Here is a 144,179-nt window from a genome sequence, read left to right on the forward strand (position 1 = left end):
GCATTCAATAGCCTTCCTCTATGCTTCTATTCAGGTCTACCTGTTTTCAGTAAGTCTCTCTGTACAATTTTTTATCTGTAAGTTTGTAAACAAGATGCCTAATGGTAAATTTTTATTAAAATTTTGTCCCAAGAAAAAGTCTTGTCTTTAAAGATGAATGTGCATATTCTCATGGCCAATAAATGAAAATATCGCAGTCTGCATTCACATTATATATTGAAAATACGAAACTCAGACTCACTGCACAAATGCTTTGAGGTGTGCCTTGTTTACTCCACATGGGCTCTCATTTCTTTTAGCCTTAAATATGTTCTTTCACACTGTAGTTTCATTTTCAAGCCATTTATTATCTGTTTTAGAAAGTGGTGAAATATAAATCTCTAGGGGAAAATGTGGGACCCATTTCTTCATTAAGAATAAAATGACTTGTTTACAATTTGCTGAAGAAAACATGTAGTATCTGGCAATGAAGTCTAAAAGATTTCCTGGTGCTTCATTTTTTGAAGGAACCAATGTCATCACCGACAGAAAGGTTTTGTAATGGGAAGTGATGAAATCTGTCTGAATGAACAAAGCAAGATCCAGAGGGAGCCTTTGAGTTAATGAAAGTGAGATACAATCAATTTTATCATTTGCAGAGGCCTGAGTTGCCTCTTTCCCCAAGGCAGAAGCAAATGCTTTTGTTGAATAAGGCCCATCTCTCAGCCAGAAAGAAAGTTGAGGCAAAACTCCACACTAGATCTAGAATCTGCCCAGTAATTCTCCCATTTCAGCAACTTCCACTTTTGTCCTATTTTTTTTTTTTACTTCTGTATATGTGAAGAAAATAAGACAAAGTGTTAGTTGAACACATTCCTGTCCACAAACATGTACATGAAGATATCCATGTTGTGTGTGTGTGTGGGGGGGGATCTGAGGTTGGAACCCAAGGACATTTTACCTCTGAGCTGCATTTTCAGCCTATTTGATTCTAGTTTTTATTTTGAAACAGGGTCTCACTAAGTTGTGGAGGGCTTCAATACATTGCTGAGGCTGGTTGTGAACATGTGATCCTTCTGTCTCAGCCTCCCAAGTACTGGGATTACAAGTGTACACCACCATGCCTTGTTGATATCCACATTTTTATAGGATAGGGTTTTTTTTTTCCTGTTTTTGCAGTACCAGGGATTGAACCCAGGGAATCCTATCTCCAAGTACACTTCCAGCCCTATTTTTTATTCTTTATTTTGAAACAGGGTCTCACTAAGTTGTGGAGAGCCTCACTAGGTATCCGAGGCTGGCTGTGAACCTGTGATCCTCCTGTCTCAGCCTCCTGGGATTACGAGCATGTGCCACCACACCCAGCTTATAGGATAGTTTTAAAGAACTGAAACTTAAAACAGCAAAGAAATATTTTTTATAATTAGAGATTATATTATCACATATAATAAGAATATTTTGTTGTGCTTTTGGATTTTGGTGGTGTGTGATTTTCATTCTTCTTTTCAAACCAAAAGAGAAGCAATTTGCTTGCCCTAATAAAGTTTCCTCATCATTTCGGTTTGGGGTAGAGTGAGGGAGGTGGTTTAGGAAAGGCTGGGAGGATTGAGAGATTAATGAAGGAAATATTTCCATTGACATGTACATATGTGAGAATTCCAATGCCAATCTTAATATTCTGTATAGGGAAGGGAGAGAGTGGTGAGGGAGCTGGGGAAAAACTCCAAGTACTGTGTGCATATATGTTACTACTATCACTATAAACTACATTATGATTTTAGATTATAATGCACCAAAAAGTATTAAAATATAAAAACTGCCATTACAAATATTATATGCACCAGAGTTGGCCTTATCAAATTTGGCTTGGTCTGCAGTGTAGCTCAGTGGTAGAGTGCTTGTCTAGCATGCTTACGGCCCTGTGTCCCATCCTCAGTATCATAAGAAAAAAGAAAACCATGGCCTTTGTCCACAAGCTGAGCAGGCTCATTCCAATATACATGCCTGTACATGGCAACCAATGAACGAGTCTCATCTAAGTAACACAGTTCCAGAAAGTTTATCAACCACTCACTATCCTGAAAGTCTGAAAAACCATGCTGCCACACTTAGATGCTATGAAGCCATTAGTCTGCTTTGTGTGGTAAAACTGTCTGGCCAGCCTAATTCTTCCTCACTGTATAAGTAATAAAGTCGGGCTCTTTTCTCTTTAATTTCACAAAGAGTGATGTTTTCATCATTTTTGGATAACACTGAGGTTTCCACCAAGCTTATCTTGAAAATCCTCACTTGGCAGTATTCCTGGCACAGATCAGGCAGAAACCATCAACCAGGTCCACTTAATGGACATTGTGACCAAACTTCATCTATGCTTCAAAACTGCTGGCAGTTGAGTTGGTTTCAACAAAGTTGTTACCTCAACATAATTTCTTTGATTTCTCATTTTTTAATTTATCTTATTATACTAGGGTTTATAATTAATTACATGTTTCTGTAAGGCATTTCTTTAAGTAGGAACTAGACCTTTCTGTAAAGTAAGTACAAGTTTGCTTTTGAGCTGAGCATGGTGACATGTGCTTGTAATCCCAACACTTGGAAGGCTGAGACAGGAGAACCACAGGTTCAAGGCTAACCTTAGCAACTTAGTGAGACCCTGTTTCCAAAATAGGGGTGAGCTAGGGGTATAGCCAAAGGTAGAATGCCCCTGGGTTCAATCCTCAGTACAACACACACACACACACACATACACACACACACACACACAAACACACACAAACACACACTCTCACACAAAAAAATTTAGTTGGAAGTGCACCACTGATAAGTAATTTGACATAGATTCTAATGTACAATATTAGATGGTTTGTTTTGGAGATATAGCATTCATTAAATGTCTTTGAAATTAACCTAGTTATTCTGGTATCACTTGTTTTTCTTTTGCTTTTGTTTTATAATATGGACAAAGTCTTATTTCATGTGCTTTTGTTTTGATCAGGATTGTCTACTTCATTGGCTGTCTTTTAAGGGCAAAAGAAAATTTCCTATCACCCCCTGATGGTTTGCTGGAATACACTGACAAAGACAGATGGCTGTAGTTCAGATCTGGAATGTTCCCTAAAGTCCCATGTCTTAGAACTTTGGTCCTCAACTTGATCCTACTGAAAGATGGTTGAACCTTTAAGAGGTGGGGCCTAGAGGAAGGGAGTTAGATCATTTATGGCCTGCCCTTGAAGGTACTCTTGAGGCCCTGACCCCTCCTCTCTCTTTGCTTCCTGAAGTAAACGGGCTTCATGTACTATCTGCTCCTGCCATGATGCTTTGCCTCACCACAGGCTCAAGGTCAAACAACCACCAACAATGGAATCAAAACATGCCTCTTCTTTTGCTGAGCTGATTATCTTGGGTATTTCATCAGAGTGACAGAAAGCTGACTAACAGAGACTAATTGAAGAAAGGACACATTTGTTACATGCACAGAGGAAATCACACAGTGCAATTCAACACTAGCCCTACAAGCTTCAGCAAATCACATACTCCTTTTTTTAGAGGAAAGGCAGATAATGAGTAGTGTAGAAAATTGTACAGAAATTGTAAATAAATTTTAAGTGAACTTATGAGTTTAGAGAACATACAGTAACCTGAGATCCACAGGAAACACAAAAGATTATAGATAATTCTTTATGAAACCAAACTAGAGGACAATGGTATGTGACAAAAGTTTGTCCAGGTGTGTTGACAGACTTCAAACTTTCTTCCTGATACAAGTTTTGTCTCTTATGGTTAATGAAGTTTCAGTAAGAAGACTGAAGGCAATTTTGTTCCTCTTTTGGCAAATATGGTCAGGTAGGTATAGGAACTTTAAAAGATTTCATGTACTGAAAGGGCAAGAAACAAAGGAAGGTCAAAGTGACCTTGATTCTGAAATAGGCTCTAAGGCTTATAAGCATCAAAGCATCAATCTTGGGATACCATTTTCTAAACTCCAACAGTATAAAGCAGTGATTCAACAATAAGGTATGGAGACATAGACCTATTGATCTCCAATTAAGTGTGTGGTAGTGCTGAGGCCTAATAATTGGAGGTCCTTTAGATTGCTGATATTCTGTGAAAAAGCTAATTAGTCAAATTTTGCCTTGGTCACATACAAAACTTCAGAAAAGCATTCTCTGTCTTGTTAGATTGTAAAAGAAAATCACTTTGCTTGGTCTGTATGCCAGGATCAGCAGTAGTTAAGATTTATATTGTGAGACCTCTTTCTAGGCTTTCTTTGTTTGGGAACTTGGAACACTATTCTTTAATACACCCTGTTGACTGTAGCAGTAGCATCACTTTCTTCATTCAATGTATTTGTCTCTACCTCTTCCTAGAAGTAATATTACTGAATAAACAAATTTATACTATAATTCTAATTACTGAACTTTTCTTAGTATATGACAAGAAAACAGCATTGTCTTAGAATATTAATAACCATTATTGGGAATTTTTAACTTATAAAAATCAATAAGTCAATACATTTAATCTGGCTTTTTAAAAAATTAAGATATAATACCTAACATTTAAAATCAGCTTCTTTAATTGATATGTTGAAGTCTCAGAAAAAAATATTAGTGCCAAGAGAGACTCTTTCAAACTTCTTTTTAATCTTCTAAAACCAGTATTTTTTGTTCTTCTTCTCTTTTTAGAATTATCTGATGTCTTAAATGAGCTTTCTTCTCTGTAGTGTTTTCAGAAAAAAAATTAATTGTATTCTAAAGTTGCTAGGCTAGAAAAAATTTATGGAAATTAAGTATAATCTTGGCTAGAAACAAATTAAGTTATAATCAAGAAAATTCGGAAGTGAAATGTAAAAAAATCTTAAATTGATTTTGTTAGATATTTGATTATTGTCCTATATTACCGATCTGTGCCAACTCTTTCTATGAATGTTTTGTAGTCCTTTACAGGAGAAAAATTATGAAGGTAGCAGATAAGAAAAAACAAGACTTAAAAATGTCAGCTACGAAAAAATGAATGAAGAGGAGGAAGAAGAGGAAGAGGAGAAAATATTCCCTTTATTTAAAAGTTAGATTAGTAATGATTAAACAGTCCAAACAAAATAAAGATTGAAAATAGACTTCAGAAAACTTTCGAATAATATTTTGGGTAGATTCAACAACTGAAATTAGAGAAAACATGCCATCAATTTTTTGTGTGTGTGAATGGCCTAAAACTTGAACTACTAAATGTACTAAGAAAAAATAAATTTAGATGTAACGCTACAGTTTAACAATGTACAATGTGCTTGTGGAATTTTCAAAAGGACTCAAAAATTAAACGAGATAGAAACAAATATGACAATGTTTTTCTAGATAAAACAAGTAGCCGCTGAAATAAACACAAGACAAAACGTCCTTTAAGAATTAGAAACTTATAGATAAGGTTAACTCCTTACTTAAAAGTAGTTCATTTTTTAAAAAATAAGAGAAAGAACATGTCCCAAATTGGCTAAAACACAGAAACTGTCAAAAATCTGTCCAATAATGCCACTCCAAAGGATATATTATCATTTGCCAATTACCTATAAATTCCCAAGGGGCTTAGGCCATAGTATGAATAGAAAACATAAATTATTCCTAGTCTATGTTTAAAATTAAACTGTACCACTCCATCACTTTAAAATAGAGTTTTAAGCCAGGCATGGTGGCACACGCTTGTAATCCCTGTGCTTGGGAGGCGGAGACAGGAGGATTGCTCAGGTTCAAAGCCCCGCGCTGGTTTAAGAGACCCTGTTTCCAAATTAAAAAATATAAAATAGGTCTGGGAGTGTAGCCTGGAGGTAGAAGGGTTTCATCCCCAGTACCACAATAAAATAAATAAATAAATAAATAAATAAATAAATAAATAAAATAAAACAGAGTTTTAAAATGTCTGAAAATTTAAAAATTGTCTGAAAAGCAAGAGGAAAACATTATATAATAAAAAAATAAGTTTTTTCCCTGGCTTTTTGGCACAAATTGACATATTATGCTTAAACTTATATAAAATCTCAAGGGGCCTGATATAGCCAAAAATATTTTTTAAAATAAGAATAAAGATAGGGAGGACTCATATGTCTCTTTTTAAAACAAATTTACTACAAAGTTATGATAAGTAAAACATAGTAGTACTAACATAGGATGAGCTTATAGATCAGTGAAATAACTGAGAATTTAGAAATAAACCCATGTATCTATATTCAACTGATCTTTGACCATGGTGCCAAGGCTATTTAATAAAAGAAATAATGGTATTTTATAAATGGTTCTGGGATATCTGGGAAAGAACGAAGTTGAACCCTTACTATATTTTGTATGTGGAAATTAACTTGAGATGTATCGAGACTAAAATTTAAGAGCTGAAAGTATAAAACAACAACAAAAAAGATTTGAATATTGGTGACTTTGGGTCAGGCAAAGAATTCCTAGATATGACAACAAAAATATAAACAAAAGACTATAGGTAGAGTTCATCACATTATTTAGCCATTAATAGAACTAAATACTGATCTACTAGAATATAAATGAACTTTAAAACACCATAGTAAGTGATAAAAGGCAGACACAAAGAGCCACATAATGCATGCTTCCATTCACACGAAATGTTCAGAATAGGCAAATTCATAAAAGAAGAAAGTGGATGAATAATTCTCAGGTGCGGAGGGGGTGGGAGGATGATGAATGGCTGCTAATGAGTAGGGGTTATCTTTTAAGCAAAATTGAATGTGCTAGAATTAGATAGTTATAATAGTTGTACAACATTATGAATAGATTAGAAGACACTAAGTTTTATGCTTTAATAGTTAAAGTGATAAATTTAGAAAGAAGGGTGTTAGAAGAATTTCAGAAGGCAAAAGTTCAATTACACTAGAAATTATGCTTTTGTTCTACTCTGAGCAGGTTATGTACTATTGTCTTCCAATAAATATTAGAAAGTTTCAAGGATGCTGTTGAGATATTTCATGTACCTACAAGTACATGAATCTAGTGTGTGTGGATATGTGTGTGTGTGTGTGTGTGTACTTGCATGTATATGAATAAATTAGTTTTAATCTATGTATACCAAGCATGGCTAATTAATATTTGTTATCCTAATTATAAATCCACACTCCATGATAGGTGTGATAGAGTCTGAGAAGTTCTAATTAGGCATTCTGATTTCAGAGGTTGCTTTGGAAAGCACTTTAGATATCCTCAATTCTGCATGGAGGTTTCATTAAATGCCAAAATGATATCAGAAATTATTTTTTGTGTGAAGAGACATTGCGATATATGGATTGTACACCAAATCAGCTCTTCAATCAATGAGGTATAAGAATCTGTCAAGCTGAGAAAGCAACAAACCCTGGATAAACATTGTAGACCTAGAATTCCCTTTGGTTGAGTTTATTCTAATATAATAAAAGATTATTTTTCTTACATCTACACGATTAATGTTCATGGCACTACAGCATAAGCATTTCTGCCTCAGAGTGAGCCTTTAGTTTCAGATTGCATGTCAGAGTGTATAGTTTACTGGGAAGGTTATAAATTTTATGTACCTACTAGTAAGATATATATACATGATAAGGGCCAACTTTAGTCTAACCTACCACTTGACTTATTTCCAGGTTAGGGAAGTAGAGATCACTAGCCCTCCAATAATTTGTAATGTTGACTATGTATATATTATTAACTTACTTCTATTTTATTCCTTGCAGCATGCTAAAGGCTTAATTTTAGTTACTGATGCTGATGTTTAATTGGAAGAGTTGGTTAAATAAATGAATCTAACATTATTATAAGAAGTGAAAGCCCACAGCTTTTTTCCATAGCTTTTTCTTTGGAGGGGGGAAATTAGAATACAATTCACATCTCTGTTACATTTTATCGAGACAGGAAGCTGTGTTTTAATATTAATTTAAGAAAGTGTGCATAATATTTAAATATGGAATATAAGACCAGAAAAACACAGTGTGGGCTGCACTTTGCCCTTTTAAGGCATATTTAAAACCTGAGAAAAGAGGTAGACAATGAAAAGATCATGGCTATAGTCCCATTTCTTTAATAGATACATTTTATCCCACTTTTTGAAACAGATCATTTAGCATCTTATGATTTGAGAACTTTAACAATGTCTGTATTTTAATCATAAGTATTTTGTATTGATTTTTGCTCCTAGACATGGAGACCCAAAATATTGTATTTTTAAATGTATATATAATATATTGTATCTTTCAAATGAGATAAAAGAGGGGACTTTATGGTTCTTACTATAAAGAAATTATAAGTAATAAATAATAAATATTTCAGGTGATAAATATTCTAATTTCTTAATTTTATCATTTGAGAAAATCTTAGAATGCTACAAGATAATTCATTTAAGGAAGAGTACATAGAACAGTCTCATCTAATACAAGCTCACTGTAACAAACGTCCTTCATTATTTTCTATTCACTACTACGGATTGGGCGAATGGAACCAATTTTCCCTTTTTTTATTTTTCTGTTTCACTGCAATTTATCAGCCTTGACTTACGTTTATTTAATGATACCGAGTTTTACATCAGTGTGGTTGAAAATACTCCATAAGATTCCTCTGGGGTTCTTTATAATAAGATTACAACAACAATTGATTAACCCTCCTGAGCACTGCTGACAGTTCTCAAATAGTCTAATTTCTAATAGTTAATCCTATTGTCACAATATAGATAGCAAAAAGAGAGCTTCTTCCATAATCACGTATTGAACCTGCAGCAGCTCTGTATCTTGGCTGAAGTTTTTTTTTTTTTTTTTTTTTGGTGGTACTGGGGGTGTAACCCAGGGGCTTTCTACCTCCGGGCTATACTCCCAGACCCATTTTATATTTTATTTGAAAACAGGGTCTCACTAAGTTGCTGAGAGCCTCATTAAGTAGCTGAGGCTGTCTTCAAACCTGCGCGATCCTCCTGTCTCAGCCTCCCAAGCATGGGGATTACAAGAGTGCACCACCACGCCCGGCATTGGCTGAAGTTTAATTTTAACTTAAAGAAAAAAAAAATAACCTACATATATAAGTCTACATACATAGACTTAATTTATTCTGCTTATTGACTTGGAAAATTTTATATTTTTTGTCATTTTAGTCTTCTCTTGAATTTTCAGCAACCTAAGTGAAGGACCATATATATTTTAATGGATATTCTCCAGGACAGACATTAAGAGAACTTCAATAAACAACTTGTTAACTGACAAGTTAGATAAGCAATGCTATAAAAGGACAAAGAAAATCTTTACTCTTTGGGAGGCTAATATTTCAGAAATATAAATAATGGAGAAAGAAAATACTTAGATTAGCTTTACAATTGCCTCAGCCATCTGTATTTTAGAAACATTAAATATCTCACTTAAGGAAAATTTCTTTCTCTCTTTCTCTCTTCAACTTTTATTTTTCTTGGTACAGGGAATTTAACCTAAGAGAATTCTACCTCCTAGCTATACCTACAGCCTTTTTTACTGTTTTTTGAAACAGGGTCTCACAAAGTTACAGAAGGTCTCTGTAAAGTTACTGAGGCTGACCTCAAACCTACAATCCTTCTGTCTCAGACTTCCAACTACCGGGCTGAGAGGTGTGCATCACCTCATCCAGCTGGGAATCTCTTAATGATTTACTTAGTTCTTTTACTCATAATTGTGACCAAAATATTCAACAAGAACACCTTAGAGGAGGAAAAGTTTATTTGGGCTCAAGGTTTCATAGGTAAAGTCCACGGTCATTTAGCACCAAAGCAAAAACATCATGGCAGCAGCGCATGGTGGTAGTAAGCTTCTTGGTAGTTGGGAAGCAGAGATAGGAAGTAAGGAACTTGGTATATTTTTATTCCCCCCAAATGTACCCCCAGTGTCCTACTCTCTACACTTATCACCCAGTAAGCCCATTCACGCTATTAATCCATCAATAGATTTACCTACTGATGAGACTGCAGCTCTGATTCAATAATTTTACCTCTGAACAATTGTGCATGGTCAATGCATAAACTCCTTATGGAGAGACATTTTATATTCAAACCATAACAATAATAAGTGGCAAAGATCTTGCAATTAAATATCTGTAAATGCTTTGGCTATTTCTTTTTGTTGGTGCTGTTGTTCTTTTCTTTGTAACTTTTAGTTCTTTTCAATTAAACATAAGATATTATTTTGCTTCAGGAAAAGTCCACTAACTGCTACTTTGCTGTTTTACTGCCTGTTGTGCAAATTAAAAATAATTAGTTTGTAAGACTTGAAATTTAGTGTTATTATTTTCATGGTGACACCATAGTCTCAATGGGATGTCTTGCAAGATATAGATTATTCACTTATTTTCTCATTCATCAGCATGTAGGATTCTTACAAAATATAGATCACCCACTGACTCATCAGATACATGAATTTTCCCATGCTAAAGCACACTGATAAATGAAATACAGTATTTGTTCTCAGAAAATGTCTGCAGGAGTCCGCACATGTTTAATTACATTTTACCTTCAAAAAGAACTTTGAGGCTGGGCATGGTGGTGTATGCTTGTAACCCCAGCATTTGGGAAGCTGAGATGGGAGGATAGCAGTTCGCAGAAAGCCTCAGCTACTTAGTGCAGCCCTCCACAACTTAGTGAGACCCTTTTTCAAAATAAATAATAAAAAATAAGGCAGGGCTGTAGCTCGGAGGTCAAATGCCTCTTGGTTCCATCCCCAGACCTACAAAACAAACAAACAAACAAACAAACAAATAAACTTTGAGACAGAGACACGTAAACATATAAAACATACTCTCATTTATATATGTTAAAAGTTATAAATAAGTTAGCTACATATGAAAATGGATTGAACTATATTCAGTTTGTAAAGAATCTTGAATGTGCCCATGCATTTGTGTATCCAGACACAAGCATATGACTGTTATATATCTACTATATTGTATAGCAATGCCTATAAATGCATAATGATGCACAAATGAAGCTGAATTGATATTTTATATGCAAATAAATGGATTTCCAGTAAAACAGAAAGAATTACAATAAATCAAAATGATCTCCACCCTTACAAAATGTCAATGCTTGATCTTGGGAGCCAAATACAAAAATGTAGAAGAAAAGACTTTGACTTTCAATTCTGCATGGAAGAGCAATCAAGGCAACATTGAGTTACATGGCTATTTTATTGGTGTTTCTAGAGACAATGGAAAATGGGCAATATTCATTGTTTATTTTTTTCAAAAACTCCCTTCAAATAATATTTTCCCATATAGATTATTTATATATAAAGTTTATTACTTAATATTAAAAAGCAATGAAAATTAGGACCATTATTGTTCTATGAGTCAGTCCCCTGATTTGGGATAAAGCCTATCCGTGTTATCAGCTACAATGTGGGAGCCTTTCTTCACTAAGTAAACAGAGTCTTTGGAAGGCCCCACTCTACTTTATACCTAGCCATAGGTAGCCTTGGCTCCTTATACCCAGCCAAGACAATTTCAATTAAAATTTGGAATCCAAGCTAGCTTAGCTATTCAAATAAGGACAACTAGTTAACTCTATTGTCTTTAATCATAGCATTAACACAAGTAAAACAAACAAAAGTATGCATTCATTAAAAGGCATATTTTAAATTGCTTTTATTATAAAAGGCAGAGGCAACATTTTAAAATTTGAGCTGAAGATATTGCATAATAATCTCAAGTCACAGCCAACAAGACTTGTAATTTCAGATTGCATAAAGAATTCAAATTTGGTCACTCAATAAACATTTGCTGCCTGGATCAGAATTGAGAAAATGAGTATCCTGGTTAGTGTGACTGACTCACCCTGCACTGCGTTCGACTCCTGGCCCTCAACCACCCTTCTCTTAGGTGAATGTGAATTCCTTTGTGTAGAGAAAAAAAAGGTGAAGCCCACTCAAATATTTGCATGTGTTGGGGATGAAATAGTAAGATTAGTGAATGAAACTAGTGCCTAAGTGCTGTGTTGTGGCCAGAAACAGAGTAACCCCTGAAGAGCTCAAGGGTGATACAGTTAAGTCAAGAATGAAGCCTTGTGCCCTCTCTCAACTTCCTGGGGTAATACCCTAAGATCTGTGGTCTCTGGCTTCATGTAAACTGAACACAAAATCTCCAAGAAAATCATGAGCAAATAAGACTTCCTTCCTCTAAATTGTGTTCTTAGGTCTTGTAGACCATAGCAGTGAGAATTTGACTGAGATATGCTACTCCATTCTATTGTATATAAAAAATTAGGAAATCCTGAAACTGACCCAAAATTTCTATTTTTACATTATGCTTTAAAAGCAAAAGACTTATGTTAAGATGATTAAATCCATAAAGCAAGACATAGATTTTGTTGTTATAAATATAGGTAATCAATATGCCTTTGGCCATGAAGAAATGGATTAGAGAAAAAGTAGGAGATGGGTGATTGTGAAGGGAGGATGGAAAAATCAGAATCACTTTGAAATCATATTATATAAAGGATACTCTATGGTCACAGAAAAGAGCAGATTCTGGGGTTGAGGATGTGGAACTTCATTTACTGATTTTTCATTTTTCCCTGCATCTCTTTGAAAGCTTTCAAATTACCTCCACAGAAGCAGTAAACAGAGACCAGTGTGAAAATTATAGCTCTGTCATACAAATAAATTTCTTCATCTTATTACTGCTGATCCATAGACTATCAATTGTGTATAACTAGAGTGGTTATAAAAGTTTAGAAAACTTTTCTAGTATAAGAGTTATTTTTTAACTACACTATATATATTTTGAAGTATTAAAAATTGGAAGAAAAATGTTGTTAAAACTTAGGCTAAGATACAGAAACTCCACTCTCTAACCAAATTGATAGAGAGGTTGTGAAGAAAAGGAAAATATCTAATTATTGGTGGTACTAATGACCTGAAATAATAATATATGAGAACAGAATTTTTTGTATGTGTAAATCTAGATCCGATTCAAGTACTGCAAATAACATAAATACACTATTATTCAAGCTGCAAAAGGAATGTATTCCTTTGCTTTTAAAAAGTTTAACACTCCTTAGTAACAATTACAATAAATTATCTGTAATTCCAATTCATTTCATCAAGATATAGAAAAAGGCCACCTATCATTACAGAGAATATGTTTAAACTCTAAATATAGTGATAATTTTAAAGAATTTTGAATAACCTCTTAAATAGTTTATCATTCATAAAACTCATTCTCTAGAAGCATATTGAAGTATAATTTAAAATATCTTAGTTGCTGTAGTTCTCTGATTTCAACCCCTTTGGAAAGATACCCAAGAGTGGTATAGATGAATCATATGGTGAATCAATTCCCAGTTTTCTAAGGAATCTCCACACTGATATCCATAGTGACTGAACTAGTTTGCACTCCCACAAACAGTGTAAAGAGTTCCTCTTTCCCCACATCCTTGCCAGCATTTGATGTTATTTGACTTCTTTATGCTTGCCACTCTGATTGGGGTTAGATGGAATCTCAGCATAGTTTTAATATGCATCCCCCTGATGGCTAATGATGTAGAACATCTTTTCATGTATCTATTGGCCATTTGTATCTCTTCTTTTGTTCAGTTGCCCATTTATTGATTGGGTTGTTTGTTTTGCTAGTGTAGAATCTTTTGAGCTCTTTGTATATTCTGGATATTAGCCCTCTATCTGAGTGGTGGCTGGTAAAGGTCTTCTCCCACATTTTGTAGGCTTTATCTTTAGGTTCTCAATGGTTTCCTTGATGAGCAGAAACTTTTTAGTTTGATGCCATCCCACTTGTTAATTCTTATTTAATTTCTTGTGCTTTGGAGGTCTTGTTGAGAAGATTACTGCCTGTGCTTATATGTTGGAGTGATGAGCCTATTCCCTCCTCTAATAACTTCATAGTTTTTGGTCTAATTTCTAAGTCTTTGATCCATCTCGAGTTGATTCCTGTGCGTGGTGAGAAGTAAGGATTTAGTTCCATCTTTCTACAAATGGATAGCCAGTCCTCCCAGCACCATTTGTTCAAAAGGCTGTCTTTTCTCCAATGTATGAGTTTCACCCCTTTGTCAAAGATCAATTTACTATAGGTGTGTGGGTTTATTTCTGTATCTTTTTTTATTATTCATTTTTTAAAATTTATTTTTATTGGTGCATTGTAATATATATATATATATATATATATATATATATATATAATCACATTGGAATACAAGACTTGAGAGGATATACAAACACACATCATCCAATTAGCCCTTATCCAGTCCCCATCCCATTCCCTCCCCCTCCCTTGATCCCATGTTTGTTTGGTGATTAACTTTGATACATTTGTTTATGTACCTCCTGGTCTATATGCCTGTTGTTGTGCCAACTAACATATGCATACCTATGTTCATAGCAGCACAATTCATAATAGCCAAAATATGGAACCAATTTAGGCCTCCATCAACAGATGAATGGATTGCAAAATTATAAGGAATACACATAATGGAATTCTGCTCAGCTATAAAGAACAAAATCATGTCATTCACAGGAAGACCCGTGAAACATTATGTTAACTGAGATCAGCCAAGCACAGAAAGAGAAGGGACATAAGTTTTCTCTAATATACACACACCAAGGAGTATTAGGAATACCAGAGGGACTCCAGATAATGGAGGGGAAACCTCAGTAAAGCTAGAATGGAAGGGCAGGAGAGGAAGAAGGCTGAGGTTAATTAATGGAGGAGCTACATTCGAATATGTGTAAAAGTATGAATGTAGTGTGGTCAACTGGACACTCACTATTGTGGGAGGGAGGAAGGGCAAGCAGAGGGGGAGGGCACCAAGCACAGTCTGAATGTATGCCATTTTCAATATGATATACATAAAAATAAAAAATAAAATCTTAGTTTCTATGGCTAAACAGAAATAATTTATAGTTATGCTTTTATTTTTTGTAAATGTTAGGTGGTAAAATAGTCTCCATCAGTCTGGCTCAGAAGAAAGGACAGAGATTTTGGAATTAAACTTAAAGTCAGAATCAAGAATCTTTTATTTGAAAAATGCAGAATCCTAACTCACCTTGCTTATAAGGTTCACATACCATCTAAGTATAAATCAAATAAAATGGAAGCCAAGAGATAAGATAATCTTCTCAGGGCTTTTTCTTGGTCCATCTTTAGGTGTCAGCTTGGGAGGCGGAGACAGGAGGATAGCGCAGGTTCGAAGCCAACTGTGCTGGCTTAAGAAACCCTGTTTCCAAAAAAAAAAAAAGGCTTCCAGGAACCCCAGTACCACCAAAAAAAAAAAAAAAAAAAAAAAAAAAAAAAAAAGAAAGAAAGAAAGAAAAAAGAAAAAAAGAAAAAAAGAAAAAAAATTGGCCATATGCAGTCTGAAAACCATTTCATGATCCAGGTATGGTGGCACATGCCTGTAACCCCAGTGCTTGAGTGGCTGAGTCAGGAGGATCATAGGTTCGAGACAAGTTTTAGCAGCTTAGTGAGACTGTCAGCAACTTAGTGAGATCCTATTTCAAAAGAAAAAAAAATAGGGTCAGAAGTCTATCTCAGAGGTAAAATACCTCTAGTTTTAATCCCCAGCCCCACAAAAACAAACATACAAGTCAATTAAAAAACCAAAAACAACTGTGTTATGTCCAACAAAGACCAAGTAGTGACCAAGTATCATGCTTATGAGTGGGACCAAATTGACCCCACATAAATAATGTGCTCATTCTTGGTTTAATCATTGTAAAAATCAAATAATATGATGGTAATGCCTGTGACATATAACAGGAGATTGATAAATAGAAACATATGAATAGGGATTAGTAATTCTTCAAAGGAAAAAAAAAGGTGTGATCTAATAACCAATATATCCTGTGTAGAAACTCTTAGACCTTCCTATTCATAACTCAAGGATAATAATAAGCACTTACTGCATTTTAGTCAAGATTAGACACTGTATATAAATACCTGAAACAGGCTGGGTGTGGTGGCACATGCTTGTAATCCCCGCGATTGGGAGGCAGAGACAGGAGGATCGTGCAGGTTTGAAGCCAGCCTCACTGGCTTAAGAGACCCTGTTTCCAAATAAAATATACATACAAAAAAAGGTCTGGGAGTATAGCCCGGATGTAGAAGGGTTCCATCCCCAGTAACACCAAAAAAATTTTTATAATAATAATAATAAAATAAATACCTGAAACATAATTTATTCTCATTAAATGGTAGGTATATCATTGTTTTATTATTATTGTTTTGTAATAGTTATTATCATTCATTATTAAAATAGGAGATTTTAAGCTTATTTCATTCATTCTTCATGTAACTGTTTAAACATAAACTCATAGCAACATCACAAGGATACTTAAAAAGTAAAATTACATATTACATGCTGATGATTTTAAGAAGAAAATATGTTTTAAAAATTCTGGAGCATAAAATTTACTATGAATAGGTGTTGTAAGTAGTATAAAAATAACTGCAATAAAATCTGAAAATGCCAAATTTTTACTCCACATTTATTAGCTATAATCTTTGGGTATAAACTTTTTTTTTTTTTTGGTGGTACTGGGGTTCCTGGAAGCCCTTCTACCTCTGGGCTACACTCCCAGGGCTTTTTTTTATACTTTTTATTTGGAAACAGTGTCTCTTAAGCCAGCGCGGCTGGCTTCAAACCTGCGCAATCCTCCTGTGGATTGTAATCCCAAAGCGCGGGGATTACAAGTGTGCACCACCACGCCTGGCTGGGTATAAACTTTTACATGTTTATTTTTTTTGTGGATTATAGTCCCTTTCCAGTAATGGGGTAATTGAGAACATAAACCAAGGTAATATATATATATATATATATATATATATATATATATATATATATATATATTCAGAAATTAGACATAAACAGAAAACCACTTAGTTCAAAACCAAAAAATAAAAAAATGTTAAAAACAGTAATGAAACTTAATGATGAGTGCAAATTTTCAACATCTACTGATAAGAATTGTGTTAAATTTGTTTTCAAATACCCTCTGAGTACTGAGTTTTCCTAGTCTGTATTTTTCTTGTTAGTTTCATTATTTTACTTTATATCTACATTATTTTTGTCTTCTGTTTGTTTTAAGATAATTTTGCTTTTTATTTTCATATGTTGCTTCATAGATCTTACCATCTTCCTGTTCTAATATAAGTATTTAGTGTTTTACATTTCTTTCTGAGGACTGCTTTAGCTACTCCCCAAATTTTTTATATGCTATATTTTCATTATAGTTTCAAGTATTTTCTGATCTCTTTTGTAATTTTTCCTTTGACTTAATGCTTATTTTGTTTATTTTTATATCTGTATTTCCTCAATTTACCAGGAAACAGATATGTACATTAATTAGTGGAAATAGATTGAAATTCATACAGCACCCACAGTAAGTAGAAAAATTAGGCTCTGTGAAGGCCTTTGAGTTCTGGTCTATTAGATCTCTTGCCACCAGAAATATAAGAAATAACTTCATATGGTTTATAAACCAAACAGTTCATGACATTTTGTTATACATTCCAAGCTAAGACAAGTTTAATTGAAATATTCACAGAAACCTTAAGTTTTATAAGTACTGTATTAGCTATAAATACTATACAAGTACAATTACTGTATTGTTGAGTTGTTTTAATTTAAAATTTAAAAATTTCAACTTATTTTTAAAACTAAAAGCCAATTGATTAACTAATTTAGATGGGAAAATCTAAAGGATATAGCTGCTAATTGAAGTTAGAGCAAGATATACAAGTATTTGGCTCACTCTCTGTCCTTTATTTTTTTTTTAATTTTTATTGTTACATTGTATTCATACATCTTAACGGGATGCAAGATGGTGGAGACATACATGCACACATCACCCAAAATCTCTGCTTAACATGTAGTGGCATCATTTTTAGGCAGACTTTCTTTTCAGGTGACAGAGGAAGCCCAGCAGGTCTAGGTTCCCACATAACTCAATTGCCATTTCTAGTGAAATTAAGCTTCTTCCTTAATAGTTTTATCAGAAAATCCCAAGTAATTTTTCTGTTAACCTATCTTTGATTATGGGAACACTCATGGTAAGAACATAAATGGAATTGGTTCCCTCAGGTAAAAATGAATTGATATCAGGGGAACAAAAAGAATTCTGGACAGGCAAAATCACCAGAAGCCCTCTGCAAATATTCAGCCTGTTTCACTTGGAGTCATAGTATGCCAGAGCCAGCTGGCAAGAGTATGGGTTCTGAAGAGAGGCGTGAGGATGAAGAATTTAACTCTAAGAATTTGATTCTCAGAATATTTAATTTATTTTAACGTGTGTGTGGTGGGGTGCCAGCCTACTATCTCTACTGGCCGACCCCTGATCCTGGGTCAATATCTCTACTGGTCGACGACTACTCCTGGGTCAGTATTCTGTATTGCACCAACGCTGGGTTTGCTTTTCCAGAGGTATTTATACAGTTACAGGTCAATCAATATCCTCATGCTATCGCCACCAGAATACAATAAAGACCAATCCAAAGCACATATATCACAGATAGGTTAATCAGTACCCTCGTGCCATCACCATCTGATCTTCTCCCAGACCTTTTACTTTGAACTTTCCATGACCCCAAACCTTGTTGACTCTGGGCGAAGGACAGTCAGCTGAGTCAGAAACATTAATTTAGGGGAAAGCCTTAATGGCTCCCCACAATAGTGCCCAGTAAGAAAGATTGAAATGGCAAGAAGTTCAGCAGTACAGAAAGGGAGAGAAAATGTTGCTGTAACTAGCAGAATGGTTTATATCCTGGGGCTACTTCTCCCCTGTTGTAACCTCTGTTAACCTGTCTTCCTCAATAGACTATACATCTCATTTAAGTAAGGTTCTGAGTACTCATCCTCAACCCAATAAATAAGTTAACATTTAGTTTTAAAATCAAATTAAATACTGAAGGCATATTAAAGCCTGTTACTACATTGTAGCTACAGACACTATATGTTATACCAGAATTTGATCTACAAATATTTGGCTAAAAATAGTACCCAAATATTATTATTGTTTTTGTTAAAACTAAAAAGTCATTAAATTTGTGTTTTTACCTTATTGATTCCAAATGTTTTCACATTGTTCATCTAATTTTGGATTTTAGCAGTTGTGCGTCATATAGCATCATGGTTAATACACCTGCTTGAGGGCATATTGCTATGTGTCAAATGGGCTCAAGGTTCATGTCTTCTGGATGTTTACATAGTTATTTCTACTATCTGTGCTGAATTCTACATTTTGTGTAAGATGTGACATCATGGAAGCCTAAGACATTTAAAAATGAAGTAGGATCTGAAGCTGGGGAAGATAAGAGAAAAGGTAGTACAACAAAGTCAGTCATAAAAAGGCCATCAACAATAGCAACAACCAGACAAGCAATATGACAGCAAGAGCAATGAAATAGAATTGTAGGCCAAAAAAGAAAAAGGAAAAGAAAAAAGAAAAAACTGGCTCATGGTACAATTTTTTGTGGTTCCTGATATTTGGTAGACAAGTGACCTTAGCACCTTAGCAAGTTAACCTTGGAAACTTGGTTTCAGGCTCTCTCACAATCTGGCACAGTGAGAACATTTCACATTGTTCTGATCTAAAATTAATTAAAAGCCACAGATAGAAAGAGGTTGATAAATAAGATACCAAGCAAAGCAGCCTGATCAAGATTACGTGTTATTCATAGTTATCAACAACTGACTAGCAATAAAACCAATATTCCTTAAGAACTATATCTGTAAGAGTGTATACTCATATTATACTCATATTGAAAATGAAAATATAAGAGGAAATTCCTTGCTACCTCAAATAGTTTTCTTGACAATTACCAAAATGTAAATAATCCATGAAAATTACTGATAACAAACAATAGAGAGGACAAAATATTTAAAATGGTAGTATGAGAGTCTTAATAGATTTTCTCCTTAGTAAAGCAGTAATTTAACAGATGAAAATTATTTTAAAAGACATTTAAGGTCTCTGCATTTGTCCCAAAGTCATATATAATTGAGGAATATTTATTGTATAAAATTTCCATAAGGACAGAGAGAGAAGAGAGAGTGACATTTGAACCATCGTATTTGAACCCATGATCTGCTCCCACCTTCCTCCTTTAGCTTCATGGGATTGTGGTTCTATTCCAAATGTTTCCTCCAGGCAGGTATAGCTAAAAATATAAGGGCTTCCTCTCTCTTGCACTCCTTTTCTAGGACTATGAATTTACTGGGGGAGGTAAGATCACCAACATCTATCACCCTTCCTGATTTTCATGTTGTTGAAGTGATATTCTAGGCAGATATGACTGTGTGGAATATAGCTTTCCTTTACTGATGCTTGCCTTTTCTCTACCCCTTGCTCTTTCATCATAGAATAGAAGCTCCATCTCAGGCATGAGAGGCTAAGAATACTGGTGTTCCCAATAACGAGACTGAATCAGAAATAAAATTCTACCATCAAAGAAAAGCTCATAACCAGATGGCTTCACTGTTGGGTTCCACTAAACATTTAAAAAAGAATTCAAACAAATTCATCTTAAGTTATTTCAAAAAGTTAAAGAGGAAGAAATTCTTCTAAACATATTCTGCAAAATCAGTGTTATCCTGATACCAAAACCAGATAAGGACACAGACAAAAACAAAAACAAGGACCGAGAAAAGCGAGGCTTAAGAGCCCCGCTAACAACAAATCTCCATTACCACAAAATCAGCGCCTTTCATAGCCAGAAAACACCATCACCAGTGAAACAAAAAATCACCAGGCTCCAGAGAGAAAGCGGACTGAGAACAGAGCCACAGAGGAGATAACTGGCATTGCGCCCGAGGATGCGGCAGACGCGGCAGCAGCGCCATACTGCCGGCTGCACCGGAAATTCACGGGACGGCTACAGCAAGCCGAGGTGAGCCACTGCGGAACAGCTAGGCGGGATTTCTCCACGCAGAGAGCATCTAAAGTTTCCAGTGGCCCAGCTCAGCACACGCTGCAGGGATTCAGAGTAGAAATCAAAATCAAGAAGAAAAATGCCAGCCCCATAGCCAAGGGCATAGCAGTGGCGCCATATTGCCACCGGCAGCAGCAGCAGCGAATTCAGCGAGGCCAGTACAGCTACATCTGCGTACTCAAGAACAGTGAGTCAAATTGCGGGCCACAGAGGAGAAATCCCAGTACTGTACTCCCTGGGACTTGACCCAGTGGGGGAGGGGCGGTGGCAGAGATATCACACCATAGGAGAACGTGCAACCTGGCACCCCCCACAGTCTAAAGCAGCCTCTATAGACTCTCTGGGTCAGAGACTCTGTGATAAAACCCAGTAAAGGAGTAGTGGGGTCCGAGATACTACTGACTCGAGATCCAGAACACCTTAAGGGAAGTCATAGTGACCCAAGGGAAGAACCCAGAGAAGGCACAAACATCGGAAATCATGGGAAAGAGGAATAATACTGGAGCAATTAATGCCCACAACCCCACAACATCAGAACCCGATAAAACAGAAAATCAGAGATTTCTAGAAGATCAAATCAGGAAAATAACTGTAGAAATAATAGAGATGCTTCGAAAAGAACTCAGAGAGAGCCAAAAAGAGATAAAGGATGCAAATAATGAAGTAAAGGCCTCAATTCAAAGCACAAACAACCGATTAGACCACATGGAGAACAGAATCTCGCTCTTAGAAGATGAGCAATCCAAAAATGAACTCATAGTTTCTAATCTAGAAAAAAATATCCGACAACAGGAATCTGATATTGAAGAAATATGGGCCCATTTTAAGAGAGCTAACCTAAGAATAATTGGAATAGAGGAGGGAAAAGAAAGTGAAACCAAAGGGATCAACAATCTCTTCAAAGAAGTAATTGCAGAAAATTTTCCAGACATAGAGCAAGAGGTCGATATGCAGGTCCAGGAAACGTATAGAACTCCCTTTAGACAGGATTGGAGAAGAGGATCCCCATGCCACATAATTGTCAAAATGACCAATGTGGAAGCCAAGCAGAGAATCTTAAAGGCAACAAAAACAAAGGGCCAAGTGACATTCAGAGGCAAACCAATTAGAATCACTCCAGACTTCCCAAACCAAGTCATGACAGCCAGAAGGGCTTGGAGTAACATATTCCAAACTCTGAAAGAAAACAACTTCCAGCCAAAAATTTCCTACCCAGCAAAACTTTCTATCAAATTAGATGGAGAAATAAGAAGCTTCCATGACAAACAGAAACTGAAGGAATTTATGTCTTCAAAACCAGCACTAGGGAAAATACTCAAAGAGATTAACTACAAAGAAGAAATAGGTAACACACACCAGAACTAGAGAAACAAGAGTTTCCATCCAACAGACAATTAAGATTGGTTATCTGTGGAGATTCATTATTTATGTTAGTCTTTTACCTATCTCAAAATGGTATTGTTTGCCTTTATTGTTGTTAATTTTTAGGATTTCTAGTTGGAATATTAATATACCTTCAGATATAGCAATTGGAGATATTTTATCCCATTCTATTAGTAACTGTTAACTCTGTTTATATTGTCTATGGATATACAATTTTTTATTTTTATTTTTTAGGGAGTCTGTATACTCCTCTGTTGCCTGTACCATTGAAATCATAACCAAGAAATCATTGCCAATTTCAATGTTGTGAGGTTTTATGACCCAGATTTTCTCCTAAAAGTTTATAGTCTTAAGATTTATATTTAGGTCTTTTATCTATTTTGAGTTAATATTTGTATATGGGATTAGGTAAGGGTCCAATTTTATTCTTTTCCATGTAATTATTATTTTTTAACAATATTTAGTTAAAAGATTATCATTTCCACCACCAAATGTTCATGGAAACCTTGTCAAAAATAACTTGACAATATAGGGAAGAATTTAGCTCTAGGCTTTTATTTAACTCCAATTGTTTATATATCTTCCTTTAGAATAGTACTACACTGTTTCAATTATTGTAGCTTTATATGGTTTGAAATCAGAAAATATATATATCTTCTAGCTTTGTTCTTTTTCAAGATCGTTTTGGGTACCTAGAGTCCATATTCCATATTAGGATAGATTTTTTTCTGAAAAATAAATATATAAATATATGATAGTTTCATCTAAAAAAATAGAAAAAATAGATTCTCTGGTAAGAAAGAAAGCAAAAAGAAATATTGAAATGTTATCTTTAAGAGACTTCCGGGAACATGGCGACCGAGAAAAGTGGGGCTTAAGAGCCCCGCTAACAACAAATCTCCATTACCACAAAATCAGCGCCTTTCAAAGCCAGAAAACAACATCACCAGAGAAACAAAAAAAATCACCAGGCTCCAGAGAGAAAGAGGACTGAGAACAGAGCCACAGAGGAGATCCTCACGCCCGAGGACGCGGCTTCACGCCTGAGGACGCGGCAGCAGCGCCATACTGCTGGCGGCACCAGCGAATTCACCGGACGGCCGGAACAGCCAGGCGGGATTTCTCAGCGCAGAGGACATCTAAAGCTCCCAGTGGCTGAGCTCAGCACACGCTGCAGGGATTCAGAGTGGAAATCAAAACCAAGAGAAAAAAAAACGCCAGCCCCATAGCCGAGGGCATAGCAGCGGCGCCATATTGCCACCGGCAGCAACAGCACCGAATTCCCCGAATTCAGTACAGCTACATCTGCGTACTCAAGAACAGTGAGTCAAATTGTAGGCCACAGCGGAGAAATCCCAGTACTGTACTCACTGGGACTTGACCCAGTGGGAGAGGGGCGGTGGCAGTGATATCACATCATAGGAGAACGTGCAACCTGGCACCCCCCACAGTCTAAAGCAGCCTCTATCGACTCTCTGGGTCGGAGACTCTGTGATACAACCCAGTAAAGGAGTAGTGGGGTCTGAGATACTACTGACTCGAGATCCAGAGCACCTTAAGTGAAGTCATAGTGACCCAAGGGAAGAACCCAGAGAAGGCACAAACTTCCGAAATCATGGGAAAGAGGAATAATACTGGAGCAATGAATGCTCACAACCCCACAACATCAGAACCCGATAAAACAGAAAATCAGAGATTTCTAGAAGATCAAATCAGGAAAATAACTGTAGAAATAATAGAGATGCTTCGAAAAGAACTCAGAGAGAGCCAAAAAGAGATAAAGGATGCAATTAATGAAGTAAAGGCCTCAATTCAAAGCACAAACAACCGATTAGACCACATGGAGAACAGAATCTCGCTCTTAGAAGATGATCATTCCAAAAATGAACGCATAGTTTCTAATCTAGGAAAAAATATCCGACAGCAGGAATCTGATATTGAAGAAATATGGGCCCATTTTAAGAGAGCTAACCTAAGAATAATTGGAATAGAGGAGGGAAAAGAAAGTGAAACCAAAGGGATCAACAATCTCTTCAAGGAAGTAATAGCAGAAAATTTTCCAGACATAGAGCAAGAGGTCGATATGCAGGTCCAGGAAACGTATAGAACTCCCTTCAGACAGGATTGGAGAAGAGGATCTCCACGCCACATAATTGTCAAAATGATCAATGTGGAAGCCAAGCAGAGAATCTTAAAGGCAACAAAAGCAAAGGGCCAAGTGACATTCAGAGGCAAACCAATTAGAATCACTCCAGACTTCCCAAACCAAGTTATGAGAGCCAGAAGGGCTTGGAGTAACATATTCCCAATTTTGAAAGAAAACAACTTCCTGCCAAAAATTTCCTACCCAGAAAAACTTTCTATCAAATTAGATGGAGAAATAAGAAGCTTCCATGACAAACAGAAACTGAAGGAATTTATGTCTTCAAAACCAGTGCTAGAGAAAATACTCAAAGAGATTAACTATAAAGAAGAAATAGGTAACACACATCAGAACTAGAGAAACAAGTGTTTCCATCCAACAGACAACTAAGATTGGTTATCCGTGGAGATTCATTACTTATGTTAGTCTTTTACCTATCTCTAAATGGTATTATTTGCCTTTATTGTTGTTAATTTTTAGGATTTCTAGTTGGAATATTAATATAGCTTCAGATATAGCATTTGGAAATATTTTATCCCATTCTATTAGTAACTGTTAACTCTGTTTACATTGTCTTTGGATATACAATATGTTTTTTATTTTTTAGGGAGTTTGTATACTCTTCTGTTGCCTGTGCCATTGAAATCATAACCAAGAAATCACTGCCAATTTCAATGTTGTGAGGTTTTATGACCCAGATTTTCTCCTAAAAGTTTATAGTCTTAAGATTTATATTTAGGTCTTTTATCTATTTTGAGTTAATATTTGTATATGGGATTAGGTAAGGGTCCAATTTTATTCTTTTCCATGTAATTATTATTTTTCAACAATATTTAGTTAAAAGATTATTATTCCCACCACCAAATGTTCATGGAAACCTTGTCAAAAATAACTTGACAATATAGGGAAGAATTTAGCTCTAGGCTTTTATTTAACTCCAATGGTTTATATATCTGCCTTTAGAATAGTACTACACTGTTTCAATTATTGTAGCTTTATATGGTTTGAAATCAGAAAATATACATCTTCTAGCTTTGTTCTTTTTCAAGATCATTGTGGGTACCAAGAGTCCATATTCCATATTAGGATAGATTTTTTTTCTGAAAAATAAATATATAAATATATGATAGTTTCACCTAAAAAATAGAAAAAATAGATTCTCTGGTAAGAAAGAAAGCAAAAAGAAATATTGAAATGTTATCTTTAAGTCATCAAAAGCTTGGTATCAGACAAATGAAACTGTTATGTGAGATTATCATTTTTAATTTTTGATAAATTGCTATAATACTAGATGTCAATCACTAAGCCAAGCATGGGAGGGAGGGATAGGGAGAGAATGGGGTGGGGATCGGGTGGGGGCTGACTGGGCAATGTGTGCATGTATGTCTACAAAAGTATGTATCCCACTATGATGTATGAATACAGTGCACCAATTAAAAAAAATAGAATGAGAAAAAAATGTTATATTTAAGTCATCAAAAGCTTGGTATCAGACAAATGAAACTGTTATGTGAGATTATCATTTTTAATTTTAGATAAATTGCCATAATACTAGATGTCAACTACTAAGCCAAGCATGGGAGGGAGGGATAGGGAGAGAATGGGGTGGGGATTGGGTGGGGGCTGACTGGGAAAAGTGTGCATGTATGTCTACAAAAGTATGTATCCTACTATGATGTATGAATACAGTGCACCAATTAAAAAAAAAACAAAAACAACAACAAAAAACTACAGAATACCATCCTTGATGAACATAAATGTAAAAATACTTGATGAAATACTATAAACCAAATCCAATGCACATAAGCAGATTATTCACTATGTGGGTGAATATTATTCATCAAATGGGATTCATTCCAGGGATAAAAGGAAGACTCAGCATTAAATATCAATGAACATAATACAACATATTAATAGAGTGAAATACAAAAACTGTATGTCATCTCAATAAATCTAGAAGAGTCATTTGATAAAATTTAACATTCCTTCATGATAAATAGAATAAATAAATTAGACATGGAAAGTCCATGCCACAACATAGTAAAGGCTATATGTAATAATTACTAACATAGCACTGAATGGAGAATAGATGAAAGCTTTTTCTCTCTGAAACAAGTCAAGGATGCCTACTACTTTCACCACTTTTATTAGACAGAACACTAGAAGTCCTAGCCAGGGCAATAAGGCAAGAGAAAAAAAACCACAGTGAAATGGGGTGTAGTGGCACATTTGTGTAATTCCAGTACTTAGGAGGCTGAGACAGGAGGATCATATGTTTGAAACCAGCCTCAGGAACTTAGACTTTCAACAACCTGGCATGACTCTGTTTCAAAAGAATTTAATAAAAAAGGGCTTAGATTGCAGCTCAGAGATAGAATGCCGCTATGTTCAATCCTGAGTATCAAAAAGAAAATAAACAAAGCACATTAAAACTATTGTTAGTTTTAGTCAAATTGTTAGTTTGTAGATGACATGATTTTATACAGACAAAACTACAGATTTTACAAAAAGCTATTATAATAAATTCAGAAAAGTTGTATATAAAATTAGCATACAAAATTAGTAGCATTGCTTTATGCCAATTTTAAACTCTTTGAAATAAAAATCAGAGAATCAATGCCATTTCAAATAGCAATAAAAAATCCCTGAGGAATAAATTTAGCCAAAGGAGTAAAAGATCTCTAATAAAATTGTAAAACATTTAAAAAAATTAATGAAGACACAATACACACCCCAGGTTCATGGTTAAGACATTACAGGTTCATGGGTTAGAAGAACCAATATTGTTAAAATTTCCATATTATTCAAGGTAATGCACAGATTCAATGCAATTCTTATTGAAATATCAATGACATTCTTCACGGATCTAGAAAAAAAAGCCTAAAATTTGTATGCAATCCCTAAAACCTTCAAATAGCCAAAACAATATTGAGCAAAAAGAACAAAGTATAAGACATTACACTATCTGACTCAAAATATACTTCAAAAATGTTGTTATCAAAATAGCATAATATTAACATAAATACAAACACATAGACCAATGAAACGGAATAGAGGGCCTAGAATGTGCAATGGGAAAAGGATGAACTTTTAAATAAATGATGCTGGGGAAAAAAGTGAGTATTCATTTGCAAAATTAAAGTTAGACTCCTCTTTCTTACCAATTAAAAAAAAACAAAACAAAATGGGTTAGACTCCCAAATAAAAAACTCAAATAAATTAAACTATTGAAATAAGACATAGAGTAAATACTTTAGGACACTGGAATAGACAAAAAAAGTTTTTGCATGAGAAGGGAGAGTGGGAGAAAGGTTTTTCAACAGGTCATAAGTTGTAGCTAGATAGAAATAATATCTAGAATTCTGTTGCACACTAAGGTGATTAAAGATAGCAATCGTTTTTTCTATAAGTTTCAAAAAACTCAAAGAAAGGTTTGAATATTTTTGTTATCAAGAAGTGATAAATGTTTGAGAAGATAGACATATTCGGCCTGAATATATAGCATATATATGTATCACAACATTACTTAAGGCATCATTAATATGTATTATTTTGTGTTTTATATTTTAGTTAAAATTAATTTCTAATATTAAAAAAGAAAAACACTAATTGTATGAGATTATTGCTGTGAATAATGGGTTGAATATTTTTCCTTATATAATAATAATGTCAAGTGGACTAGATGAAATAGAAGAATGTGCTGCCATTAATAGCTAAGGGAAAATCACAGGTCAAATGCATTATGAGTTATACAACTCATACCACAACTCCAGAAAAATGACTCACATCTTTGCAGTTTGTAGTAGATTATGAATCATCAGCTCTACTGACTTTACAAACAGAGAACATAAAGTAAAAGAAGAGAAGGAAAAAATAAAACAGACAGTTAAATGTAACCAGATATATTACATATTCACAGAAAATTTATTTGTATTTCTGTAGTACAGAATCTGTTACTGAAGAGGAAACAAAAAAATGTGACAAAATATGGACTCTCTCTCATGGATCTCATAGTACAGCTGAGCAAAACTATTTTCCTAAGACTCTAGGAAAATGCCTGATTTGTGTAAAGTGTCCCCATCCTTCATGTTAAGCTCTAAGTAAGTATTGTTTTCTTATATGGAAGAAGCAGTATGACTAAGAACAGCATGTGAAAAAATACTGGGGCCCTGATTGTCCCATCCTAGCTTTCCTGAATTCTCAAAGACTTAAAAAAAAACTTATCAAAAAGATTTAAAAAAACTTATCAAAAAATTAAAACTTTTAATTATTTAACAAACAATTAAAGCCACGCATGAAATTAACAACTAATCTCATGGAGACTATCAATGAAAAGATGAAAAAGAACTATATGGAGGTCCTGTAGCTCACAAGTATAATAAAATGAATCTCTCACTAGAGGGATGCAACAATAGATTAGACTGGACAGAAAGCAAAATCAGCAAACTCAAAGACAGATCAATAGAGATGATGTAATCTAAATAATAGAAAGAAAATAGAATAAAGAAAATAAATATAGCCTCAAAGAAATATGAAGCATTATTAAGCATACTCACAGATAGCAGGATTATTGGAATGAGAAGAAAAAGGGGCAGAAAAAATGCTAGAATGATTAAAAATCTCCCAAATTTTATAAAGAATGCTAATTTATATATCTAAGAAATTTAACGAACTCTAAATAAAATAAACAACATGTCACACCAAAACATAGTAAAAATTTTGAAGTCATTGATAAGTCAAAAGTCACAAATGAAAAATTATTCATGAATGATAACTTACAAGGGAACTATAATAAGATCAACAATTAACTTTTTTGTTTGCTTGTTTTCTTTTTCAGTACTAGGGATTGAACCTAGGAGCATTCTACCTTCAAGCCACACACCCAGCCCTTTTCTATTTTGTTTGTTTGTTTTGAAACGGGGTCTTGCTAGATTGCTGAGAGTCTCACTACAGTGCTAAGGCTGTCCTTGAACCTGTAATCCTCCTGTCTCAGCCTCTCAAGTACAAACTTACAGTAGTACACCACCCTGCATGTAGCCCCTGCATGTCTACAATTGACTCTGTAGTAAAAACAATAGCGGATGGTGGTCAGGAAAATGAAATACTCAAGATACTGAAAGAAGACTATCATCCAAGACTCACATAGAGTTAAGCAAAGCCACTTTTCAAAATGAAAGTGAGAAAAAAGCAGCTGTAGATAAACAAAACCCAGGATATTTTCTCCTAAGGAGACAATTCTTAAAATGAGTTCTAAAGTCATTTATTCATATGGAGGGAAATGATGTGTAAAGGTAATGTGGAACTAAACAAAATAACAAAAGCTTCAATAATTATGTAGATCGCGAACCAAAGCTATATTTACCTATTTCACATTTTTTTCTTCTTTTAATCATTTTAAAAGGAATTGCGTAAAGCATTAACAACATATTTTGGGGCTGTAACCTTTTGGAATATATTTTAATAATAACATAAAGGAATGAAGCTATATTAGTAAAAATGAGTCCTGATGGTATTTAGAACCTACAAAAAATAGACCAAAATTATACAAATACATTAATTTTTAAAACTTTTCAAATATAATTGTGCTAGTTTTGCCTGTCTAGCAATTCCCCTTTTCTTACAATAGATAAAAATGTAAAAATTCCACAAAAATAAGGCTTAAAATAAGAAGCTGATCAGTGTCCAGAAATTTATCCTATATTTCCTTTTGCAAGACAAAATTCAGGGGTTTTGGCATCCAAGGACCAAGATGTAACTCATAATGCTGGATAATTAGCTTAAAATCTAATAATTACATTATAAAGTTGCACGTAAATCCAAGATTCTAAACCCAAATACTTCCATCAACCTCAGTCGTGAATGAAATAAATTTTCTTTATCATTTTAGTTTTTGGTATTTGAGGCTGAACCCAGGGGCTTTCTACCTCCAAGCTACACCTCTAGATATTTCTTTTTTTTTTATTAATTTTGAAACAAGGTCTTGCTAAGTTACTGAGGCTAGCTTAAATTTGCAGTTCTGTCAGCCTACCAATTACTGGGATTACAGGTATGTTCCACCATACCCAGTTTGAAAGAAAGTTTTATGTGTACACTTACATCATTTTTCTAGAAGGAGAATTTATATCTCTTGATCAGAATCAAAGGAATACGAATTAAAAACCATGAATATAATTTTACCTTCGGTAACCCTCATAAGAGTTATTCAACTATGTAATCCTAAGTATTACTTCTGGTATTAAAATATATCAGTTTTAACATTGACTACTGAAATTTTGAATGTTTTCATCTCCAGTAGTTGAATAAATTTACATTTATCTGAGATGAATTGCATTCTAATATTTCTTGGAATGCTCAAAAATATTCTACAATAACATTCCTACTTTCTTTCCACTTGTAGTACGACTGTTAAAATACTTTCAGTTGTGTCCTATTTAAACTTTGAGTGTGGAAAGGGCGAGGGTTAAGTGAATTCAATTTCCATGATAATTCTGTCAGTCTTCTCTCACAGGAGCACATCGCTTGTGTTAACTGAGAACTAGCTGCCATGTGTACCTTAGATAAATCCTTCCTGGTTCAACATGGCTGAAAGATCTCCTTTACTTATCTGAACTCTTAAAAAGCTTAAAATTGGTATTCTCACTCGGCAATTAATCATCTTCTGCTGTGCCTCATGACATATTTCCTAGCAGCTGGCTTAATACTAAGGCAAAATAAACCAAGCTTCATTAAAAGAAAAAATGAAAATGCACCACAATTCAGCAAGACCCTCAACAACTTGGCAAGATCTTGTTTTTACCTCTGGGGTAAAAACATCTAGCCTTAGTCCATACCCTGGGTTTAACATCTAGCACCCCAAAAAATGTATACGGAGCTTAGAATTAGAATGTGGTTTCAAGTTTTAGTTAAACATTTCTTAGCCCTTGTATTCCATTTTGTATTGCTCTAAGAAAACATCTGAGGCTGGGTACTGTATATGGAAAGTAGGTGTGCTTAGCTCAAGGTTCTGGAAATTCAAGAGAATAAGAGTAGCATCTTCTGAGCTCTGATTGGTGCCGCCATGGAGGACAGCATCGCAAGAGCAGGAGAGCTCATGAAGAGATCTCTTGGTGAGGCGAAAGCAAGAGAGATTCAGGGAGATTCCAGGTTTGCTCTCTTTGTAACAATTGGCTCTTGCAAAAAATAATCCACTCCTCAGTGCCCACATCAGTACCTTCCAAGGGTGGTGTCCTCACCCTCTTATGGTTCCCCCATCTCAACACTGCTGCACTGGGAACCAGGCTTTCCCCACATGTACTTTGGCTAGACACTCAAACCACATCCAACCGCAGCACTGCTGAAATGCTTTCCTGTAGCCTTAGTCCAGACCCAATCTGCTTACTCCAAAAGATTATTTAGTAATAAAATTAGAAATATGCAAGACCCTGCCTGGTAACTGCTATGTAAGATACTCTATGTGTGATTGATAAGAGAATATACGATTACTTAAATTGATTTTATATTACCCGATTTATATTACAATATTGACACTGAAACTTTTGTTACATATGTTGGTGTTCAGAAACCAGATGGGCCAGGATGAAGAGAAATAGTATATATATCAGAGAGTTACAGAGATTACTTTGCAATTTCTAAGACAAAAGAGAGAACTAAGCATTAAGTCCTCATACATGCTAAGTGGAAGACCAGTCATCTCCCATGGTGCTACCGTGCCCAACTCATGCTGTGAACCATTCGTGCTCTACTGCTGCTCAGAAAGGTCAAAATCCAAACCATGCTTTTTTGGAGAGCAATTCTGTAGGGTCCTTTTTCAAATTTCACATTAGAATCAGTCTTAACCTATCTGGTGTTTAATTTTTTAAACTTCAAAATAAAAATGTAAAAACTAGTATGTGCTATTAATTTATTTTTCAACATGACAGTTTATAAAGACAGATTTATATTTTGAAAGCTATGAATAGACACCCTGTCATAGTTGAGCCTTTCCTTCTTTCCATGGAACACATGTGGACCCTCAATTGCCCTGTTTTTGTGGTTCTGTATTCAGTGATACCACCTTGGTAGTTTGAAAAAGCCATGTGGGAGTGTATTTACACCAAGGGGAAGGGCAAAGGCCACAAATCAGGCTCCCCTAACTCCCTCACCCCTCAGAGCCGCCCATGGTTGTTCATCAGTTACCAGCATCCCACTAGAATCAGGAAATCTAGGTTTACATCCTAGAGTTATAACCTTGGGTACATTATTTAACATCTGTGAGTCTCAGTCACCTCTATGAGATTCTGATAATACTACTACTTGCCAAATAAATAGTTCTCAGAATTAGATGAGCTATCACCATGATTCTATCAGTCTTGGCTGCAGCAGCTTCTCTTCCTGATAAGCTTCCTATATTTCAGTTATTAATCTCTCTGGATTCCCCTGTGCCCATAAACCTTGATGAATTGATTTCCTCTTCAATCTGTTTTCTCTTATAGGTCTGAAAAAGTCACTGAATTTTAGTTAGTCCAGTAAGAACAGGATTGGTAAATCTCAAGAACTTCCTATCTAGGACCATGGGAGTTGAGATTTGTCTACTCAAACATCATTCTCATTTTGAGGTACCCACCCTCTTGCCTTGACTAAGAAAAATTCCAACTACCTGACAGTCTAAAAGGCAAATTTTCTTTCAAGTTCATATCTCCCCTAAAACACAAGTAATTTTATTAGTGCTACTCTGTTTACACATAAAATATTAAAGAAAATTAAAGTGAAATAGAAAGAAAACATTAGTCACTGCTTTTCATTATTGTTATTATTAATATTAAATTCATGAACATATTTTGCCATGAGGATGTTCCCATGAATTCAGATTTAAAATTCATGATCTAGAAATGCCTCAAGAATTTGAGTTCATGTTTCTGTCCAGCTTTCTTTTCTCTAATACTGATGTTACAAGCTGATAGGAGCTGCTTCTGGGCCCAGTAGTCCTGTAATTTGTCAGAACAGACTTATCTAGAGACTTCCCTACCAACATGTATACGGTGCTCAAAACTTATGTTAAACATTTAAGAGGTATTTTGCATAAATCCTTTCAAAATGTCCCACTGCCTAGGCAGTGGGGCACTTGAGAAATTATACAGGGCATTGGAGTGACACGAGGATGCAAGAAAGATAGACTGATTCGAGGGCTAGGTGGGCCTCCAATAATTACTCACAGCACAGCACTTATGCAAAGAACTGTCCTAGAAAGCAAAGTATAATATTACTCTGAGATCAGAAAAATACATAAATATATAAGTCAGAATGAAAGATCTTTTCACCTACAATAAAACTGTCTAGCTTGACTTTCTTCGGAGGAAGCACTTATGCCTTTTATATTATTTGTGTGGCTACATATTAAGATCTGTGTTTCAAATTATATATATATATATATATATATATATATATATATATATATATATCCCCAACATGAGTGTACATTTTAAAAATAAGTTTCATTATAACTTCATACTTCTTCCAAGAATGAAGATGCCTTTACCCTGATAATGTGCTTTGTAAAAGGTTAATGTGTTAGTTCAATATCTGTGTTCAGAGTCGCTCTTTCCCGTCTACCTCACAGCTTGTAGCACACAAGTGCAGTTTATTAGCTGCATGAATCAGAATCAGAAAAACAGAAAACATAGCAGGCTGTTTATTTGGAAACAAATTAGATGGTTATGTGATATTCTGCAGCAAAAATTAAATCAAGAAAAAACCAATATTGGTAAAATTACAAGGACTTTGTATTCCTTTAATGGTTACCAACCTGCTCAGAGCTAAATAAGTGAACTGCATGTCTCATAAGTAGCTACCCTGCCGATTTCCTAAGGCATGAACATAACAGGAACAATTTATACTACTTGAACTTTTGAAAGGAAAGCATATAACTGAGGTGAACAGAGCCCAAAAATAAATTGGAAATCTGTTAAGTTGTCCTGCAGAGGTTGCTAGTTGGAATCCTAGAGGAGCCTCCTGAAAGGCCATTCTCCAGCTCTCACTCTGAAGAATCTCCGTGCACAGTTCTGCCACTCCTTTCTGAGTGACTTGTACTGCATGAGCTCTAAGACTAGAAGAGAATTGTAAGCTTTTTTGCTCCCACATCTGCGAGTCTGCATAAAAAAAGAACACATACATACTTTATGTTTAACAAACATGGGCAAGGAACCCAGCAATTGTGCAAAGAAAGGAAACAAAATTATAAATAATTTTGTTCCAAGAGAACAAACCATTCACAAATTTAGCTTTGGAAAGAAGTAAGGCTGAATTAAATGCTTCTAATTAATTATTTCCCTGTTAGACCCAAAACAAGTCACTCTGAGTAAAAAATTGTAAAGTCTTTCTTATATTAAATTTAGTAGTAGAGGGAGCTAACAACAAACTGTAGAATTAAGAGATTCTGAACATATCATCATTATGGTCTAATTGATCTTTAGAAGTTCTCAAATCTTGTGTTTTTTAATGTGCATTATTGTATCAAATATATCTTCATAAAGTCTTTATTCTCTCTTTCTTCTGCCAATTTTTTTTTTTTTTTTTTTTTTTTTTTTGCGGGTCTGGGGATGGAACCCAGAGGTGTTTGACCTCCGAGCTACACCCCCTGCCCAATTTTTTATTCTTTATTTTGAAACAGGGTCTCACTGAGTTGCAGAGGGCCTCACTAAGTAGCTGAGGCTGTTTGCGAACTGCGATCCTCCAGTCTCAGCCTCCCAAATGCTGGGATTACAAGTGTGCGCCACCATGCCCGGCTCTCTTCTGCCAAAATTTTGACTCACAAGAATATTTCTGCTGTAGTTTGGCTCCTGTTCCTCCCAGGAGGATTCTAGGGGTCTTTAAAGTGCAAAAATATTCTCTCCACAAGAACCCTGGAGTCATCTTTAAAGTATCAGATTCTACCCTTTGACCTCAAAGAACCTCTGTGTGATGGTTTAGATATAAAATGCTCCCTGAAAGAGCTCATGTATTGATGTTCAGAAGTGATATAATTGAGTCATGTGGGTTATAACCTCATCAGTAGGTAAATCCACTGGTTGATTAGTGGATTATTTAGGTAATAACATAAGCAATGAGGTAAGTCACAGGGGTATGGCATTGGGGACTGTGTGTCCTTCACCTCTCTGCACTCGCTCTTTCTCTCTCCTTCCCTCCAACATGCCCTGGCCTCTACAGATGTATCCCAGCCGAATGTTAACTAAACTCTGTGAAATCTCCAGAACTGTGAGCCAATAAGTCTTCCTCTCAGTTGTGGTCATCAGGTATTTTAGTCTCAGAAATAAGAATGTTAACCCAATCACTCACAATCTATAAAGCTTTTTACCCCTTCCCTTTTCTGCTACAAATTTCTGAGAGTAAAAAGCAGTCCCAGGACACACTTTAGAAATGCTATGAGATTTTCTAAACATCCCCTGCCTCCCACCCAGCTATCATCCATTCCACTGATGCACCTATGCCATGATGATTCATTCCCATTTTTTTTTTTTTTTTGGTGGTACTGGGGTTCCTGGAAGCCCTTCTTCCTCCGGGCTACACTCCCAGACCTATTTTATATTTTTGAAACAGGGTCTCTTACGCCAGCACGGCTGGCTTCGAACCTGCGCGATCCTCCTGTCTTCGCCTCCCAAGCGCGGGGATTACAAGCGTGCGCCACCACGCCCGGCTTCATTCCCATTTTTATGAAGGGTGCCAAAAGGGGTTCAGAAGTGAATGATAAAAATCCAATTTATATCAGCTGGGCGTGGTGGTGCACATTTGTAATCCTAGCATTTGGGAGGCTGATACAGGAGGATCATGGCTTGTGGACAGTCTCAGCTACTTAGCAAATCCCTTTGCAACTCAGTGAGACCCTATTTCAAAATAAAAAATAAAAAATGGGGCTCAGGGAGTAGCTTGAATGTAGACTGGCCCTGGGTTCTATTCCCAGTAACCACACACACAAAAATACTAACTAAAAATTCTAACTAAAAATGTTAATGGATTTAGGGCTTATCAAAAAAGAAATGGAATTTGTTTAATGTATTCTTTCTAATTTTTAATATAATAAGAAAATATTCATTATATGTAGCATTTATAAACACACTAACATTACTCTAACCTGTAAACAATGCAAAAATCTCTCCTATTTCCACTAAACATTTATATGCAAACAATTTTTCTTTATGTTAAAAGATTATTCAAAATATAAATGAGAAAGTCAACTTCCTTGAAAAATTAGACTTACCAAACTGATGAGAAAGACAGAAAATATAGTTATGCCTAATAATTAAATTGAATCTATAATAAATGAAATGAAATAAAAACTTAAACCCAGATGATCTTTTCAGTGAATTCCTCCAAATTGTTAAGCAATAACACCAAGTTAACACACATATTTTGTGTGATAATAAAAAATGGTTGCAATTTTCTATGTAATTTTATGAAAGAAAGTCATCCTTTGATATCAATACCTATAAATTACAATGTGTCTATTAAATTATAGTCCAATTTTTCTTATGAATAAGATGTGGCAGTCTTAACAAAATATTTTTACTTAGAATACAGAATAATTATGATCAAATAGGTTATATTTTACTGAGCAAAAACTATAAAATTAGAAATAGTTTACCAAGACTTTATGCCTGAAACAACTATAATAGGTGATTTTATGATCCACAATATTTATATGCTTCCAACTTTAGGCTGTTATTTTGCCTTTTGATGGCAGAAAGGAGTATATTTAGGGTTCAGGGGAATTGCCAGAGCAACTTTTAGGTATTTACATGTAGTGGCTGTGAATGTACCATTGTAGCAATGATGGCTTAGCAGGAACAGTGTCCAGGTGGTCAGAATTTCAGGAATGACGCTCCAGGACAGTCCACTGAATGAGCAACACAGACCAAAAGAAGTACTTCCTTAAGTTGAGGAGAATCTAGAATGAATGAGAAAGATAATAATTTTCTTTTTCTCCCCTTCCTCCCCCTCTTCCTTCTCCTTCTTTTTCTGCTCCTGTCCTCTTTGTGTTACTCATTTTATTATTATTACTGCTACTATTTTTCTTTGTTAGAAATTGTAACTGGCTCTCAGTGACAAGATAGTAAATTTCATATGTAGAGCAATGGTTGTGAGTGGTGTGAGAGTAGAATTTGGCATTCTTTATCAGTTTCCTACCCAAAACCTCTAAATACATGCTAATCACTTAAATATAAATGCCTTTCCAATACAAGTCTTTAACACTCCTTTCTTGAGCACTCTGGTCACAAAGAGATAGTCTATCATTGGGAAATATGATATGCAGCTGAGTAGTGAGTGTTCTAAGAAAAAATTTTTAAGCCTAATGAGTAGAAGTTGTTGGGTAAATATCCCAACTTTTTTTTTTTTTTTTTTTTTTTTGGTGGTACTGGGGTTCCTGGAAGCCCTTCTACCTCCGGGCTACACTCCCAGACCTATTTCATAGGCTTTATTTGGAAACAGGGTCTCCTAAGCCAGTGCGGCTGGCTTCAAACCTGCACGATCCTCCTGTCTCCTCCTACCAAGCACGGGGATTACAAGTGTGTGCCACCACGCCCGGCGAATATCCCAACTTTTACGTGCTCACATCAGGAATTTTGGTAGTAGATTCAATATGATACCTCAAAGATAATCTAACTGGATAGAGCCCCAATTATCTATATAATTCTGTTCTGCATATTAAAATCCTTAACATCCACAATTTTTAGACTGGCCTTGATTTTAAAGGATGCAAAAATCATTATGCTAAGTGACATTAGTCACAAAAAGTAATAAATCGGATGCTCTCTCTACTATGCAGAAGGTAGGGAGAAAACGGGTCATAAGATAAACTCTAGATGTAGAAGAAGAAACCATAGATGAGCAAATAAGGTGACCTAACCGAGGGAGATTAGAAGGGGGTTCAGGGAAATTCCCTAAGGTACGTGGTATGCATTCACAAACATATCAAAGTCAATCACTAAGCCAAACATGAGAAGGAGGGAGGGGGAAGGGAATGAAGTGAAAACTGGGTAAGGGCTAACTGAGTGATGTGTGCATGTATGCCTCTATCATCTTGTTCTCCATTAAGATGTATGACTACAATGCACTAATAAAAATTAAAAAATACAAAAATCACTTTATCACTTTCCAAATGTGTCACAATGAGCCTCACTCTGATGTCTAAGTTCAATGCACTAATAAAAGTATAAAGAGAAATTAATCAACATTACCCATTTTAGTCATCACCATAACAACTGTGTTGAAAGATGGATCTTATTTTCTACATTGTAGCTACTGAAGAAACCAACATGAAACCAACCTTGGGGGTCTGTTTCACTGCAGAGAAGTACCATAAGTTTCTAATTCTGAGGTGATAAACAGGGGCCATCACTGTCATCTGGGGGCCATCACTGTTATTGAAACAAAAGGAATGGTATTTTTCAGTGAAAAATTACTCCATTGGCCCACCAAAACCAGTATCTCAACTGATATTTTATAATTCATACTTTTGCTAGCAAATGGTATTTTTCCATGAATTATGGAAGAAGTTATTCATTTTGAAAAAGACACTAATGGGCTCAGTCATTTTCTTTTATTTTGCAAAGTAACCATTTAAATCTAAAGCTCAAAACGGTAATCTCTGACTTTCTTTGCAAAGAGCACACATATCGGATATTCTGTTTGTATCACAGTTCTGCAAAGCCTGTCTTTTTTATACAAATGTTTCAGAATGGAGAATGACAGCTCTTACCTGACTACTTTGCTAACCACTGTGGTTTCCTCTGACAAAATGTCATAGAAAACAAAATGATCTTTTGGTTTATTTTTAAATCTATGGGAATTTCACTTTAACTCTCCTCAGTTGAATTTTAGCAGCATTGTCTTTCTGCATCTATTAAAGTCATCTTTAGAGTGAGCACTTGGGAGGCCAGTGCCCACAGGGCTGGAGCAGACAGTGCACAATTGTGCTCAACCTTGGCCTTCCCGGGGTCCCACTTTCACCCACAGACCTGAGGCTCCTCTCTGCATAGGCTTGTGGTGGTGGGGAACTTGTGAGAGTAGCTCTCAGATGAAGCTTCCCAGTAAAAAAAAGCAGTCAATAAAAGACCAATAAAAGATTGCCAATCATCAGTCTTAGCCTCCCAAGTACTGAGATTTTTTTTTTTTTTTTTTTTTTTTTTTTGCGGGTCTGGGGATGGAACCCAGAGGCATTCAACCTCCGAGCTACACCCCCTGCCCTATTTTTGATTCTTTATTTTGAAACCGGGTCTCACTGAGTTGCAGAGGGCCTCACTAAGTAGCTGAGGCTGTCCGTGAACCATGATCCTCCGGTCTCAGCCTCCCGAATACTGGGATTACAAGCATGCGCCAACCATGCCCGGCTCCCAAGTACTGAGATTATAGGCATGCATCATCACTACTTGGCTCATATCAAGAAATATAACTTAATAAAAGTAATTTTGTATGAGAATAGACTAGAACTCTATTTCCATTAGACTAAGAACGATATTCTTCCAAATAGCTTCCTCTATTTTCTTTTATACACAAGGACATTCAGGAAAATTGCTGACTACATATCTTAGAGGGTAATATGTTATAGAATTTACTTGTTTTATATATAAACTCACATTTTATGTTTTCATAATGATGTTGTTCATTTTTATTTCAGAAAAGTTTCCTCAATTATAGTTTCTAGTATTTTTTCTATTCCTTCATTTGGATTTTTCTGTTCTTGAAGGATTCCTATTATCTGTATGTTATCATTTTCTTTTGAAGTCTTTCTTCATTTTTAAGAGATTTTTATTTTTAATCTTCAGTTTAAGATGTGTATTTCTTCTAGTTTATTATCCCATATTCTCAAAGTACTTTTTTCTTGAACTCAATCCTACTTTGAATATTCTTATACTGATTTATATTATTCTTAGAAGTAGTATATAGTTTTCTCAATTTTATTATTTTTATTTCCAAGTAATTCATTAAAAGTTTTAATCTGTTTGGTGATCTTATCTTTCTACAGGATTTTCTTATCTGTAAAATTCCTTATTTTCTTTTTAAAGTAATGACTTGTGGTGCTGTTTGATTTTTTTGTATATTAAATTTGTTTGAGTCCTTAGAAGGAGCCAATTAGGGTTGGAACTTAGGAAATCTAACTAAGGAGAGCATGACCACTTGTGACTTTTGTGTAGTGTTTAAAATACATGAAAATTAACACACACACACACACACACACACACACACACACACACACACCAGCTTGTTTTCTGATATTTCCCAGCTGTATTCCTTTGTGTTTAATTTGAACATCCTGTTTCCTTTATCTCTCTTGTCACAGTGAAAGTGGATTTTCACTCCACTCCCTGCAGTTTCAGCTCATTGTAGGACCTTCCCAGGAGAGACACACTTTGCATGATCCATGTTGAAAGTCCACAAGACCGTCAGCGCTCCAACTCCTGGAGCCTCTGTAGAATTCTTGCTGCACCTGCTGTTGGAGGCAGCAGACCCTTGCATTTCAGCTGCTTGTCCTAACACTGGCTGGAATGTGTTGGCTTTCCAAAAGGTGTCTGTTAGCTACCTTTGTTTCTGCTGTCCTCAAGTTTGTCAAACTCTCCCTTGATTCCCTTTCATGGTTTTCTACTCAGGCGCTAGCACCATGGGAATGATTAAGTTTCAACAGTGTTTAGTTACTCAGTGGAAAAAATTTATGTATTTTCTGTAGGATTTTAGTTTTGTTATCTAATTGCATGTGTGTGCTTTTTCATACTCTCTCTCCCTTCTCTTTTCCCTCCCCTCTTCCTGTTAGAAAATCTATGGAAACTAAAAGTATTGCAGGCTTTCTACAATCTTCCCAACATAAAATTTTTATACACTCTGTTTTCAACATTACAATAAATCAGTTTCTATATAATTACATGTTGATAGCTTTTCTGCATTCCTAAATATCTAAGAGATTTTTTCCCTAACTTGAATTCTAGTTTTACTTTGTATACGTGTGTGTGTGTGTGTGTGTGTGTGTGTGTGTGTGTGTGTGTGTGATACTGGGGATTGAAAGTAGAGACTTCTATTTGTGAGCTATAACCCTAGACATATTATTTTAAACAGGGCCTAAGTTGCTAAGGGTTTTGTTAAGTTCAGAGGCTAGCCTCAAATCTGCAATCCTCCTGTCTCAGCCCAAGTATCGGAATTACAGACGTGCACCACAATGCCTGGCACAATTATAATTTTGTAAAAGTCACATTTCTTTAAGGTTATGAGCACACTGTTCCACTGTCTACCTATAACCAAATCTATTGATAAAAAAATCTGATTTCAATATATCTAAAGTACTCTGTGCCAGTTATTTTTTTGTTTGTTTGAAATTTGTTTTTCTTCTTCTTCTGTAAGAGTTTAAAGTTGTTCAGGCTTGATTGTTCTAAAATCTCACCATATTGGTCGTTAAAATTGATCCTTCTAAGATCTAATTCCACTCAACTTGAAATACAGTGCCTTCTTTGTGATTGATAGGGTTTCTTCTTCCTTTTTCTTTATTTTTTGTTGCTCCAGAAGCATACTTCAACTTTTGAGTTTTTCGACCATATCTTCTGTTTTTTCCTTTTACACTTCGTACCACAGTCTCAAAAATTTGCCCGTTCATCTTTGTTTTATTCTTTCATTTACTCTTAAATGGTGTGTATTTTATCATTCAACTCACTTTTCAAGTATGCATATATACATGTTATGACCTGTTCTTAATGCTATTTGTATATTCAAGATATTAGTCCTCTATCACAAGATAATTAAAGATAAATAATGTATATTTTAACATCCAACACAATTTCTGAGCCATGATATGCTCACTCCCTACCTTCCTTATGTTTGTTTTCTCCCTTTTTCTTCTGTATGACAGATGTCAGAATTCTTTGCAGCTAAAATACATTACTACCTGCTCTCAAAACATTACAATAAAGACAGTTTACTTAAATATCATTTGCTGTTGATATGAGTGCTCTATAATGCAAACCAGTATTATAAAAGTAACTTTGAAGCCAAAATGCCATTATAAATAATTTCTTTGTGGTGATATTGAAATATCTGAGTAAATGTGTCCCAACTGCGACTTCTGAAATAATGTTTTTGCTCTAGTTCCTTGAGATTGGGCAAAAATAGGGTTGTAGAGCCGGGCGTGGTGGCGCACGCTTGTAATCCCCGCGCTTGGGAGGCAGAGACAGGAGGATCGCGCAGGTTCGAAGCCAGCCGTGTGCTGGCTTAGGAGACCCTGTTTCCAAATAAAAATGTAAAATTAGGTCTGGGAGTGTAGCCCAGAGGTAGAAGGGCTACCAGGAACCCCAGTACCACACACACACACACAAAAAAAAATAGGGTTGTAAATGAATCATATAAATCACCATCTCTATCTAATTCACCATCCCTATTGCAGGGTTTCTGATGTTTGCAGTAAATATGTTGTGACCTATGATCGATATCTAAATACAAAGAAATACTATTGTATGTGTGAATGCATGTTTACACACACACACACACCACACACACACACACACACACACACACACACACACACTGAGTTTGGGATAACTTTCTTAGTTAGAGTATAAAACTAATGACCATGAATGAAAACAAAGGTTCAAATTATGGGAAATTCTCCTTGCCTTGATAAAGTTCACAAAGATCGCATTGAAATGTGGCCAAGTACTATGAAGTTTATGTGATTGATAATACACTGTTAGGCCCAATAGACATGTCATCTGAAATGAAACAACTCCTGGTACACTGATAGTGTTTCATATGCAGTCTTGATTTTCAGCAGTTTTTTTTAAGTGGTGCCCTAGAGTCTCACATCATAATGTGGATCATGATGACAATCATATATATTCACACTGTACTCAGTGCTCTCCCCCTACACACTTCCCCTTTTCCCTCCCTCACAATACTGAGTGTCCAGGTTAACAATGTTATATTCACATATATACATATATTCAAATATAGCTTTTCCATTAATAAACCTCAGCCTTTTTTTTCTCCCCTACACTTCTTTTCTAGCTTTGCTGAGGTTTCCTCTCTACTACCTGGAAATCCTCTGGTATCCCTAATACTTCCTACCTTGAACATATTAGTGCAAACATATGTCCATTCTCTTTCTGTGCTTGGCTGATCTCACTTAACATAATGTTCTCCAGGTCTTTCCATCTTTTTACAAATGACATGATTTTGTTCTTCTTTATTGCTGAGTAGTACTTCTTTATGTGTATTTCTTACACTTTTGCAATCCATTCATCTGTTGATGGACACCTAGGTGTTCACATGAAGGCGGTTTTGATTCTTATAAAAATTAAGCTTTATTTTGTGTCATGAATATGGAATAAAGTTGTTTGTTAAGTGGGTAATGAAATTGGAATAAATAGGGAGATATAAATTCAATATCAAAGAGCCAGATTTTTTGTGTGAATCATAGCTAATTCTTAAGAAAAGTCACAAAATGATGTCACAGAAATATATTAAGCAAAGGAATGTTGTTGGAAAAATTATATAGATTTCTAAATAGACAGTTTTAATTACTATTTGTATTTTAATGCATGCATACTGGCATTTGCCATTGTTATATGAAATAGTAAAGAAATGAGTCAAAAGCTTTGGATTTACACATGTAAATTTGTACATATGTATATATAGATCTATGTAGATATTTCCTTTTCATATATTTCATTGGTGATAAAAATTAATGTGAAGTTAAAATAAACATATCATATAAAGTGTTTGGTAGAAAAATATAGTATTAATACTTACTAAACAAATATGCCTCAAATGTTGGTCATGGAGTTACAAGGACTTAATATTTGCCCTGCTGAATTTTAGTTTTTCTTTGATCCCATTTCTTTTTTCTATACCACTATTTATTTCTTTTGGGATTGAAATGTATTCTGTGCCATTATATGTTGGATGGTTGGATGCATGAAACTTCTTGGTTTTTACAGGGGCTCACACATAAGATTTTGCCTTGGGTCTTGGAGAAGGCTTCAGACTTGGCCATTTTTGGTCAGGACTGAGGACTGACCCCAGGGACATTCTACCTTTGAGCTACATCCCCAGCCTTATTTTTTATTCTTTATTTTGAATCAGGGTCTCATTAAATTGTGGAGAGCCTCACTAAGTAGTTGAAGCTGGCTGTGAACCTGTGATCCTCCTGTCTCAGCCTCCCAAGTACTGGGATTACAAGCATGCACCACCACACCTGATTTTGGACTTGGAATTTTGATCAGTGTTGGAACTGTTAAGATGTTGGGAGTCTGAGAGATGAAGTGAATACAGTCTGCATTTTGAGACAGGTATAAGTCTTTGAAGACCAGAGGTAGAACATTAGTGTTTGGATCTGGAATGTTCCTCAAAGTTTTATGTGTTCAGGGGTGGAAATTTGGGGAAGTGATTAGATCACTAGGGCACTGACCTTATCAGCAGATTAATCTACTGATGGGTGAATGAACTGTGAGTCAAAACCTAATAGGGGTAAGTAGGTCACTGCGGATGTGCCCTGGAAGGTTTTATCTTCTGGCTTCTTCCACCCTGTTTTTCTGGCTGCTGTGAGCTGATCGGTTTTCTCTGTGACAACCTCTGTAATGCCTCAGGCCCAGGGCAATGGAGTTGGCTGACCATGAACTGGACCCTCTGAAATTGCAAGCTCAAATGAACCTCCTTTTCCCCTCAAAATTGTTTGTGTCAGTTTTTATTCACAACAACAAAACACATTGTTAATTAGACAAAAATACAAGGTTGTTTTTTTGTGTGTGTGGTACTGGGGGTGGAACCCAGAGGCTTTCTACCTCCGGGCTATACTCCTAGACCTATTTTATATTTTATTTGAAAACAGGGTCTCACTAAGTTGCTGAGAGCCTCACTAAGTAGCTGAGACTGCCTTCGAACCTGTGTGATCCTCCTCTCTCAGCCTCCCAAGAGCTGGGAGTACACGTGTGTACCACCTCACCCGGCAAAAATATAAGTTTAACATCATCAATAATTTTAAAGTTTTGTACAGGAAATTTTTTGTAGTAGAACAGGTTAATTACATCATTCAGGAAGCAATTTGACATCATTTATGAGGAATGTCATTACCTAAACTGACAAGAAATTAGATTAGAGAAACTAATTTTAGTGGAGAGAAAAATAGACATGCTTTGTTTAAATAAGGATGACCTAATGGGTTGCCAACAAATTCATATAACAAAGATTTTTCTACTAATTACAATTTTAATAAAATCAGCCAAACAAATTGTATGACATTTGGAAGTTGTCTTTTGAAATTGCTTTAAAAATATTAAATCACTACTGGAAATTTTCCTAATTGTAACAAATTTACATGTTTGTTTCTGAGAGGAGGTGTGGGAGCCATTTACTTTTTCTATTGTTTTGAGATAAAGGCTGTGATAACACTTTGATTCTCTTAAGACAGTGTAGATAATGAAGTAAGAAATTGGATGACCTATTTAAAAACAAAATACATATATTAAAGGACAAAAATAAAAATATTGTTATAAAACAGAACTGACATTCATAATAATAGGGTGGAAGTTGTTTTTATTTTTTATTTTTGCTGTACTAAAGATGGAACCCAGAGGTATTCTACCTTCGAGCTACACCCTCAGCCCTATATTTTATTCTTTATTTTCAAACAGCATCCCACTGATTTGCAAAAGTTGTTTTTATTTTTTATTTTTGCTGTACTAAAGATGGAACCCAGAGGTATTCTACCTTCGAGCTACACCCTCAGCCCTATATTTTATTCTTTATTTTCAAACAGCATCCCACTGATTTGCAAAGTGCCTCACTAAGTAGCTGAGGTTGTCTTTAAACGGCAATCCTCTGAGCCCTCTCAGCTGGGATTACAAAAGTGCATCACCATGCCCAGTTTAATGGGGTAGAAGTATTTAATGAAATATTTGAACAATATGAAACATCTTCTTTTAATCTCAATGCTTTCTATAAATGTATCTTTATCCAAAGTCCGTAATATTTTTGTAATACTCAAATTTTTGTTTAATTAAATGAATCATGCAAACAGTCAATACTAGCCTCAAGTACCATGCATAAGTACCATACTTTAATGTGGACTCATAGCATGCTCAAAAATTCTTTGAAAGAATGAAAAATAGTTCTCAAATTTAATACTTTTAATATAATTGAGAAATTCTGCCGTCTTGAATCTCTTTTTTTAATAATTTAGGTTTTAAAGTATATTTCTTTGTTTAACTAAGTCTAATAAAAACAAGTGGGTGTCAGTCTAAATATTTCAGAAAGCCCTGTTTCCAAATAAAAATATTAAAAATAGGTGTCTAGGAGTGTAGCCCGGAGGTAGAAGGGTTCCCCGAAACCCCAGTACCACCAAAAAAGAAAAAAAAAAACTTCAGAAAGCAAAATCATTTTTTCATTTTTCTCAAGAATGTCTCAATACGGTGAGGTGGAATCAGGTAGCAGATCTCAAGCCCTCTGCAGCCCAGAATGGGAGCAGTGGGAGAAGAGCTGATTAGAGGTAATTGGGCATAGGCAGGGACGCCCTTCCTCTCACAGCTGACAACATGCAGAGCAGAGGCATTAGCACCATCTCTCCTAGTTTGCTCATGTGACCAGCATTCCAAGGAACAACCATACAGGCATGCATGCAAGAATGTAGCTCTCAAAAAATATTACAAAACTATGGAACATGTACACAGTGAAATTTTACTCAGCCATAAAGAAAACAATTATGTTATTTGCAGGGAAATGGATGGAACTGGAGAACATTATGCTAAGTGAGATTAGTCAGTCACAAAAAATAAGAAATCAGATGCTCTCCCTAACTGCAGAAGCTAGGGAGGAAAAGGGTTATAGGAGGAAATCTAGACAAAGAAGGAGATACTATACATGAGAAAATAAGGTGACTTAACAGAGGGGGAAGGGGAGGGGGAAGAGGAAAATTCCCCAAGGTACATCATGTACATTCACAAACATATCAATCACTAGGCCAAACAAGAGGAGGGAGGGGGAGGGAATAGGGTGGAAACTGGGTAAGGGCTAATTGGGTGATGTGTGCCTCTACCATCCTGTCCTCCACTAAGATGTATGACTACATTGCATCAATAAAAAATTTTTAAAAATGAAAATAAAGAGCACTGACTCCCCCAGTTCCCAGTGTGCATAGGAAAAATCCAGTGTCCTTTAAAATAATACTTATCTGGACTTCCCAACCTAGACTTGTCCTCATTGTTCCCTTAACTTGGCTAAGTTTCAGGAACAGAAAGGGGGCATTTAGAGACATGTTATTTTACTCTCCTCTTTTCTTTAGGTACAGTACAATACAGCTATGGAGACTAAACTATATATTAATGCATTGTTCTGGCATCTTTTTTTCTCAAGTAAATTTCAAACCTTCAAGTTTTTCTATTTTTATTCCTTTAACCACTATCAACTGCCAGCATGGTGAGGTGTAGTGAATGTACTTTGTTCTGAACTTGAAAGCTCAGTCGCAGCTGACATGTTCTACTTGGACAGTTCCGTATGAGGTGGCCCAGATCACAGAGTGTAATGAGTCCTCTCGAGTCTCCTACTCCACCCACCATTCTTGGTAGATTGTAATCAAGAGGCAGATCCCAACGACTTCCTGATCCTACAGGAGGATTTTCAACTCCTTTACAGGGTGATTTCTATTCATTGACAGCAATAGATACTTGTTCAGCTTAAACTTTTACATAGTAATGTTTTTCATATTATTTAAGAATAATTACTAAATTTTTACTAATATTAACTCTTTCTTAGTCCTAAAAATCTTTAATTTTTATATTCGAGAAAGACCAACTATAGTAAAATGTTATTAAAGCACAGTATGGTCTTTGTGTATGAATAATGTGTGTGAGAGTGTTCTAATGACATTTTAAACATAAGAATATTGTGATAAGTAACTGAAGAACAAGAAAAATTAGTTTTATTTAACAATGTTGCTTGGTATTATATCAAAAACATATGCAATCTAGAATATACCCCCAGTGTAATCTACATCTGCTGATTGCTTTAATTTTTCACTTTAAAGACAGCCAAATCAAAACCTCTGAATGTGTACTTTCCATAATAAAAGAATCAAATAGCTATAATCCTAAAATAGCATCAATACAAAAAATACTGTTGTAACAGACTATCCTGAAACATAGTGAATATCTTCTACTGCATTCAATTTGAAGTGCTCCACCGAAATCAATTACAAATTTTTATTTTGAAAGGTGTTTTAAAGTTTAGAGACTCAAATATTGATAATGTTTTTTAATTAAACTTATGGAATACCTAGAAAGTATGTTTAGCTAGAAACTGTGGACTATTTATAAATTCAAGAGAAACAATTTTTTTTTAATGGTACTGGTGTTCCTGGAAAACCTTCTACCTCCGGGCTACACTCCCAGACCTATTTTTTTTTTTTTACATATATAATTTTTAAATTTGGGAACAGGGTCTCCTAAGCCAGCACAGCTGGCTTCGAACCTGCACGATCACTCTGTCTCCGCCTCCCAAGCGCGGGGATTACAAGTGTGCGCCACCATGCCCCGCATAAGAGAAACAAATTTTAATGACATAGAAAACTACATTATGTTACTATAAATTAGGAGCTTTAAAATCATTTCCCTTTAGTGCTTTCAATTGTCAAATGGCCATAAACTAAAGACTCAAATAATTTCAAATGATCACTGTTTAGGCACAAACTCTCATGTGTCAGTACTTTTAATGCGTGTACATCAAATTATAGGAAAAGACAATAACAAGATGCAGGCCTCTGATTCATGAACACCACAGTGTGTTACAGCAAACCGAGCTTATGTTCCACCATCAAGTGCGGTTTGTCCAAGAGTTCACTTTGTGATCATTAAGAATATCTTTGAAGCCAATTGTCTTATTATTACCCCTCAAAATATCTACTTAAAGGTTTGAGCTCGAAATAAAGGGACAGCGCTGAACTGCTGCACTGCCTTGAATTCCATCTGTTTTTTTTAAAGGAGCAAATAGACCCTGAATGTTTCCCAGGGTAGAAGAATTCATTTTAACTTGGTTGAGCTGGAAATTCTTTTCTGATAATTCAAGAGTATGACTGGGGAAAAGTTCACTTTTCACAGAAGATAAACCTTTCTGAAGAACATCATGCTTTTCAAAAGTTTCACTTGCTGAAAGTTCTGAAACTGGAATACTGTCTTTCAGCGGAGCTCCAAGTCCTCTGGCTCATCTTGAGCTCGCTCTGTGGACATCCTCCACTAACATTATCTCTTTACCAGGAAGATTCCTTAGCATCAGACCCAGCAGTTACTAATTTACTCTTTATTATAAGAGATATAACATTTACTGAGAACACTATTTGTCCTTTCTTATTGCTTGTTTTTTTTTTTATTTCTTTGACTTCTGCTCTTTTAATTGGCTTCGTTTTTGTTCACTTTCCTTTATTGCTATATTGTTATGGCAGAAACTTAGGATATAAATTATTAGATTTTTTAACATAAGCACTTAAGATTATAAATTTCTCTGTGAGCATGTATGAAGTATATCCTACAGTTTTTGACATCTTGTTTTTCCACTGTGATTCACAATATGATTCAAAAATATGATTAAAAGTCTCTCGGGCTAAAATATTTTCTAATCCTTCTTTCTTATATAGCCTTCTTTGAGCTATGTGTCACTCCATAGCTCAAAGTAAATACTTTACTTTCAAATGTATTTACTGTTCCTTATTACTCTTTTTATTTTGTCATTATGTCCTTATTATTCCCAAGTTTAAATTAAGTTTGGGTCCCCCAGTGGCATCAAATTAAGAAAGAAAATAATAGTGAAAAACATTGATTATGGCAAAGCTTTACTAGGTCCTGGTAGATCTTTTCCATTTCAGTTTTGTCTTCTCACCTATAACTAAGATCTTTCTAATTCCAGATAGATGATTATAAACCTCATATAAGTGGAACCATATAACGTTTATCCTTTTTCTAGCTGACTTATTTTAATTAGCATAATGCCACCAAGGTTCATCTATGTTGCAGAACTATGTTGCTTACCCGTTCATCAAATAATGGACATAGGCTGCTTCCATCTTTGGGCTGGTGTGAACACGAGTGTGCAAATATCTCTTTAAGTTTTATTTTTTGTTTTGAAACTGAATTTCACTAAGTTGCTGAGAGTCTCACTATGTTGCTGAAGCTGTCCTTGGGGTTACAGACATCTGTGAGCATGCTCTCCTACATATTTCTTGACCACAGCAATAAAAGAGTAAAAATAATTTATAAATAATGATCATTGCATAAAATAATACCAATCTTAAGAATATATGAGTCAGTGGAAAACATAAATCTCAAAGCAAGCATAAAGAAAAAATAAAACTGAATGAGCAAAGACTACTGAGGTTTGGAAAGCAATTGAAAAGGCTACATTTTATTCATTCAAAAGTAATAATTTTAGCTCAGTTTTGTAGCATAGCAAATGGGCAAATCATTTTCCATTATTTTAAAAAAGTATAAATATGTTTAAAATTTGTTTCCATACAAAACGAGATTTATTTTTTTAATATCAAAATACTACCAAATAGAATGAATAAAAATGCTTAATGCTCTAAATAATATTATATAGTTATTAGATTGAGTCATTAGATTTCTTTTTCATAGGAAGATGTATTGGGTATTCAATTAGATCATTTTATATTACTTCCAACTTATATTCTTTATGTCTCCACATATTTCTTGAATGTTGAGCAAATGTTCAATATTTTGCTTCTTACAGGTGTAGAGGCATGCTATCAATGGGCTTATGGTTTTTTGAAAATACACATAGATACCTGAAATGAGTATCATAAGAATTATTAAGTCTTATGGGGGACATAGAAGATAGAAGATAAAGAAATGATATTTGAAGAACCTTTCATGTGAGGAGGAAATTTTTCACAAGATAGGAATTAGCGACTACTGGCAGGGGGTGTATCCACAGTGATAACTGTGTGTGCTAACTTACCTAAATGCTATAGTCATCAGTATTACTAAGGTTATCATGACCTCACTTAGATTAATTAATTAATAAAAATAATTAATAAAAATTAATTAATAAAATTAATTAATTAATTAAAAAGAATTAATTAATTCTTTTTTTGCTCCTACTTAATATTTTCTCTATTACTGAAATAACTGTAAATGGAATGATTTAGAACAGGCAGATATATAAGCCAGGTAAGATGACTTTTTGATGACAAGACTTTTTGAAATAGAAATTAAAGGGTGATATATATATATATATATATATATATATATATATACCATATATATGGTGTATATATATGGTACTAATGGCCCAATTACAATTAGATAAATAATAAAAAGATTCTTACAAAATACTTAATTATAAAATATTGAGAATAAAACTCAATTTCCATATCCCAAAATTTATCTCCTTTTAATGTTGTAGTTAGTTTCTGTCTTTATCAATTTAAACCAGATATTTTTGATGCTGTAATCTCTTGAGGGTCACAAGTTAGATGTCTTGTATCTTATGCTTACTAAATACCATTTATCATCAGATAACATCATATAGTGTATTTTCAAGAACCAATGCTTAAAAAATGACAGCTTGGAATAAGATTTTACAAATTTCATATTACTTTCAAAATATATCCAGAGAAGATATGTGTTTGGAAGGCCCTTGATAATGGTATTATTATTGCAAATATAAGCAATAAAAATACTTAAAATTATTGTGATAAAATATTACTATTGGAAAAAATATCAGATGAGCAGCACAGTAAAATAAATGCTCTTTCCTTTGAAATTTACAGAGTAGCTCATTTGTCAGACTCAAGTGAAGCGCACTGATCATTATTCTCTAAAATTCATTCAAGAACAAGATCAACCAAAGGAAAAAAAGGGAAAGATCTAAGTGCTGAAGGTTGTATAGTCAATTAAAGCCAACAAATTCAACATTAAAATTTGTACTATTTTAGTTTAGATATGAAAAATATTAATAAAAATATATTTATACCAATTTGGATTAGAATGAAAAAATTAAAATGATTTATTTTAAAATCTTAGAGAAGTATGAAAGAGTTTAGTTAAGAATCTGGATACTGAAAACAAAGTATAAAAGAACTAAAACATGCCATCAACCTTTTAGATCAAAAATATGTTGTGAAGCAAGATGTTAAAAATGGGCAGCTATAGCCTGGCATGGTGGCGCGATACTTGGGAGACTGAGAAGCAGGATCACAGGTTCACAGCCACCCTCAGCAAATTGTGAGGCCCTCTGCAACTTGGTAAGATCTGTTACAAAATAAAAAGAATAAAAAATAGGACCGGAAGTGTAGCTCACAGGTAGAATAACCCTTGGTACTGCAAAAAAGGGGGGCAACTATAAGTTCAATCCTCAGTACTGCAAAAATGGGGGGCAACTATAAGTATGAGCTGTAAATATAAAATTACAGTTTCATAATCTTAAGAAAAGTTAGGTTTCTTGCAAGAAATCAAAGATAAGTATATTATTCAACATGTATAGGAACAAGAGTTAGTATTTATTTTACAGATACACATACTGAAAGATTGTTCTCTCTGAGAGGTGCAATTCCCAATATTTTTAAAATTAAATTAAATATTGAAGTGAAGCTGTATCACTTAGTGTTAAGTTAGCACTGCATTACTGGCCTTAAAATAATTTCTTCTTAAACTGGACTGATAAGTTTTTCAGATACAAGTGGCACAGAGTTTAGAACTTTTAACTCACCATTCTATTTTTTTTTTTTTTTGGTGGTACTGGGGTTCCTGGAAGCCCTTCTACCTCCGGGCTACACTCCCAGACCTATTTTTACATTTTTATTTGGAAACAGGGTCTCCTAAGCCAGCGCGCGCAGCTGGCTTCGAACCTGCGTGCTCCTCCTGTCTCTGCCTCCCAAGCGCGGGGATTACAAGTGTGCGCCACCACGCCCAGCTTTAACTCACCATCATTGAGCCTACAATTATTTCACAAGAGTCAATTCAAAATAAATCAGACTTGTAAATCAGACCAGAAACCGGATAGCTCCTTGAAGAGGAAATAGGCCCAACACTTCAACACATAGGCACAGGTGAAAACTTTCTCAACAAGACTCCAAAGGCACAAGAAACTAAAAGGTGTATCAATACATGACGACATTGAATTAAACTGAAGAGCTTCTGTATAGCAAAGGAACCTATCAAGAACCTCAAAAAAGAACCAACAGAATGGGAGAAAAAATTTGCCACCTCTTCCTCTGACAGAGAATAATATCTAGAATATACAGATAACTCAAGATAATTTACCACTAAGAAGCTTGGGATCGAGGGAGGGGGAGGGAATGGGATGGGGACTGGATGAGGGATAATTGGATGATGTGTGCTTGTACATCCTCTCAAGTCTTGTATTCCAATGTGATGTATGATTACAATGCACCAATAAAAATAAATTTTAAAAAATGGGCAAGTGAACTAACTATACACTTCACAAAAGAAGAAATTCAAATGGCCAATAAATGCATGAAAAAATGCTCAACATCATTAGCAATCAGAGAGATGCAAATCAAAACTACCCTGATATTTCACCTAATTCCAAATAGAATTGCAACTATTCAAAACAAAAAAATAACAAATGCTGGCAAGGAGAATTGTAAACTCTAATACACTGTTGGTAGGGTTGCACATTAAGTGCAACCACTTTGGAAAACAGTATGGAGGATCCTCAGAAGAATGGGAACAAACTTACCATATGATCCAGCAATACCACTTCTGGGTATCAATCCAAAAGAATGGAAACCAAACTACCAAAATAATGCCCGCATATCTATGTTCATAGCTGCAAAATTTACTGTGGACCAGCCAAGATGTCCCTCTTCAGATGAATGGATTACAAAACTATAGGATATGTACACAATGAAATTCTATTCAGCCATAAAGAAAAACACAATTACATCATTTACAGGAAAATGAATGGAACTGGGGAACATTACGCTAAGTGAGATTAGTCAGTCACACAAAATAAGAAATTAGATGCTCTCCCTAATATGCAGAAGCTAGGAAGGAAAAGGGTTATAGGAGGAACTCTAGACAAAGAAGGAAATACCACAGATGAGCAAATAAGGTGACCTGAGAGGGATGGGAAGGGGGAAGTGGGAAATCCCCTAATGTACATGATGCACATTTACAAACACATCAATGTCAATCACTAAGCCAAACATAAGGAGTGAGGGGAGAGGGAATGGGGTGGGATTTGGGTAAGGGCTAACTGGGTGATGTGTGCATGTATGCCTCTAACATAATGTACTCCATTAAGATGTATGACTACAATGCACCAATAAAAAATTCAAAAAAATCTCTCCATACTTTACCTTCTCATTAAAGGCACTCCTTCATTCAGAGACTTGTTTGATCAAGGTTTAACCTCATCCACCTCGAGGAACACAGGGCCACCAGGTTGCTGCTTTGATCTATTTCTTAAGCTAGAGGGGGAAAAATGGGGCAGAAATTGACATATTCCTGACCTTGGGAGGGGCTTCTTATCCCAATTGACTTGGTAAAGCGGTTCTAGGCTGACAGTAAACCTATCATCATTTTACTTTTTGCTGAAAGGCAGTGTAGCCTAGTGGCTAAGAGAATAGTCTTTGAGTCTATTCTAACTGTATTCCAAACCCACATTTATGATCTAGCAGCCTTATGAGGTTTTATAAATACTAAATAAACCTATGAGCATTATAGAATGGTTTATAATAATAATAATAATAATAATAATAATAATAATAGTTATTATTATTATTATTATTACAGGTCTGGGGATGAAACCAAGAGGCATTTGACCTCTGAGTTACACCTCCTGCCCAATTTTTTATTCTTAATTTTGAAACAGGGTCTCACTGAGTTGCGGGGAGCCCTACTTAGTAGCTGAGGCTGTCCGCGAACTGCGATCCTCCGGTCTCAGCCTCCCACTTGCTGGGATTACAAGCATGTGCCACCACGCCCAGCTTGGTTTCCCATTATTAATGAATTCTTGAAATATATTTTATAGAAGTCTCCAGAATGCCTCATTTTAATCCACTACTTTGCAAATTCTTCTCTTTTTCACGGAAATAAATTTGTAAATTAAAAAAAAAGAGTAGGTAGAAGGTGGTGCTGACTCCTAAACTTCACCAGAATTCTCAGTCTCTGAGTCCAGTCCTAAGGTAGTTTCTGACTCCTATAACACTGAGCACCACGGGGGGGGGGGGCATAAAGGCTCAACAGATGCAGCTCTCCTCAAGATCATCTCTGCAATGCTGGGATTTTATGGACCATGATTCCAAGTCCTGTCACAGTCATTTTGAAATATGATTAGAAGTTAGTTTGAGGGAAAATCTAGCCATCTTAACTGTCCCCTAAAGTTTCATAAAAACCCATCATGTGTGAGTTAAATAGATGACAGAGCTTACACTTAACAGGACTAAATTCTAAAGTTGATTTTTTTTCTCTCATTTTTAAGGTAATCCAGTTTTGTAACTCTGTGAATTTATGGTACTGATTACAGAAAAAATTACCACTAAATTGTCTTTTTATTTGCAGTCATCTTTCACAAACAGGGAAATTATCTCTCAACTCAGAGATGCCAAAGTAAAGAAAATTCTAGGGCTTCTGAGATTAGCTTCTGCATATGGACAAGAGAGAAGTTTAATAAACTAAAATTTTAAAATAAATTCTTCCATGTTTTCTGCTAGTTAGGTTTTCTAGATGATCAGAAACAAAGCATGAGATATTTTCATTGTTTAAGGTCCTTTTTCTTCAGTTGGACTTTGAACTCTAAAAGTGCTTGAGAGGCGAATTTTGTCAGTTTAGTGGTTAAGATTCCATTCAGTTCAGTCTAACATGTTACAAGTGAAGAATTTTCCTGAGTGTTCAAGGACCTCTCTGCCATCTCTTTCATTGCATCTTTATCTTATTGCATGTAAATATGAGGTCTACATAGGACAGGTATTGTTTTTCCAACTAACAGAAAGAGGAAAGGCAAGGGGGAGAATTTTTCTTGACTCTCTAACCTAGTTCACAGAATGTGAGCTTTGTCAGGTCAGGTGATTTTATCTACATTGTTCATGTGTGCTTCCCCAGAACCTGGAACATTTCCTGGCATACAGTAATGTCAAACGCTTTTTGTGGCATTAATGAATCTGATTACTAAAAGAGCTGGGAAGATAATTCAGTTCTGCAAACTTTTTTAATTGAAGTTTTTTTTTTTTTTTTTTTTTTTTTTTTTTAATTGGTGAGAGTTAGTCTACCTTCTCATGCCCGTCAGTCTTCTTAGGTTATTTCAGAAGACCCCTGTCCTTAGGTTTGTGGAGGAGAGGCCAGTGAACCTTACACACTGAAGAGTCACTGAAATCCCATCTTACAGTGAGTCAATGAAAGGAAAAGACTGGTATCTATGTGATCTCATCCCTGAGACACTAAAGCCCAAGTCCTGATTTCCCAAGGACACCAATGAAGGTACACTGGTCACTGCTGCCTAGAGCACTGGTATTTAAAGGAAGCCAGTGCTCTAGATAAGGGCTCTGTGAAGAGCAGGCTTGTGCCTGCTGTCCTCCCACTTCTGTGTTTTGTTTTGTTTTTATGGTGGCTGGGCAGGGTTCTCTGAGGCTCCAACTTCTCTTTTCTACCTTCTGGAGCTTGAATAGGTCTGCAGTGCTGCAATGCTGGGAACCCAAGCCATAGCTTAGACTGAGGTAGATGTTTACAGTGTGCAGGCTCTAGGTAGCAGTGACCACAGCAGCTTCCTCCCTCTTTTCCTTCTCTTTCTTCTTTCTCCTTCTCTCCTACCCTGTCCAGTATTCCTCTTTTCTTCCCTTCTTTTTTTTCTGGGTACATTTGTTTTATGAGCCCACCAAATGTTTGCTGGAATGTTGGGGTCGGCACAACCGCCTGACAGAACTTCTGATGAATCAGCAACATGTAGCGCCGAGCGGATATGGAGGGCGTAACTACTCCTCTTGCCCCCGCTAGCCCAAATTGGTAATGTTGAGCCTTATTGGTTCATATAATGCTTCCGTGCTCGTGAACCCCTCGTGCATTGTATAATGATTGTCTACAAGTTATGTGCTTTGCGCATGCAAGAGTGACCTTTAGCTTGATAGGTTAAAATAGTTTCCTGTTGGAAATCCCCCTTGCGGTTTTTTGCTTTAAATTGGGTTGCCTGAGAAATATAAACGAGATCCTGCTTGACTTGACTCCCGGTTTGTGTGTTTCTGTTCATGCCTTCGGCACTCACATTCCAGCTCAGCCCCACTGCTGACAGGCTGGACCCGTCACTGGAACATCGTAAAGAACACCACAGGTACTGTTTCAAGGTGAATAATAAGTGTTTACAAAGGATTCAATGGATGTGGATAAGGGACAAAATGAGTTTCAAAAGTACACTTAATTTTAAAAAGAATCATGAAATTGCACAAATATTTCTTACTGGCATTCAATGTCTTTCTAGCTTTCACCTGTTCCCCATATTTGAGAAACAAATACATACACACAGTATCCACAATAGATACATACAGTATTCACAAAGTAGTGGGAGCGTTTTCAGAGGCTTAAAAACAATCTTAAAATATAAAGTATGTTCTTCCATAGGTATCATTGGTACTGGAGCTGTGAGGTACATGAATCACTTGTTATTCCATATATATTTACATATGGAGTTTATAATTTGTAAACAAAGAATAATTGATGAAGTTCTATGAAAAAGGTATAGTTCTGCTCTGCATCTACAAAAAAGCTCTGGCCTCATTTAAATGGTCAATTAAGCCTAGAATGTTGTGACACTCCTATAATTCCAGTACTTGGGAATCTGAGACAGGAGGACCACAGGTTTGAAGCCAGTGTAGAGAAACTTAGCCAAGACTTGATGAAAAAGAAAAAAACAAAATAGGGGTGGGTGTATAACACAGAGGTAGGATGCCCCTGGCTTCAATACCCAGTAACATAAAATAAATAAATGATCAGTTTGTTCCAGGCACTGCAGTAGACATCACAGATATTTAGGTAACAACAGCTGAATAAATGAAATGTCAGAGAGCTTAACAATAGAATGAGAAATAGACATATTCATGTTACACGTAAGTAGATCTCTGCACCTTATACATGTTTTGAAATTGATGATGATGATGATGATGATGATGATGATGATGATGGTGATAATGTAACACCACTGAGGATTTTCTATATGCCAGTAATTGCTCTAATATTTTACTTGCATTAAATACATTTGTATCTCACAATAACTTTATGAGGTTATTATTAATATTATTACCCCACTTTACAGATGAGGCATAAAGAGTTGAACTCATTCACACAGCTCATAGGTAACAATAAATGTTCATCCACAAAAGCCAGTTTTCTGGCTTCTTTGGAAGGCATATTTGGATCAAGTAATTATCATTGTTTAACTATTCACATGAAATCATTCTTTATACCCCCTGTGTGATGTCTTTGAGGTGTCATGGGGTGCTTCAGCCCCACAGAGCTAAAGGGAAGGACTAGTGTCAGGAGTGTCAGAGCCAGGGGTTTTAATTGGACAGCTCTTCTGCTTTGCTGCCAATATTATATTTAATAAAAAGGTGACTGCGATGATATAAAAATAAATAAAATCCAGTGAGAATGATATAATCTTCCAGGTGTTAAGGCATTAAAGCTGTGAAATTAGAATAAAGTAGGTAAATTCAAATTTATAACGTGCAAGAATATTTATATTGAAACATAATTTATATTGAAACATAATTTATATTGAAGCATAAAGGAAAAACTAAATGTCTATGGTTATAAACTTCATAATGCAGGAAATTGTATGCTAGAAAAGAGAATTTTTTTTTTCATTCAGATAAGACTGATTCTATGATGGATTTTGTTGTGAAAGATAATGATATGTTCATGAGAAAATGTCCAGTAACACTCTTGTCCAGTGTTACAGAATGTCCCCTGAAGAGCTCATATATTAACATTCACAGTTGATGTAATTAAGCCAGGAGGGTTGTAATCTCATCAATGGATACATCCATTATGATGGCTTTACTGGGTGGCAACTTAGGCAGGTACGATCTGGCTGGAGAACATGGGTGCTTGGGGGTGTGGCTTTAGGGAACATGCTTGGGTCTTTGAATCTCCTTTCTTCTTTTCTTTCTTGCTTCTGGCTTCTGTAAAGTGAGAGCTGAGCCCTTGCTCCCTCCCCTTCTCTGCTTCCTGCCAACTTCTGCACACTGGGCCTGACATAGACTGAATTCTGAAATCTCCAAAACCTGGGAGCAAATAAATCTACCTTCCTCTACGTTGTCTTTTCTGTCTTGTTGGGTCACAGTAGTGAGAATGTTGCCTGAGACATCCAAAGTATATACATATTCAAGATCATTTTACGTATACACGATGTCATTGTGCCTAGATCCTAATTGTTATCTTAGCTGCTTCTATATGATATTTATTTGGAATTTTAATATGAAAAAATTATTTTTCTCTCCATTCTTTACTCCAAAATAAATACAATTTTAAAAATTAATAAATTACATTTATAAACTATACATAAGGTTTACCTAAGACTTATAATAGCACTTAACTGGCTGCATGTTTCACATGGTAAAACATTTTCTTCTTGTAACTAATTATACCAGGACCAGGCTCACAAGTAAAGAAATAATTCAAAACCTCCAGCAAGCAGGTTGAAAGTAGGGACAATTTAGTTATATTCTAAAAAGTATCTACCTCCAAGTTTTATTTTAGTTTTTTTGTTTTGTTTCGTTTGGTGGTACTGGGGTTCCTGGAAGTCCTTCTACCTCGGGGCTACACTCCCAGACCTATTTTATACTTTTTTATTTTTTGAAACAGAGTCTCTTAAACTAGCGCTGGCTTCGAATCTGCGCAATCCTCCTGTCTCTGCCTCCCAAACGCAGGGATTACAAGCCTGCGCCACCACGCCCAGCTACCTCAAAGTTTTAATGTTCCAAATTTTGTGTGAAGAAATTCTTGAAAACACTGAATGTTGTAGTAGTTTAGTGTTTTGTAAGGGTAATTTTGGAGAAATATAAGTGGATGAAAAAGAAACAGATAATCCAAATTTTTCATTGTGAAAGAATATCATGCTAATTATTTTACATAGTAATTTAATATTAATAGCAAATCTAATGCCCATGATATCCGATTTGTAGAAAAGCCTTTATAGTCTAAGAAGCTTGATATTATGTCTTTTAAAATGATTAAGAGACTGAGACAGAAGAATCATGAGTTTGAAACCAGCCTCAGCAACTTATCAAGACCCTATTTCCAAATAAAAAATAAAAAATAGGGCTGGAGATGTAGCTTAGAAGTAGAAAACCTCTTGTTTTATGTTTTTAAGCCCCCTTACTCAAAATAACAACAACAACAACAACAATAATAATAATAAATAATAATAATAACAATAAATGAAAAGATTTGGGGATGTAAATTAGTGATAGAGTATTCCTGGGTTCAATCCTCAGTACTGCAAAATAAATAAAATAATTTAAGTTTATAATTTAAAAAGTAGCATTAATGTTTAACAAATTCAGAGATGAATGTCTAATTCATTAATTTTTAATTAAATATGGTTGAGTATATAGTTTTACAAAAGTACTTCAGAGCTTATTAATTATCTTTTGCTGTGTAAAAAAAATCACTCCAGATCAAGTTACATAATACAATAATTTCAATGTATTCTCAGGCTCTGTGGGTCAGGAATCAGACTAGCATACAACAAAAAAGTCGTCGAGTCCTTAGCTGGGAGCACTCAAAGGCTGCAGTAAAATGATGAGTGGTAACTGGAGAAATATGGCATGTCTTCACTCACACATCATTCTGTTAAGGACTGTTACATCTACCCTCAAGGGGGTTTTCAAATAGGACCACTTCATATGTTCTTTCTTGTGGTCTCTCTGGCTAGATAGCATGGACTTCCTTACAGTATGGCACAGAGTTACTGAGAACAACATTTTCAAACAGAAACACCTGGATACACGTTTGTGTGATCTAAATATCTGCTGATACAAACAACGCAGAAAAGGAAAAGTTTATTTGGGCTCATGGTTTCAGAGGTAGAGCCCATCTCAGCTGATTCCAAGGTAGAAGACATCATGGCAGCCCAGCATGTGCAGAGGATGGCAGCTCGTCTCATAACGGTAGGAAAGCAAAGTGAGACAAGGACGAATTCTGTCCCCCAGGCCTCACCCTTCAGTGACCTGACTCCTCCAACCATGCCCCAACTGCCTACATTAACACACAGTAAATCCATTTAAACTATTAATACTTCAGTGGATATATTCATTGATGGGGTTAGAGCCCTGATTCAATAATTTCACACCTGAACATTTTTGCATTGCCAATACATGAGCTTTTCTGAGGGGCAGCTTGTTTTCAAACCATAATGCGTCAGAAATCAAATAGTGTCATTTCTCCCCTACACTATTGGCTAAGGAAGTCACAAAAGTCTTATAAGTTCAAAGCAATAGGATATATACCCACCTTCTTAAGAGTGTCCCACTGTAAGTAGAGCAGAGACTGGTGTGGCCATCCTTTGGAACTACAAGCCACTACAGTACTCCCTATTGGCACACAACAATCCCTACATTTCCATTCAAATATACTTATTTTCTCTCCCTGTGTCCCCTCAACTTATCCAATTATGGCATTGGCATCAAGTCCAAGATCCTATATTAAGTTTCTTTTATGTTGAAAGATATTCCTCTATTGTGATTGCTTAGATATATCACCTTTAGCATTGTTCTCTGATCTGAACACCCTATAAACTAAAGAGACAAGAAATCTGTTCCACCACCACCACACACCCCAAACACATTTATATAACTTACAAAACTGCCAAGAAAAATGGGGAAAAATGGAGGCACATAGGAGCTACTGCTCTATAGAAATTTTAAAATATATCTATGAAAAGGTTGCTAATTCACTGACTAGAGCTCTAATTCAATCATGAATTAGAGACAGGACATGTCAATCACTAAACAGTATCTCCTGTTTCATTTTAAATATGTATGTGGGATTGTCCTTAGACATTATTATAACTATATATGTCTTTTTTATGCTGCTTTAATACTTCTATTTTTCAATATCACAAATTCTCTCTGCTTTTATCAGACAAAATAGGTTTGATGTCAAAACAGTTGTGGTAGACAAAGAAGAGTTTAGAGTTAGATATAAAATGTCCCCCGAGGAGCTCATTCATTAACGTTTGGAGCTCATGTAATTGAGTCATGAAGATTGTAATCCCAGCAGTGGAGAAATAAATTGTAATGGATTTACCTGGGTGGAAGAGGTGGTCCCTAGGGGTATGGCCTTGGGGACTGTATATATGATTCCTCTTCCCTCTCATCTTTTTCTCTTGCTTCTGGCCTCCAAGATGTGAACACTGCCCCTGTGCTCTCCCTCCACCTCCCCTAATTATGCCCAGAGATTCTCATACTCCCAGCCCGACATGGTCTGCACTTGAAATTGTAAGAAAATAAATCTTCTTTCCTTTAAGTTATGTGGTTGGGTCTTTAGATTATGGCTGTGAGAATGCTGACTGGAACAGAAGAACAGTATGCAATGATTAAAAGATCAATTCATCAGGAAGACAGAACAACTGTGAACATGCATGGAACCAACATCTGAGAACCCCAATAGATAAGGCAACCATGGCAGAACTGAAGGGAAAAAGAGGTAGCAATACAACAGTCATAAGCGATTTCAGTACTCCACTTGGAATGTTCATTTCTGATTTTCCCTTCTTCTTCCCTTTCTGGTAAAGTTAAATAGTATAGTGTTATGGGTTGAAATTTTTTTCAAGTCATTTGGTTCAACTTCCGATTTTGTAGAGAAAGAAACTGGAGAGGTTATTTGAGTTACTTAAGGTCATCCATCTAATTACTTACAAAACTCCCAAGTAGTATGTGTCAAATTCTATTATAAAATATTCTCTGTCACAGTGTTCTTGGGATAATTATAGTGTTTATTTCCCCAAATTTCTTGCTTTTAAAAATTTGCATACTTACTTCTTTTCAATATCTAAGTAAACTTTCACCTGTGACCTTTATTTTTATTTTCTGCTCTGAAATACAGAATAGCATTTAGAAAAAGACATGCTATGTATGTATACATACATATATATGTGAATATATATAAAATATAAAAGAATCACAAAAAGACTACTCAACCAATGCATCCTTTTTTCTAATTCATAAGATGTTCCTAATTTCTTACTCCTATCTCTGATATATGTATGTTGTTCCTAGGATATCAGTCTCAGAAGCTCAAAGAATACAAAATATAAAGTTTGAAATAACTTCTATTAAAAATTTTTATTGTTTAGATATTTTAAAATTTTTTCTGAAAGTTTTATATCTCTTATTTTTGGACAATTTTGTCTGGCACAAGTTTTTTTAATGTGATTTTGATTTTAACTCTTACTTAAATTATTAGTGGCAAAATAAAGTTTGTCACTATTTCAAAAATTTCTAATAGCCTGCTATTGCCACTTTTTCTCATTGGGTTTTGACTGTGCTTTTCTCTCTTTTATGAAATTACATTGCAATATAAAATTGTGAATTTATACTGTTTGGTATCTTCTAAAAATAATTTAGTATCCATAGAATATAATGGATAACTTAAAATTCCCTCAGAATTTCCATTTGACTCTTGTACTTTCATCACATATGTAATACATTCTTTGGAAGATATGAGATGGTTGTAACGCAGTGCAACGATATGCCATCTCTTACAGTGTTTTGTTATTTATTTTTAATTGGTTCTATTATTTTTATTGGAGTGTGTGTGTGTGTGTGTGTGTGTGTGTGTGTGTGTGTGTGTGTTTTGAAAGGGTGGTACTAGGAATTGAAACAAAGTACATTCTACCTCTGAGATGTACCCCAACTCTATTTTTTTTTTACTTTAAAACAGGATCTCATTAAATTGCTAAGGCTATACTTGAACCTGTGATCCTTCTGTCTCAGCCTCCAATGTACTGGAATGACAGGTGTGTGCTATCATACCTGGCTTCTTCTAGTACTTTATAATTGAATTTTATAATTTTTCAAAATGCAGATACACATTATTTTATATAACTGTAACTGACTGTATGGTATATATTTTCATATTTTGTCTTTTGTAAATGAATCAAAAAGTGAATTGCCGCCAGGCATGGTGGCACACGCTTGTAATCCCCCGCTTGGGAGGCTGAGACAGGAGGATCACACAGGTTCAAAGCCAGCCTCAGCTACTTAGTGAGGCTCTCAGCAACTTAGTGAGACCCTGTTTCCAAATAAAATATTTTTAAAAAAAGGTCTGGGAGTATAGCCTGGAGGTAGAAAGCCTCTGGAGTCCACCCCCAGTACCACCAAAAAAAAAAAAAAAAAAAGAATTGCCTTTATATGATTCTCTACTATTGATAATGATGCTACAAACATAAAAAATAAGCACAGGGCTATTTGTAATATTTGCAGGTGGCTATTTTGCCCTTACAGGAGAGGTTTCTGTGTGGGTAACAATAGAGGCATTCTCTTTACTGCAGCTTATAATATTCACAGAAACTAGAACACTTTGCATTTATGTGTCATGTTATCATTGAGAACTTCAACTCTTCCCTGTGATTGGTGTCAGGGATTATAGCTCCCTCCACGGGCACCTCAGTGACTAAGTCATATGTGATTCATGTAGCCCTTCACTTGTCTTATCTTCGGTGTTCTTTAAGAACACTTCAATGAGGAAGATAGTTACTAGAAATGCATCGTTTGAATCCCGGGAGTAAATATCTCTAGTGTCAATCCAATAGATTGAAGTCATAAAACAAGACTCGACATGTATTCACTGGAGATGAGGTTTGCACATTCTTTGAGGACACACACTACAGACCTTAAACTGGAAGTAGTTTAGAGGTACTTGTGGTATAGTAGTTCATTTTCTCTTCCAAATCACAGAGGAATGTGTTCATTTTTTAAAAACTTTTCTCAGCTCTCTGTTTACATAATTTCACATCATTATTTTTAAACTATCCCCGACTCAATCATAAAACTAATTATCAAAGAGGGCTCTTGGGGCTCATAGCACAATGACTCACACATGAAGAATAAAAGGATACAAGATTTGTTTACCTTGCCGAAGAAGAGAAGCTGTAAACCTATACTTGGAAAAGTGCCAAGTCAACAAAAGGCTTTGTTTTATTATAGTCTTAATTTATGTTCAGAAATGAAAAGTACCATGGCTAACTAAAAGGATCTATAGTGACAAAAAAATGATAAGCACATTCTTAAATATCACTATAAGAACATCATTAAAAAGCCTTGAAATAGAGCACGAACTGAAGCGATGATTGTGAGTTTGTAGAAGCTCATTTGCTGGTATTATTCCTAGAAGTCCTTCAGAGTCCCTGCCCTGAGCCCTGGGTCTCGAGCTGGGATCCGAGTGCCAGGGTTTCTGACAGGGATTCCCCATTCATCCTTGATCCTTTTAGAAGTGTGCCAAGAGCCCAGTGATTTTGAACATCTGTACGTCAAAACTTCTTGGCTGTGCTGGGCGTGGTGGCGCACACTTGTAATCCCAGCATTCAGGAGGCGGAGACCAGAGGATCACGGTTTGCAGATAGACTCAGCTACTTAGACCCTTCGCAACTCAGTGAGACCCTGTTTCAAAATAAACACTAAAAAATAGGGCAGGGGGTGTAGGTCAGAGGTTAAATGCCTCTGGGTTCCATCCCCAGACCTGCAAAATAATAGTAATAATAATAATTATAGTAATAATAATAATAATAATAATAATAATAAACCATTCTATAATGCTCATAGGTTTATTTAGTATTTACAAAACCTCATAAGGCAGCTAGATCATAAATGTGAGTTTGTGATCCAGTTAGAATAGACTCAAAGACTCTTAGCCACTAGGCTACACTGCCTCTCAGCAAAAAACAGGGCTGGTGGTGAGCTTGGAGGTCCAATGCCTCTGGATTCCATCCCTGGTACAGAAAAAGAAAAAATATTCTTGGCTGAATGTTTAAAAATAGAAGTTATTTTATTTGGAAATTGTACACCTATTAGATAAACTTTATTTACACTGATGTTGGTTTAATTTATTACCTTTTTTTTTTTTTTACTGAGAATTGAGCCTTGGGGCATTCTACCTCTGAGCTATACCTTCAACCCTGTTTGTTTGTTTGTTTGTTTGTTTGTTTGTTTGTTTGTTTGTTGGTGGTACTGGGGTTCCTGAAAACCCTTCTACCTCTGGGCTGCACTCCCGGACCTATTTTATATTTTTATTTGAAAACAGGGTCTCTTAAGCCACCGAGGCTGGCTTTGAACCTGCGTGATCCTCCTGTCTCCACCTCCCACCCCAACCTATTTCATTTTATATTTTATATTTTATTTTATTTTATTTTATTTTGAAGCAGGGTCTCACTATTTTGTGGACAGTCACACCAAGCTTCTGAGGCTGACTTTGAACCTGTGATCCTTCTGCCTCAGCCTCCCAAATACTGGGATGAAAGGCTTGTGCCACTACCATGCCTAGCTCGATTTAATTTTTTAACCAATCATTTTTTTCAAGTTGTGTTTTGTAGATAATATATTTGCATTTAAAATGGATTGGAATATGGACAGTGCATTAACTTCTGGGTTTCAAAAATCTCTTATAATAAAATATTATTTTTAGCCACTTTCAAAGGAAATTATATAGTTCCTTCATTATATAAATCACCTGAAAAGTAGAAATACTTCAAGGAGTAGAATTTATGACAACTCCTCTGTCTTCTCATTCTTGCTTTTTGAAGTAACATAGCACTTTTGAGAAACCTTAAGCTCTTTCAAAAACAGTCTTCAAACTATTAATCCAATTGTAATAATGTTGGAAATTTAGGAATAGATAAAGGACAGCGTGTGTGTGTGTGTGTGTGTGTGTGTGTGTGTTACTGGGGATTAAACCTAGGTCATTCTATTTTATTTTATTATTTCAAAACAGGACTCTATTAAGTTAGAGGTGCGCTGACCTTTAACTGTAATTCTCTTTTCTCAGCCTCCCAATAATTGGGATTATGGGTGTGTACCACTAAACCCATCCGAGTAAGCATTTTAAAACAATTTTGTTTAACTTCATACATTCATCACTTGAAGTGTAAAGGAAAAGTAAAAATATAAAAGAAGACAGAAGAAATAACAATATCAGAGTGTTACTAGAAATTAAAATCTCTTGTATTTGTGATAGAGTATATGAATTTTTTTATTTTTATGTCTACAGCTGGATGTCATCCTTGGATTACCCATCTTTTGCATAATAGAAAGGGGAAGCAGGATGTGTGTGAGAAGTACATTATATTACTTTGAGGTAACCTTGATGTTGTGCTTATGTACCCATATTGTTTTAAAAAGTCTGCATATAAATTATCTTAGCCAACCCTAAAAGAGTTTTCTAGTTTCTAGTTTCTCCTTTATAAGTACCCTACAACAATCTTCAGAGATTGCTGATATTTTATGCAACACAGTTATATTTTAGCTTTGCCTATAGTGACTTCTAAGAAACTATTCTGTAAGATTGCCCTAGAATGCACCAATCCTTATTATTCTTCTGACCATACCCTACCTCTTATTTTTTGATAGACTTTCTTGTGAAAATGGTATTAACGGGGACTATCAAATGAAACTGAGTGAGAAGATAAAGCAAACATTCCCGCGCTGATTTAGGACAAAGTGCCTGGCCTATGGTAGGGGTGGGAAAATATCTGTCAATCAATTGAGTACTGTGTAAATATACATGTTTTCCAAAGGTTAGGCCTATAAAAGCAAGTAGAGTACAGAGGGGTCATCTCAGACATTTTTCCAGCTAAGAATTACATAACACCAAGGTATTGTATATTGACTAAGATGAAGATAGTTATAAATAAAAAGATATATGCTAAGGGAAAAATACAATACTACAAAACCTATAAGCTTATTATTAGAAGTGTTAAAATAGTCCCTCTACAGGACAAAGACTACCAACCTTTCTCACAAATGGTATATATGATTAACGTTTGATGAAGATCATGGCACAGTAGAAGAAAACAACCTATTGGGTAGATAATTATTTAAATTTATTATCTCTTTTCAGGAAGATGAAATAAAGACTTTGTGAGTATACTGTCAATGATCAAGCAGAAACACACTAAACTATTCCTTCTCCTTAATATTGTTTGAGCAGAAAAAAATGCTTAAATGATCGCAAAATTTAGGTCATTAACTAGAATAATCTAAAAACTAGATTATTTATAGTTATAAGTCTGTCTGTATCTCTCTCTCTCTCTCTCTCTCTCTCTCTCTCTCACACACACACACACACACACACACACACACACACACACACACCTAAAAGCATGCCAAGGGTTTGAAGATTTTCGATATTTAAAAATATTTTGGGTTGACTGAAAGCTGAAGGTAAGTTGCTCTCTCAGATGCAGTGTTCTAGCATTGTGGTTCCAAATCCTTCAGCCTGAAAAATGAATTATGTCAGATCCCCAAAACGAGGGGCAGGGCACATTCTTGAGGAGCTTTAATGTAGTTGTGCTCATAGTTATTAAATTTCCATTATTATTACTAATTGCCACCTCTCCCTTTTTCAAGTGTTTATTTTAAACAGCATGTTGAAGGCACATGATTGCAGGTTGTATCATGAGGGGAGTTGCAGTGAGAGGAGTGGGTGGTCTGTGGGATATTTGCTCACCAACTACAGAGATGTGAAGACCTTCTGTACAGCAAGCAGCCGTGTATCCACTTTCCATATAGTGGTTTGTTTGGGTTTCCCCCCCTCTCTTATATAAGTGTTTTATTGGGGAGGTATAAGAGGTGTCCACATGTTTATCTCTTCTAATATTTTGAATGCTTTGCTTGCTAAGCATGTTGAAAGTGTGCTGGATGAATAGTGAATGGAGAGAGAGAGAGAGAGAGAGAGAGAGAGAGAGAGAGAGAGAGAGAGAGAGAGAGAGAAGTGAGTCAGACAGGACAGTTGCACTTAGAATAGTCTTCTTTGCAGACCATACTTTGACCTAATTAGGATTTTTCCCTCTCCAGAATGCTTAACATTTTTATGGCATATAGGAAGATATAGGAAGAAAAGAGTGATTTTTTATCTAATAATTATTTTCCAGCTCTTCCCAATATTTTTACTCCCAGGGATTTATATGTCTTACTTAAAAGAACTAGAGATGGCTTAGAAAGCAAAATATAGTGTGGAAATAAAGATATTTAAAGGCCAAGGCACACCAAGGATCAAACAGATTTATCAAAAGAACTGTGGGTTGAGATAATTAAAAGTATTTGGTGATGAATTTAAGTGCAAGCTCTCTGACAGTTACTACAAATAAGAGTGACAAAATGGGCTCCAAATCTTAAGTTTCAGTCAAAAAATAGCAGACATATTTATGTTGAGAGACATTTTCTTAGAGTGAATCATATGTCGGAATTTAATCCAAGAACTTTACACATAAAGGAATTTTGAGCTATGTATGAATATTCTATGGAGAAAGAGTCAGGCAAGTCAATAAAACTCTAGTTACTGACTTAAACTATAAAAATAGAAACTGAACTCAAACACAAAGAAACACATTTACGTGTTTTGTTCCTTTTTCTTCTTTTTTATTCAGTAGTGAGAATAGAAAGAGATACTCTACCCCTGACCTACTGAGCTCCATATCTAGCTCTTTTTATTTTTTTATTTTGAGATAGGGTCTGGCTAAGTTGCCCAGGTTGTAATCCTTGCCTCAGATTCCCAAGTATCTGAAATTACAAGTGAGTATCACCATGCCTGCCTATGTATTTTGTTCTTCTTGCTAAATAAAGAACTTGAGTTTTTAAAATTGTTAATCAAAGACAACTACTTTCTGACTAGTCATTTTTTGTTATTCCTTCTTTTCTGGTTCTTTCTTAAATGTGATGATTTAATTATGAGGCTGAGAAGAAGACTTTGTTATGAATAACTGGAGGTATAGGACATGCAAGTGACTGATCCATGGACCACTTAGTAGTTAAATGGAGTAAAGCCAGACTTTCTCATTTCCAACACAGTGGAAATCTTTTAGCAACTGATTCTAAATATCCAAGCCCTTTCCTGGGAGTGTTATAATTTCATGAAGTGCAATGGTCTCTGCAAAATTAAGATTTGTCAGAGGGAAGTTTTATAAGATCTTTTTACCAGATTTAAAAGAGACAGAAAAATTGGTTTTGATGCTCCCTGAATAGAAGCAAGGATTAACAATATATTTTCTCTTTCCTAACCCATCCTTTAAGAAACATAGACTTGTAGAACCCAAAGAAACATTCTTCAGGAATGGAAATCAATTAAATACAAAATAAAAAAATTAAAATTAAGAGATAAAAACTAATTAAATGAAAGTACAAATACAATAGCTTTGGAGGATTTGGACTTCATATAATAGTTTTAAAAAGAGACAGAATTATAATAATATTTGATAATTATATATAAGGCTATCAACATACATATATTTTATTTGAAATCAGGATCTCACTAAGTTGCAGAGGGCCTCACTATGTAGCTGACTCTTTCTTTCAACCTGTGCAATCTTCCTGTCTCAATCTCCCAAGTACTGGGATTACAAGCATGTGCCACCATGTCCCGCTTATAGCGATGAATTTTAATATTTGGGTACATGTAAATATTGAGATACTGACAAATACATCAATATTCAGGAAATGTTTATTGAATTGTTTTTACTATCAAATATTCAATGGTATTAGAAAATATATTTTACCCATAAGTAACCTGACCTGATCTAAGACTGAAATTATTGATCATTGTTTATAGTTAATGTTTTATTCATTATTAAAGTGTAAATACATAATTTCTCCTGTTCTAATTAAACTTAAAAATATAAAAATCAGATAAAAGAGGCTATCAAGTCTAAAATTTAGCACCAGAAAGTAAGAATGTAAGTACCATCAGGGAGAATTTCACTTTGGGGTCCTTCTTTACCATGTCCTTCAAACAGTGATGGGGAAGGCCAGGCGTGTTAGCGCACGCTTGTAATCCCCGCACTTGGGAGGCAGAGACAGGAGGATAGCACAGGTTTGAAGCCAGCCGTGCGGGCTGGCTTAGGAAACCCTGTTTCCAAATAAAAAAGTATAAAATAATAGGTCTGGGAGTGTAGCCCGGAGGTAGAAGGGCTTCCAGGAACCCCAGTACCACCAAAAAAAAAAAAAAAAAAAGAGTGTCGGGGAAGGAGAAACACTCAAAAACACTCAATGAAGCAAGTAACGAGTCATGACACTAAGTGGCCAGGACAGATGACCTATGCTGCCACACACAAAGAGAGAACTGATGACCGCTGACTAGAGTCAAGATGTGTGCTCTGCTATGTGGATGGCTGGGCACTGGCCCCTTAACAAGGACCAATGTCCTTCCCAGCATCTTTTCACTCTATTTCATGCCTCACATAGGCTTATCTAGGAGTCAGCACTTGGTATTTTAAAAATCTCACTATAACTCCTTTTGTGCGTGTCATCTCTCAGACTCATTGATAGGGACCAAGTGAAGGAGATCCCATTATAACGCTCCATGATTCACCCATTACATTTCTGTCTCTATTAATCTTCCTTTTTTCCTTTCAAGCTTCTTACTATACCATAATTTATCTTTGTCATTATAATTTCCTCTATTCTCTCCCTTTTATTTTACTTGTCTTTAATAAACTAAATCCAACTCCTGGGATATTCCAATGTTGAAAAACAGAGAGGGTGGGAAATGAGAATTTATGCCCTGGAAAAGAAGAAAGTTACTTCAAGAAGTGATCAATTGTATCAGATGCTGCTGGGCATTTGACTGACTTTGAAATTGGGCTTTCAAATGACATATAGACACCTTCACCCTTACTGACAGTCTTTCTGAATGAGCAAAAAAAGATACATGCTAAAATTGCTTTTCATTAAAATTATGTTGAAAACTATGTAGTTTCAGGTATGTGGCTGGTATTGGGGATACAAACATATGTGCTGTCCCCAAAAATTCTGCAGTGTGAAAATGATCTGTGGTCTTTGAAGCCTCTCCCTCCTTTGTGGACTGAATGAGAGACAAGAATGGTGAGTACAACCAGCCGTGAAGATCATACTGAGGATGGAAAAGTGAGTATCTTCATCTTCTACGAAAAATAGTTAATTTATGAAGCCCATGCAGGAGAGGAGGTTTTCTTCCAGGCTCGGTATCATAGTAAGTCTTCACTGCTGAGACTTTTAGAGGTTTGTTTTCTTTTTTTTCTTTTACTCTGATGTCAATAAGAGAGCTCATGAGTCTCAACACAGGCAACCATTTTAGAAATGTAAGTATGGATCACCAAAATAATGGTGAGACTAAAATTATGAAAATTAATCATACGATCTTTTCTAGATCAATTTCTTCACATTTAACATCGAATAATTTTTTAGCTTTTAATTAAAGGTCACTTTGGTCCTGAACTTTTGGATAGACTTGGAAAATCTATAACTTTCCTATGAACTTTCATTCTTTTACTTAAAATATTTGAACATTGAACTGTTCCCATGGAGAGAATTTTTACCATAAGAGTTCCATTGAACACATATAATTAATACAACTCAAACTTCAACTTAATGCTATAATATATTTAATGCAACTATTGAAATCTTTGAAATGATGAATAAACTAAATAAAAAATTCTTTTCATTATGGAGAAAACCAAAATTTCTCAGCCTTAAAAAGTAAGTGAATGAAGAGTGGAAGAGAAGCTCATTTGAAAGAGAAAAGCAAGGAAGTAAAAGAGAGAAAAAGTACAACACTATATGGACAGTATTTGATACCTGGTCTTCAGGCTTTTTTTTTTTTTAATCACTCTTACCCCATTTTCTCTATATGCTTTTTTTTTCCCTCCCATGGTTATTCTTTTTTGTAAAAAATAATTTCTTGATTGACTCATAATAGCTTTGCATATTTATGAGATATAATGTAATGTGATGTGATGATTCATGTATGCATTCAGTAATGATCAACTCAGGGTAATTAGCATATTCATCATTTTAAATGTTGATCATTTCTTTATAGCAAATAGATTCAAAATTAGTTCTTCCAAGTATTTGGAGGTACACAAAGACTGTTGTCAACTCACCTACTTGGCCATAAAACACCAGAACCTATTCTTTCTTTTATAAATATGCTTTTATTGGTACATTGTAATTATACATCGCACTGTGGTTTAACGTGATTGAAGAATACATACATGCAGTTATTCTTTCTAACAAATAATAACATTGAACCAATTGACCATCCTCTTCTACTCCCTGATCCTCACTCCTCTCCCCTATCTCTGATAGTCATTACTCTACTCTTGACTTCAGTAAGATCAACGTTTTCAGATTCCACGTGTAAGTGAGGCCATATGGTATTTGCCTTTAAATCATAAAATCTGCAATTTGATACAAACACCACAGTTACTCTTTAGTAGCACATTTAGAACTCTCTAGACAGGAACGCTTGTCATACACCTGTGTTTCATTTCTTTTCTTTTTCTTGTTTTTGTACTGGAAGCTGATACACCCCCCCCCATCCTATTTTATATTTTTATTTTGAGACAGGGTCTTACTAAATTTCTGGGACTGGCCTTGAACCTGTGATTCCCCTGTCTCAGCTTCTCAAGTACTGAGATTACAGGCTTGCACCATCCTGCTGAGCTACTTTCCATTTTATTGTAGTCCAGAACTGAGGAAGAAAGAAAGAAAAAAAGAAAGAAAGAACAAAAGAAAGAAAGAAAGAAAGAACCCCCTCTTTGTTTGTAGAATAATTATGTTCATTGTTTAAATAGCTTCTAATATTTTTACTACACATTTTCAAAAAGCAATTCCAGTGTTAAGATTAACACATTTAAAAATAATAACTCCTGCACAAAAATCACAGTATGGAAATGTATGTGCCATTCTTTAAGTCTCAAAGTTGCTCATTATAGGATTTATGAGGTTTAATGAATATGGGGAAGCATCTATATCCACATCAGAAGTGGCTTTGCAATATCAAATGTATAATGATAGATATTTTTAAATTGATGTGAGTGTATGACATACATACAAAATGGCATTCATATCGTAAGCAGATGAACACAAACTGCTCTCATCCATAAACACAGCACTCAGCACACACACACTAGAACATCACCACTGCTCAGAAGCTTCTCTTTATTTCCCCTTCTGTCCACTAGCTTGCTCCCTGGGGACAACACTCTTTTTATTTTAATCCCATAGATTTGTTTTGCCAGTTTTTGTAATTCTCATGTATAACTACGCAGTATTGAGTTATTTATTTTGTTCAACACAGTGGTTTTGAAATTTATCTCTACCTTTGTGATTAGTAGTAGATCATTATATAGGATTTTATTGTTAGACTTTAGCTCAGTTTGACTTGTTCATTCTGCCGTGGTACCCATTGAGAGAGTTTGTAGTTTGCGAAGCTCACAAACAATAATGCTTAATTAATAGTAGTCAATGTTTTATAAAAATTTATACTGCACATAAATTTTTGTTGGGTATTAATTGCTATGAGTAGAATTTCTGCACCATAGGTTAGGTCTAGATTAAGCTTTAGTAAATACTGTCAAGCTGTAAATTTAATTTATATTCCCAGGAAAAGTGTAGGAGAGTTAATTTTATTATAAATACTCACTGATATTTTGGGTTTTTTCCATTTTTTAATTTATTTTTTGCTGTTCTTAAATTGACATATTTTTACATATGTATGGAGTACAGTTCAATATATATGCGTAGTATTTAATGGTCAAATCAAGGTAATTTGCATTTCTATCTCTTCAAACACATAATTTCTATGCATTGGAAGACTTCAGATTCTTTTTCTCTAGTTATTTTTAAACATAGTACAGATTGTTGTAGACTATAGTTACCCTGCTACGCTGAAGAACACTAGGACCAACTTCTTTCTGTGTTGTGGTACCATCATCCAGCCTCTCTCCATCTCCCTCTGCCTCCCCTTCCCGGGCTCCATCAGTTGCTATTCTACTCTCTTCTATGAAATACAACTATGAAAATGAAGCCATACCAAAGCGATACCTGAATTTCCATATCTATTTTAGAAAAATTTACAATTGTCAAGGAATCAAATAAGGTATCCATTAATGGATGAGCGAACAAAGAAAATATAGACTAGATACACAATGGAATATTACTTGACTATAAAAAAGTATAAAATTCTGTCATTTGCAGCAACATAGATGAACTAGAGGACATCATGATAAGGGAGGTAAGCTAGGCACAGAAAGATAAACACTGCATATTCACACTCATTTGTGAGATATTTGGAATTTTAAACTCTTGCCCATCTTATCCACACAGCTGGATCTATGAGGGGCCTGTATGAGATTATACAATATACTTATCAGTTTTTATTAGATTATATTTTGTTAATAGAATTGAAACAGATCTCTATTTCTTTTTTTCTTTTTTCTTTTTTTTTTTTTTTTGTGGTCCTGGGGATGGAACCCAGGGACATTCCACCTCCGAGATACACCCCCAGACCTATTTTTTATTCATTAAATAGCTGAGGCTGTCCTCGAACAATGATCATCCTGTCTCAGCCTCCCAAATGCTGGGATTGCAAGCATGTGCCACCACACCCAGCTGTCTCTCTATTCTTGATAAGAGTTCTTTTGAGTAGATTACAATATCTATCTCTCTTGCTTATGACAATCACATTTTAGTATTTAAATGCAAGTCAAAGCAATAATAATATTTTATTTTTCATTTTACTTTTAATAGCTATCAAGTGATAAAACATTTATAGAAAACATGACTTAAACATTTGGGATTTAATTTTTTTAATTACATGGCAATAATCATTCATATATATGGGGATTGAACGCAGAGGTATTCTATCTCTGGGTTATACCCTCAGCCCTATTTTTTTTAAACAGGTTTCTCTAAGTTGCTGAGTCTGAACCTGTTATCCTCCTGTCTCAGCCTCCCAAGTACTAGGATTATGAGCATGCACCAACTTATTCAAATATATCAACTAAAAATGTTACAAAAATAGATTATCATTTGAAGTGTTTTAATTGCAAGCCAGGCATGATGGCTCAAACATGTAATCCAAGTAGAAAGATCACAGATTCATGATTAACCTCAGCTACTTAGTGAGGCCCTTTACAACTTAGGCCCTGTTTCAAAATAAAGAATTAAAGATGAATTAAAGACTATGGCTGGGAGTGTAGCTTGGAGGTAAAAATGCTTCTGGTTTCAATTCCCAGTTCTGCAAAAAAAAAAAAAAGGAGAAGCAGAAAGAAAGAAAGAAAGAAAGAAAGAAAGAAAGAAAGGAAGGAAGGAAGGAAGGAAGGAAGAAAGAAAGAAAGAAAGAAAGAAAGGGACAGAGAGAAAGAAAGGGATAGCTAGAGAGAGAGAAAAGGAAGAAAGAGAGGAAGGAAGGAAGGAAGGAAGGAAGGAAGGAAGGAAGGAAGGAAGGAAGGATTGAAATATTTCAACTGCAATAATAAATGATGGGTTTTGCAGTTCAGTTCAGAAGCATGTATTCCAGGATTAATAAGTAAAATTTGTAAAAGAGAACTTATGGTCTGCGCTGTCCTCTCCAAACACTGCTCTCCTAAGGTGGCGTTTCCTGTTCTGGCCTGTGGTGAGGACTTCATTATCAACTCCACTAGGCACTAGGCAGATAACTCACACCCTCACCGAATGTCTGATGCTGCCCTCATTTCCTTCTGAAACAGGTAGCAATCTGCTGCCCAGTGAGCTCACCTGACTCAGGCTGTTTCCATTTCTCAGATATATTTTATTTTTTCTCCAGCTGCTCAGTATTTTGCTTATTTGATTTTTTCATCTTCAAGGCAAATTTTGGTCTGGTCATTGTGGAATTTTTATTATATATTTTTGACTGACTTTTCATGCATCTCTCCTTTCTGCACAAACACCTTAACGTTTTATAGCTTTTTTTCATTTAGGAGAAAATGTAATATGGGAAATATGTAATAAAATACTCACATTATTCATATTTCCACACTTCAACCCAGTGCATTTTATGGTTTTTCCTATTACCTTCTGCCTGGGCACATACATTGATATAGATCTGATCAAAAGAACACAACATATTTTGCTAGTGTGTGCAATGATGTCAGCACACGTGCTCATTTTTATTGGTTTTACTTGTATCTCCCAGCATCCCAAGAAAAATCTCAATGACAGCTCTTAATCTCTCTGACAACTGAAGGACTGATAGGCAACTGACTTTTTCCCTAATTCTCACACTCTTTAATAAAAAAAATCTCTAGAAGTCATATAAATTGTGGATTTGTGATAGTTGGCTCAATGTTATTTCTACTCACAGCTAAATGTCTATGAAGAATGTAACTCAAGATATGTTATTTTAAATGATATGAATTAAAAGATAATGATAGTAGGCAAATAATAACAACCTTCTTTCCTTTTTTACAGAAAGTCAGAGAGAAAAATATTTCTTCTCTCCTTTTCTTTTGATTCTCCTGTATCAGCCTCTCATTGCTCTTTCAGGCATGCACCACCATGCCCAGCTCTTCATCTATTACCAGTGGTGATATTTACCTCTTAATCTTGAAATACTCTGTGAGTTTTTATGGTTTTTGTTTTGGTATATAAAGAGAACCAGTTCCTCTTCTTCTGTATTATTATGCTGAAATTATAGAAACAATCTTCTATTTGACAAAGCCAAAGGTATGACTTCTTTAATTTTGTTTTATACATAGATATTGGTAGATTTGAGTATATGTACATTTATATTATACCTACAAACTTATAACTGCACTATAGAAAATTATTTTCAATCACCAGCACTTTGCCTCACCAGGGGGCACAGAGCTGTCCCACTTGTCTTTACTGAATCACAATGTGTTTAATGCAAACCTCAACAGAAACACAGAAAACCAATTTTAAAGAAACACCATTTTTCACAATGATCATATTATTTCGTTTTTGAAAGTGGATAAAATCAGTGACAAAGTAACAGATAAGAGAATGATACAATAATTTCATAATTTTTCTTCATTTAGGAAATATAATTTTGTTCAAAACTGAACAAAATTTTAACAAAATTTTTCTCTGCTTTTTCTACTGTCATCCTGGGTCTCTTTTTTTTAACATCCAGGGAATGTAAAATCATTAACTGTAGGATGGAACTTCTAAGGGAAGGAGTATTTGTACCCATCTGACATTACTAAAGTAGAAGAAAAATGAAAATGAGTCCCTTAAATTTTTTAATTAATTCTTTTCTTACTTAATGCAAAATATACAACCCATAGTATTTATTTCTCACTTTTAATGTTTGTGGTAGTAGAGATTGAATTTAAAGGCATTCTACCTCTGAGCTACACTCTCAGCCCTTTTTATTTTAAAACAGTGTCTCACTGAGTTCCTGAGGGTCTCACTAAGTTGCAGAGGCTGGTCTTGAACCTGAGATCTTCTTGTTTCAGCCTCTCAAGTACTGGGATTAAAGTTGTGTACGACTGCACCTGGTTAAACTCATGATACTTAAAGCCATCCAACCTAACCTAATCCAATCACTTAAGAATAGATTATTAGTTTATTATGGGTTAAATGAGAGAAACTAAAATTGCTGTCCCAGACCTAATCTACAGGCAATCCATTATACCAAAAATCTGTTGAAAATAGAAATATTTTCAGCAGTTGATATTGATAGAAGTGAAAAACATATTTTTACTAAGAAATTTACAAAGATGTGTCAATGAGTTAAATAAGAAAGGCATTTTTTAAAATGGTAGAGTTACGCCGGGCGTGGTACCCCCGCCCGCTTGTAATCCCCGCGCTTGGGAGGCGGAGACAGGAGGATGGCGCAGGTTCGAAGCCAGCCATGCTGGCTTACGAGGCCCTGTTTCAAAAAAATATAAAAAAAAAATAGGTCTGGGAGTGTAGCCCAGAGGTAGATGGGCTTCCAGGAACCCCAGTACCACTAAAATGGTAGAGTTGTAGAGTTCTGTACTGGCAAAATATTGCTAATGGAATCATAGTTTAAGAAGCTTAAAATCAGAATTATGGAGATACCAAGGCCCACTCTGAATGAAGTTAATAAGACCAGTGAGTTTTTCCTGTGGTCATGTGCTTCTGTAAAACATTTTAACATATTACTTCTACCTGAAATTTCATCTGTTTACCTGAAGCAAAGGGGGTGCATGACTATCTCTAATTTGGACTACATAGGACATCGCATATGGTCCATTACTCCCAATATAGTGAAGTTAATGCTGACAATCCCCAAATAGAAAAGGCTCCCGGGAAAATATCCACAACATCTGTACCAACTTGCCTGGTGCATAAATATGCAATGCTAGAGGTTACCTCACAATGATGTAAGTCCTTAACTAACCCTAGTCCTGAAAGTACCTGGGGAAGATGAGGTTAGAAATGAATACAACTTAACTGCTATGATAAAGATTTATTTATTCTCTCTCCACTGAAAAATAATGATGAAGTCTCATTGACATATTACAAAACCATTAAAAGTGTGCCACTAAAAGATAAAGAGAAATGTATCATAGACTGCATTCTAATAAATTAATAAGAATATCATATTTATTTGAATTTTGTGACAGTTACAGTATGTGTCAGCTTATCTAAATATGAAGTTTATTTTATTCATTGTTTCATGATAAATCAATGGTCATTTAGCATTTGATTCTGTACTTGGAATTTTTATTGCTGCATTATAATTGTTTATCATAGTGAGGCTCAGAGTTATAACTATATACACACAAGCGGCATTCATTTTGTGCCTCCTCTTTGGCTACCACCCTACTCTTCTCCCCATACATAGTCTTTAAGTCCATACAAATAATTGTGTCTGAACAAAAGGTGATTTAAATAATTACTTTTGCCGGGCGTGGTGGCGCACGCTTGTAATCCCTGCACTTGGGAGGCAGAGACAGGAGGATCGTGCTGGTTCGAAGCCGGCCGTGCTGGCTTAAGAAACCCTGTTTCCAAATAAAACTATAAAATAGGTCTGGGAGTATAGCCCAGAGGTAGAAGGGTTTTTCAGGAACCCCAGTACACCAAAAAAAATTAATAATTACTTTCATCAGCTCTCCCCTCTCCTCCCTATTTCCTAAGTTGCCCTTGCCCATTCCATTAATGTTTTCCTCATTTATGTGAGGTCTTCTTTATTTCCAGTTTCTCTTTACCTTCCACATATGGGTGAAGCATATGGCTTTCACTTTTTGTAACTGGATAATCTCAATAAGCATAATTTTCTCAAGTCACACCCATTTTTCTACAATGATGCAGTTATGTTCTTTTTTTATGGCTCAGTAGAATTCCATTGTGTGTATATACCATAATTTCATAATCCATTCATTTGTTGATGGACACCAAGGCTGCTTCCATAGTTTGGCCATCCTGAATTGAGCTGCTATAAACAGGGAAATGTATGTCTCTATAGTAATTTGATTTCAATTCATTTGAGAAGATCCTCAGACGTGGTATGGCTCGTCATAAGGTGGTTCCATTCCGAGTCTTTTAAGGAACCTCCATACTGATCTCCATAATGACTGTACTAATTTGCAATTCTACCAACAATGTATAAGATCATCTTTTTTTTTTTTTTTGCAGTACTAGGGATGGAACCCAGGGGCGTTGTTCCTCCAAGCTACACCCCCAGCCATATTTCTTGTTCTTTATTTTGCGGTGCTGGGGATTGAACTTGGGCTCTTTCCCATGCTAGGCAAGAGCTCTACCACTGAGCTACATACCCAGACCTTATTCTTTATTTTGAAACAGGATCTCACTGAGTTGGAAAGGACCTCACTAAGTAGCTGAGACTGGCCATGAACCACAATCCTCCTGACTCAGTCTCCCAAATGCTGGGATTACAAGCATGTGCACCACGCCCAGCTCATCTTTCTTTAAAGGTGTTTCATAAGAGCACATAAACTTTTCTTCCCCAAATGCCTGGATCTATCTTTCAATGAAGTACATTAACTTCCCTGAAAGGGCCCCATGCTTGCAGCTGATATTAAGCACGTGAAACGTTAGATACCAAACCTATGCTCCTGAGTCCAACTAACATTTCCTGACTTGCTATAGCAGTTGTGGTGCTTGTGGACATATCAGTGCCATCTCCTGCAGTCCTCTTGTGCTACTGAGGTGTTTCATTGCCAATATTCTCTTGTTTCAGGTGATAGATTCTTGCAGGAATCTCTAAGACCTTGCACGCTCACTAGGATCCTAGGAATGTGTTGTGGGAGAGCATTACTTTCTTCTTCAAAAGTAAAAGAATGGCCGGGCATGATGGCGCACGCTTGTAATCCCCGCGCTTGGGAGGCGGAGACAGGAGGATGGCATAGGTTCGAAGCCAGCCGCGCTGGTTTAAGAGACCCTATTTCCAAATAAAATATATATAAAAAATAGGTCTGGGAGTGTATCCCGGAGGTAGAACGGCTTCCAGGAACCCCAGACCACCAAAAAAAAAAAAAAAAAAAAAAAAAAAAAAAAAAAAAAGTAAAAGAATGCCATTTTAGCAAGACACCAAATCAGTCCGACTACCTGCTTTTCCGTATAAAGCCAAACTATCAAAAACTAAAAATCTAATTTAGCAGTATACTACAATACAGTTTTTCTTCTTTAGATTAATCTTTTGGGATATTGCTGTCCTTTCTTTACTAAAGTGTAAAATTCTAACCTAATTAAGACCACGCTTTTTCTACACCTAGAAAGCCCCCTGAACATTCACATCTTAACACAGAAGGTTAAGCACATTACCTGTCATATTTCTATGTTCATTTAAAATATTTAGCCTCAGCCGGGCATGGTGGTGCACGCTTGTAATCCCAGAATTTTGGAGGCTGAGACTGGAGGATCGCAGTTCGCAGCCAGCCTCAGCTACTTAGTGAGGCCTTCTGCAACTCAGTGAGACCCTGTTTTAAAATAAAGAATAAAAAATAGGGCAGGGGGAGTAGCTTGGAGGTCAAATGCCTCTGGGTTCCATCCCCAAACCTGCAAAAAAAAAAAAAAATGTTTAGCCTCTCAGGTGCCAGTGTCCAGCCCTAAGAGGGTCGAGGTTTGTGTGTTGGTGATAGAGGAGCCGAGGTCGAATGAGAGAAGAATTGCCACACGAGATCAATCTTCTCCATTTTATTCAGGATTTGTCACAACTTTTATATTTTCTTTTTTGGCAGAAAAGCGAGGGCATATCCATGCAAGCAGGATCTCCAAGGACAGGAAAAGTTTTATTTTTTATAGAGTTTAGGGCAAGGATGTCAGACATTTAAATAATCATAGTATGCTTTGTCTCACTTCACAAGGCTGACTTAAACCTAATATTATACATTGGCCCAAACTAAGGTCAGTTTGAGCTTTATGTTTGGCCCAAACTTTATCTTTGGGAAAAAATCTTTGCTGCCTGAGTCTCTCATAAGCCACTACCCATCAGTTTTAGTTATAATGTTTATACATAAAATTCCAATTATACATATTAATCCAAATAATCCTAAAATGATTTTTTTGAAGAAAGGATTGCTAGACATACTTCATGGGGGATCTACGCCGTTGTGGATCCCCTGATCGAGTTTTCTCAAGATCTGCATGAGATGCTGTAGCACTCAGGAATAGCTGGTCTTGGTCAAAACATTTAAGGAGTACAGATACTTTTGGTATCTTCACATAGTTGCTAGACATGATTTCATTGACACCAGTGAGAGAAAATTAATACCTATTGATTTTGTTGGAGGCCACTTCTGAATGGCATTACGGGGCTTTGGGAAAGATAGTTCATCTCACACAGCTTATTATTTCCGAACAGAATAAAATACCTTTAAGAAAGATGAGCTGGGCTGATGGCATTCTACCTTTGAGCTACACCCTCAACCCTATTTTTTATTCTTTATTTTGAAACAGGGTCTCACTGAGTTGCAAAGGGCCTCACTAAGTAGCTGAGGCTCCCTGAGAACCGCTATTCTCGTCTCAGTTTCCCAAATGCTGGGATTACAGGTATGTGCCACCGAGCCCAGCTAATAGAATAAATTTTTAAAAGAATATTTGTTCTGAGCATTTGATGACACATTTCTAGCTGTGCACTAAGGGCATAGTAGCAAATGCTTGCTGGAATAAAGTTTATTAAAGTTTATTTGACTTGTAATTTAATAGGATGAATATCTTTGATCCTCTTTTGAAAAAAATAAGAAAAATAACCATTTAGTAAGAAAAAAGAGCCCATGCCACCACCTCCACACCATCTTAATGACTGAAATTGTAAAGTGGGGACAGCATCTGTTTGCATCTGAATTCCCACTTATGACATCTTTCTAGATGACAGTTTTGATTTCACTAATAACCTCTGTCCCCAAATATTTCATTAGCTTGGCTCTCTGAAGTGTAAGTAAGGGGAAAAAATAAAGAAGTATTTTATGAGCTCAGTGGAGCACTTCTATTTCTTACTTTATCTTTTTCTAAGGCATTAGTTTCTTCTTCAAGTTTGAATATACTTCTATAATTATTGGAAATTTAGAAATTGGCTAAGTCCTTTCATGGCAGCCTTACACAAGCAGTGAATTTAATGAATCCAGGGCTCTAGGTTGCAGAGTAAATGAAGCTAAGCAAATGTTGACTTTTAGCCATTCTAGGTTAGCACTCCAAAGGTATCACCTGTGGGGCGAAGCATCTGATATGGAGTAAAAGAGAAGAAAGGACCACTGAGACCAACAGGATGCATGGTTACCAGAAGGAATTACGGGCCTCAGTTCTGAAGGTTCTATGGGATATGAGGTCACACATTATGGGTTTAAGATAAAACTCACTTGGTTTTACACACACACAAAGTTGTTTTGCTGGAAGAAAAGTGTGTAATAGTACTTCACTGTGTATGTTACGGGGAAAAAGTCTGGTGATATGACTTACAACAGTCTATAATCAGAACTTGAAATGAATATCATATATTAAGTCCCATTGTTATAGAGTCAAGATGAACTTTCAGAGTTTGGGAAGCCTTTTCCATAAAAATGGTTTAATAAATTTTTTTTCCTAGAAGCTAAGATTTTGTGAAGCATTTTAGATGGACCTCAGACTGTTGTAGAGATAGAAGAACTAATGTTTTCTGCACAAAATAAGATGCACATGTCTAAAGTCAGACTTATGTCCAGCAAATTATAGCAATCACTTTCAGATCTAATCAGAGTTGAAGATGTGGAGGAACTCTTATGTGAGTGAAGGCTCAAGTAGTTGGTTATTCACGAAATAAATGTCAAACTTTGGACAATAATGTTTCTCAGTGTGTACAGGAGAAAAAATATTCAAATTTATCTACTAAGCAAAAAAGGTATATAGCATGTTTGCACACAACTGAAATAGGCACTTAGATATGATGGCTCTTTCCTGTCTACTGAATTCAACTCGAAACATCGCTCCTTTGATTTCTTTCCCACCTCAACATGTCAGTGTCAGTCTACTCATCCTATTCCCTGCTTTATCACTATTGCTCTGAACTACATTATGATATGAGACTATAATATACCAACAAAAATTTAAAAATTAAATTGGTAATTAAGAATCTAAAAAACCTATGGAAACATCAGCAAATGAAAGACTCTCTTTTTTAATATACTTTTATTGGTGCATTGCAGCTTCATGTCATAATGTAGTTCAGAGTGGTAGGGACATACATGCACACAGCAATTGGTGAGCTGCCCCCTGGTTCCCTCCCCATTCCCTCCCATTCCCCATATATGACATCGATTTTGGCATTGATAATTTCACAGATGTGCATAACATCAATGGAAGTGTTTCCTTCACTAATTCTCCCTTCCCCGCCCTTTCCTGGACCCCCTCCATCACTCTACAGAGGCTCTCTTCTATCTAAAGTACCTCTTGGGGTGCTCCCTGCGCAGCTCCACAGAGCTGCTATGACTAAAATATCAACAGAGGGGCCTACAAGTCTGAGCCTTGCTCTGGGCAACAATCGGAGGCCAGCAGACACAAAATCAAGTAGATGAGGTGGTGTACAGAATGAGAGTCAACATGGACAAGATATTAGAGAGAGACCAGATGATTTCTGAGTTAGACAACTATGCAGACGCACTGTAGGCAAGAACTTCTCAATGTGAGACAAGTGCTTCCAAGTTGAAGAGAATATTCTGGTGGAAGAATTCTAAGATGTGGCCATAGGGATTAGTGTCCTGATTGTCGTCCTCCTCCTCCTCCTCCTCCTCCTCATCATCATCATCATCATCATCATCTTCTTCTTCTTCTTCTTCTTCTTCATCATCATCATCTTGTGGAATGTCTTCTAATGAAGAACCGGTGAAACTCGGGCCTGCGTTCAGGAAACCTTTTTCAGACTTTGAACTTAGAACCTGATATATTATCAAGCTTACCTACTGTTATTTCCAAAATGATTATTTTTGTTAGTTCACAAAAAGTTCAGTTTCTAGGACATGTACCTTTTTTTTTTTTTAATATGCACTCTAAACTAGAGGTGTGGCCAGCTCTGCCCACATTCTTTACCACACCTTCACAGATTTACCTATGAGCTGATAAAGAGAGCTTCTTAAACTCAGGAGTGTGGTAATCTAGTCACGGAGTTGTCACTAATTAATTGCCATTGATTCCAGTTACAAGGACTTGTTTCAAGTTAATTCTCCTGGTCATTTGACATTGAGAACCACATTTTAAACCTTTAGGTAGTAAAATTTTCAACTTGTACATTCTAGAAATAATGCTGCTGTCCAATACCAATTTGTGACAATAACAAGCTGTGCCTTATTTTGATACTTTCTTGGTTCCTTGTAAGAGAACCCTCTCCTTTTTGTAAGCACTACTGACTCTTGCTGTATTTAAAATAAGATGCTGGTAAAAAAATGTTGCTCTTACTTTAGATATGAAGACATCTACTTTCTTGTTATCCATCACTTGCTAAAATATTATATTAATTAGAAGTATTAACCCCTTTTGAAATTTTCATAAAACTATGAATATAACCAAAGTTTCTATTTTTCCAAAAAGTTAAATTCAAATAAAATGTTTCTAAGTCTGTCCCTGACAGATAATTCAGAAAAATGCCCAATAAAACTCAAGATGCCCATCAGAAGGAAAATAGTTATGTCATGTGTGAAACTTCAAGTCCTTGACTGACCTGCCTTGCCTTCAAAATGCTGTAGATGATTCAACCCCACATTCAGCATTTTTTATAGGAGTTAGAGGTCCAAGCTAGACTCTTACTTTTTTTTTTTATCTTCTACTTGTGAACAGAGTTCCCCCAGCACTTTGTAGACTATCAGCTGTATATTCTAGTGTGTCTCCAATAATGATGTGAGCTATGGTATTATAGCCCTCGAGCATGCCATTTGTATCCCTGCCCCTTACCTGCTCCAGTCCTTATAGACGATAGCTTTCTTTAAGTTTGTTTCCTAATTTTATCCATATTTAACTTCTTATGTCAATTTGCGCCTCTCTCTCTCTCTCTCTCTCTCTCTCTCTCTCTCTCTCCCTCTCTCTCTCTCTCTCTCTCTCTCTCTCTTTCTCCCTCTCCCTCTCCCATTCCCTCTCCCTCTCCCTCTCCCTCTCCCTCTCCCTCTCCCTCTCCCTCTCCCTCTCCCTCTCCCTCTCCCTCTCCCTCTCCCTCTCCCTCTCCCTCTCCCTCTCTCTCTCTCTCTCTCTCTCTCTCTCTCTCTCTCTCTCTTTCTCTCTCTCTCTTTTGAGGTGCTGAGGATGAAACCCAGAGGCTTTCTACCTCCGAGCTATACTCCCAGACCTATCCTATTTTCTATTTTATTTGGAAACAGGGTCTCACTAAGTTGCTGAGAGCCTCACTAAGTAGCTGAGGCTGGCTTTGAACCTGCCCACTCCTCCTGTCTCGGGGTCCCAAGCATGGCAATTACAAGCGTGCGTCACCACGCCCGGCTCCTATGGTGGTTTTCTAAGTGACAGCTACAATGAAGCCTCGGTCAGAGGCAGGTGACATTTCACAGAAGAGAGCTGATAGAGACGTTTTCTTCCATGTCACAAACTGTCTGCACAAGATGCTGTTTTGGAAATAACTGCTGTCAATCAAGAGACTTTCACTGTCTACCTGAGACTTCTAACATCAAGGGAGGTGGCTTAAAAGTGAGAGTTTCCTAGGAAGGAAAGCAAGTCAGAAGGCACTGAGGAAAACATACATAGGCTTTTCTGTTCCGTGGCCCACTGTTACTAGAATATCCTAAAATTCTTGTTCACATGCTAGAATGTATTATAAAGCAGCAACAGCTAAGGTGCTCCAGGACAGAGATCCATGTCTTTCATTCCTGCTCACATCACTGAGATAATTTGATGTTAGAAACACGTCTCGAACTGAGCCCAGCTGCAAGGAAGCATTTGTCGTGTCAGGACATGAGCACACCCACAGCTTAGGGCCTGCCTGGAGCTGCTCTCCTCTTGACCTCTCCCCGTGGCTGGGTACTGAACAACCTACTGGCTCAGTCATACTGAGTACTGAGTAACCCACTAGCTCCTGTATTAACTTGGGAATGCCTCTCTGTGTCTGTGCATTTAGCTGAGAACTTGCCCACTACAATTAGCTGAAATAAGGTGTTTATAAATATGAAAAAATAAAGTGCCTCTTGTATTCTAATTACTCCCTAGCTTTCACATATGAAAAAAGCATACGACCCTTCACTTTATTTTTCATTGGTATATTGTAGTCATATATCTTAATGAGGTACAAGATGGTAGAGGGATACATACACACATCACTTATTCAGTGACTAATTTTACTTAATGCATTGGACCCTAGGGGGAAATGCTGTCCAATTATTGTGGTAGCCAATAATTCAATTGAGCTCTGAAATATATTTCTATTACATCTAAGTTAATATTTGTTAATTTAAAGTTGGAGGATTTCATAACTATAAGGAGCACAGTGTTTGTAAAGTCTAAAGTATGCAAAAGACTGAAAGTTATAATTTTTTAAGACGGTGGGGTTTTGCCTTATCCCACGTGCATGGTATATACGCCACTATCCTTTTCCTCAAACGCGCCTCTACCAGAGATGACTTCCTTTATATCAGAATGGAGCTAAAGAGTCCTCCAGCATTTGGGATTTCTTTTTATTTGTCCTGAGCACAGTCTGTGCTCTTCCAGCCCATGTAGCTTCATTATCTTTTGAAAGGTCAGTAAACATCTCTGTGAAATTTCCTTTTAGGGTCCTGAAAAGTGCTTTTACTTTCACCATGTTTAAATGCAATTTTGGATAATCAGAAAACATTTTTTTCATTATGGCAGCCAAAAATCAAAGAGGAAGAGTTTGCAAAAGGTGAAATGAAACAGGAAGACAGATTTAAGAGTTGAATCTTCTTTTCAGTTTTGCATTGTGATAGCCCAGGGGGTGACCTCTATTACTTTTGGGCATGCCTTCTCATCTGCCCAGCCAAAGTAATGACTTTGTTAAAGGGACCTCATTTGATATCTGGGAAGGATGAATTAATAGGTGACAGTTTGAATCTCTCTGGTGGCTTTCTTTGGACTCTTGAGATTTTGTGCCCAAGAGTTCTCCTTGTTGGCATTCCATCTTCCTTTTTAGTGTTTATTGTCTGTCCTTCATGAGATACATTCAGTGCTGAATGGATACTGGAGCCACAGTTCAAGCAGTCCAAGGCTAAACTAGAAAAACAGCTTGATGAAGTCAGAAGGAAATAAAATAGATTTGTGAAAGTATACATCAAATTATAGTCTTAGTCAGCTTACAAAATACTGTAAACTAATTTGCCAAAATAACAATAAAGTTAAGAGACACTTTGCTACAGTGCTGTTCCTTTTTTCCTATTCTTAGCTGATATTTCTGTAACGTTGAAATTGAGCTGGGGAGTCACAAAGGAGGTAACATCAGGAGGTAAACACCAGCCGAGTTATCAAAAAAGCTGCTTTAATCAAACTGGGTCCCTCACAGAGGATATCTCCGGACCCTGGGGGAAGGAACCGATGAGCCATGTGCAGTCTGCAGAGTCGCGTGGTGGAGTGGAAGTATCGATGTTTAAAGTGGGGGGGGCACTAGCAGTGTGGACCCCTAGAGTCCCTCTCACAGCATCTCCACTCTGGCTCCCGGGGTTGGGCCTCCTGTCTCCACTTCATTCCGTGGGGAAAGGGAGGAACCTAACCTATCAATTTCATGTTGAGAAAATCAACTCTGCTGACCATGCCTTCTTCTGCATCCACCCTCTCTTCTCTCTTTTTGCCTTGTGTGTTCACACCAGTAGTTTCAGCTCCCAGGAGAAAAAAACTTAGTTACAGTTTCAGCTATCATCATATACTCTGGACTTCTCTGAGGGTTTCAGAAGGAAATTTAGTATATCATATTTTCTGCTTTTTGGCTTTTGAAGAGGTTTATGTTCCCTCTATCAGAGAAACAGGAGACTAGAAAAACTACAAACAATGGGTGAAAGTGATATTCTGCCTGTACTCCCATGAATCTTAGCAAAGGACTCACCTAAAGAAAAGTCACAATCTGGACAGAAAAGAAGACAGAAAAATAAAAAAAAGAGCCAGAAGTGGTGGCACATGCTTGTAATCCCTGCGCTTGGGAGGTGGAGACAGGAGGATCATGCAGGTTTGAAGCCAGCCGCACTGGTTTAAGAGACCCTGTTTGAGGATCGTGCAGGTTCGAAGCCAGCCATGCTGGCTTAAGAGGCCCTGTTTTAAAAAAAAAAAAAAAGTATAAAAATAGGTCTGAGAGTGTAGCCCGGAGGTACAAGGATTTCCAGGAATCTCAGTACCACCATGGAAAAAAAAAAATCAAAAGAAAAATGAGAAAAAAAAAACATTTTAAACCATAAAGCAAACATAGAGAAAAAAGATTCTCGATGGGAGTTGAGTCATGATAAAAGAATTACCTAGTTAATCAGTATAGTTATTGCTTTCATTACTATTATGTTACAGTATTAGACTTGCATTGATGCACTGTAATTATACCTCCCAATGAGGTTCAGAGTAATAGGAACATACATGTACACAGTACATGGCGTGTTTCTTTCTGAATCCTACCTCTCGCCCTCCCCTTCCCTATACATGTAATTGATACTGGAGTTGATAGTTTCATATGTTCATAGATTTATTTTAACTTCTGACTCCATCAAGTCTCCTCCCTTCTCCCTGGCTCCGTCTGTTACTCCACTGGAGTCTCTCTTCCTTTATCTGAGATCCTTTTTCCCCCCAGTTTCTCTTATGGTGTGAGGAAAAAAAATACAACCTTTTACATTCTGAGACTGACTAATGTCACTTAGCAAAATATTCTCTAGTTACATCCATTTTCCTGCAAATTACATAATATTGTTCTTTATGGCTGAGCAAAATTCTGTTATGTGTCTATGCCACAGTTTTATAACCCATTCATCTGTCTCTTTCCAACCTCCTTAAAAAGACACTTACTGTGTTCCTGGAGTGTGAGTTAGCACACCATTGCTCAGTAATAAAACGCACATATTCTGAATCTCTGTCTATTTAATTCTGGCATTGGGGCAATATTTACCACAAAATTAAGCAAATCAGCCACTTTGCAAATATATACTGTAATCATGAGTAAAGTAGGAATAATTTAAAAGGAAATTATTTTGACTGATTATTGTTTATACAAACCTAGAACCACCTGTTTTGCATTAGTGAAGGATTTTTAACTCAAAACAACAAAAACTGATTTTATTGCCAAAGCTACTAAAAGGCAAACGTAATTTACCATTAGGACATAGGAACAGCTTGAGTGATTCCATTTTTAGGTGTGCTTCATCTGGGATTCTCGACAGCTCTGAACATTAGTTTTATATGGTAATTGGCTTTCAGTGCTTCTGGCCAGACAGGCCCTGTTGAATGAAATCTGAAAGTGTTCAATTTTTCAGATAATTTGGACAGTGTTGTGGCCTTGCTGTTCTCCTGGACACAAGCCACCGTGGCTTCTTTTCCCCATAGTCACCCCTTTACTAGAGAATGGCTTCTCTGAGAACCTTGCAGGAAAGAGGCTGGCATCAGACCTATGGCTCCTGCAAATTCTCAGAGGGGTCAATGCATAACTGGATGATGCTCCAAAATATATTATTAATAAATAATGTATTGTGAGCATCAAAATAAATATATATTATGAACATCAAAGAAACATGATATCCAAAGCTACAATCTTTAGTGCAATGCTTTCTTGCCAAAGAAATGGCTGGAGCAAAAGAGGAGGGATAAAGCAAGTGAAGCCTCTTAGGAGTACTGGATGATAGTGAGATACAGAATCCCCATCAGTTTCTTCTGGAAAGGTCATATATCTCAGTCATTCCATAAAGATTAAAGCTCACTCTACTCTGATTATGATTGTTATTATCATCAATATACATGTTCATTAGGTAGCACTTCTCAGAGAGGATCCATATATCTTAAAATAAACAGGGGATACACAAGAAGGAGTTTTGTTTAAAAACATCTCTGTTGGAGCCAGGCATGGTGGCACACACTTGTAATCCCTGCACTTGGGAGGTGGAGACAGGAGGATTGTGCAGGTTCGAAGCCAGTCATGCTGGCTTAAGAGACCCTGTTTCCAATTAAAAAAATATATAAAATAGGTCTGGGAGTGTAGCCCAGAGGTAGAAGGGCTTCCAGGAACCCCAGTACCACCAAAAAAAAAAAATCTCTGTTGGAGACTTGCAGATCTGACTTTGTTGTCCCATACCAGGATTATAGGTCAGAAACATGAATTTAGAGACAGTTTTCTTCATACAACTCAGCTATCTTACAGGTTCCCTCACCCCACGCAGCCTTGTAGCAAGAGAAAGAACAGGATGAGACAAGCTCATGCACAGCTTCCTTATGCCAGAAGTGACACATTACTTTCATTCCTATTCCACACTGAAATGAGTCGTGAGAACACAATTAAGGTTCAGAATGACTGAATCAACAATATATAGAAATGTGACACATGGATGTATTTGAATAATATTGTTTGGCATACAGGCACTTTATGTTTACTTGTTTGGTTGTTGTTACGTTGTTATTTTCCTCATCAGATAGGAAGGACTTCCAAGCACTTAAACACAGCTGGTCACCCAAGGTGACCAATCATACACTCATGGCTCCAACCATGAAATCACTTGATGTGGCCACCACCAGAAAGGAATGTCTTACTTTTGCTTTCCTGATGATTTTTATTTCTCAATCTTAATGCAAAGAGATATCAGTGGAGGAAAAAAATTCAAAATGAGAATGAATTGCTTTTAGTTCTTAAAGTAGAGTTTGTAAGGCAGATTCAGCCTTTTTGTCTATGGTTTCCCTTTGATTCTATTTCCCTTTGCCTTAGTCTAATATGAACCATTCCCAGTGTCTACAAATCTAGTTAGTGCGTATTTATTTCCTTTGACCTGTGTCTGCTGATTCAAAAGAGGAACAAATGTCATAGAGTGGAAAGAGGTAAACAAAAGAAAACAGACAAAAATTCATTTTAACTCATTGAAAAAAGTAAGAAAGAAAATATTGTTAGAGAAGAGACAACTCCTGCTGAAGAATAAGAAAAATCTCTTTTCTTTTTGTCCAATCTTTTGTATACTTTAAACCAATCCTTCCCTTTTACTTCCTATTCCCTTCTAATTTCCTTTCCAGTTAAACAAACATGTAAATTTATTAATAAAATCTGTTTCTTCCAGTGGCAAGAAGAAAAAATTAAGTAGGAAGTCATAAGATTTTGGTAAAATTGAAAAGTTTGAAAAGAGTATCATTGACAATAAATATATGCACTTCAAACTATTAAAGCTACTCCACACATTTTATTTTTATTTATTCTTAATCCAATGGCCTGGAATTGAATTCGCTGAAGTATAAATCAATTAACTGAGTTCATTTCCAACTTGTGTCTATCAATGTTCACTGATGATGGTCCAGTAAGTCATATGCAATATTTGTAAGAATTCACTTTTCTCTACAACACAATTGTCTTCTAGTTCTGCGGTCATTCCAGGATCTCAGCTGCCTCACATCTCATCCTCTACAGTTTTTCCTAAAGGTCACAAAAACTGAATGAATTCTCATTATTCTATTTCCTTCTGCCTTTCTTGTTTTGTCTCTTCTATCTTATCCTCTGGATGAAAATAATCCTTATTGTATGTCTAGAAATGATATGGAAAAGACAGAACTTCATATTAAATTTGGATGAATGATAAAAAGTAATATGGAAGAAAAAGAGAAAGATGCTTGAGAAGGCAAAAATATGATTATGTTTATCTGAATGGTAGATATGGTTACACATGGCATCTTTGTCACTAAAATGTAAACTCCACAAAGGCAGATCATGCTATTAGTTTGCTTTCTGCTGAGTCTCATCGCCTATAACTGTTTTACCCAAAGTTAGTACTCAATAAGTATTTGTCCAATAAATGAGTGGATCAATTCATCCATTCTTTTTCTATTCATTTGACTATTCTCTTTGTATCCTGAGTTATTTTGTGACTTACTTTGATATCATAAGCTAATTGCACATAGGAAGGTCTTATCCTTGATGTCTTAGAGGACACAGCCTGAGATAGGAACTTATATAATAATGCTTAATGCAAAGAGCAATCCAAGATGCAAAGATGACAGAAAAGGAGAAACAAGGCCAAAAAAGAATATGAGAGTGGTCTGACTATGCTGGTTCATAGCAAGCACGTTTATTTCTCAGTGTCACAAGGCATCTTCCTAAAGGTATATATGGACTACTGGACTTCAGTAGTCCATATTCATTCAGGGGTCTGGGCAAAGAGAGTGGAGGAGATTTTGCCCACTTTCTTCCTCCTATATCTTATCTCCCATTGGTCCAAGATAAAACTTTTCACTCTTTTGTTGAGATCCCTGATTTCTCTGAGGAGCTGTTGATAATTAAATAATCCTAAAGGCCCCATCTAACCCTTGTGTGTTGTGGTTGCTCTTGACCAGTGGATGCTGCGTGAGTAGCAAGAGTTACATCCTGGCTCTAGACCTTGTGTAAAACACAAACCATTTTTCAGACCTCTCTAACCAGAAAATTGGGCAAATATGCATATCTAGGATGAGTGTAAATTAGTCCATTCATACTAGCATCCAAGTTTTGGAGAGAATAAACATCCTGCAAGGTGAACATGGCTGAGTTAGGAGGCAAACCTTTTGATATTTTAAAGATATAGCTACTGTATTGCATATGCAGCTTCTAATTTCTTTCTACTTCTAGGTGTTTAAATTTAAGAAGGAAAATATGCAAAACATTAACAAAAAGGAAACACAACTGAAGTCCCATTAAATAAACACAACTACTAAATGCACCCAGTAGTGCATTTTCTTATCTATCAAGAGCAATGTTTTGGGAGCTCCACTTTTTCTTGGGAAGATTTCTCAGCTTCATTAATCAGTAATGTATTTTTAGGCAGGCAATTAAAATTCAATCTGAGAAATCATGTTCATCTACTTTTATCTGTTTAATACATTACCAGGCTTTCTTATTAAAATGAGTTCCAGTGCTTAAAAAACCCATTAGGGAAAGAATAGAAATAAACACACCATCATTATATCTCTTAGTTGCTCATAGAAATGTGTGGCTAATTGGTGCTGTAAAATAAATACCAAACTTTTATGTTGATTAAACTATAGGGGGTTTTTAGTAACTAGAAAATAGAGTTTATAGTCATTTTACTGTCCTTTTATTTCTGATTATCACATTTACATAATCGGATCCTATTTGGGTATGAATCATAATGCACCTGAGGACAGCTAGGGGCACATTCTGAGCACTGTGTGGCTGTAGCTGGGGCAGGGGTGGTATGGTGGTTATTATATTTACCCCAGGACACTGCCAAGATACAACTCAGCATAAGATTTTAAAAGGAAAGATTAAGATTCAATTTGGAATAACTACTTTAGAGCTCCTTCTCTAAAAAACAAAGCTGTGTTGGGGAATTGATATCTACCAATTTGTAGAAAAGCGCTTCCAGTCAGACTAATAACTCACTGAGGCTTCGAGTCTGTATGCGACACAGGACTTGAAAGAGTTTTCAAAAAAATGCTCCTCAATATTACTTTATCATAACCATCATCTAGAGCTGTTGGTTCATTTCTGACACTGATTTACTCTCACTCCAATAATAGGGCAACATCCGAGAATGCCCTGATATATATATATTTTTTTTTTCTCTCCAAAGTACCTTTTCCCCCACCATCCAAAGGTTTTGTCATTATCTGCAAGTTTTTATATCCTTGGCCCTTTAAGAAAATCCTGTGTTTGCCAGCCTGGCTCCAGTGCTTTTAAAATTAAGAATCTATAAATAGAAACTATACTGAGAGTTCAGAAAAAAAGGGAAAGAGATATAAGGCAAAGTAGTTACTGTGCAAAGCATTTAAAAACTGAGTATAATGCTTAGCACAAAAGCTAACTTCTTTTTTACTTCTCTTAGAATAATTTGGAACACAAACATGCAAGTTGCCAATAATTATTTATAATGGTATCCAGCTATATTCAAATGTAATGAGAATATGGAGATGCAGATTAATGTATTAAAATGTAAATGTCAACTAGTCTTTCGTGAATTGATTCTTGGGATGAACAGCATAAACCTTTGGGAAAGAGTTTAAATTCTTCAATACTAGTCAAAGAAAAATGTGCCAATTGGAATTTGACAAGAAAGACTTTATTCCAGACTTTTGCAATAGAGGAGAGAGATTGAACTCGACAGTAGGGAAAAGAGATTGAACTCAACTCCACTGAAACAAAAGTCCAAGGAGTTAAAATCTGAGGATTCTAGTGGAAAAGGCCTGGAAAATGTTTAAGAGGGGGCTGCAAAGGAGCTTACACAGTTTTGCTAATTGATACTTATTAAAGTTAGGTGGCCACCCTCTCACTAGACTGATTGGAGATAAAAAAGACCTATCCTCCTTGATGATTTTATTTCAAAGAAATGGATCCCGTGTCCATAAGAAAGACAAACCTGGGTTGTATAACTGACAAGTAGTGAGAAGATTTACACCTTAAAGGAACAGAAAGAATTTGCAATTCCAGGTTTTCTGAAATCGTGGAGGCCAGAAAGAAGTAGCAAAACATTTTAAAAGCTTAAAGAAGAGAACTGTCAACTTGAAATTATATATCCAGAGAATAAATCCTCCAGGAATGAAATAGCTGCTTTATTGTCTGGGCAAGAAACATATTCATTTACATGATTTCTGTAGATGCTCAGCAACCATGCGGTGATGCCATCCCATCCTGCCTAGAGATGCATGGAGCACAAACAAGTTCTGAGAACCGACCAAGGGACAGGGCTTTGCTCATACAGTCTCAGCGCCATTCAGGTGAGGCAAAACTTGTATTGTCAAAATGTTTAGCTTAGAGGGCTTCTTTCTCTTTTAGGATTTGGGCCAGAGGCAATTGACTTCTACTGTTCTGTTTAAAATTTTTAAGTGTCTGTGCCTAAAATAGCCAAATTATGTAACCAATCTAAGTGTCCATCAACAAAAGAATGGATTACAAAATATACATACAATGGAATTCTACTCAACAATAAAGAATAACATTGTCATTTGCAGGAAAATGGAGAACGTTATGTTAAGCAAAATTAACCAGTCACAGAAAGTGAAGGTCATTTTTTTTTCTTTCATATGTGGAAGCTAGAGAGCAATTGGGACACAAGATGGAGTTTAGATTATGGAGGAGAAACTCCAGTGGAGCTATGGAGGTCTAGGAGAGGGTAGGGAAAAGGAAGAATTATCAAAGGAAACACTTTCCTGAACATTATGCACATACGTGAGAATACAAGACTCTCAGCAACCTAGCAAAAATTAAAAAAAATAAAATAAAATAAAGGGCTCAGGATGCAGCTTGGAAGTAGAGTGCTTGTGGGTTCAATCCCAAGTACACACACACACACACACACACACACACACACACACACACACACACACAGATGCTGAATTGGTTTAATTAATGATCTAGAAATAAGGAATAAGTAGTTTCTTGAAGGAAAAGAAATCTAGTCATCATTTCCTCTTTTACCTTACTTCTACTTAAAAACTTGTTATACAATAAAACATTTTCAGTAGTTTACTTCAATTTAGTAGAGATAACCAAAGTCAGACAGAATATATGTTCTTTAATCATGTGCTTTCTTTTATGTTCAATTTTATTGTTGAAAATAAACCAAAGTGATGTAGCTTCACACAGTACTATTATGAGTTAATAGACTTCTGAGCATTTTCCTAGCTAGCTAGATCTGTTATACAATTCTAAATTGGAAATGAAGCACAGAAATCCAAGCAAGATCTATTCTGTAATGAAACCAATAAGTCATACCTCTAGGAAAAAGGATGAGACCTATTCACCATAAAGTTGTTAGCTAAAAGTCCTTATAAGCAATTATAAAGAAACTGATCATCCTATTTTCTTGTATGGAAATGTGGAAACAATGTTTAGAAGTTACTATTTTTGAAACTCAGAGAGGGAAAGTCAGACTCTCAGTATTCAGGTAAAATAAAAGTTATATATATTCCTAAAATACATTAACATATGCATTCAATGAAATATCTGTGTTCAGGGGAAGAATGTAATACTCTAAACCAAATTATTGTACATTATAGCTTAAAATATAATACGTATTTTAAAGTATTTTTAAAGAATGGGGGTAGATTAAATAGCAAATAAAATGTAACATCAGAATATAGTATTAAATTTGGTGTTTGAAACAAACATGGGACAACAAAATGTTGTGTTTTCAATATTGTAAGCACTTATGTAAAATGAAAATATCAAGCAATTATATTTATTTAGTTTCTACTTCCTGGGACAATCCTTTCAATGGATAAATTTGTAAAGATATAAAGGAAGGTAAGAGACCCAGTGTTAAGTGAAATAAGGCCAGTCCAGATAGATAAGTACTATGATAATTATCTGTTCACTCATTAGAGGAATATTAAAAAGTTGATCTCATAAAAATTTATGAAGTAGAATAATAGGTACCAGAGGCTAGAGACAGTAGTACGGAGGGACATGGTGGGGAAGGGTTGACCCCTGGGTAATAAGTTATAATTAGCTAGACATAAGAAAGTTCTGGTCTTTCTATTGTTACTAAGGTGACTATAGATAACAGCTATGTACTCTATAGCTCAAAAAGCTAGGATAAAGGATTTCAAATTTTTCACCATTAAATGATAAATGCTTAAGGATATAGATATGTAATCTGTTTTAAACATTGCACAAGGTATACATGTACTAAAACATCATATAATATGCCATTAATATGTGCAATTTTTAAATTTTTATTTATTTATTTATTTTTTGGTGGTACTGGGGATGGAACCCAGAAGCTTTCTACCTCTGGGCTATACTCCCAGACCTATTTTATATTTGGAAACAGAGTCTCACTAAGTTGCCGAGAGCCTCACTAAGTAGTTGAGGCTGGCTTCGAACCTGTGTGATCCTCCTGTCTCAGCCTCCCAAATGCTGGGATTACAAGCATGCGCCACCATGCCCAGAGCAATTTTTTCATTTTTATATTAGTGGGCCTCTCAGCAACCTAGCGAAACCTGGTTTTAAAACAAAAATTTAAAAAAGGGTTGGATGTGTAGCTCCAAGCTAGAATGCCTCTGGCTTCAATCTCCAGTTAACAGAAAAAAAAAAAAAAAAAAACTTCATCTTGACAATTTCTATGCATCAATACACAGTCTTGTTCTAAGACTACAGGTAGGTGGAAAGATAGGTAGAGTAATTCTTTAGACAGTTGTTTTACAGGATCAAAAGACAAAAATATTGTCATCCCCTTAAAAAATAAATAAAGCAAATACAGAAGAATAGAAAATACTAAGGACTTCTGAGATACACAAATATTATATTTATTTTTATATTTTTTTCAAAACACAACTGAATAAAATTGACCCAAATAAATCCTAATTTCACTTAAGTCATATGTACCTTTTAAATGTGAACTACTGTTTTTTATTGGATAGTCTGACATTCTTTCAGGACCAGTATATCTCTTATTGCTGAATGGCCATAGCAATATTGTAAAGTGACAAAAAGAATAAATAAAATATATTGAAATTTATGTCTATCTAATTTTGTTTGTATAATTAAGGGCATATCTCTTTAATATGACCACTATTTATACTCTCTGTATATTCAGGTTGTTTTAATATCAAGTTGCAAAAACATGCCACATAATTGATAAAAGTTGATTCAAATATGTTCAAGATGTTTTTAAGAAAGAGGAAAAGATTACATGTATTCCTGGTATAATTAAAATTGTGTTGAGTATTTAAAGTGTATCTGCCATCAATCAAGAGGCAGAAACTACACAGTATATTAAGCAGAGTTTAACATAAGTATTAACCATGACAGGACATCACCTATGAAACTGTAAAGAGAACTCCAAGGAGGGATAAAAATTAAAGGTGGGTTGGGTCAGGTAGTTTATGCCTGTAGGTGGCTGGGACAAAAAGATTGCAGGTTTTATACCACCCTCAGAAATTTAAGAAAACCCTCAGCAATTTAGTGAGACTTTGTTTCAAAACAGAAAATAAAATAAAAATGGCTGGGGATTTGATTCTGAGGTAGAATGTCCCTGGGTTCTAATAATAATAATAATAATAATAATAAATAATAATAATAATAATAAACACTTCACAAGGCTGAGTTTGAGATTTCATTGGAGATGGTATTAGTTACAGCCTATAGAAAGTCTCCCACTAAGCCAAGCATGGGAAGGAGGGATGGGGAGGGAATGGGGTGGGGATAGGGTGGGGGCTGACTGGGCCATGTGTGCATGTATGTCTACAAAAGTTTGTATCCCACTATGATGTATGAATACAGTGCACCAATAAAAAAATAAAAAAAGAAGGGAGACAAAAGCAAAAAAAAAAAAAAAGTCTCAGAAATTTGTGTGTGTGAGTGGGGTTGTCTTGACCACTGTTGGTCCAGACATGTAGAAAGCAAACCTCTTGGTATGTGGGGGAAATCCAAACACTGTTGTGGTTGTGCCATGTTTATATCAGGAGAGTCAGGGAAAGTCCCGCCGGGGGCTGTGAGGTCACTAAGCACTGCACTCATCTGGGTTTATGGCTGGGAGAGGCACTATGGGGTGTTTCCATAGGCAGACATCTCTAATGCACCCAGGAACAGAAGAGAGAAATGAAAGCGACAGGAAGCACAGTGAGAAGCACTCTTTCTTCTTTAACGTTCTCCTGCTTGATTTATTAGTGCCAGGTAGGTTGCATTCACTATTAGGGGGAAATGCTTGAAGAGTCTAGGCCATTATCATAGAATAGCTACCAAAAAGTGAGCTTATTGTTAAGAGGCAGTAAAGCAATAACAGAAAAGTTCTAGTTTAAACATAAAAATCTCAGGAAGATTGGCTATGATTGATTATTTCTGGCATAATATTAATAATTTGTGTTCAGCTCCAGCTCTGAACTAATTAAAACTTGTTTCTTTTCACTGCATTTTTCTAGTTATAGATGATGTAGATTCCTGAAGGTATGTATGTGTACATATTTTGAAGCCAGTTTAATACTGCTATAGACAGAAACCTTTTTGAGATAGAATATGAAAGACGTGGACACTTTATAGGAAGGGTAGCAGAAAACCATGCACATTGAGATCCCGCTACTTCTTATTTAAATGGAAATGATTTCCTCAATGCTTCCTAAGTCAAGAGCCTATCTCTCAGTTATTCAGGCTGCTATTACAAGCTTATCACAAAGTGGATGGCTTATAAACCACTGACATGCATTCTCCCCAATTCTGGAGAATGAGAAATTAAAGATGCCAGCAGTATCTAGTGAGGATACTCTCTCTGATTTATGAACAGCACTCTCTGACGGTATCTTCACAAGATTTCTCTCTGGGGTTCCTTTTATTGTGCCATAAATCTCATGTTTTCATATGCATGGGCATTTACCAAATGCCTTACCCTTTAATACAATCACCTATAAATTATTCATAAAGTTTGGGGAGATATAAACATTCAGACTATAGCACGTCACTGGTCACAAGTTTTTAATGCCTAAATTATGATCCTATTCAGAGAAAATGCTAGGAATTCACTTTAAGATAGTAAGAAGTATTTTCTTTCAAATCCAGTGCTTTAATGCCAGTTGCCCAAGGAATTTTTCAACAGACCATCAGTAGTTCTACAAAATTTTCAGTTTCCTAACATTAATCATACTCATGTCACTAAAAGTACAAGAATATACTGTGCTTACAGTTTTCTTTTTTCTTTCTTTTTTTTTTTTTGTGGGTCTGGGGATGGAACCCGGGGGCATTCGACCTCTGAGCTACACCCCCTGCCCTATTTTTTTATTCTTTATTTTGAAACCAGGTCTCGCTGAGTTGCAGAGGGCCTCACTAAGTAACTGACGCTGTCCGCGAACCGTGATCCTCTGGTCTCAGCCTCCCAAATGCTGGGATTACAAGCGTGCGCCACCATGCCCAGTTTACAGTTTTCTATTTCTGTATCATGTGTATTAGAGATCAGGAAAAATAGGTGTTAATAGAGAAATTAGAGACCTTGTGGTATAGTCTCTCTATTTCTTGTTTATGAAAAATAATTCCCTACTTGCTTTGGCTTACCTGATATAGCTTTTGGTGTTCAGGAATGCCAGATTAAATGATGCAGGTTGAAGAGTAAATGAATAGTACAGTCCTCATCCAGTTGATTAGCCATCTAAACAAGTAAGTAGATAAAAATACTTATTGGAGCCAGGTGTGGTGGTGCACAATAATAATCCCAGTACTTGGAAGGTGAGACAGGGGGTTCCCCGGTTCTCAGCCAGCCTCAGCTACTTAGTAAGGCCCTCTGCAACTTAGTGAGGCCCTGTTTCAAAATAAAGAATAAAACATGATTGGGGGACATAAATTCCTTCAGCTTCTGTTTGTTGTGGAAGATTTTTATTTCCCTGTCTAATTTGAGACATAATTTTGCTCGGTAGGAAATTTGGGGATGCAAGTTGTTTTCTTTCAGAATTTGGAACATGCTACACCAGGCCCTTCTGGCTTTCATGACTTAGTTTGAGAAGTCTGGAGTGATTCTAAATGGTTTGCCTCTGAATGCCACTTGATCTTTTGTTTTTGTTGCCTTAAGATTCTCTCCTTGGATCTACATTGGCCAGTTTGACCATTATGTGGCATGGCGAACCTTTTCTCTAATCTTGTCTGAAGGGGGTTCTATAAGTTTCCTGTACCTGTGTATTGACCTCTTGCTTTATGTTCAAAAAATTTTCTAATATTATTTCTTTGAAAAGATTGTTGAACCTTTGGTTTCTCCTTCTATTCCCTCTTCTATGTCAATTATTCTTAGGTTAACTCTTTTAAAATGTGCCCATATTTCTTCAATGTTCAATTCATGCTGTACAGTTGTTTTTTCTAAGTTATATACTATGCATTCATTTTTGGAGTGATCATCTTCTAGGAGTGAGATTCTATTCTCCATGTCGTCTAATCAATTATTTATAGTTTGAATTGATGCCTTCACTTCAATGATTGCATCCTTTATATCTTTCAGACTCTTTATAAATTCATTTTGGAAGTCCTGTATTATTTCTACAGTTACATTCCTGATTTGGCCTTTTAGAGATTTCTGCAATTCTGTGTTGACAAGTTTTGTTATTGTGGTGTTGTGGGAGCTAATTTTTTCCTTTTTAGTCCTCCTTTTCATGATTTTAGAAGCTTATATCTGTTGCATTTTTCACATATAAATCTCATAAAATTAATACTGGGAGACTTCAACATCCCGTCTCACACCATTAGACAGATCTTCTAGACAAAAGGTCAGTAAAGATGCCTCAGACCTAAAGAACACCATCAAACAAATGGACCTATTTTACACATATAGAATATTTCACCCAACTACATCAGAGGTCAAATTTTTTTCAGCTGCTCACAGAACCTTCTCCAAAATAGATCACATCCTGGACCACAACGTGAGCACTAGCAAATGCAAAAAATTTGACATACTTCCCTGTGTCTTTTCAGACCATAATGGAATGAAACTAGAAATCAACTATAAGAAGACCCTGAGAAACTACATAAATATGTGGAGACTAAATACCACACTGAAGAATGAAGAATAGGTTATAGAAGAAATAAGGGGTAAAATCAAGAAATTTCTAGAAATAAATGAAGGTAGAGGTACAACATATCAAAACCTCTGGGACACTTTGAAGATAGTATTAAGAGGAAAATTTATAGCACTGAATGCTCACATAAGAAGAACATAAAATCATCAAATAAATAACCTAATGACCCACCTTAAAGCACTTGAAAAACAGAAACAATCTAACCCCAGAGCCAGTAAAAGACAGGAAATTATAAAAAATCAGAGCAGAAATCAATGAAGTAGAAAATTAAAAAATACAGAAAACAACAAAACCAAATGCTAGTTTCTTGAAAAAATTAACAAGATAGATAAACCACTAGCCAACTTAACCAAAAAAAGGAGAGAATCAACCCAAATTACGAAGATAAGAGATGAAAAAAGATGACAGTGAAGAAATCCAGAGGATTATTAGAAACTACTTTGAAAAACTACACTCCAACAAAATGAAAAAATCTGTAAGAAATTGACAACTTTCTGTATAAATACAACCTTTCTAAACTGAGTCAAGAAGATATAGAAAATTTAAACTAACCAATAGTAATCAAAGATATTGAAACAACAATAAAGAGTCTACCATCAAAGAAAAGCCCAGGAACAGATGGTTTCTCAAGAGAATTTCATAAAACACAACATTCATAGAAGAGCTAATCCCAATACTCCTCAATATATTTCATAAAATTAAAAAATGGACTCTCCCAAATACATTCTATAAAGCCAACATCACATTAATACCCAAACCAAATAAAGATAGCTCAGGGATGGAAAAGAAAAGGCCTATATTTTTTATTAACTTGGATGCAAAACTGCTACACAAAATACTAGCAACACATATTCAAAACTACAACAAAAAATCATACACCATGTCCAAGTGGGGTTCATCCCAGGGATGTAAGGCTGCTTCAACATATGAAAATCAATCCATTCAATTCATCATATAAACAGAACCAAAGACAAAAATTACATAATCATTTCAATAGATACTGAAAAATCATTTGACAAAATTCAACATCCATCTATGTTAAAAGCACTGCAGAGAATTGAAATAGAAGACACACACCTCAACATCATAAAGGCAATTTACAATAGGACTACAACCAACATCATATTAAATGGGGAAAAACTGAGAGAATTTTCCCTATAAAGAGGAACAAGACAAGAATGTTCATTATCACCACTTAATATAGTCCTTGAGAAACTAACCAGAGCAATAAGGCAAGAAAAGGAAATCAAGGGAGTACAAACAGGAAAAGAAGAACTCAAACTTTCACTATTTGCAGATGACATGATACTATACTTAGAAGACCCAAAAAACTCAACCAAAAGACATATAGAACTAATCAACAATTTCAGCAGTGTCTGGTTACAAAATTAATTTTAAAAAATTGGAAACTTTTCTGTATACCAACCATAAATCCACTAAAATAGAAATCCAGAAAACACTTCCACTCAGAATATCCCACAAAAAATAAAATACTTAGTAATAAACTTAACCAAGGAGGTAAACGACCTCTACAAAGAAAATTTTAAAACACTGAAAAAAGAAATCAAAGACCTTAGAAAATGGAAAGATATTCCATGTTCATGGACAAGCAGAATAAATATCATCAAAATGGCCATACTTCAAAAAAAATCTACAGATTCAACACAATGCCTAGTAAATCACAAGGTCATTCCTCACAGACATAGAAAAATCAGTACTTAAAGTCATTTGGAACAAGAAAATAAAACAGGACTTGGGTTTAGCTCAGAGGTAGAATGACCCTGGATTTTATCCCCAGTGCCACACATACCTCAAAAAAGAAAATACTTATAAAAAGTGTCCAAGCAAGGTGCTGTGGCACACACCTCCCAAGTACTGAGGAGGCTGAGAAAGGAGAATTACAGATTTGAAGTTAGATCCTGTTTCAAAATAAATTAAAAAATAGGGCTAGTAGTGTAGCTCATAGGTAGAACACCCTTGAGTTCAGTCCTCAGTAAAACACACGCACACATACACACATACACACACACACACACACACACACACACACACACCATCCATAACAAAGAAAATTCAATGAACAACATATAACTTAAGCAGACAAATGTCTGTATAAATCATTGATTTTGTCTTTAACAGAGACAAGATTTAGATTATATGCATCTATGTATCTTTTAAGGCTTGCACACTTAATAATGTAAAGCAGTTATTATCACAGAATGCAAGGGTTTCTTATAAAGAAAATGTTTTTGGTGAATTCATTGTTGCTTCCAATTTGCAAATACAATTGTAATCATTCTAGAGTGAATTCTAATTTAAAATCTTTTCTAAAAGTAAGACTCAAAATTAAGTCAATAAATAAAATTATATTCTTTAACTCACTGGCATGAAACTAGAAATTAATGAGAAAGAAATTTTAGACCACTGAATAATATCCTTATCAGCTTGTAATAAAATTTCTCATTGACATCCCCAAGCTGTCAAACAGTCCTTCACAATTCACACCATTTAGAGATCTAGAACAGTTGGAAAATTTAGATCCCCACGCCACATAATTGTCAAAATGACCAATGTAGAAAGAAGCCAAGCAGAGAATCTTAAAGGCAACAAAAACAAAGGGCCAAGTGACATTCAGAGGCAAACCAATTAGAATCACTCCAGACTTCCCAAACCAAGTTATGAGAGCCAGAAGGGCTTGGAGTAACATATTCCAAACTCTGAAAGAAAACAACTTCCAGCCAAAAATTTCCTACCCAGCAAAACTTTCTATCAAATTAGATGGAGAAATAAGAAGCTTCCATGACAAACAGAAACTGAAGGAATTTATGTCTTCAAAACCAGCACTAGAGAAAATACTCAAACAGATTAACTACAAAGAAGAAATAGGTAACACACACCAGAACCAGAGAAACAAGAGTTTCCATCCAACAGACAATTAAGATTGGTTATCTGTGGAGATTTATTATTTATGTTAGTCTTTTAACTATCTCTAAATGGTATTGTTTGCCTTTATTGTTGTTAATTTTTAGGATTTCGAGTGGAATATTAATATACCTTCAGATATAGCATTTGGAAATATTTTATCCCATTCTATTAGTAACTTTTAACTCTGTTTACATTGTCTTTGGATATACAATTTTTTTTTATTTTTTAGGGAGTTTGTATACTCTTCTGTTGGCCTGTGCCATTGAAATCATATCCAAGAAATCACTGCCAATTTCAATTTTGTGAGGTTTTATGACCCAGATTTTCTCATAAAAGTTTATAGTCTTAAGATTTATATTTAGGTCTTTTATCTATTTTGAGTTAATATTTGTATATGGGATTAGGTAAGGGTCCAATTTTATTCTTTTCCATGTAATATTATTTTTCAACAATATTTAGTTAAAAGATTATTATTTCCACCACCAAATGTTCGTGGAAACCTTGTCAAAAATAACTTGACAATATAGGGAAGAATTTAGCTATAGGCTTTTATTTAGCTCCAATGGTTTATATATCTGCCTTTAGAATAGTACTACACTGTTTCAATTATTGTAGCTGTATATGGTCTGAAATCAGAAAATATATATCTTCTAGCTTTGTTCTTTTTCAAGATCATTTTGGGTATCTAGAGTCCATATTCCATATTAGGATAGATTTTTTTTCTGAAAAATAAATATATAAATATATGATAGTTTCACCTAAAAAAAATAGAAAAAAAATATTCTCTGGTAAGAGAGTAAAAAGAAATATTGAAATGTTATCTTTAAGTCATCAAAAGCTTGGCATCAGACAAATGAAACTGTTATGTGAGATTATCATTTTTAATTTTGGATAAATTGCTATAATACTAGATGTCAACCACTAAGCCAAGCATGGGAGGGAGGGATGGGGAGGGAATGGGGTGGGGATCGGATGGGGGCTGACTGGGCGATGTGTGCATGTATGTCTACAAAAGTTTGTATCCCACTATGATGTATGAATACAGTGCACCAATAAAAAATTTAAAAAAAGTATGCTTACAAAATTTTTGTTTTTAAAAGATCTTTAAACGGTTATTTGATTCTTGAAATTTAGCCAACTGTTATTTGGTGAATATTTTTCTTTACTGAGCATACAATAATTTGGATATTAATATGTTTCTTGAGATTTATCACATGATGATTCACTCCTTGTATTGTCCTGAATTTTAATCACATGTTAGTTGTAATTTTTCTTTAAAATTAATATGCAATAATGTCTTTATTCTCATGTTTAGTGCAATTATTTCCGTAATACTCATAAGCCATTTCAGAATGTGAGCTAAGTTTTAATTTATTATGTTCCTTTTTTAATTTAATTTTTAAAGGAGTACTAGGGGTTTTAACCCATGGGCTTTCTTCCTCTGAGATATCCCCTCAGCCCTTTTATATCTCTCTCTCTCTCTGTTTTTTTTTTTTTTGGTGGTACTGGGGTTGCTGGAAACCCTTTTACCTCCAGGCTACACTCCCAGACCTATTTTATATTATTTTTATTTGGAAACAGATTCTCTTAAGCCAGCAAGGCTGACTTAGAACCAGTGCGATCCTCTTGTCTCTGCCTCCCAAGCACGGGGATTACAAGCGTGTGCTACCACACCTGGCCTTTATCTTTTAATTTGAAAAAAGGGCTTACTAAATTGTTGAGCCTGGCCATGAAAATGTGATCCTCCTGTCTTAGCCTCCTAATTCCTGGGATTACAAGCATGCACCACACCTGGTTTAGTTTATTATTTTCTTTACACCAAATTTGATTTGACTGTTTTCTAGCAAAGCATAATGATAAGGTTTGCATAATGAGTTTGTAATTTGCATTCCCTAAATGGAAGAAAAATGAGATTATGATTGTTTGCAAAGTTTTCTGCCATTTGTATTCTATAATCTACAAATATAGAAATATAACTCTCACTTTAAAATATTTTAAAACTCCAAAGTTTTAGAATTATTAATAAATATCATGAAATTATCACAAAACATGGGTAAAAGCTGTTGTAAATGTATATAGTAAAGAACATCTTTCTGTAAATTGCCTCAGAGAACTCTGTCAAGGCTTTCATCTAAAGACACTAACCATCAATAAAATTTGCAGTTCCTTAATCATTGGGGGATCAAGGATATTTTTGTGTGTGGTATTTGAAATTGAACTCGGACACTCTACCTCTCAGCTACATCTCTCAGCCCTTTTTATTATTTTTTTTTAATTTGAAACAGAGTCTTGCTATGTCTTTGAGGCCAGTCTTAAACCTGTGATCCTCCTATCTCAGCCTCCCAAGTACTGGGATTACAGGTAACAACACCAGGCCCGACACAAATAGGCATTCAATCATTTTTAATTAGGGCAGTGTCATGAAGAAGAAATGAACAAAACACAATGAATGTGAAAGAGAATATAAATAAGAAAATCTAAGGAAATGGCTGAAAGAGGAGTGATTTGTACTTAAGCATCATCATAAAAAGTTTTCAAATCCATAATCAATATCAAATGATAGAGAGGGTCTAAATGCTCTAGAGAGGCTATGAAAATAAAGTCTCATAAAAGTCGGTCTCTAAAAGAAGATCCACAGATCGGATTGTGCAGGAAGAGGTCTTTCACCACAACCTTAGTACTAATTCAGATGCAAGATGTAAATACACATCATACCAGTGGCCAAGGACCTGATACTTCCTCAACTTGGCTAAATTGTAGACAGCCTTCTGCCCTCCCTAGGTCTCAGACCATCCTTTCCTTGGAGCATTTACCTTACAAAACTTGCAAGTGTAAATGTATTCTGTGGCTTTTGAGATGCAAGCCTTGTTTTTTTTCTTTTTGGGGTACTGAGGATTGAACTCAGGGCAATCTACCTCGAAAATATACCCTCAGTCCTTTTTGTATTGTTTGGACTTTGGAAGAAGAAGTCTGAATAAGTTGCTGAGAGTCTCACTGCATTGCTGAGGCTGTCCTTCATCCTACAATCCTCCTGTCTCCGTTTCTCAAATATTGGGATAACAGGCATATGCCACCAGGTCCAGCCAAGATGTAAACCTTTTATAAAAGCCTCTTACCAGGTTACAATCTGAGAACATGGAGAATATCTGTCTCAAGAATTTGAGGACCGTCACTTTGAAATGTAATCACCAGGGAAGATCAGCCCCTCTCTTGCAGTCCTTGCGGGATGGTAGGAACCCAACATCTGTAGTCACCTCATCTTGGCCAAAAGGTAAATCAGACGATAAAAAGAGAGTATCTTTTTATCTGCTGTAAGCTGCATTTGTAATTTCAAAATATTATATTAATATCAAATAAATTTAACATTAGTTTTAAATATTGTATTATATTATTACAAGAGTTTGGGTATCTTTGTTTCTGTGTTAAACAATGTTAGATGCATATATGACTTCATATCTGTATTTGGAGAAATTTTTCTCTTCTTAGAGATAAGTTATTTCTCAAGTGTTTGAGGCCCTATGACTTATCAATGATATGAATGATTGTCCCTCTAAATAAAATTTATAAGATTTTTAAAGTACTTACTACACTGAAAATAATAAATAGGTGAGTGGATGATTTTATCTTGAACTCTGGGTAAATATTCTCATCTGTATATTATCACAGCTATGAAAAATAAAAAATTACAGCAACTACAGAGGAATAATACTCCATGGCTTCAGAGAGAATTCTAATTTTGTAAGTCAGTAGCACAATGACTTTTGTTGTGTTTATTGCTTTTCATGCATTTGTTATTTTGCCATATTAATTTGATTCAATAATTAGACCCGATCCATGTGTATTTTCAAAGGTAGAAAAATATGTATAAAGTAGTCTGTGCCCTTTTTATCATGGTTATTTATTTTATACAACCTCATAAATATTCTGCTCATAAGTGACAAATCACCTTTACACCTTACCATATAAGAATATAATGATTGTGCAACATTTTTCTCCAAAAATAATAATTATATTTCAGCTTCTTGGTGAAGCATATTAAGGCATGTGACTTTTTATTCTTTATTGTGTCTGACAGTAGATAATTTATGTTGGAATAGTTTTTTCTTTATATAAGATTGTTTTGTGAGGTTATTCGTTCATCTCATAAAAGAACTCATGCAAAAGTAAAAAAATTAAAAAGGTTAACTATGTAAGTGGCTTTTGTGGGAAAGGTGGAATGGCACCTTGGCTTACAGGGGAACATTTTTAAATAATGTTGAATTTTCAAGTTGAAAAATGATATGATTGCTGGGCATGGTGGCTTATGCTTGTAATCTCAGTATTTGGAAGGGTGAGAAAGAAGAATAGCAGTTCATGGACAGCCTCAGCTACTTAGTGAGGTCCTTTGCAACTTCATGAGACCCTGTTTCAAAATAAAGAATAAAAAATAGGGCTGGAAGTGTTTCTTGGAGGTAGAATGCTCCTGGCTTCCATTCCCAGTACTACCAAAAAAAAATGATATGATGCTGCTTTCTCTAGGAAAATCACAATATCTAAACTGTTTTCATCATTATAATCTCATTACTGGCAGTTTTAACATTAAACACAAATAAATAGAATTAAACCTCTCAGTAAGTATTGGCTAACATTGCTCAGTTTGTCTGGACCTCTATAATAACCTGTTTCACCACACCCCCTCAAATTTCCAAGGTATTTTCTACCTTACCTTGATTATTAAAAGCTCATGTACTCACTAAGAAACTTCTGAAATGAAAGTGGCATACAGTATTAGAGTAGAACTTTAAAACATGGTGTAGAAATGAAATAGTTGTTCATAACATTTTGGTTAAGCACACACAAAGGCAGACACTTGCAATGTCAGAGCCTTGAGCTTCAAAAATCCATAGGATTCTACTTAATTGTAGATTCAAGACATGTCTTTAGAGATTAAGATTACATAGTATTTAGATTTTGCTCCTAGATGCCCAACTGTCATTTTGCAGTGAGTAGAGTACAAAATAGTAATGCAAAAATTAACTTATATGGATATTCCAATAATAAAGCAATAACCTTTTGGACATCTCTTCTGCTTGCTTTCTCCTGCTGTAATTTGATCACATAGTAAAAGTAACACAATTGCTGTCAAGCTTACTATTATCCACAACACTCTCAGTAATGTTTGTCCAGATGGAGGAAAGCTTATTCACTAAGATTTAACTTCTGGCTTTTCTCCAAATCTTCAATTTCTCTCATCTGTTCTCTAGACAATGTTTTAAAAGAAGCAGTCTCCATGCCCCACAGCAACACTGTGAACAAGGACAGGGCACTTCCCCTAGTTCTTGTTGCTTCTCCTGCTTTCATATTCCTTTCATAGTACATGTGTAAAGACGGCAGCGGTGGTGCACGCTTGTAATCCCAGTCCTTAGGAGGCTGAAACAAGAGGATGACAGGTTTGCCGCCAGCCTCAGCTACTTAGTGAGGCCTTCTGCAAATTGGTGAGATTGTTTCAAATTAAAGAATAAAAAGTATGGCTGGGAGTGTAGCTCAGATGTATAATGCCCCTGGGTTCAATTCCCAGGACCTCAAAAAAATTATGTATATACTTGTGTAAATTCAGCTTCTTGTACTACTATTGCATTCTATCTAGAACCAAAAAAAAGTGTCTTCTTTTGTGTTTGTTTTAACCACTTTATTGAAGTATGATTGGTGTGCGAAAAGTTCTACATATTAAAACATCTTGATGAGTTGGAAGATATCTTTGTTTTAAGTTCCAAACAAGGGTAAAAAGTTGTTATTTCCTGGGGTTTTATTCCATTTGTTTTATTTTTTAATTTTCTATTTGACTATATGCCATAAAATTGTTCTGATCCACTGATGACAAAGGTTGAAAAGGCTTTAGAAGAACAAAGCTAATAAATAGTATTTCATCTACCAGGTGTCCGTGGCTCCTGATCAGTGGAGCTGGCTTTTATCCCAAAACAGTAAGTGCAGGGCTGCCACCAACACCTCTGCCAGTCTTCTTGTCCTCTTCCATTTTAATAACACATTAGTTTATTGGGAGTATTGCTGATATTAGATTGCTACATAAAATAAAATCATTATTAAATAAAAGCCATGTCATAGAAATTTCATGAAAACTGATGATTTTTAAATGACTATAACTATTGAGTCAAAACAGCAGCCAATTTTTAAAAATCAAACATAACCAACAAATGCACTTTATTCTACATATTTTAGATGTATCAAGATTTTAATACTTAAATTATTTCCATTATTATTAACAATTAAATTTATTTTTATTTTTAAAGCATGGGGAAACAAGTCTAGAATATGTGATACGTAGAGGTCATTATGGAAAACTAATGCTGAAAAGAAAAATGAGCATGTAATGGATGGCTTCCGCAGATTAAAACTCTATGACTATCAAGTGAAATGCTAGAGAGATAATTGTTTAAGTCAATCAGCTGGATTCATCTAAATATGCCAGCTATGATAAAAATAGATCTGCTATTCTTTTAGAATCCCACAAGAAAAATTAAAAACCTTAAATAATTTTAGAATTTTTAAATCAATTTTTGGCATCTAGCCAATAAGAATTAATGCCAAGAAGTACCAAGGGTTTGAGTGTCTCTGATTTTACAACAAAGAAATGTATGTATGTGCCCGTAGATTAAAATGGAGAAAAACCAAAAGATTTCTTTAGAATCTTCTGATATTTATTATTCAAACAAATATTACTTATGTAATATTTGTTATTTTTATTGGTGCATAATAATTATATAACATTGTGGGTTTTATTGTGGCATAAATGTGAATGCACTTAACATACTTGATCAATTATTCTACAGTTTTAATATTGATTAATATAAATGCTAATGCTTTTATCTGATTAAAATTTTGAGAATTTAATTTCCAAAATTTATAGGCTTTAAATAAAACATGTAATATGAGAAAGTTAAACAATAAAATATAATTCAAATTTTAAGTTTCAAGTTTTATAATATTCGAGAATCAAGGTGATTTAATTGTAATGCAAACAACAGAATTTAAAAGTTAAGTACATAAAAACTAAGAACAAAACATGAGCAAGAGTGTAAAACACCATCTTAAACCAAAAGTTTGTGTATCCACAAACTTTACACATCTATGTGTATAGTTGTTCTGAGCTGAGTAAGCTTCTGAGCTTTTCCTACACGGGTTTCCTGAAAAGGATATGGAAGTAGATGATCTCCCATAACTCTATCTCAACACCTCAGCAGGATTTTGTCAAACACCCTACTTTCTGCCTGGACTGTGACTATCATCAGCAGCTAAAATTGAAACATCTCCTGAACATCTCACTTCTGATCCTTTTGCTAGTAATTTTCGCTGAAATGCATATGTTTTTCTCCCTCTATGATACACACATAAAATTTTAATATATTAAATGCAAGCTGGATAAAACTAATAAAATGGCAAATAAGAATTAGGATGCAAAATGTGTCATGAATTTCAAATTTCCCATAAGGCTATTACTCAGCCTCTCACTCTTACATATTGTAGAGAGTGCTAATTTATTTAATCATAGGTTAGTGGCACACTGCTATAGAAATCGTTGCTTAGAGACACAAATGTTATCAGGGGGCATTTGGAGGCCTGTATTGAACTGCTGATGAATTGTAACAACTGAGCTTTAAATTGCTGAGCTGATAAGACAATTTCCAGCAGTGGTTATAGCAATGAGGAAAGATTATAGAGAACACATGAAAGTCAGTCTGGGTTATTCATAGTGCTACACTATTATCATTTAGAAGCGAGAGTATTCTGTGTGCTCATCAAGAACAACTTGGCCACCTGGACTCATGAGTTCCTTTTTTTGTCTGCTCTGTTGCTTTTGATAATTTTTTTCTATAACATTTACCCAAGATACAGAAGAGTAATGTTGCAAAACAAAGACAAAAGCTGCCTGTTTTTGTCCAAATTGATAATTCTCTGTAGGAGTCTTCTGTGTGTGGTTCAGGAAATGCCCTGTGTTCCAAAAAAAGTTCTCCACAAAGAAAATCTCTGACCCAGGAAATGTCACATACACAAATAAATTCTTTCAAATACTTAAAGAATAATAAATGCCACATAATCTTTCACAATCTTTCTATAGAATAAAGAAAAAGAGAATATTTTTCTACTTTTTAAAAATAAGACCAACACAATCCTGAACTATCAAAATCTGAAATGCTTTAAGTAGAGTCAGAAGTAGAGTAATGAAATAGATGAAAATGGGGGCATTCAAAATGGTGAATGAGGGATGCAGCCCATCTCAGTAGCTGAAACAAATAAATTTTAACTTCAGAGAAGTAGCATCTTGACAAACAAAATAAATAAAGCTCACAAACCAAAACAGAATCAGGAACCATGGCAGAAGGAATCCAGTACTAAGAGCTGCAAGATCCACTGCAAAAAGCCCAAGTGCACGACTGACCTGCTGCAGGTGCAGCCTGGCCACCAGTGCCATTGTGGACCACTGACCCAAACTGTGAGTCCCAGCTCTGGCCGACAGGAAAGCCCAAAAAAATCCAGAAAAATAATCCAGATCTTGAAAGCAGCCACAGAGCTCCAACATCTTAAGCGACCATCAGCATCATTCAGGGATGCAGAAAAAGACCCAAAAGCCCATGGGATCACCAAAGGTGGCACCTGCAGTGCTGCAGTTATCCCTCCAGAGACCCTGCAGCAGGACCAGGTATCTGCTTGTGTTACTCAGTACTCGGCAGAAGATCACCCAAAGCAGCTCTGGGAGCCAGTGGACTAGTCCAATCAAAACCTACAGAGACACAGGAAAGGTGCTCAAGGTGCAGTACCTGCACAGGGTCACAGGGGGATGCTCCAAGACTACACTGGATGCCCATGCCAGTGCGGGTAGGGAAGCGCAGGCACAGAGCAGAGGGCCTGAGCCCTGGGCAGAGAGTGCAGAGGCCTGAGGGCGTGTGGAGCCTAGGGTGGAAAAACACTGACCTCATTAACCTGACTCCCTGACACCTAAACACAAAGCTATCAGAGATAAGAGAGGGACACAAATACTCAGAGAGTGGGTTTCAGAAGCTGACAATAAGTTACAGAGCAAATAAGAGACATTGAAATATACTCCAGAATCTACCACAGAGAACACACATACAGATATTATACGGACCTGGCCCTATATATGTAAATTAGTAGGACTGTTGTTCTGTTGTTTATTTTTCTTTTATTTGGTTTTTGTGTGTTTCTTTGTTTTGCTTTGTTTTTCTTTCATATTGTCACTAGTTCTTATTTTACTTTTGTCCTTTCTTTTTTCTTTCTTTTTTCTTTCTTATTCCCTTTTTTTCGTATGTTTTTTTGTTGCCTTTAATTTATAATTTTTAGTTTTTATAACTTGTTTTGTTACTTTATTCATGTTTGTTTGCTCCTTAACGCCATTCCTTTTACAAACTTCCTCACTCTAGCCTATCTCTTCTCTCAAAACTTTTCTTTTTTCCCTTACTGTATCTCCTTGTATTATATTCAAGGTATTTCATATCTCCATACTTAAATACTCTACTAACTACAAGAGTTTGACTATCTAACCTTCTCTCATTCTCAACCAGATACTACATTATTCTACTTAAATTTTTCCCCAAATTAATCATATCCTCTACTTTATCCAACTCCTATAACCATCACCCCAGCTCCTCCCTCATTACCCAACCCTCACCATTAATAAAAGCACTGCTTACCTGCTGACACCTCTGAATTCCTACTACTAAGATTGGATCAGACATAATATCCACAAAAGACAAGATGCCAAGACATCAGAAAAATAATCCTGAGAACTTTGAAAATATGAGAACTAGAAACAGTGAATAATTGAAATCACAAATACTGACCTACAAGAAGTGCAAGAAGGAAAATTTTGGATCCTGATCTTCAATATGATGAAAGGTCTCGAAGCAAGTGAACAGAAAATGAATGAGGAAATGTAGACACTATGAAAGAATCAAAAAGAGGTCTGGAATTAAATGAAATGAAGATAGCAATAGAAATAAATTCATAAGATTAGATGAAATGGAAAACAGAATGTCACCATTAGAAGGCCATTCATTCAAAACCAAAAGCACAGTCAAGAGCATACAGAGATCATTACAGGAACAAAACCCAAATATCCAAAACGATGGGACAACATGAAACATCCTAATTTACAGATAAAAGGTATTGAAAAGGGGATAGAGGTACAGACCAAGGGTATCTATAATCTCTTCAGAGAAATAATTTTAGAGAACTTTCCAAACATGGAAAGAGACTTGGAATTACATATTCAAGAGACATACAGAACACTGTTAAGATAAGATCAAAGAAAGACATGTAATAATCAAAATGACCAACATAGAGGTCAAGGAAACAATCTTAAAAGCAGTGAGAACAAAAGGACAGGTGACATATAGAGGCAGAACAATAAAAATCACTCCAGACATTACAATCCAAATCATGAATGCCAGAAGAGACTGGTATGATGTGATCCATACCTTGGAAGGAAACAACTTCCAACCAAAATTACTATATGCAGCAAAGTTATTATTAAAAATTGATGGAGAAACAAACGTGTTTCAAGATAAGCATAATCTCAAAAAAATCATTAATACAAAGCAAATACTAGAAAGGGAACTTAAAGAAATAATTCATAAAGTTGGCAAAAAGAAGCAAATTTCAGAACCAGAGAAGAGATGAAGTTGATCAGCGGGGCATCTAAGGAAAGAAGAAGTAACATTATACCAAATACAAGATAAAAATAGAAATGACAGGAAACAAAATTTTTATTTCAACAACTCTGAATGTCAAAAGATGTAACTTACCAATAAAAAGACATAGACTGGTAATGTTGATTTTAAAAAAATCCAAATATATGCTTGTTTGCAAGAAACTCACCTTACAACCAAAAATATTCATAAACTGAAAATGATAAAATGGAAAAAATATATCATGCTAATGTAGACCAAAAATTGGCAGGGGTAGGTAGCAATGCAGATATCCAAAAAAAAAAACCACCAAAAAAAACAGACTTTATATAAAAACACAGCAGAAGAGACAAAGTAGGGCACTTCCTTTTATTAAAAGGAACAATCCACCAAGAAGATATAATGATAGTAAATGTTTAATCCCCAAATGTGGGTGTACCCACCTTTGTAAAACAAACCTTCTAGGACATAAAATCAAATTGACCCAAATACAATAATTTTGGGAGACTTCAACAAACCTCTCATACCACTAGATGAATCTTCAAGGAAAAGGATGAGTAAAGACTCTTCAGAAATAAAGAAAACTATAAGCCAAATGGACCTAATAGATATGAGCAGAATATTTCAATCAATTAGAGCAGAATACATATTCTTCTCAGCAGCACATGGAACCTTCTCCAAAATAGATCACATTCTGGGCCACAAAGCAAGGACCAGCAAATTCAAAAGATGTAATATAATTCCCTGTATCTTTTCAGATCACAATGGAAAAAGTAGAAAACAACAGAAGATCAAAAGAAACTATTTAAATACATGGAGATTGAATGATACACTATTGAATGATGAGTGTGTAAGATCAGAAATAGAGATATAAAGAAATTTCTGGAATTAAATGAAAATAGAAATACAACTTACCAAAACCTATGGTACACTTTGAATGAGGTGTTAAGAGGAAAGTTTATAGCATTGAGTGCCCACATTAAAAAGAACAAAAAGTCACCAAGTAAATAATCTGATTACACATTTCAAGGACATAGAAAAAGTACAGCAGTCTAATCCTAAAGCCAGCAGAAGGCAGGAAATAATAAAAACAGAGCAGAAATAAATAAAATAGAGAACAAAAAAATGTCAAAGAATCAACTAAACAAAAGGCTGGTTCTTTGAAAAGATTTATAAGATTGACAAACCCCTGGCCAACCTAACTAAAAGAGTGAATCGATTCAAATAATTAAAATCGGAAATGAAAAAGGAGACATCACCATAGACAGTGGAGAAATTCAAAGAATTGTCAGAAACTATTTTAAAAATTAATACTCCAATAGACTGAAAAACATGGATGAAATAGAAAGATTTTGAAGCACATATAATCTACATAAACTGAACCAAAGGACATAGCAAGCCTAAGCCAATGAATAGCAAGCACAGAAATAGAAATTTAAAAAAAAAAAATGCCATCAAAGAAAAGCCCAGGCCCTGACAGGTTTCCAGCTGAATTCTACAAAATCTTAGTGAAGAACTAATCCCAACACTTCACAGCTTGTTCCAGAAAATTGAAATAGATGGAATTCTCCCAAATTCCTTCTATGAAGCTAGAATCATATTAATCCCCAAACCAATTTCTGCTAAAATCAGGAGCAAGACAAGGATGCCCACTAGCCCCACTCCTTTTCAATATACTCCTAGAGACTCTTGCCACAGAAATAAGACAAGAGAAGGAAATCAAAGGAATTCAAATAGGAAGAGAATAATTAAAACTATCCTTATTTGCAGATGACATGGTCCTTTATCTATAAAACCCAAATAATTCAACCAAAAGACTACTGGAGCTGATTAACCAATTCAGCAAAGTTGCAGGATACAAAATCAATCTAAAGAAATCAGTTGCTTTTCTTTATACCAACAATGAATCCACAATGAAAGAAATAAAACAATTCCATTCATTGCAACCTCAAAACCAATAAAAATTCCTAGGAATAAACCTAACCAAAGATGTAAAAGACCTCTACAATGAAAACATTAAAGAAAGAAATTGAAGAAGACCTTGGAAGGTGGAAAGATCCCCCTTGCTCATGAACAGGCAGAATAAATATCATCAAAATGCCCTTTGTGCCAAAAGTGATCTACAGATTCAATGCAATTCCTATCAAAATACCAACAACATTATTCATAGACCTCAGAAAAGCAGTCATAAATTTTATATTGAGAAAGAAAAGACCCAGAATAACCAAAGGAATCCTCAGCAATAAGAACCATGCAGGAGGCATCACAATCCCTGACTTCAAATTATAATATATAGCAATAGTAGTAAAAACAGCATGGTATTGGCACAACAGGCATACTGAGCAGTGGAACAGAACAGAAGATACAGAAACAAACTCACACACCTATAGTCAATTGATTTTTTACAAAGAGGCCAAACTCATAAACTGGAGAAAAGATAACCTTTTTAACAAATGGTGCTGGGAGAACTTGCTATCCATTTGTAGAAAGATGGAACTAAATTCTTACCTCTCTCCATGCACAGGAATTAAATTGAGAGGGATCAAAGTCTTAGAAATTAGACCAGAGATTGTGAAGTTATTAGAGGAGAGCATAGGCTCAACATTCCAACATATAGGCACAGGCAGTAACTTTCTCAACAAGACCTCCAAAGCGTGGGAAATTAAAGCAAGAACTAACAAGTGGGATAGCATCAAACCAAAAAGTTTCTTCTCATCAAAGGAAACCATCGAGAACCTAAAAAGAAAGCCTAGAGAATGGGAGATCTTTACCAGCCATCACTCTGATACAGGGCTAATATCCAGAATATACAAAGAGCTCAAAAGACTCTACACTAGCAAAACAAATAACCCAATCAAGAAATGGGCAACTTAACTGAATAGACACTTCACAAGAAAAGAGCTACAAATGGCCAATAGATACATGAAGAAATGTACAACGTCATTAGCCATCCATGAGATGAAAATCAAAACTATGCTGAGAATCCATGTAACCCCAGTCAGATTGGTAAGCATAAAGATATAAAATAACAACAAATGCTGGCAAGGATATGGGGAAAGAGGAACTCTTTTACACTATTGGTAAAAATGAAAACTAGTTCAGCCACTATGGAGAGAAAACTTGAATTTTCACAAATGTGTTGCAATAGTTTATACAATTTTAGAGTTGTACCTAACTAACCTTATTTATTACAGTCTTAATTTGCTGAATAAAATGATTACTTAGGACACCATCATTTTCTAAACTCATTAGTGAAGCCTCAATAATTTTTACAATCCCAAATCATCTACTTGTAGTCATTATTCCATCTCAGTCTTTTGAAAACTTTCCCACATCCTTTTGAACACATTCCTCACAGATTATTTAACTTTCTAGTTATTAGTTAACATGTCAAATTGAATGCTGTCCCAGGAAACTGGCTTCTTGGTTAAATAATTGTAATTTGATTGGAAAGTTGGTAGATTCTCAGAAAATTTTGGTGAAAAGTTACAGTTATAAACAGGAATTTATTTGGCTGAAAACAAATCTCACATTAATTAATTTTGTTCATGGAATTGGGAAAGAAAAACTTCAAGCAGTGGCTTATGGTGCATTTCTCTCTCAATTGTTAGGGAATCTCCTAGTAAAAGAGAAAATGAGACAAATTGAATTGTGCTCTTTCTAAACATGCTGACAACTGATAGCTGGTATTTATTATAATGATATTAATATAACTTGTGTAGGTAGAAGGACAAATAGAAAAACCTCATAAATTTTAGCTCAGTAGCATGTCTCAGCTTTAAGATGGATATGACAAAATCAAGATCTATGACTTTTGGGGCATGGCATCTTTAAAAATGTCCTAACAGCATACTATGAGAAATATAAAACAGACATTTCTCAAAAATGAAATGATACACACTGTATAAAATATTAACGCACCTCACACTGGGACATCACCTGCTCAGCAAATGAATGTGTGTCTGATAAAGTAAGATCTGGAGGGCTGCTAAATACAAAGAATTATTCCGTCAATTTTGCCACTTTTTCTTTACAAATTTAATAGGCCCAATGAGTCTAGTGTCAATAAATCACCAAGCTTTCTAAAACATGTGAGCATAGAAACTGATTAAGTGTTCACATATATCTTTGAGTGAGAATCTGAGATGTAGAATGCCTATCTATACAATGCATGATTAATGGAATAGTGACATCTAGAGGCCCTATCTTTCATTTACTCAGCTGTCTTAGTGTTCCCACATTAATTGAAGTCCCATCTATTCCAGCTGGGGTCTCCTGATGAGGAAAACACAAAAAGAAAGAAATTACCTCTAAGATAAGATGTTAATTCCATATTGATTGCCTTGAGTACATTCTCCAGGCATAAAACTTCCCTCAATAGTGAAGAGTAGGCATTTTTCATAATGATAGTAAATCATGAATAAAGGTAAATTAATTGAAAGAAATCAATCTAAAAGAACAGTGTGTATTGAAAAAGCAGTAGCATCAATAATATAAAAAGTTCAATCTGTTAATTTTATATGCTTTTTCCAAAATGTTGATTTTAAAATACAATCTTGTAAAAAAAAGCAATCAAAATAAAATAGTATATTGACGAAAAAGCACTGCAAGATGCTAGAAACTGATATCTTTATCCCAACACACAATTTTAGATTGCACATTTTTAAAGGAGTTTTTTTTTTTTTTGTCTTTTTGGAACTAGGGATCAAACCCAGAGCGCCACTCCTGCAAACCAGGTGCTTTGCCACTGAGCTACATTCCAGCCCCAAAATGCACATTTTTTTAAAACAAAAGGATGTCTTAGACTATATTCTGATATGCTTAAAGACTGAAGTTGAAGATGTCTGAGGTATAAATTGCTTGGAAACAAAGAAAATACCTACCAATATGCTTCCACCAATCTACTGACAATCTTCAAAGTTTCTTCTGAATAACTAACAGCTGTGGCAAGAAGAAACCATCAGTTCATTGCAATAACAGAGAAAAATAAGATATATTATATATACTATGAAAATATGCTCAGGGCAATGAAAACTATTAGAAGACAAGCAATCCCGTGGAGACCTGATGGAGACAATAATACCTTTAAAATCATGCCCATGTTTTTATAGCTTTGAAGACAAAGAAAACATGCATTTTATAAAAGAGAAAAGGTGATAAACATGCACAGTCTAGTTATGGGCACTTACCCATTGATTAATATGACCACTCTCATACTCATAAAGTACTACTTTATAAGCAACTCTAAGCTTGAAATATATTTTGGGGATATAGTTTGTTCATTTTTTAATATGACACCAAGCCGGGCATGGTGGTGCACGCTTGTAATCCCAGCATTTGGGAGGCTGAGATGGGAGGGGATCATGGTTCAAAGACAGCCTCAGCTACTACTTAGTGAGGCCCTTTGAGGCTCAAGTGAAACTCTTGTTTCAAAATAAAGAATTAAAAAATATAGGCCTGGGAGTGTAGCTTGGAAGTAGAAAGCCCCTGTGTTCTATCCCCAGTACCAAATAAATAAATAAAATACTAAAATTATACTAAAAACTATGATAAATTAGCTCATGATAAACTTTCCTTAGAAAACAACTAAAGAAAAAAAGAAGAGAGCAAGGTGTGGTGGTGTACACTTGTAGTCCCAGCATTCAGGAGGCTGAGAAAGGAAGGATCACGGTTCGTGGACAGCCTCAGTTACTACTTAGTGAGGCCCTTTGCAACTCAATGAGACTCTGTTTCAAAATAAAAAATAAATAAATAGGGCCGGAGGTGTCACTCAGAGGTAGAATGCCCCTGGGTTCCATCCTCAGTACTGAAAAAAAAAAAAACAAAAAGAAAGAAAGAAAGAAAGAATAGGAAAAGAGAGCATTACTGAGATAACCAGAATTCCAAAGGAAAAACATGTACATAACAGAACTGCACAGAGAGGTAAACCAAACATCTGAAGTAGCTATATGCATTGGGGTATTTGCTGGTTCTGGACTGAGATTAAAAAAAAAAAAATGAGAGTACAGCAAATGACTCAGGTATAGTCTGCTATTAAGCACCAGAAAAAATCAGCCAGGTATGATGTGCAGGCCTCTACACCCATACTTGGGAGGCTGAGACAGGAGGATTGCAAGTTCAAGGCTAGCAGTCTCAGAAAATTAGAGAGGATCTCAGCAATTTAGTAAGACCCCGTTTCCAAATAAAAACTTAAATAGAGATGAAGGTATAGCTCAAAGATAGATTGCCTCTAGGTTTAATACTCAGCACCTCAGGATCTACAACATATGTTTATCTTAAAATGTTTGGCTAATTCCTGAATTGTACTCACATAAGGTAAACTTAAATTTAAAAACAGCAAATAGAAGGATAAAACAGGGTTGAGATTTCAACTGCTGCTCACCATAGGGAGAGTATTTTGAATCTGAATTGAGCCATGCTAATTGCTGTAAATAACAGAACTAGGTAGGAGAAAGCAGATTCTGGAGATTTGACAACCCATCATGCACATTACATGCACAATTGAAATTTCCGTAGCATGAGAATAAACAGAAACATGAGAGCCAAGAAAAATAAAATGATAAAAATCAACCACAAGACCATCTATATAAGGAAATCAGTCAGTAGGATTCAGAACAACTAAAATTTGAAAGTTAAAGGATGAAAAACAAAAGGCAGTCATAAAATAGAACGGTTGAAAAGTGCAAATCATGGGGGAGGCCAAATGAATATCGCAGAGATGAAAAGAATAAAATCTGAAATGTAAAATGCACTCAAAGTCTTAAGAGATTAGATAAGGCAGACTCAACTTGAAATTAAAGAGAGAGAGAGAAAGAGAGAGGAATCTGAAAAACAAAGACAAAAACATTTATTAAAAACAAAGACTCTTATCTCTCATAAACGGTAGGACAATAGTAATCAAATCAAGTAGCACTGCATGTGTATAAGTGGAGTCTGAGAGCTGCTCACTATGGCTGCTTTTTTTTTTTTTTTGTGGTTCTGGGGTTCCTGGAAGCCCTTCTTCCTCCGGGCTACACTCCCAGACCTATTTTATATTTTTGAAACAGGGTCTCTTACACCAGCGCGGCTGGCTTCGAACCTGCGCGATCCTCCTGTCTCCGCCTCCCAAGCGCGGGGATTACAAGCGTGCGCCCCCACGCCCGGCTCTCTATGGCTGCTTTGAACATCCCATTGTGCTGTGCAGATCCGCAACTTCATACACGTGGGTGGTGGTTTAAGAAAAACATGGAAAATGGAGGTTAGTGGGACGAAGTAAATCACCTCAGGGTTGAATCTTGTCCCAAGGCTGCAGCTGGCATATATCATCTTTTTCCTTCATTATCCATTCTGAAATTTCCTAATGCTGAGCCATCACCCTTACATTCTTGGTGGCCTACTCAAATCTTCATTCCTGAAAAATCTGAGCCCCTGGAAAATATATCTGTTTCAGGAAAAGATTACTGTTTATGTATATGCATAATCAGGAAAGGCAGTAGTAAGGAGTTCCACATATATACATCACTCTCTCTATTGTATAATAAAGCAAACTTCCTTCAGTATCCCCACCAAAATGGCTCCTTTCTCACCTGCTGGTCCTGTAACATAGGGAATATAAAGTGCTATGTTGGAAATATAAAATTTTAATAAGACCCTTGCAATGCTCCTTGGCAAAAGTATACCCCCTTTTTGGGCCCATAGCCCTAACTTTACTTAGCTCAGAGTAGATGGAAAACACAAAGCAGAGACCTGTGTTGTGATTTATCAGTTGAGGTCTTTAAAAACACTACAGTGTCTTCTACCTCCAACATCAAAACATCTCCAGGGTCATGCAGCTTAACTGGCATGGCTACAAGAGCCACCTGCTGCACAGCTGTTTCTACTCCAGGCCATTCTCAAATATGACAGTCCTCTTGCCATTTCACAGATGACAAGTACTTCCAGGACTAAAATGCACTTCCTCTCGGACTTAAAGAAGCTTGGAAAGAATTGAACTTCTTTCATCATTCATTGTACCAGAGGTTGCAAGACACAGCAATTTGATATTTGCTTTGGAAGCGACATCCTGGAATGCCCCCATTTACTGGATCTCTAAAATCTTCACTGAAATGGCATGTTCTTAGTTCTTTGAGTCAATTATCTCTCATAAAATTAACTAGCCCAAATGGGTTCCACACATTTCCCCCCAAAGCCAGGTGTCCTTGACTCCTTGCCTTGCAATTTTCTCCTGGAAGACTGATCAAAACAAATGACAAAATCTTTATAATGTTAGTGCATTTCTGGTTTCTAAAAATATTGAAGAAAAATAGAAACCAAGTTCAATTTATAAACTTTAGGTTTGTATTAACTAAATATATACCATATACTATAAGATATTAAATATATAAATATGAATAAATATTGTCTTGCATAATTTTCTTATAAAATGCAATTATTATATATATTGGAGTTTTTAAATCTTACTCCCATCTAAAATCAGCAGTTATTTCAACATATTATATTTCTCTTTTTTTTGTGTGTGGGTCTGGGGATGGAACCCAGAGGGATTAGACCTCCGAGCTACACCTCCAGAACATTTTTTTTATTCTTTTTTTTGAAACAGGGTCTCACTAAGATGCGGAAGCCCTCACTAAGTAGCTGAGGCTCTCTGTAAACTGCGAGCCTCTGGTCTCAGCCTCCCAAATGCTGGGATTACAAGCGTGCACCACCATGCCTGGCTAACATATTATATTTCTGCATTTAAATTTTACTTACAAAAATTTGACAGTAGAAAATAATGTTTGCTATAGGTGGCCTGATCCATTCTGAGACTCTGCCAGCAAGAAGACCATCACCATTTGTGGAGCCATGGCCTTGAACCTCCAGAAACATGGACCAAAATAAGTCTCTTTTCTTTTTTATAAAAAAGAAAAAGAAAATATGCACTGGCTGAGCATGGCAATGCATGCCTGTAATCACAGTTACTTAGGAGTCTGAAAAGGCTCAGAAGTTCAAGGTCAGTCTGGGCAACTTACAGAGACCCTGTCACAAAACAAAAAATAAAAAAAGGTAAGAAATGTAGCTCAACACTAGAGTGCTTGCCTATCATGTGCAAAGCTATGGATTCAAACATTGTTTCAGAAAGGAAGGAAGGAAGGAAGGAAGGAAGGAAGGAAGGAAGGAAGGAAAGAAGGCAGGAAGGCAAGCAGGCAGGCCAACCAGCTATAGCAAAGAGGTTGGTAATTGTTTTAAATGTATATATTTCTTAGAGATTTTAAAAATAGCACTATTAATGACGATAAATGTAAAAATTAAATTTTCAAATATATAGCTCCAAAACCAAACCTGATACTTATAAGGTTCAAATAAATTTGTAGAAAATAAAACCAACTCACCACTTCTTTCCAATATAGTACTTGAGACTCTAGGCAGAGCCATAAGAAAGAAAAGAAAATCAAGAGTACAAATAGAAAAGAAAGAACTAAAACTACCACTATTTGCAGATGACACGATACTATACTTAGAAGACCCAACAAATTCAACCAAAAAGCTTATAAAACTGATCAACAAATTTAACTTAACTGTGTAAATATAAAATCAATCTTTAAAATATAAAATTTTCCTGTATGCCAACCATAAATCCACTGAAAAAAATCCAGAAAATACTTCCACTTAGGATATTCCACAAAAAAATAAAATGCTTAGGGAAAAACTTAACCAAGGAGGTAAAAGACCCCTACAATGAAAATTATAAAACATTGAAAAAAGAAATTGAGGAAGAGCTTAGAAGATAGAAAGATATTCCACTTTCTTGGAGAGACAGAATAAATATCAAAAAGGCCATTCTTCCAAAAGTGATTTACAGATTCAACACAATATCCATTAAATTACTAAGGTCATTCCTCATAGACATAGAAAAATTTGTTCTTAAATTCATTTGGAAAAACAAAAACAAACAAACAAAAAAAACCCAGAATAGCCAAAGTAGTTCTCAGCATCAAAAAAAAAAAAAAATGTAGAAGGAATCACAATCCCTGACTTTAAAGTATACTTCAAAGCCATAGTAATAAAAACACCATGGTACTGGCACCAAAGCAGATACATAGAACAGCAAAGCAGAATAGATGACTCGGAGACAAATCCACACATTTACAGCCAATTGATTTGTGACAAAGGAGCCAAAAATGTACACTGGAAAAAAAGACAGTCTCTTCAACCAATGGTATTGACAAAACTGATTAACCTTATGCAGAAAAATGGAATAAACCCCATTTTCTAACCCTGTACAAGAGTCAACACTGCAACACAGAGGCACAGATAAGAGCTTTTTCACCAAGATCCCAAAGGCACAAGCAACTAAAAGACAGATCAATATGTGCAATTGAATTAAACTGAGGCGCTTCTGCAAAGGAAACTGTCAAGAACCTCAACATGGAGCTAATAGAATGGAAAAAATCCCAAGATATTTTAGATTTAGTGTGATAATTTTCTACATTTGTAAATCCCAGTACTATTTTCTTTTCTGTACTGGGGATGGAACCTCTGGGCTACACTCCCAGACATTTTTATCCTGTGACTTTGAGCTGCTTTCTTCAAAGACACTCCAAAGTGTTTAACATAAGTTATAAGAGTGCATTGGAACTTGCTGAAAGAAATGAACATTAATTGAGAGCCTCTCATGTGCCAATAAGTCTCTCTGGTTTGCAGAGGTTTTTAATTTAATCTTTAGGAATGTCCTGAAGATTAGCCAGAGGAGTGGCTCAGAGGAGTTTTGTAACATAGCCAGTGTAGATGATAGTGGGGGAAGTCAATGGGTGAGTCAGGGAAATTGGCTCAGGGTCATTCTATAACCCTTTGAATTTTCACTATGCTGGAGACAGACGACTAGAAATTTGATGCAGAAAACATTTTTTTGCCAATATTACCTGCCATGAATTTTCAAATGGGTATCTATATGTTAAATGCACTTCTGAATAATAGAATCCATCTGAAATATCAAACCAAGTATTCATTATATGCTAGTGTAAACACTTGACCTTATTCTTTTACCTTTTTAATGATTTTAGGTGTAACAAATTTTTTCCTAATGGGCAATGGGTAATGCTATTTCGTTTTTGTTCCTTAACAATTCCTAGAGAAAAGCCTAGGCTGGAGGCAGAATTACTAGTTATTTATATTACTTAAGGATCCCTTCCATCACTTCAAAGCTGCCAGTGACCCTTTGGTCTCCTCTGATACATTTGCTTTTCTTTTGATTCTTTTATTGTGTCCTCACAATATGTGACAATAATCCTAGAGAGAAGAGAATCACACAAATAGTACCCTTGGTTTCACATGAACTTCATTACTATTAAAGTCCCAGTAGAAAGTGGTCATTGCAATAGATGGTGTCAAGTACACTTATAACTTATGTGGGGGGGGCAGGTACTGTGGATCAAATCCAGTATGAGTTTCGAGCTATGCCCACAATTCTTTTTATTTTTTTACTTTGAAACAGGATCTCACTAAGCTACTGAGAGTCTATGTTGCTGAAACTGTCCTCAAAACTGACAGTCTAGTCTCTGCCTCCCAAGCGTTAGTATTATGGATATACACCACCATGCTCAGCTAAAATTTTTAATGATAATAATAGTTGAACTCTGATGGTCACTCTTGGGAAAACTTCTAGACAAATTTTTTTGGTACATAGAAAGATTCTACATGTTTTACTTGTTTCATTTGACTGTGTCTTTATATTGCTTAAATCACTATATATGAATGTATGTATGTCCTAATCAGCTTGCCTATACAATCTCTAATCCAAAGAATAGCCACAAAATGTGAATTATTATCCTCATTTTATATTTGAGTAAACTGCAGCACCAAGAAATTCCATGATTTGGATGCAGATAAAGAATTGTGTGTGGTGGAGCTGAGGTTTCCACTCAAGGGTTTGTCAGCTCAAACTAGTCTGCCTGCTTCATCATGAGAACTCAAAAAATTTAAGAAGTATTCCAAAAGCCTTAGAAAGAAAATAAAAATCTGTTATAAAAACTTCAGTATTAAATGAACTATATTTTTCAGAATATATTTACTTTTGTAATGATTTTACCACTAATTTTATCTTGCTAGTACTATTGAAATACTTTGGCATTTAATGTGCCCATCTCTCTCCATTATGCTAAATTCATAAAACAAATGTTCTGCTCAGTTGTTGAAAATATGTTGCTAGAAACCTATGGGGGCAGTAAATATTTGTTCCTAAGGGAAGTTTTAGAAGAGAATAGTGTCTGGTGTGTCTCTATTCTCTCAGGTATAGGTGAATATAAATTCATTTTCAGAAAAAAGTTTTCTAGTAATTTTTTTAACTTTTAACAAGCAGACTATTATATTTGGATATTCTATAGAATTCATCTTTAAAAATGTCTTGACTATGAGGAATTTTGGGGTCTTCTCACAAATGTAAATTAAACATGCTGTTTCACTAAAAAGATGCTTATGCTCTGATTAATACTGAATGAAATTTGAATGTTATTTGGTGTTGAAAGCAAAATCTAATAATTTGTGCCTTAACAAATTAAAAGAATTATTTTTTTCATTAATGATATTGACAGACTGATGATGGGTGTAGAAACACATGATTTGGAAGCTGGAAGATGGTCTAAAATAAATAAAAAAGCAGTGCTCATATTTACTAAAAATTAATATATTTAGGCATTGTCTAGATAACATGAAATACCAAAATTTCATGTTTTGCCACCAAGTGGAACATGAATTTAAAGACATGATACAAATAAAGATCTCTCTTTTATTTTATTTATTCATTTATTTATTTATTTTATTGGTACATTATATTCATACAACTTATTGGGGTAAAAAACTTGTGTGTACAAACATGTACTCATCGCTGATTTAACCCCTACCCAAATCCCACCCCATTCCCTCCCCGTCCCTCCCTCCCTTGCTTGGCTTAGTGATTGACTTTGATATGTTTAAGTACATTGTGAGCTTTAGAGATTTTCCTCTTCCCCCCTCATTTCTCCTCCTTTAGGTTGTCTTGTTTGCTCCTCTTTTCTCCCTAACTCTCACATATTAGGGAAAGCATCTGATTTCTTATTTTTTGTGCCTGACTAATCTCACTTAGCATAATGTCCTCCAGTTCCATCCATTTCCCTGAAAATGATGTAATTGAGTTTTTTTGATGGCTGAGTAAAATTCCATTGTGTACATATCCCACAGTTTTGTAATCCATTCATCTGTTGATGGACATCTTGGCTGGTTCCATAGTTTGGCTATGGTGAATTGTGCAGCTATGAACATAGATACACATGCATTAGTTTGGTATTTTGGTTTCTTTTCTTTTGGGTAGATACCCAACAGTGGTATTGCTGGATCAAATGATTGCATGAAACTGAAGAGCTTCTGTTCAGCAAAGGAAACTATCAAGAATCTCAATCGACAGCCAACAGAATGGGAGAAGATTTTTGCCACCTACACCACTGATAGAGGACTAATATCTAGAATATATGAAGATCTCTCTTTTATATTCATACTACTTAATTGCTTTTGTGGCTTGGGGAATGAGGGAAAATGGCTAATACCTGATCATTCCCCCCAAATAAATTTACATATTTTAAATTTACTTTTGATAATTAATTCATGTGATAACATAAAATTTTAAAATGCATATAAACAGTTTGTGCAAAATTAATCTTGAATTACCCAGACTACATCTAGTGAAAATCATGTTTACCTCTGTAATTTTATTTTACTTTTATAAGAAATGCATCAAAAATAAGAGCAGATGTTGTCATTTAAATTACAACTATTATAAGATAATCTGTATTATAAAAATCCTTTTGAGTATAACTGATTAGTTTTCTTTCTAATGCATTTAATACATATATATATATATATATATATATATATATATATCCCAGTATTTCAAGTAACGTAGCATATAACATTGTTCATGTTATTTAACAAAAGTACAGTCACTGCTAATGAAAGAAATATTTGAAAAATAATAAAACTGCACTGATCATATAATGTTAGGTTTTCTGCTTTCAGATGAATAATACAGCAACAAAGCATTTGTTCATTTTCAAATAATGCCCAATGGGCATTTTCAGATTATAAAGAACAGAACAGAGCCAGGTGAACTGTTAGGTATTGATTACCTGAAACAACAGTTGAAGCCATTTCAGTTATTGTGGAAACAGGAGAGAGGGGGGAAGGGAGGGAGAGAGAGAGGGTGGGGAGAGGGAGGGAGGGAGGGAGGGAGGGAGGGAGAAGGAGAGGAGAGGAGTGGAGAGGAGAGGAAAGAGGGATAAGGAGAGTGAGAGGGAGAGGGAGAGGGAGAAATAAGGAGAGAAGAAAGAATAATTGTGAACACTTGTACATCATTCTTTAGACACCAGAGTAGACTGCTTATCCCTCTGTATTGATTTCACCACAATTATGAATAAGTGCCTTTACTCTCTTTTAACTCTACTTTCTATACTTATACTATATTCTAATTCCACTTCTCCCTCCTGAAATTGAAATATAACAAGAATATAAGCAGAAATGAAAAGAATATAAGCAGAAATGAATATTATTGGTCACTGTTCTATATGGAGCCCCTTCTCAGACCAGGACTCCTCATAGGTTGTTGGTCTGTGGTTTATCTAGCCTGGATAGAAAGTGAACATACTGACTCATTTTAACTGTTGCATCATTTTAACTGTTGTTAAAATGATAAAATTTTAGCATGATCTTAGCACATGATAAAATTCATGTGAATTATAAAAAAACTGATTTATAGCCAGGTTATTCAGATGGGTGATAGGGATTGAGCCTATGTTGGTTGCTAATAAGAGCTTCATTAATTGCTAATAAGAATAAGCTTTCATAACAAGGCAAAACAATGAAATTCTTTTTGCCACCTCTAAGCAGCCAAGAGCTGCACCCAATATTAACCTTGGACAGCTAAAAGTTAGCTGTTAGCCAAGCTAAACATGGAATGTTAAAACAAGCACTAAATTCTCACATTCATTTAGATTAAAGAGAACTCTATATGAATCATCAGGTACACAAAAGAGCCCAAAGCCTCCATACTTTAAAGAGAAATTTTCAACATAATAAATAACTTCTAGCAGATAAAGATAGAGAAAGGCTAAAAACTCCCCAAGGACATGGGTAGATGGTACAGGCCTTCTCCAAAGAGGAGAAGTAACACATCTTGGTCATAAATCTAACAAGAAAGGCCTGCACTACGGAGCTAATCAGTGGGCTTGTGCCGGCATTGGGTTGGGAGAGGTAAAAAGATGATTGGCTAAACAGGATGGGAGGAAGAAGATAATGAATCCTTATAAAAACTGTTCTGTGTTCGAAAACTTCAGTGTCCTCTTTTCAAGGCACTCCACTACATCCCTCTGAAGCAGTGCTTTGATTGATCAGTCCCTTCTTTCTACCTTTGCAATAATAAAATTTGCTTAAACTTGCAACAGCATAGTTCTGGCTATTTTTTCTAAACTAGCTAATAACAAGAACCCACGTCGACATCGCAAACTGTTACACGGGACTCAGTTCCTTCAGGCACGTGGTGCTTCATGTGTTTGCCACACGTGTCATTGTGACATGTGATACACTATGGATTATTAAATTAATTAAAGATGTTTCAACTAATAGAATCTTACTTAAACTGTCTTCATAGGATCCTAGGTTATGCTTCCTCTTTAGGCTTGAAATTCCTTCTCAAAAACTTCAGGTTTTTATCTCTCCTGGGTCATAGAAAACACTTGACAATGGATAGTCATATTAACTTGCTACTTCTCCTTAATGAGTTATGTATCAATTTATCAAGAAGATTATATCTGTTTATCTATCTAATCTATCTCCATACACAAGCACCAAAATAGTTGTGTTTTCTATTTAAGTTTATATAAAATATGAGTGAATTCTAGAAAGCATGACTAGGCACTTCAGAGAATTCATATAAAAACTTAATTGGGGAATTAGATCAGTTGTCCTAATTTTAGTGGTGCGCACTTGGCGGTTCAGCTTGAGAAGCTGAGACAGGAGGATTGAGGCCAGAAAACACCTGCAGCAACTTAGCAAAAATCTTAAAAAAGCCAGGTGTAGTTGTGCATGCTTGTACTCCCAGCATTTGAGAGGCTGAGACAAGGAGATCGTGGTTTGCTGACAGCCTTAGCTATTTAATGAGGCCCTCCGCAACTCAGTGACACTCTGTTTCAAAATTAAGACTAAAAAATAGGGCTGGAGGTATAGCTCAGAGGTAGAATACCCCTGGGTTTCATCCCCAGTACAACAACAACAACAAAAAAGTATAACATTGTTATGTTAAATATTATTATTTAATTGAAAATTTATGGTTTACATATAACAAATCAAATATTTTTATAAGTAACATATTCCCCAAATTTAAAAATCTATTTTTAAGGTCCTAATACATCATTAAAATATTAAAATTGGAAAAAATTATGTACCTACATCAACATTCCTTAACAGAAAATAGCAAGAACTATGTGTCTATAAGGAAAACATACTTTTATGAGTTGTTGCCCTATAGTTTATGGTAATTATTTCATTTCTGTTTCTCCCACTAGAGTATAAAGCCTTGAGACTATACGTAATATTGATCTATCACCAGTTCCTAGAACACTTATTTAATGCATACTATTTTCTGTCTTTGGTTGCTTTGAAAACTAAATGACTTCAAAAATAATCAGAATTAATATACACTCAAGTTATTAGATTTTACCCTTGCAAAATTCAAAGATGATAGGCTACCTTTGAAAAAAGCCATTAGTGGCATCAAAAAACAGGTTAAAGTGGGTGAAGCAAGGTTACTAAAAGTAGCAGAGACTTTCATTAAATTTTGTAAGGAATGGAAGAAGAAAGAGGTGAGCTAGTATAAGTTGAGAAGAAGATTTATTATTTGAGGACGGAAAAATAAAGTCTGTGTTTTAAAGAGAAATAAGCAAGCAAGGAAAAATACGAAGATTTGAGAAAAATAGGAATTTCCTTTGGGAAAACATAAATTAACAGGGCAGGAGGCAGGGAAGGGAAGGAGCAAGAGAGAATGCTAAGAAGGGCTCTTGAGGTTGAGTAATAAGGTTAGATTGTGGAAAATGCATCCAGTCAGCTCACTAAATAAAGCCCGATGTAATTGTTCTGTCTTATTTCATTAGCTAATGTGAGAAAGGAAGAATCACAAAATCATTCTGGAAGTATTTTATTGTCTCCCTGAAAACCGCAGAATTCTTAGTTCAAACACCTATATACACATATATACACATATATACACATATATACACATATACATACAATTGTGCATCTATATGAACTATGTCTTTGGAAGAAAGACTACGTAAATGGTTAGCATTAGCAGGAAATTCCAAAAGTTAGTGAATGTGGCGGCTAATATATTTGAACTAATGTTGAAAAGGATGATGTTTATGGCTTCAGTACAGATTACATGCAACAGACTCATGCCGTTTTATATCCTATGGGTATAATGTGTCTGTTTTGCCATGACGTAAACTATATTTTATAAATATGTATCATGGCGCATACATTAAAACAGTCAAACAATTTTGAAAAATAAAACTTGAAAGTCTTTTTCATACGACCATTTAAGCCTGAAAGCTTTTATGCTAGCAGCTTATTCCTTATTCGGCTAAATAAATGAGGAAGTTTGAAAACAGAAATAGCCTCCTTCGCATATAATTTCAGATTCTCTTTTTGTCTAATGGATTTTGGTTAAGAAAAGACAAATAAAAACATTGTAGCCTAAATCCAGAAATATAATGACAAATGCACACACACACCATCCCATACAATTTTGTAGATCTTGTTTTCGGAAAAATTGAGGAAAGTTTTTGCCACTGAGCAGATAAGCCATGATTGAACCATTAAAGCAAATTCTATGTTTAGAAGCTTTCCCTGGCAAGCTGGTATAAGAAGCTGTCTCTGAGACATAGAGTCAAAAGCAGACATCATCCTAAAAGCCAAACAGCTAAGCCTGCCCTTATGTAGGGACAAGGCATACAACCGGAAGCAGCATTCAGCCATTAGCCAGCATTTAAAGTTAGAAACACTATTTACTACATTATGATGTGAGACTGTGAGATTGTAATACACCAATTAAACTATAAAAAATATTTACAGGTCATAACAAATTGTTTGGTTAAAAAAAAAGCAATACTTATTTAGTATTCCAATAACATGGGAGAATTTAGTCTTTTCAAGCTTATAGAACCTAATTAGTTTATATAGCCTAATACCTGGATTAGGCTTCTATGTGTTTGTGTATGCATGTGTGTGTATTTGCTTTGTAATAGGGATTGAACTCACTGGCATTGTACCCCTGTGCTATACTTCCAGCCCTTTTTATTTTTTATTTTGAAACAGAGTCTCTCTAAGTTGCCAAGGATCTTGCTAACTTGCTGAGGCTGGCCTCAAATTTGTAATCATCCCGTCTCTGCCCCTCAAGTATTTGGATTATAGGCATGAACCACAGTACCTGGACTCGTATTGCGTTTTAATAAAAAAACAAAAATTTCCCCTCATCAAACAAGGACATTTCACATTTCACATACATTAGAAACTAATCAGTCTTTGGAGCATGCTTGTAATTCTAGTGCTTGAGAGGCTGAGACAGGAGGGTTGCAAGTTCGTGTCCAGTTTCAGCAACTTAGTGAGGCCTCGTTTCAAAATAAGAAGTAAAATAGAGCTCCCCAATACCAAGAAGAAGAAGGAGGAGCAACAAACAGCGACAACAACGTCAACAACAATACAGAATTTTAAATTGAATATCTAATTTGTGCCAGGATGGTTAAGGTGCTCAAGTACCTGATATAGAAATTGACTTAATTTTAAAATATATTTTTCTTTTGAAACAGAAGTTATGACTTTCTTGAACCTTTCAGCAAATCATTTTCATATAATATTCTGCACTAAAGTAACAGTAAATAGCAAAAAGAAATAATAATAATAAAATCAAGTCCTGAGTGGGTCCACAGTGGACACAGAGCTCATATTTTGAGAGCTATTTCACCCAGCTCCTTGTTGCCTACACTTGTCCTCAGCTGTAAATACACAAGAGACAGGTGACCACGGTTGTGCTGCATGGCCAGTCCTGCATTAGAATAAGGCTTGCTGCATGCTTGGGTTTGTGTTTGGACTGCCTCACAAGGCTCATTGCTGAAGGCTTGGACCCAGTACAGCGATGTTCAGACATGGAGCTTGGGGACATGACTGGATCATGAGCTCTCTGACCTCACCAGTGGGTTGACCCATTGAGGCATTAATAATTTGATGGCATAATGGAAGATGAGAGACACTTTAGGAGATGGGAACTGTTGAAAGAAGTGCATCATTGAGATATGCCATGAAAGGGTATAGCTAATTCCTGACCACTCACTTCTCCTCTTCCTCCTTCTCTTCCTCTTCTTCCTCTTCCTCCTTTTCCTCTTCTTTCTTCTCTTCTTCCTCCTCCTCCTTCTCTTCCTCCTCCTCCTCTTCCATTTTGTCTGCCATGAGGTGAATGGCTTTGCTCTTCCATAACGTTCTGCCTTACCTCAGACCCAAAACAACAGAAAGAGATGATCATGGACTGAAACCATTGGAACTGTGAGCTAAAATAAATATTTCCTCCTTTATGTTGTCTTTATAAACTATTTTGTTACAGTGATGAAAGGTGATGTGCTATAACTGCTGCCTATGGAGCTCAAACGTGAACCCAGACAAGGTACAGTAGGGTCTCTGTACAACAGTGATGTGACCAACCAGCCCAGAATACAAATAATGGAATTACCAAGGGACAAGCAAGGCTGGCCTTCTTTCAGCCACGTGTCATAGAGACTGCTGATGTGCTTTTAATAGCAGCCTGCTGTTTGGCACATGGAGTGATACTGCTGCAGATGAGAACTGCAGATTTGTGGCACTGGAGTCAACACCAGCAAATAAAGGGGTCCAGGCAGACTTCTCAATGAGGTTGTATGTCAGAACCAGAAATGCCCAAAAGTCTCTTATCTGAAAGCACTTATACCAGTCCTATAGCCAGTACCAGGCAAGTAATCAATTATATCCAGACAGAATTGTGAAGAATTGAGAGATGGCAGACATATATTCAATGGCTTTTTTATCAGTTTGTGTGACCAATGAAAAAAGTAGTATATTCAGGCATTGGGCTTAGAGTTCTTGGTTCCCAGAAAGGTCCTCTGCCCTAGAAGATGACGCCTCTCAGGAGCCTAGAAGTCAGGAAAACCTGACAGTCCCCCAAAGCATGATTTTGCAGGTAGAGCTTGTTACAAGCTAGAAAACTTTCACTTTGTCATATTACTATAATCTATTTTATTTGTGGAATTCAATGAAATTTTAATATGGAGTGAGAATTATTATTTGTTATTTCTGTTCAATTATTTGAAAGAAAAAAAGGGGGGGAAGAGATGGCTTTTATTTCCTAAGAGAGATCTTTTCCAAATATTTAACATATTATTTATCTATAATCATTGTATGATTCCATCTAGTTTGGCTACAAATGCAGTTCATCCAAAGGATGGTATAAATTACTGGAATATTCTTTTAACTGGAACCAGAGAGGTACATCATAATCTATGAAAAATGTATTAGCTGTGTTCTGCTACATCTTGTATTTCCTTACTCAACCTCAGAACTTGCTTATTTTATAATATTTAGGTACAAATATTGTTTGCCATATCTGTAGATAATTTCAAAATTATAATGAACTTGAGACCTTTTTTTTTACTATCATTCCACTTCCTTTCTTATTTGATGGTGTTGATGAAAATGTCAGCATTAGTCACTCTATGATGTCTTCAGGGCAAGTGTAGTAGAAAGAACTTGGAGAAATAAGTTTTTATAAAAACTTATTTACACTTCCGGGAAGATGGCGACCGAGAAAAGCGGGGCTTAAGAGTCCTGCTAACAACCAATCTCCATTACCACAAAAAGAGCGCCTTTCATAGCCAGAAAACACCATCACCAGAAAAACAAAAAAAACCACCAGGCTCCAGAGAGAAAGCGAACTGAGAACAGAGCTCAGGGCCACAGAGGAGACACACGCGCCCGAGGACGCGGCAGCAGAGCCATACTGCCGGCGGCAGCGGCGAACTCAACGGACGGCTACAACAAGCCAGGAGAGCCGCTGCGGAACAGCCAGGCGGGATCTTTCGGTGCAGACAGCATTTAAAGCTCCCAGTGGCTGAGCTCAGCACACGCTGCAGGGATTCAGAGTGGAAATCAAAACCAGAGAAGAAAAAATACGCCAGCCTCATGGCCAAGGGCGTGGCAGAGGCGCCATATTGCCACCGGCGGCGGCAGCAGCAGTGAATTCACCGAGTCCAGTACAGCTACATATGCGTACTCAAGAACAGTGAGTCAAATTGCGGGCCACAGAGGAGAAATCGCAGTATTGGGCCTCCTGGGACTTGACCCAGTGAGGGAGTGGTGGTGGCAGAGATATCACACCATAGGAGAACGTGCAACCTGGCACCCCCCATAGTTTAAAGCAGCCTCTATCGACTCCCTGGGTCGGAGACTCTGTGATAAAACCCAGTAAAGGAGTAGTGGGGTCTGAGATAATACAGACTCGAGATCCAGAGCACCTTAAGTGAAGCCATAGTGACCTAAGGGAAGAACCCAGAGAAGGCACAAACCTCCGAAATCATGGGAAAGAGGAATAACACTGGAGCAATGAATGTGCACAACCCCACAACATCAGAACCCGATAAAACAGAAAATCAGAGATTTCTAGAAGATCAAATCAGGAAAATAACTGTAGAAATAATAGAGGTGCTTCGAAAAGAACTCAGAGAGAGCCAAAAAGAGATAAAGGATGCAATTAATGAAGTAAAGGCCTCAATTCAAAGCACAAACAACCGATTAGACCACATGGGGAACAGAATCTCGCTCTTAGAAGATGAGCAATCCAAAAATGAATGCATAGTTTCTAATCTAGAAAAAGATATCCAACAGCAGGAATCTGACATTGAAGAAATATGGGCCCATCTTAAGAGAGCTAACCTAAGAATAATTGGAATAGAGGAGGGAAAAGAAAGTGATACCAAAGGGATCAACAATCTCTTCAAGGAAGTAATAGCAGAAAATTTTCCAAATATAGAGCAAGAGGTTGATACACAGATCCAGGAAACTTATAGAACTCCCTTTAGACAGGATCGGAGAAGAGGATCCCCACGCCATATAATTGTCAAAATGACCAATGTGGAAGCCAAGCAGAGAATCTTAAAGGCAACAAAAACAAAGGGCCAACTGACATTCAGAGGCAAACCAATTAGAATCACTCCAGACTTCCCAAACCAAGTCATGAGAGCCAGAAGGGCTTGGAGTAACATATTCCAAACTCTGAAAGAAAACAACTTCCAGCCAAAAATTTCCTATCCAGCAAAACTTTCTATCAAATTAGATGGAGAAATAAGAAGCTTCCATGACAAACAGAAACTGAAGGAATTTATGTCTTCAAAACCAGCACTAGAGAAAATACTCAAAGAGATTAACTACAAAGAAGAAATAGGTAACACTCACCAGAACCAGAGAAACAAGAGTTTCCATCCAACAGACAACTAAGATTGGTTATCTGTGGAGATTCATTATTTATGTTAGTCTTTTACCTATCTCTAAGTTGTATCGTTTGCCTTTATTGTTGTTAATTTTTAGGATTTCTAGTTGGAATATTAATATACCTTCAGATATAGCATTTGGAAATATTTTATCCAATTCTATTAGTAACTTTTAACTCTGTTTACATTGTCTTTGGATATACAATATTTTCTTTTATTTTTTAGGGAGTTTGTATATTCTTCTGTTGCCTGTGCCATTGAAATCATATCCAAGAAATCACTGCCAATTTCAATGTTGTGAGGTTTTATGACCCAGATTTTCTCCTAAAAGTTTATAGTCTTAAGATTTATATTTAGGTCTTTTATCTATTTTGAGTTAATACTTGTATATGGGATTAGGTAAAGGTCCAATTTTATTCTTTTCCATGTAATTATTATTTTTCAACAATATTTAGTTAAAAGATTATTATTTCCACCACCAAATGTTCGTGGAAACCTTGTCAAAAATAACTTGACAATATAGGGAAGAATTTAGCTCTAGGCTTGTATTTAACTCCAATGGTCTATATATCTGCCTTTAGAACAGTACTACACTGTTTCAATTATTGTAGCTTTATATGGTTTGAAATCAGAAAATATATATCTGCTAGCTTTGTTCTTTTTCAAGATCGTTTTGGGTATCTAGAATTCATATTCCATATTAGGATAGATTTTTTTTCTGAAAAATAAATATATAAATATATGATAGTTTCACCTAAAAAAACAGAAAAAAATATGCTCTAGTAAGAAAGAAAGCAAAAAGAAATATTGAAATGCTATCTTTAAATCATCAAACGCTTGGTATCAGACAAATGAAACTGTTATGTGAGATTATCATTTTTAATTTTGGATAAATTGCTACAATACTAGATGTCAACCACTAAGCCAAGCATGGGAGGGAGGGATGGGGAGAGAATGGGGTGGGGATCGGGTGGGGGCTGACTGGGCGATGTGTGCATGTATGTCTACAAAAGTTTGTATCCCACTATGATATATGAATACAGTGCACCAATAAAATAAAATTATAAAAAAAAACTTATTTACAGTATGAAAAACATAGCTGAAAAATACAAACAACTGACAGAGGTACTCAAGATGACAAGACAGAGGAAAGACTCAGAATGCAGCTTTATGAGCTTAGAGCCAACACTTAATTATACACACAGGGGCTTTTATAACGGCTTACTTTAATAGAGACATCTGAGAAATATATACAAATCAACCAATAATGCATGAAGTTTATTAAAACCACACAGGACCTAACATAATCAAAAGCAACGGTTCTTGAATAAAAACATCATTATTGTATTGTACTTGCAAAAATGACAAATGAATCCTTTCATAGCTGTAATGCAAATCACAAGATCATTTCCTCCAGAGAAGCTGGTGCTTCTGTCTTGATCCACTTCAGTTCCCTTATCTTCAAATCCTAATGATTTATTGATTTTTGAGACATATTTGTTTCTTCCTGAAATGCTACGTGCAGGAACTGAGTAGTGCTAGGCATGGTGATATGCACCTATAATCCTACTACTTGGGAGGCTGGGACAGGAGAACTATAGATTTGAGGCCAGCCTTAGCAACTTAGCAAGACTGTTGACAGCTTAGCAAGAACTGCTTCAAAATGAAAATAAAAAATAAATGCTTGGTTTCTCTTTAGATCATATAAAACAAATAAAAATCTGGGGTTTATCTCAGAGGTATACTGCCCCTGGGTTCAATTTCCAGTACCACCTCCAAGAAAACTGAGTAGTATTTGTGAGGAGTATTATTAAGTAGAGAAGCAAAGGGAAGTTTAGTCAAAATTAAGAAGCAAATAAAGTGACTGCGATATTGTAAGAGAAATATAGACGCATATAGGAGAAACTGTCAACTGAGGGATATAACAATCACAAAGATATAATTTTTTAAAATCTTAAATAAATTTCCAGAATTCTTTAGGAAATTAGAGTCCAAGAGCCAAAATTAGATCTCCTTAGGAATTTTCTTTTAAAAATAACAAAACTGACTTACCATTACCAAGGTATGAAGTTTGAATACATTTTTCAGGAATGGCAGTTTTTTGTGGGCAGCGACTATTCACTCCCACTCCTTTTCTCCAATATGGTAGTCTGCAATTTCCATTTGTGCTGGTCTCATTTGCAGATGATAACAATAGCAACAGTCAGACTTTGTCTCTTCCAATCACAATTTCCCCTGTCCTTGGCAAATGGTAGCAGATCAACACTCATTCACCTCTGTGCTAATTAAGTTTTTACACTGACAGAATAATATAATGAGCCCCTGGACTTGACAGGCTTCTAGAACCTGAGTTTTAAGCCTGATCTAATAATTCGCTGGTGGAGATTTCTGTTACCCAAATTCGTTACATCTTATATATTTAAATTATAATCCAAGTTTATTCTCCCTCCTTTTCTGTCATTATGCTTATTTTATAAAAAAAAATCTTAAAATCACTATATAGTTTATACATATATTGAAATATCACACTATAACCCCAAAATATGTGAATTATTGTGTGTCAAATAAAAATATGATAAAGTATAAAACAGAACTCAGGACACATAAAGGAACACTTTCTAAAAACAATAATAAGTTTAAGCAAAGAAAAGATTCAAAAGTAAACAGAGCACTTGTCCATGACCCAGCCCTTCATCCCAGGCCAGCAGCATCCCATCTTCTCCCCTCCCCAATGCCTGCTTCTGTCTACACATCTCTGTACTACCGGTGTCCTCCCCCCTTCCTTTTATAAGAACCATTGCATAAGCTAGACTAATTCCAGTCCCTAATCCCAACATCCGTAATGAAATCACATCTATTACATCTCTTAGTTTCCATAAAGTTGCATTTCAACAAATCTTTGGATTAAGACTTGGACATCTTTGGGCATGTGAGCATGTTAATGGCCACAATCCTATACCTGGGTTCACCAAATTTTAATCCTTTTCTGTATTTTCTTTGATACTTTCACTGTGTTTTAGTCTTTCTGTTTCTGTATATGTTTCTCTCTCTCTCGGAGTATATATTAGCAAAGTTTACCACAGAATTTATCAAATTTACTTTATAAAACATAGCATGTGTTTTCTACAAATAAGGATATGTAACCACACTAAAAGTAAATTCAGAAAATTTAATATTAATTTGATTGTGTATCTTTTTTTCTCTAAGACAGGCGCTGTGTTCTCTTTTCTGTCTCTTTATTGTCCTTCAATCTGGAACCTGTCCTCAGGGTTCCTTGACTTTCATACTTAAAACACATCACTTATTGATAAAATGTGTGTCCCTTTGGGTTTTTCTGAGGTTCCCTCACAGTTAACATCACGGTTAAGCAGCCTCAGGAAGCAAACTACAAAATGGATTTGTTCTTCTCAGAGTGTCATGCATGGAGGAACCAAATGTCCATGTGCCTTTTATTCATGCTATTACAGTTGTTATTAGGATTCTTACACACAACCATATTTGAAACATTTAGGAATGAAATACAATCAGTTTTAACAAATATACATCACTGTAAACCGCGACCAAAGCCAATGAAACTACTCTCTGTATTTTTCAAATTTGTCTTGTACCTGTGGCACACAATTACCCTGTATTCTCTGACAACCACACAAACCTTTATTTGTTTTCTTTCACTATAGTGTTATCTTTTCTAAAAGTTCACAAAAATTAAATCATATAATATGTGGGCTTCTATCACTTAGCACATCTTTGAGATTCATCTACATTTCTATGTCTAATAATAGACTGACTATATTGCATGGTATTGATAAGCTAAAATTAACAGGGAAATGTTACAAAACAGGAAAATACAAAATGAAATCTGGCAATCATGAAGTTCTTTTATTCCAATATAAATTGCTAGTTTCTATTAACACTCTAATCACACATCATACTTTACTCAATGACAGATATAGGTTACAGAAAGGCTTCAAAATGTTAGACTATGTGGCCTCAAGAGGCTTTGCCAAGAACAAAGGCAGAAATGAAACAAAAAGTCACTACAGGTGCTCAGAGGAGAGTTTTAAGGAAAACGTTTTGAAGGTTGTCAGAACGAGAGTGGTTTCCTACTGTTGTCTGGAAGTGTCAGTGTAAAGTGGGTTTTTCCTTGTCCTTGGAAACCTTGCTGAGCTGAAGCTGGCTGGCAGAAAATCAGATGTTCCTTGCTGTGGTGATTCTCCAGGAAAAGGCTCCTGAGGAGATGAGCGGTCTCTGTGTGCAGGCTTGGGGTGCTCCTTCTTTTATAAGTCTCAGCTGAGGGGCTGCCACTTTGGGTGATCTGATGTGTTTGATGAGCGTATGGACCTGCATTTTCTCCTGTGGGGTTAGTAAGCCCATGCATCCATGTGCTACTGGTTTAATTCCATAAGTTCACCAGTGGTCATTGTTTATTAACACAATTAATTTACTTATCAGTTTGTATCTGCAGTGGTGTGGTGATGATGGTGGTTGTATGAAGTTGTTCTACTTCAGCACTTGTACTCAGAGTGCAGTAACTACACCACCAGTTCTATTTTTTATTCTTTATTTTGAAACAGGGTCTCACTAAGT

General features: G+C 35.6%; 1 pseudogene across 1 annotated transcript; it reads right to left on the bottom strand.

Annotated features, from left to right (window-relative positions):
- Positions 1 to 49,198: 49,198 nt before the first annotated feature.
- On the bottom strand, positions 49,199 to 114,818 carry LOC308258657 (proteasome maturation protein-like; annotated as a pseudogene). The gene is made up of 3 exons: positions 114,786 to 114,818; positions 75,283 to 75,417; positions 49,199 to 49,630 (listed from the first exon to the last, which is right to left on the bottom strand). The product of its transcript is annotated as a proteasome maturation protein-like (transcript).
- Positions 114,819 to 144,179: the final 29,361 nt, after the last annotated feature.

Source organism: Muscardinus avellanarius (genome assembly GCF_963383645.1).
Source record: "Muscardinus avellanarius genome assembly, chromosome: 2".
NCBI lineage: Eukaryota > Metazoa > Chordata > Mammalia > Rodentia > Gliridae > Muscardinus > Muscardinus avellanarius.